This window comes from Rhinolophus sinicus, chromosome 7 (genome assembly GCF_057876585.1).
Source record: "Rhinolophus sinicus isolate RSI-liver-muscle chromosome 7, RSI-T2T, whole genome shotgun sequence".
NCBI classification, from domain to species: domain Eukaryota; kingdom Metazoa; phylum Chordata; class Mammalia; order Chiroptera; family Rhinolophidae; genus Rhinolophus; species Rhinolophus sinicus.
In genome coordinates, this window is record NC_142507.1 from 4,989,106 (window position 1) to 5,133,284 (window position 144,179).

General features: G+C 41.8%; 1 protein-coding gene and 1 long non-coding RNA gene across 4 annotated transcripts; one reads left to right on the top strand and one right to left on the bottom strand.

Annotated features, from left to right (window-relative positions):
- Nucleotides 1–253: 253 nt before the first annotated feature.
- On the top strand, nucleotides 254–24,936 carry LOC141568477 (uncharacterized). Of its 2 annotated transcripts, XR_016021671.1 has the most exons (5): nucleotides 254–1,777; nucleotides 1,882–1,989; nucleotides 6,489–6,694; nucleotides 7,267–7,314; nucleotides 24,856–24,936. It is a non-coding gene; the product is annotated as an uncharacterized LOC141568477 (long non-coding RNA). The 2 variants fall into 2 exon arrangements; XR_012491622.2 differs by having other exon boundaries at nucleotides 254–1,989.
- On the bottom strand, nucleotides 21,280–65,969 carry STMN2 (stathmin 2). 2 transcript variants are annotated; one of them, XM_019725595.3, is made up of 5 exons: nucleotides 65,652–65,969; nucleotides 44,838–44,933; nucleotides 42,228–42,400; nucleotides 30,957–31,148; nucleotides 21,280–22,336 (listed from the first exon to the last, which is right to left on the bottom strand). In XM_019725595.3, the coding sequence occupies exons 1-5, from the start codon at nucleotides 65,668–65,670 to the stop codon at nucleotides 22,277–22,279; spliced, it is 540 nt and encodes a 179-aa protein (XP_019581154.1). In that variant the 5' UTR covers nucleotides 65,671–65,969; the 3' UTR covers nucleotides 21,280–22,276. The 2 variants fall into 2 exon arrangements, with proteins under 2 accessions (XP_019581154.1, XP_074174687.1); XM_074318586.2 differs by lacking the exon at nucleotides 65,652–65,969 and adding an exon at nucleotides 65,436–65,559.
- Nucleotides 65,970–144,179: the final 78,210 nt, after the last annotated feature.

Below are 144,179 nucleotides of genomic sequence, written 5' to 3' on the forward strand. Positions count from 1 at the left end.
CCAACCCACTAGACTCGAGATACAACCAGCACTTTGCAAAAGAATTGTGACTGTTAGAAATGAGGAAGAATTCCAGTGTATAAAGTCTGTCCTCCCGGGCCCAGTGGAGTTTCTTCTCTAGGCGCTCCCTGGTGCAGATGAAAACAACCCTTTAAATGAGCCTTCCATCTGAGCTCTCAGGACTTGTTTCTACTCTCAGAAATTGTGTTATCGAGGCAATTTTAGGGGGGGGGGGGGGAAGAAGCCATTTTTGTTTCTTCTCCAGGAAATCGAGTTGGGCATTTCCATCCTCATGGGAAGGTCCTGATGGAAGCCTGTCCTGTTGAATGACGAGGTGATGTGGGGTGGACTCAGACGTCCTCAAGAAGAAAAAATGAAGTGGCCAAAGTCCTTTGAAGAAGGATCTGTTTCATGACAGACTTCCAAATTGTGAAAAGGACACTGATCTCACAGGTTTCAGGGGGCCCAATGGGTCACGGCGAGTGACCAACTGTATTTGGCATCTTGTCACATCGTGTGCAGAGTTGGGAGCCCATCTGATCATCACGTCGTGTCCTTGCTCAAGGATCACCCCCTGCAGGATGTGTGATGGAGAGTGGAGGCCCGGGCTCAGGTCCCACGTCTGCATCCCTCCCCCACCCCGAGATGGCCCTTGCTCTGTACTGCCAGACGGTCCGTCCACCTCAGTTAGGGTGCATAGTGCATTTTATTATAATTAGACGTTTGCATTTCTCTCCACTAGGTTGCGTGCACATTGAGGGGGTCCCCATTTCTTATACAACCATCCATCCCCTCCCATAATAGGCACTTGTACACGAGTTCTCCATACAATACGAAGCTGTCCTTTGAATTCACTGCAGCCCTCTGGAAGAGAGAGAATTAGCCCCATATACCAAGGGAGAAACTGAGGTGTCATTAAGTTATTCACCCCAAGTCATGCAGTTAGTATGTCGGGGAGCCAGGTTAACAACCCGTTCTAAGAACATGATCCCCAAATCGACTTGATTCTCAAACTCAGGCTCTCTAGCCTTGATGCTGTTTTGCTGTGTAGTCACGGGCAGGGCTTGGCCGTCCTGCTGTATTTCACTGTTGTCACCCATTGTTTCTAAAATCTCTGATAATAAAAATGTATTCCTTTCATGCTGCTGTCTCCTGAGGCCCAGAGATATTTTCCCCACCAAATGTATCTTTCCCAAGAAGTACTAAGTTACCAAGGAAAGGACACGGCGTGTTTTTATTTCTACTTTTCTGATCATACTTTAAAATTTTTCTGTTTTGGAGCATTTCAAATCAGTGCTGGATAAAGATATCCAGCTTTCTGAGAAATATGGCAATTTTGGCCCCTGTGGGAAAGTGTGACTTTGGCTTTGAGTCATGTCTTTTATGGCCTCAGAGGGATGCTAACGTGGGAGGCAGCCTGGGTTATTCCTCCACTGAAGATAAAACCAGGCACAAGTGGGAATTACATGTGAGATTATTGTTTCCAGACAACCAGGGACAGCTAGGCATGTCTTCATTAATGGGATCTACTGGGGTTGTGAGTTTTGGGGGACAGTGGGGTGCGGGGAGCCAGGATAGTAGATACTGGAGAGCAGAGTTAGCAGACCCCAGATGCATAGCTATTTTCGTGAGCTCAAAAGATCTGAAATACTTTGTGTGCTGACACACATGGGTGAGGTGTGGAAAAATCATCACAGCTCAGCAGTGGAGGATTTTAGAGGTGGAATGAGACACAAGCACTGCTGACTGAATCCCAGAAGGTCTGGCGCTGAAAGAGGTGCGGAGTCGTCCCGGGAGACTGGGTGGGGCAGTCTGCCACCTAGTTAGTGAGGCACTCGTCACTGGTTGGTCCATTAAAACGATGTTAATCTGTTCCACCAGACTCACCTGCCTTCTCAGCCACAGAAAGCTCACAGTCTCCAGTGATGCCGGAAGAGGAAAGCAGAGCCAGGAAGTCCAGTTCATTCCCGAAGAAATAGAAAAAGGAAGGTTAGTGTGGAAGCCACCTGTGCACATCTGTGAAGGGATGGATTACTTTTAGCCAAGGGACTATAAATTAAAGCAAGAGCTTAACACACACACATGCACACACGTGCGTGCACACACACACACACATGCACCCAAACCCAACGGACTTATCTTGAAGCCTGAAACCACCGCCAAAGTTCTGGTCATATGTAAATTATTTTACTTTTTACAATGATTGATTCAAAACTCAAATGTCGCTAAAGAAATGGGGTTGGACCTTTAGCCTCTCTTTATTTGAGTTCCATGGACGTTCTTTTGGTATTGGAGGTTTAGCTACTTGCCGGCTGGTCCTGAGTAACTGGTTTTATTTTTTATTCTGTGGATCATAAGAACTGTTTAACTGATGCCTTGTATTAGACATTTGCTGAATACCAAGTGTCCTACTAGATACTTGGCTCGTGTAGGTCATATCTCTAAAAGGCAGGTATCTTCATTCCCATTTTATAGAGGAGGAAACTGAGGCTTAAAGATTCAGTGGTTTGCTCTCAAGGCCACAGAACTGGTGACAGCTGGCCTTCAAATGCAGGTGTCTCTAATTGCAGCATACTTTGTGGCATTGATAAGGCTTTTGGGATCAGGTTTCTTTTGTATTGGCTGCTGGGTGGCCAAAACCAGATTCATAGCCCATTTCTATGGGTGTACAGAGTCTGAGGCGATGTGTGAAGTGGATTGAATTACATTTTCTTTCTTTTGTTTTCACTGCCCTTATGTCCCCTTTCCCAAGATATATTTACTTATTTGTATTTGTATATATGATATATACCAATATATATTATATGTATATTAAACTGTCTAAAATATTTTTTGAAAGATATTTAGGGGATGTAATGGCAAATGGGAAGGAAATACCTATGTAAATAACTATCTAGACCCAATACTTGCTATTGGTTCTCCAGAGAGTCATACAATCTAGCGTATGCCCCTTTTCCCATTTCTTCTTTACTTCTTTCCCATTTCTTTACTTGCGTATCCCCCACTGCCCCGCTCCCCTTTTTGAGTTGTAAAAGGCTAAGCCTACTGCCAGATGTTTGACTACAGGCAAATTATTATTTTTTGAATTGATTGACTCAAATATTGCTAAAGAAATGTTTGGGAGCTTTTTCCGTTCTTTATGCTGGTGCCATTGACGTTCAGCTGACTTGGGTTAGAAGAGGTCCGGCTGCTCATAACAGAACATTTGCCCAGGACAAGTAGCAAATGAAGCCTGCTATGAGAAGCTGGTGATCCGTATGGTTTTCTGTCTTTGTTGAGAGAGAAAAAAGTGACCATCTTGGTCTCTGTTGGGCATTTCCTTTAAGCAAACACATTCTCTGAGCCTGAGACAAACTTTACTCCTTCAGGTTGATGAAACAGCCCCAATGCCTTCCTGAGTAATAATAAGATAGTTATGACCACCAGTTTTGGGAAGATCAAAGCCTTAGCCCGCTGGCAGTTTCAGTCAAAATGGTGCTTCTTTGGTAGTGTTACCAATGGGCACACAAACTGTGTTTAATTGGCACATATGGGGGACTTTTTATTTTTAAAGTTTTATTATTTTATTACATATCAGGAAAAAATATAGTGAGCACATCAAATCTGTTATTTTGGGGATATAATTCCTTAGTGTAAATCTAAACTTTAAAAACTGAGTTGATTTTTTGAGACAGTAGTAAGTAAATCATCATCCTGGTGGCAGCACACAGGGAAAAACTTATTGAGGGGATAGGCTAATCATGAAAGGGAATCCTTTCGTGTGGACAATCATTAATGGAGAAATATGGGTGAAGGATGCAAGCTGATGGGAACCTGGAAATCCTGCAGTGACCAAAACTGTCATGTATTGGAAGGTTCCGTGTTGCCTTTCTGCCCTTCCTCACCTCTCGGAACTTTGCTAAATGTGACCTTCTTGCACTGAATAAAGGTCACTTTGATTTCTGTTGGTGGTGTACTGTTGATGGATGTTCTGCTGACCAGTTTCTCTATAGTACAGCAACTTCTGTTCGTGGCTTTTGGATCATAATTTTCCAGTTGGAGCACCGGTCTTTAAGAGTTTACTTGCGTATCCCCTAACTGAATTTTGAAGATTTAAAATTAAATGTCTAATATTTTTAATCATAATTTTAAATAGTTGTCAAGGATTTTGTTACTAGTATTTTATAAATATTGACACAAAAATAAAACTTGTGTATCACTCATTTTAATGAATCTAATGGAATCTAATCCAAAAAACCACTTAAGAAAAAGGTGTATGAACAATTCCTTCTAGGCCAGTCAACAAATTTTACATCCTTGCTTTTCCTCCTAGAATTCCACCCCTTTTTGGTCTGCATATGCCCTTGGTATGTGGGTCATGTTAAGATTCCCAATGTAGAATAACTCACTGGGCTGGCCAGACCTCATTCTGTAGATGTGCCTCTTCCGGGCCGAGCTCTACCACCAGGTGACCGATTCTCAGAGCTGTGGTTAGGTGGGGTCACCTGGTAAAAAGCATGGCAACCTATGTGTTAGAAACCTGTTGGAAGAAGATTGAGGCAGAACTATAAGTGGTGACCACAACAGCCAAGATGTTGGAAACATCTGTGAGAATTACCCAACCCACTTTACCCTGCTTGGATAGTAATGGGTTCTGGATTCATTCTTTTCTGTATTCCCCAATGTGTGTTGGACATAGAAGAAGCCTAGTAAGTATTTTCTGATTGGCTACCTCTATATATTATTTGTTAAATAGCCACAGCATCTAAGGGATCATAGTAGCATCTCGTGTTGTGATTTGGCATTGATAAACCAAAGGGGATTCCCCCCAACCTTCTCCAGATGTTTTGAACTTAAGAGCCTCTGAACCCAAACCCTAAATATTTGAATTTCCATTGTTGCCTCCTATGATTCCTATGTACCGCCTGGTAAAATGTGTTTGCATGTATTGTATTGTATTTCATGGGTATTGGGAAGATTGATATTTATTCATAAAACCCATACTGATGATGGACTAAGGGCATTTGAAAGGGAAAACACAAAATGCCTTTTTGTTTAAAAGTCTATTTGGTACTGTTCTGTTCTAAGTAATGTGCAGAGGAGAAAGGAGAAGAAATGACAATGCTAGTAATTCTAAGAGCAATGAATGACATGCTGAGTCACCTCAGAGAACTGAATTTGCAAAGTAACCAGCTTGTGGGATATAACCACGCTGCCTTGGTTATCCAGAGAAACTGCCCAGGTAGCAGGAGTTGACCCATTTTATAAGAATCCAGAGTTACCTTAAGTATTCCATTCTGTAATTCCTCCCTCGGTGGAAAACCTACAGCTATGGAATCAAGACGTATACTAGTCTTAATTGTGGAAGGGTAAAGCCTTAAGTATTTCTGCAGTTTCTGGTCTGGTAAATGTGTCATGCAGTTTACTTTTCATAAAGTGACACATAAAACACTTAATTCAATTTAACAAGAAGGTTTGGCTTCTAGGCAGTTTCTTGTGTGTGACTTCAACAAGTTTTCTTGGGTTGGTTACGGGCATTTGTAAAAAGAATTGCATGAGTTAATGGTGGTTGTGCACAGAAAATTAAGTGTTACCTTGCTATTTTTGCTGCTATATCCCTTGGTGCGAATCCCAATGGAAGACCTCCTTCGTCATGAACAATTCCTAGCAGAATACACTTCCAGTTCCATGATACTAGAGTGAGAACTTAAAACATATGAGGAAAGAAAAGCACACTTGGGTTTTCTGTTCTTTATTACTTTGGTGGAGTGGTCACACACGCCTTTTCTCAAAGCCATAAAGCTTTTGCTGCAATGAAAATCCTTCCTGCCGGGTTGCCCAGCAACGGCTGAATCTGAGTAGTTATTACAAAGACAACCCTGTGTGGACTGAAAGGTACTTCTGAAAGATCCTCCATGTCACATGTTTAATCAGATTAGTAGCTTCAGTCGCCCTGGTTTATTGGGAGGCAGAAGGCCTTGGCTTAGTCCTGTCTGGTCTCCATCTCTGATTTGGTTGAGTGGAGACAGATCGGGGTGTTTGGTCAATGTCACCTTGAGAGCAAGATTGGAAAGTGGGACTAGTTTGTTTACAAAGACAGCTCTGTGATCTCATCTCAAAATTAATTTTTAATTACATGGTAATACATGAATATATTCTCCTTGTACAAATGGAATGATACGATGAGTCTGAGTTTCCCTTGACCACTCTGCCTAAGCTTAACTCATTCTTAGAGGTCACTGTTATTATCAGTGCATTGAGGATCCATGTAGAACATTTCCTACGTGTTTACATACATATTCACGTGTAGGGGTTACGGGACATTGCTCTGTGTGTATGTATGTGTGTTTGCTTCACAAAAAGGAAGATCATACGATGTGTTTTGTTTGGCCACTTGCTTTTTTAAATCAACAATATTTCCTGGAGATCTTGTACTGTATACTGTTCTTTTTAGCCGGTATGTTCTTCTGAGAAAATTTCAGGAAGTGATTTTTCCCCTCTCCCTTTAGGTTTTTGTCATGTGCAGAAGTAAGGTGCAGAAGCACTACACCTCTATCATTACCAGTCCGAAATGAGTCTCTGTCACGGAGGAGAGCCGAAGCCAAGAGTGTCACAGAGGGGTGTAGCCAGAGCCACTAGGTCACACGACCCCTGAAGCCCAACCTACTGCAGGACTTTCTGTCGTGTGGCTACATCACTACGGTCACCTTTTGCTGTGAGTCATGGCAGACCCTAAAGTAACAGTGATTTACGTGGAATTAAAAGTATTAAATGCTCAATTATTTTTCATGTAAAAGCCTGTAAGAATGCAGGTCAGGGCTGGTGTGGTGACCACATTCTGTGAAGTTCTCAGAGCCCCAAGTTTCTTCAAGATTATCATTCCACTCTCTCTAGGATGTGGCCCTTACCCTGAAGGCCCAAGGTAATGGCATCTGTTTGCCAGGCAGCTAGAAGGAGGAATGGTGTATGTACCAGAAGAAGGCCAAGTGTATGTACCGTCTGTCTCTTGAGGAAGAGTCTTAGACGGTGTCGGATACACTAAAACCTGCATCCGTCAAGTTGTTGGCTAAAACTTTGTGTGAGGGAGGCTGGGACAGTAGATGCCATCAGGTGATAATGGGGTTATATGACTATGGGATATAGAGGGACAATTCAGTCTCTGACACAGTGAGGAAGTAAACTTCTTTACCATTTAAAATATTGGATTTTGTTAACTTACAGCCAAAGAGATCTTGATTAATAGGCCTCTTTTCTAGTGCATAATCTAGAATATTCTTCTTTTACCAGTCTATTTACCCAGAAGTTCAAGTCCTGGAGACCCTGAATTAATAGACGGTAAGAATAATTGTTTCTGTTTCCCTTTTCTTATCTTATGTTTTCTAAAGGAGAAGATGCAATAGCACGTGGACAGCCTAAGTCAGGGATGGAAATACCTTCTGTATTAAATGCCAGCCTCTCATTGCATTAACCCTGCGGGAGGGCAGGGACTATATTCTGCACTGTGTGCTGTTGTCGCCCAACACGGATTACAATGCCTGGCACATAGTAGGTGTTCCAATAAATACTGTTGAATAAATGAATGACTAGATGAATTCTAGATTGATGTGCATTGCTTGAGGAACTGTGTTGGGGATCCCAGGATGCATCTTGGCTGACCCACATCAATCACGGATCTCTGCCGTGAGCTCAGGATGGGGATGCCAGATCATTGCCCTTTGTAAGTGATTAATGGTGAGCTACCTCAGGTGATTCCTTATAGCAGGTATCTGTTACCATCTTAGACATTTTATGCATATTTGTGTTTTAGTTAAAAACCACCTTTTCCCATAAATGACTTTTTTTTTTCCACATGAGAAACCTGCCATAGTAATTGCACATGGTAGGAATCAATCAATATTTAAGTATCAGTCATGTTTTCCAAAAACAGTGCTGTGCACTCAGTGTATAATCAACTGTCTTAACTAAATATGTCTGCATATGTCTTCCTGTGTATTTACCCCAATCAGCACCTGTTTAACTTAAAAAATAAGCATAATCAGTGCATCACATCTTGTAGGTAATTTTAAATTGAAGGAATAGTAAATAGTAGTGAAGGACTTGAACCAATATAAAAAAAACTGTGAAGATTTTTTTTTTTAATTTGAAGAAAAATAATTCAAAGTATATGTTAAACTCTAGGAGCAATGACAAGGACAGGAATGTCAAAGTAGTCATGGTGATCATGGGAAGCCAGTGAGGCCCATGTGTGCCACTTGGTCTCCTGGTGGGACAGAGCAGGGCTATTTTGGATGGAATGCCTCATGGAGGAGGGAGGGCTCATCCTTCTCTAAGAATCTTGTAGGGAGAGAGAGCACCAAATCCTAACCACTAGACCACTAACAAAAAAAAGTAAAAAAAAAAAAAAAAAAGAATTTACACAGAAAAGAATAAAATAAAGTCAAATTTACTGCAAGCAAGCACACAGAATCTAAAAAAAAAAAAAATAAATAAAATAATCTTGTAGGTAGGTGCCAGTGCAGTTAGAATGCTACGTCCAGTCTTCAGACTCAGCGCCCCATCCTCAAAAGAGGCTCACATGAGTGGAATGAAAAGAGAAATGCGCATGAATAATAATGGTTAATAATAGCCAATGTAGATAGAAGTCTTTCAATGCACTGGGCACCACTCTAGTCACTTTATATTTATGCTTAAGTTAGTTCTCATAAGGAGCTCATGAGGTGTCTACACAGATGGAACTGGGGATTGATTTATGGTTAGAAATATTGTGGTATTCGCTTCTGGAGATAAAGAGAAATGAATCTAAGGTGGTATTTGTCCTACACTTTCATAGATAGTTGAACTGAAATTTCTGTAAAATGAGTGAATGAACAAACTTATGAGATTCCTAGATGGCTAAAGACATAGAGTTGATAGTAACAGGAATTAATTAACACAGAGGGGACAGAAGTGGAAGCAGAGAGCTGCCAAGTGATCCAAAATAAGGAATCCTTTGAGAAGACCACTGGTGACAATTGTTTTGGAGACAATTTACCAGCTGCTAAACACACACTGGGATCTCTTTCCTTTTGCCATTAAGACCCCTAATCATTTTTCTTATAAAGCTGGTTTAATGGTGATGAAGTCCTTTAGTTTTTGCTTATCTCTCCTTCAACTCGGAATGATCACCTTGCTGGGTAAACTATTCTAGATTGTAGGGTCCTTTCTTGCAGCACTTTAGAGATATCCTCCACTCCCTCTGACCTGAAAGTTGCTGATGAAAAATCAATTGTTAGCCTTACAGGGTTTCCTTTGTATGTAACTCCTTTCTCTTGCTTCCTTCAAGATGGTCTGTTTAACTTTTTAACTTTTGCCATTTTAACTACAATATGTCTCGGTGTGGGTCTCTTTGGGTGCATCTTGTTTGGAACTTTCTGGGCTTCCTGGACCTGGATGTCTGTTTCCTGTCCCAGGTTAGAAAAGATTTAAGCCATTTCTTTAAATACAGTTTCTGTTTCTTTCTCTCTTCCTTCTCCTTCTGAGATTCCTATAATGTGAATGCTTGAGTGCTTGATGTTATCCCAGAGATCCCTTAAATTATCCTTATTTTCTTAAATTCTTTTTTCTTTCTGCTGTTCTGATTGGTTGATTTCCATTAGTTTCTCTCCCAGGTCTCTGATCCGCTCTTCTGTGTTAGCTGATCTGCTTGATTCCTTGTTAAGGTGTTTTTCATTTCAGTTATTGTATTCTTTAGGTCTGCTTGGTTCTTTCTTATACTTCATAACTCTTTGTTGAAGTTTCCTAAGTTCCTCTATGCCACTCTTAAGTTTGGTGTAAGCATCCTTATGACCGTTTCTTTCAATTCTTTATCAGGCAAATTATTTCCTTTTCCTTTAGGGTTCTCTTTCTGGGGATTTTTCTTGTTCCTTCATTTGAGTTATTTTTCTCTCTTCATTTCGTTTGACTTTCTAAGTTCGTTTATATGCATTAGACAAAACAGCTATTTCTCCCAGTCTTGGAGAAGCGGCCTTATGTAGATGTGGCCTCAGTGTAGGCTGTGTGTACAGGCGGTTTTGGCAGGCCAATGGGAGCCAAGTGGCATCCAGGTAGGGAGGCCAGCTGTGTGTAGTGACGCCCTGTTGATTCTGCCTGCTCCCTCTGTCTGTGCGGAAACGGGCCTGGGTGATGTGTCAGGGAGCGCACGGCAGCAACCTTGCAGGCAGGCCAGAGCACCTGGGTAGAGCCCTCCCTGGACTCTGGACGTGTGGGGGACGGAAGCCATGATGCTCACCAGCCCCTCTGACTCTGGAGAACTCCCGCAGCCCCCGGAGAGCTCCCAGCTCCCAGCCTTCGCTGTACTCTCTCTGGTTTGTTGTACGGCACGTGGTCCTGCGTAGATGAGACCCCTGTGCAGGCTCTAAGTGCCCACAGCTGAGGGGAGCCGCCTGGAGCTGAGCATGCGCGCAAGGCGCCCGGCGCACTGCCTGCCGGGAGGAGCCGCTCTCAGCGGGGAGGCCGTAGCGGCGCTGGCGGCTTCCGGTTCCAGCTTCCTCGCGTTCCGGGCGGAGGGCTTCAGGCGATGTGGCTGGGACAGGCGCCGCGGGGAGCTTGCAGGTAGGCCGAAGCCGCCGTGAGCGTTCCCGCCGCCCCATCAGGTGGACAGGCGCCTAAATAATGGTGCCCGCAGCCCCTCCGGCCAGGACAGTTCCCCGGCTCCCGCAGCCTTCTCTGTTCCGGCTCTTTCTCTTGTTGTCAGACGCCGTCCGTTCAGTGCTGAGTTGCCTCGCAGGAGTCATCGCTGCCTGCTCACGTGTAGCTTTGATTTTGCTCACGGGCGGGCATGAGGTCGTCGTCCTCCTACGTGACCGCCATCTTGGACCTCCCTGGACTTGAAATTTTAAGTTCACCTTCAATTGTTATATCAAGGCACTTATTCACCTTTAGTCAAGGCCAGTCCTTTCCTTTCGACGCCAATGCTCCCTCCCTGGTCTGACGCCTGTGATTTTATGAGGAAATGCTTCCATTTTACAGGTGTGTGATTCCTCCTGTGTGGACACTACATTTGGGTCAGTGTATTAGGGGACGCCCTCGCGCTTAGCAGAGTGAAGGCACACTTCTCGGTGAAGGTTGTGGGCATGGGCGTCCTGAACAGGAAATCTCCCTGGTCGATCGAAGTCACCCGTGATGTTCACACATTTTTTGCGGGAAACGAGTAAACTCGTCATATCGCTTTTTATACCAAAGCGCGGGAGACGAGAATAACACATATTTTGCACCTCTTTTTAAACTAAAACACTGAAAGTTTCATAGAAAAATATCAAAGAGATCGAAAGATATGAATATTTTACGGAAAGTCTAATTTTGGTGAGAAAATGTCAAAAAAGCCCCACGTTAGGACGCGATTTGGCGGGGAAATGCCCACTTACAAAGTGTTTTAAGCAGCCGGTGGAGAGCAGGTGGGCCCGCACAGAACGCTGTGCAATGAGGAAGGAGTTCCGCCCACGGGAATGTTCTTTCAGGGAGATGTGCAGGCAGTTGCCCCGTCTCACCTGTGTTAAAGGTGGTCTTACCACATGGAACAGGCTGGAAGGTGAGGGTGTCAGGAGTGGAGGGATATCAGCTGTTGGGGTGAGTGTTGGGTTCAGAGGAAGTCATAAAGAACAGTGCAAGCTAACTGTAAAAGTATCAGAGACTTGTGTTTTATTAGTCAGATTAGGTTTCTGAGCACTCTTCCTGTGTTTCCACTTTCTTCTCCTTTATGACTTAGTAAAGACTTTTACAAGTGTTGGCTTGTGTCAGTGCTGCAAGAGGACAGAGCAGACCTGCCCTGGAATCAGCATGGTGGTGGGTGGTTGTGGTGGTGGTGGAATGGCTCACAGGGAAGGTACCCAGTCAGAGCAGCTACGGAGCTTGGGAGGCAAGGTAGTGAAGCGACTGAAGGTGTGTCTGCACAGGCAGACTCCTTCCTATTGCACCACTTACTAGCCATATAATCTTTATCAAGTTACTGGACACTTCTGTGTCTCGGTGTCTCCATGAGATACCAATAATAATGATATCCATTCAACATGCTAGGAAGATTAAATATATTAATATATGTAAACTGCCTAAAACAGTGCGTACCTTATAATAAATATTGTATCAACCTTTCCTTTTTGCCAGAAAACTCTACTTTTCAGTACTAAATTTTGGAGGTTCTGCCTTTTACTTTGTTAAGGGAAATAAATGGCATCGTCTTATTTTTTTATGCCTTGAAAAATTTACTAACCTCCCATTTGCCACTCCGATCTAGATTTTCTAGTCTCTAAACCATATATTGCATCTTATCACCAGAATATTCTTCGTCAGAGCCCACTTTCACCACAACCTTGGATTTATTCTGTCTGTAGAATGTCATCCTTTTTCTTTCCTCTGCTTTGTTCAGGTTGGTCTCATCTATCCCTTTCCTTTCTCTTTGCCTTCATTAAGGATGTTCCCTTACTTGGAATGTCCCTCATTCCCAACTCTTTCCCTCCCCTTCACCTCCACTACATTCTTCTAGACCTAGATTACTGCAAATGTTTTCAGAAAGTACGCTATGACTACCTTGGCTTTCAACTCTTTATAGGTCATCTCCATTAGATGTTTCACATGTACCTTGAACTCAATATATTTAGACTTGAGCTCTTTATCCCTCACTCCCATTCATTTTCTTATAGTTCTTCTCCTCTTGCTGCGGCCAGGGGTGAGTTGAAGACATGACCCAATAGCAATTAAGAATACTCAATATAGAAATACGTAATCATTGACACTTCTCGTCCCTATCTCCAAAATCAATTGGCTACCATGTTGTCTTGATTCTATATCCTAAATAAATCCTTATTTCATCTCTCTCATTAGCTTTTGTCTTCATTACTTGCCTCTAATCTCGTTCTACTCCAAACCATCCTCCGTACAGCAGGTACAATAATCTTACCACTACACAAATGAAATTGTCGTAGTTTTCTCTTGATATTTTAAAGGCTTTTTATTGTGTAAAGCTTCCCCTTCCCTTTGCCATCTAGACTCTGCCCTGTTCTATTCTCAGCTCCTATCATCGCTCAACTTTTATTTTGAGCTTTAGCCATTAATGAACCACCATGCCATTTCCTGACTCTGTGCTTTTGCACACTCAGTTCCTTCTACCTAGAAGACCCTTCTACCTTGGAAAACACCTTTAAGACTCTCCTCAGATGTCACCGTTTGGTGATATTTCTTCCAGTTCTCATGCTCATCTTGAGCATTGTCTCCCTCTCTCTGTATATCTATCGTTTAATCTTCGAAGTAAATACACACACACACACACACACACACACACACACACAGTGCCAAAAATGTGTGTACACATTTTAAGAAGGCAAAAACTATTAAAATTTTAATACTCAATATATACCAATAACAAAAGATGAATCAAAGTCATGTTTGACTTCAGCAATTATAAGAGGTGCTTAAAGTGGTTACCATCAGCATAATTTTAATATAGTTTACTCCGTTCTTAGAATGTGTGTACATTTTTTTGAGATTATATATATAATAATCTCAAAATACATTGAACGTAAGTGATTTTTTTTACAGGTCTGCATCCCCTACCAGACTGAGTTCCTCCTGAGTGGGATTGTGGGTTATTCAGTATCATTTTTGTTTACCATGATATTCCACCGGTATGTTATAGATAGTCCATTAATCTTCACGGAATAAATTAACAGAATATAAATTATACTCTCTACAACTACAGTGTAAAGTCTGCAAGGGCAAGCACAGTGACTTTTATAGCCACTCTTGCATCTCATTCATATTTAGAACTTAGCAAGTGTTTGACAAATATTTATTGACACTCTGTTGAACTCTACCACACAGAAGTAGAGTGTGTTTTATATTATTATTAACAAATGTTTTATGAATGTGTGCCATGCTCTCATAATTAGATTTAAGTTCCTTTAGGGTAAGGACAGTATTTTATACACTGCTCTCCCCACAATGACTCCCGCAGTGCCGTTTAATGAAAGCCCAGTGACTGAACAACCAGGTAGCAAAGCCTAGGTTATTTCCTTCCAACTTTTATGACTTTTTATTTGTAGAACAGTATCTGTGCTCTCCCATTAATGGTTCCTAGTGAAGATGTTGCTGAGGCTCCTGGGAACCACCTCCTTTGGGCCAAGCACAGGCTCTAAGCTCTTTATACAGGTCCTGATGTGCTCTGCCAGGAATAACAACTCTAGGTGTCTCAGATAACATACTCGTGAAAGCACCTGGTCATTGACTTTTGCCAGGAAATGGCAGCGCTCCAAGCCCTGTTCATTTGGCTGGCAGAGTGGAGTGAATTCTGGGCAGCCTGTCAAACTTGGGTGGCCATTTTCAGTTCTTCCCCAACCAGCAGAAAGCTCCTCTGTGTTTCCTTATCTGCCAAGCAAAAAATGATAATTGCCTCTCATCTGTCTCAATGAGTTATGATGAGGTGAAACAGGACTGTTCTGTATGAAGGAAGCAGCGGTTGGAAGTGCTTGAACAGCATTAATGCTGAGTAGAAGCCGGAAGATTCCTTCTCACCTGATATTAGTACCTGCTGTGACCTATAGCTGAGTGATGAAAATTATAAATGATTAGGAAGTGGAGATTTGTTCCGTTAGAAAAAGACAATTATAGAGTTATGAATATGAAACACCTTCTACCGTTTTAACACATTTTAATCCAATTACAGTATTTGTCATCATCAAGGATTGTATATTTTATTAGTTACGTAAAAGGAGTGAATAGCATTTGATGTCCAGTTTCTCTGTTTTTTAACAGATGTATCAGACGGGTGCCTCCTGGGCAGAATGATTGCCTTGGTCAAGAGTAGTCTTCACATGACCACACACTGCCCTCTGGTGGTTCAGAATAATCTCACAGTCTCTCTTTCCTCTCCTCTCTCCCTCCCCTTGCTCTCCTCCCTCTCCCCTTCTCCCCCCTCCCTCCCCTCCCTCACCTCTTCTCTCTCTTCTCCCCTCCCTCCCCTTTCCTTTCTCCTCCTTTCCCCTCTCCACTCCCTCCTCTCCCCTCCCCTCCTTCCCTCCCTTTCTCCCCCCTCGTCCATTCTTTCTCTTTCCTCTCTCTCCTTCCTCCCCTCCTCTCTTTTCCTCACCTCACTCTTCTCCCCTCTCCCCTCCCCTCCCTCTATTTTTCCATACACGCACACAACTTCTTTCCCTCCTGTCTTTCGTATTCCACAATGTTATTTATACCATCACATCTGCCATATACACTGTTAGAATTCCATAATAGGCTTACTCATCCAGTTTGATGGTCAAGGAAACATTTATTGAGCACCTACTATGTGCTAGGCATTTGCTACCACTTGAGACAGGAATTTTTGGACACCTTTGTCTTATCTATCCCTTTGCTCTAACAGGGCATGTAGGCCAGTTGACGCCTTTCCCCTTTCTAGGTTTTGGTGAGTATTAGGCAGCAAGCAGCTATTGTATTGAAACTAAAGCAGTGAGTGTCATCCTGAAGGACATAGAAACAAAAAAAAGAAAAAACAATCTTGAAACAAATGCAAGTGGAAACAACATAACAAAACGTATGGAATATAGCAGGAATATATCTTAGAGGCAAGTTTACAGGAAGAAGGGTCTACATGAAGAAAAAAGAAAGATCTCAAATAAACATTGCCAAGACCGATGTCAGGGAGCTTACCCCCTGTGTTTTCTTCTAGGAGTTTTTTGGTTTCAGGTCTTAAGTTGAAGTCTTTATTGGGGTTGCTTTTGTGTATTATGATGTAATTCTTTTGCATGTGCCGTTCAGTTTTCCCAGCACAATTTTGAAGACACTGCTTTCCCCATTTTATAGTCTTGGTTCCTTTGTTGTAAATTAATTGGCCATATGTACGTGGGTTTCTTCAGGGCATTAAAGGGTCTACATGCAGGTAGATAGATTGGTTTTGAGAACAGAGTCAATAACATTTTCTAATGTTTGGCTATAGAGAAAGAGGGGAAATAAAGTTGATTACGGTTTTTGGCTGAGCAGTTTGAAGGATGAAAATGCAAGGACTGGGGAGCAGGATTGGGAGAGAATACTGGGAATTTTGTTGTGGGCATGTTAAGTTGAGGTGCCTGTTATACAAATGTACAAATGGAGATGGTGAGTAGTCAGTTGGCTCTATGAGACTGAAGTTTAGGTGACAAATCTAGAGAGAAAAGTTTGGGAACTGTCAGCATATGGATGATGTTTAAGTTTGGGGCAGTGGAAGCCAAGTGAAGAAAGATATCACGGAGGAGAAAGTCATCAGTTATGTCAAATAATGGGTCAAATAAGATGAGGCCTGAGACTTAACCAGTGGATCTGGCACCGTGGAGATCTCTGGCAACCTGGCAAGACTCGTGTAGGCCCAGGAGAATGGGGGTAAAAGCCTTACTGCAGAGGGTTCATGAGCGAAGAGGAGGAGAGTTATGATAGTGAGTGGAGACAATGCTCTAGGAGCTTTGCTGCGAAGTGGCGTGGAGAAATATGTCAGTAGCTAGAATGGTTTTTAAGATAGAAGAAATAATAGCATGTTTTTATGATGACATTGTAGGAAAAATGTTGAAGGAGGAGGGAGAGGAGAGAATTCCTGGAGCAATATATGAGTTGCTGAGAGAAGATGGCATCTAGAGCAGAAATGGAAGGACCGGCTTTGGATAACTCCTCTGTAGCAATAGACAGGAAGGGAGAACGTACGCGTCAGGGTGGTAGGTGGATGTGTGTGCTGGTGGGAGTCTGTGGATATTAGATTCGAATGACTTCATTGCTTAGTGAAGGAGGAAGGAGAGTCATCAGCTGAGTGTGAGGATAGGGGAGGGGATGTTAGACATTTGAGGAGGTTTAAGAGAGTATGAGACTGAAACTAGAGAAATAAGGTGTGATTGCCGGGAAATAGTAAGGGCTCACTTGACGTTCATATTCATGAATTTAATGGAAGACCCTTCAGAATAGCTGTGTGATTTCTACAGCTGTGTTCATCTGCATGGGTACAGGCATGGACTAGACGTGGTGTTTGTTTAGCTGGGGTTATCGGTTTGGCCAACTGAGAGCAACCCATTAAAGAGGGAGTTGCAGGGATACGGAGAGAGAACTTGTAGTATCGCCCATGGACAATAAGCTGGTAAGGGGGGAAGTGAGGATTCAGGAAGGACAGGGCATGAAAAGGCACTGTCCAGAATTCCCTGGAGTCCCAGTGTGGTTGAAGGATAGGAGACCAGGTAGGAAAGGGGTTCGGCTGGAAGGACAGGAGCTGGTGGTCCTCGAGTGGGATGCATGGCATGGAGATAGTGGAGGGATGTGACTATGGGTAATGGTGAGATCCAGGGAGTAACCATGAGAATGAGTGATGGAGAGAAAGTGGAGGAGCAAGGGCACTAGAGGAGGCAAGGTCAGGGGACTTGATAAGATGACGAATGTGGAAGCATCATCTATGTGGATGTTAAAATGGCCAATCATTAGGGCAGAAATAGAGCTGACGAGAGTAACAGTGACCGGTGACCTCAGGGCTGGCAGTAAACACCAACAATGGAGAGAAGAGGTTGAATGAGACCCAAGAGTGAATGTTTCAGGGAAGAGGTAGACTGATCTGGAAGTGGCCAACAAGAGCAAGGTAGCTACTTAGCACTTCTCCTTGAGAAGCTTGCAGGGCAAGCAGTGTCCACTGGGGAGAGAGGGGTTCCCACTGGGAAAGACCCAGAGGGAATTTAAGGGGACAGTGCACACACCATATTCAGGAGGGAAATGCCAATTTATTTGTTACCAACCCAAAGAACTGCTGGTGCCATACTTGCTCCTTTCTGAAGTTGGTTTAGTTCAGCTAGACTCCATGTGGCACAGTGGGAGGCAGGCTTGCAAGCGGAATTAGCAGCCCAGGTGGTGTGATCGGCTGGGACGTGTTTGTGTATGTGTGTGTGGAACACTTCCTAAATCCTGGGGATTCAACAATAAGTGAGAGGCTACCTTAGAGGGCCTTATGGTTAAGTGATAATACAGTGTGATATATGTTAATAATTATTGAATCTTTGCTACGCACCAGGTGCTGTGTGAGGCTCTTTTATATAAGCTCATTTAATCTTCTCAGACGTTATATTAATCACCTCATAACAACGTTGTGTTGCAAACCATTTCAAGCCGCGGTTGGCTCATGACAACACATGTTCCCATTTCTTGCATGTCTTCTGTTCTGTTCCAGGCTGTCAGGCAGCGGGGCTCGGCTCCAGGCTTTTCACTGGGGTCAGGTCAGCTCATGTGTCTCCACTTTTCCCTTGTTACAGCAGCTTCTGTGTGACACGTTCTCATGGCAGAGTATAGGAGTGAAGGCTGGCAAGTCTCTGCACATTTAAAGCCTTCACTCATGTCATATCCATTGTCATTCCATTGGTTCAAGTATGACGCATGGCCAGGTCCAGCCTCAGTGGGGCAGGGAAATACACTCTGCCTCCTCTCCTGGGAGGTACTGCAGAGTCACATGGCAAAGGGTAAGGATGCAGGGGGACAGTGAACAGGGGAGAACACTGATTCAATAAACCATAGACGTTTACTATTATGTCACCCCCAACTTGCAGGTGAGGACATTTAAGGAAGAGAAGCGACACGCCCAGGCTCAGAGAGCTGAGAACTCTACCCAGCAGAGCCCAGGCCCTTGGCCACTACACTGTTTTATGCAGGCTGCTCTGGGACCACATGCGAGAGGTGGCTTACCAGCCACGGGGGGTGGGAAGAGTTCAGGGAGGCTCTTGGCGAAGGGAGCACCTCAGCAGTATTGACCGGACTGAGAGCTTCTGTTTGGTTTAGCAGCAAAGCGGCCGTTGGTGCTGGTGGGAGTAGTTCCACCAGAGAGGTGAGAGCAGGAAGCAGATAGTGGTAGGTTAATGGTGCATAGGAGGTGAAGGATGAGAAACAACTTCTAGAAGCTTGACTGAAATAGATGGGAAAAAATAGGACAATGGGATTGGAATATGACAAACGATAGCTTTTTTTTCCCCTTCCAAGACCTGAGTGTTTCATACTAACCTGAAGGGTAGTAGAATGGCCTTGTTGTTGGATTTAGATGTAAACTTCTAGAAGTTGTTGACAAAAGCATGCCCGAGAAGCTTTTGTTTAGTTTTTTGGTATCTTACCCTTCAAAAAATATGCCTGTGACTACAGTTACCATCGAAGTAAGTCAATGAAGAAATTCCTTTTGCCTTGTAGTATCTGAGATAAATAGATCAGTTGGTTAGATCTGGCGTCCCTCCCAATATCATGGCTTTCAGTGGTTTCTTTGGCATTTAGAGCTCAAATTTATTGAAAATATGTAACCACCTGAAAGCTCGAAACATTCCAGGTGCTTTCTTTTGACTCTTATTTTCCTGCAAGGTGTACTTCTTCATTTTTGTCTTGGTGGATTCCTTTGTGTTCCACTCCCACTGTTTTGAGTAAGACGGAATGAGTTTCTTTTCATGACTGCCACCAATGCAGTGCACCTGATTGCGATAGAGACCCTCAGTGTCGCCGTCACCAGGAATCCATACACCTGGATGATTTCAGTTTGAAGTGGGGCTTCTTGCGTGAGGCTGCAGACAAGAAATGCACACGTTCAGGCTTCCACAGAGACCGCAGGGATCAGAAAGTCTGGTGGGGGGCGGTGTTCCTCAGTCTGTTTTTAACGAGTCCTCTAGGTGACTGAAGCACGCTAACATTTGGGGACCACTGGACGTAACCCATCCCTATCAGGGTGCTGAGATTTGGGGATGGTCTGCTGATGAGCTGCTAACAAGGAGAGAAATCATGAGAAGGGGGTGCTGTGACCTGGAGCAAAGTCACTCACGCCCCTCTGGGCCTTTGACACTTGGCAGTCGGACTGGCTGCAGTGCCAAGGTAGGAACCCACGATGTCGTGAGAAGCAGTTGTCAGCTGTTTCTAACATTTCAGAAAGCTTCATGGAGATGGCAGGTTTCCCCCAATAGGCTGCAAGGACTGGCCAGAACACCCAGTTTTTTAGTTCTGGGCCAGAATAAGCAACTCGACTGTGAGCTGCTCGAGCATTCATTGTCATGTTTCCAGGGCTTCATCAGCAGGGTCTGGCTCCGTGGGAGCTCTTCAAGTAATGTTTTCCAAACTAAGTCACGTAAAAAGCAGCGTGAAAATGCAGTTTACTTTGTGCCAGAAGCTCTGATGGACTTTGCAGAGGAAGATCAGGAGCTTGTGTTTCTAAGCGCGTTATCTACTGTTACAGCAAGTGTTGGATTCCCACAAACAAAGGGTATTCACGATAGAGACCAGGTGGCCTCAGCCTTGGGCTTGGCGTGGCAGCTCCTCTGGCCAGTAGCCCAGCGTATTTATTCGCAAGTCAGTGCGGTTTCAGTTATCTGTGATTCTCTGCTAAGACTGGCCGTGCTTCCTTTGGCCCTGGAGGCCCCATCTGGCTCATGGTGAGACCCTGCTGTGTCCACTTGAGCAGGGTTTGCTGACAGTGCCAAATTCAGGAGGATGGGGGGGGCGTGGGGGGGAAGGGGGGGCAGGGGGGTGCACATTTTAACAGGCTGGGGAGGGGAGAGCGTGAGGTGGGGCCAGAACCTCCCCAGTGCTGTGAAAGGGCCTCTCTGCTTCCTCAGGATGCTCAGTCTGAGCCTGTGGTATCTCCTTCAGTCCTGAATGCTTTTGAGGGCAACAGATTGAGGACTCCTGCTGTGTTGGCCTGACAGAGGGGGAGAGAGGAAAGAGGCTGCCTGCTGTTCCAGAAGGGAAGTGAATCAGCAGCGACCTGGTTTCCTTCAAACGCTGATTATTGTCTCTGTGCTTAGTTTTTTAAAAAGTTGAACTGTATTTATGAGAATTTGTGTTTCTTTTTTTGTTTTTTAATAAGGGTTTATTTGAGCCAAACTGACAGCATATGCTGGGGAGCAAGATCTCAAATGTTCTAGTGCCTCTTTGCTTCTGAGATTGGGAATCCACTGGCCATTTCAAAACCTGAACTCCGGGGCCAGACACGTGAAGGGGCGAGAGAACAGACCAAACCTTTGTTAGTTCACAGAACTCCAATTCTTTATTAATCACAGCTTGCTCACAATGACATACAGGAAATTAGCACTAATGAAGAGTAAATATGCAGGCAGCAACCTTCAGGAGTTGGGAGTTGGGGGAGAAACAACTTCAAAACTGTGATTGGTACTTACGGTGGGTATCTGGTGATTCTTAGTTGGTACAAATGCCCTGCCTACCGCCCTTAACTGTGTCAGCCCTCACAGATGGAGTGATTATTTTCTTTTCAAAAGGCAGGATTGCCTCACACTGGGGAAGAAAGACCAGCTTGAGGGAAAGTCCGCAGTGTTTTTGATTGTGTGTGTGTATGTGTGTGTGTGTGTTTTAATGCAACAACCAGCTCACAGTTTCCAAGTGAAAAAGTATTCAGTAGCATCATGTACTTGTACTATAGGTAAGAGCTTAAAATGAACATCATCAATCATGGCACCCACAAATAAGCCACCTGACACATTAATTCATTCCATCAAAAGAACTTAAACTAGAGAATTAAGCCCACTTCATGAAGAGTGATTTCATGGCTGCTTGAATTGTTTAAAAGGTAGCACTTTTAAAAGGTTTGGTTTTTTGCTTCTACCCAGATTGATCTCAGGTCTGTCCTGTCACTCGTCCCTTTCTAAAGCCAAAGCACATTTGTGGCACATAATCCCTTGGGAGCAGAAGGCAGTGCTATGATTGGTGGATTTTCTTAGCCCGGTTTTGTTGTTTCTAGGTAGTAAGTAGGGTATGAGCGAACAAATGTGGAGGTTGGTATGGAGTCCTAACGCCTGTGATCTAGGGATGGTCTTGGTCAAGTTCAGCGATGACAGCTGTCTAGGTCATTAGGCAATGGTGGATTTCTAGCACCATAGACTGTCTACGGACCTCGTTTTTCTGTTGGAATGAAAACGGCAGGGAAGGTCATCAGACGTGGGGAGCTTCGAAAAGAGCAGACCTAGCCAATTCATTTGAGTGGAAAGACACAACATCAAAAGCCTGTTACAGGACATGTAAGATTATGAAATAACTTGCATAATGCAATACTTGTATTTTTTAACAAAAATGTAAGTATTTACAAAATAAGATCCAAGGTATTTTTTAAACATCAAGCAAAACATTCTGCAAAGAGACCGCATTGATTTTTTTTTATTTTTATTTTTATTTCTGTTTTGTGTGTGTGTGTGTTTTATAGTGAGTTCTTTTTAAACCATGTCATACATTTCCCATACTGATACCGCGTGATCCATGATAATATAGGCAGGGGGATTTACTAGAGGTGGGGCGCGCCGTACCCGCCATCGCTTTAGCCAGACAGTTCCACCTGGAGTTCCTTGTTCCTGCGGACCTCCGCGGCGTGCCTCTCCTGAAAAACACCAAGGGGCCAAGAGATGTCAGATCCTTGCCGATGGGTCCCCAGGGAACCAGCAGGGCCTGCTCACACCTCTGCGTTCTGTGTGCTTGATTGGAAGTAACCCAGTTTGATACCTACCTTTAGGAAATTCTCTCATTTCCCAAGAAAGGAAAACATGGGCCCAGTACATGTCACATTACAGAGCATCTTACAAGATCTTTAAGAAACAAACACTGTATTTGACTGAAACTGTGACCAAAAGGTCATATGAATAAGAGAATTTTGAATGATTACGACCACTGTCTAAATCCAGAGGATAACAACAAAAGGTCATCTTGTTTTCCCTCTCATTGGTGGTTGTCCTTTCCCTTAAGATCTTAAGGGTTTTATAACTGTCAGTGAACACTCTGGGAGCATTAGAGGCAGGATGAAGATTTTTTGTATGCTTCCTAAACTTTTTAATTAAAAAATTTTTTTTAAATTTATTTTTCTTTATATATTTTACTTAAAAATTATGTGATTTTTAATTTTGTTTTTCCATTACAGTTGACATTCAATATTATGTTAGATTCGGGTGTACAGCAGAGGGGTTAGACACTTATATACCTTACCAAGTGGTCCCCCTGAAAAGCCTAGTACCCACTGTATGCTTCCCAAACTCTTCACCTGTGAATTCAAGCCTTTCAAAGCTTGAGTCCAAATGACCTTCCCAGTCTTCACCACCACCTTCTGCTACACATACTTGATGCTTCAGTTTAGCGGAATGGTCTTTTCCTGTAGTTGTCAATGCTTAAGATTCCTAGTCTTCTGCCTCCATTTGGTCAGGATTGCAAACTCACTCTTTAGGCCCTGGTGGCAGCGGTCCCTTTCTCCACGATGATTTTCATAAGACTGCAAGCTAAGAGGAATCTCACTGTCCATTTGCTCACCTGAGGAGCTCTTTCCTTTTGTGTGGGAGTGATTTTGTTCTAACTTGTAGTGTGGGCATTTCTGTTCTGTCTCTTCTGCTCGGTTAGCAGATGCTTATATTTGAGCTTACCCCGGGCCAGGACTATTTTCTCGTTGATCTACGTAGAGGGCACCCCAGAGTGTTTTGCAAATGGCATGTGACAGGGGGTACTTATGTACGTGGGAACCAAGCTCTAAAGCAGGTTTGGGAACCGAACTTCCTGAGGAGCCAGTATTTTTTCATGCCCTGTTTGCACTGGATGATTATAAGCACATTATTTGCCTTGCATATCACAGGTGCTAAATAAATGCTTGTTAAATTAAACCTTTAAAATGGTAATTATTATTAGTCTTATTTTTCTGCGTAGGATATTGTTCATATTGTTATTTTTACCCCCAGTAGCTCTAGAAATTTCTTGTGGCTCTACAGATTCCTTTTGTTCAGGGGCAATGACCTTGACCAGCTATAAAGTAAATCTTGATAAATTCTATTACTCTCTAGGCGTCTCTGCTTACAGCATTCTTTATTAAGCACTTACTGTGTACCAGGTCTGCATGAATATGGATTTTATCTGTATTAATTCCCTTGATTCTCACAAATAATTTTAAGTAGGGGCTCTAGTATAGTTCCCATTTTACAGATGAAGAAACTGAGGCACAGAAAGGTTAAGGAGTCAACCCAGGAGCACCTAACTAAGAAGTGGCAGAGCTGGGATTCAGACCCAGGGAGCCTGGCTCAACAGCTCATGCTCTGAGCTATGACACAACCTCAACCTTAGTGTGAAGAGGCAGTTTTACCGTCGTGTGAAAAGGTGTGTCTCTTCAAATATAGGTTCTGGAAGAAAAAGGCATATGCCACACTGAACTTCCTTCAAAGATACAGATTAGAGTAAGCAGGAAGTTGACGAGAGAAGGAGTTTAAAAGCAGTTTTATATAATTGGTTTCAGTGAGCTTTTTGTGTATATTCAAAAGCCATGACGAGAAGGGGAAATAGGCATGTATAGGGATCACGTCCTGTTTGGAACTGTCACAGGGAGGTTGGCATGGATGCAGGTCACGCTCCCTTCCTTTTGTTCTGCTATTATGAGGAAAAAGATGTAGCAAAATCTTCTTCTCATGCAGAAAGAAAATTAGTGAGAGCTGAGCTCTGACGAAAATTGAGAAAAAGCCCAGACCATCACTATGCTAGAAAAAGCCAGAGCCTCAAGTCTAAAGATTCATGTAAACTGAATTTTATAATATAATAGGAAACATCATTAGTGCTATTAGGCTCCTTGGAGTACTCTTCTTATTAAACTAAAAATTAGCCGTAAAGAAATGGATTTTGCCATAGGAAAGAGCAAATATAATCTGTGAGCTTGAGATAACATGAAAAAAAGGAAATTTAAATAAATTCTTAGTTTCTAGGAAAAGTGTTGTTTGTTTTCAGGTATTTTAGTCAATCTATTTGAAAACTTTACATTCAATTAATCAAATATATACTCATGAAATTATAACGTCACTTTATATAAAAATGTGGGAGAATCGAAGGCAGACATGCAGGAGGCATGTGATTTTCAACATAGTCTGTTTTTCTTATCAGCAAACCGTCTACAATTATCAGAAGACCTTGAGTCCAGAGATTTACTGAAGCAGCTGCAATACTCTAAGTTCATCAAGAAGGTAAGGCTCTTTTCTGATAATATTCATTTCATTACTGAGCTTCTAATATTTGCCAGGCACTGTCAGGCCTTCTGGACTAGACAGACCCCCACGGATCTAAATTTGCAATGCTCTCTGCAGTTGACCCTTTTCCTCCCATCAGCAGAATGGAAGTGTAATAAATACTGTTTTAGCATTCATGCCACTATTCCTTTGGCATGCACAAATGCATAAAACATGGTTTTAGGAAAAATTCTGATTCTCTAAAAAAAATGTGATTAGGATTTCTGTACAGAGTGCCAAGAAATGGGCGGTCTTTTTGTTTTCTTGACCCTTAGCCTAAGTATCCAACGTAAGCAAGGGTATGAACTATTAATAGATGACTTAGGGGGTCATTCCCATCTTGCATTTGAACAGGTTCATTAGATGTGAAATGGGGATAATGACAGCATCTCCTTTCAGGGTTGTTCTTTGGGTAAATGCGATGATGGTACGTGCCAAGTGGCTGGCCTGTAATGAGCTATCAGTCCAGGCTGGGTGGAATGCCATTTTCCTTTCATTATTCACTGATCAGACACGTTCAATAGTAAATAGTTACATAAATGGCATTTGTGAATCGGAATGACAAGAAAACAAAAGTCAGATGAGAAAAAAAAGAAAGGCTACAATAGATGGAAACTGATAATGGTTGAAATCTATGTCTGAAGAGTTATGTATCATCAAAGTCATCTTCTAAGTTAAGAATCACAGAATCTTATTCCCTTAAGAAAAAAAGATTTTTTTTCTTTTTTAATCATTTGAAGGTACATATTATGTGATACTATTATCTTAAAATAATGGCTTTAAGGTTTTCACCTGACCTTTCCTACATTGTTAGAGGTGACATGATCAATTTCACGGAAATAGTTTCTCATTTCCTAAGTACAGTACTTCGTGGGCGGAAGGGCTAAGGAGTTGTGAAGGCTGTCTGTTTTCTGCTTTTCTTCCTCTGAAAGTGCCTCTGCTATTTGTTACAATATTATGGGCTGGGCAGTCTTGGCATTGGTGAGTAGGTGATGCAGGAGAGTTATAAAAGCAAGATGTGACTCAATCAGGAGGAAATGGACAATTCAGCAAGGTTCAGTAGAAGTCCTCTTAAATGACCTGCTAGGTTAATTAACATTCCCATTCCCTCCATCCACCTTTCTGTCTGAGCTCCTAAATGTTGACTTGCTTGAGGCTAGCAGTCTTTTATCTAGTATTTCCACATACAGAGGATGCCAAAAAATGTATACACATTTTAAGAAAGGATATGACTATTAAAATTGTAATAATATATACCGATAACGAAAGATGACTACAAGTCACGTTTGACTTCTGCAATTACAAGAGGTGCTCAAAGTGGTTACCATCAGCATCCAGACACTTCTGATTATGGCGAACTACTGCTTGAGCAACGTTGACCAAAGTGTCCACTTGTATACATATTTTTGGTACCCCCGGTATTTGTCCCTTCTCTGGTTGAACCATATGCTTGATCACAGCCAATGAGATTTCCAAAGCTGTTCAGCTAGCTTCATTTGAAAATTTATTTCATTGAATAATATTACAGTATGAAAAACTGTGAGGAGAGAGAGAATGCTTTGGAAACACTTGAGAAAGTGAAGTATTACTAGCTATTGGGTGGATCAACTATAAAAGTTAGGGGAAAGTTGTAAAAATTGTACATCAAATTATTTTGCAGATGTCTTTAGTCCTCACTCCACTTTAAAGAAATTGAAACTGTAAATCATAGCTGATGTGATATAGGTGTGGATCATGCAAGAAAAAAAAAAAGACACAGAACCCCAATTTATTGATTCACTTCTCAAAAACGTCCTGGCCTACAACAAAAGATTGAAATTGAATGTATGCTTAAATGTTTACTGTTAAAAGTTTATGTGTAATGAATGTGTGTGTTATGGTTAAGATGATTATACCTGCTTTAACTGATTTTTCAAAATTAACTACTCATTACAGTTCCCGGTTGGTCGGGTCTGGTAAGATAGCTGCTACTACTCAGGGTTCCTGATGGGTCAGGTGGTGACTTTCCTGCAGGATACTTACTATCTGGTGCTTCAGGGGAGGAAGAACGTGTCTTTAATCGTTCCCACTGCATCTCTCTTATTTCTGTTTCTTGTACTATTCCAAGAATAAGAGCATTTTTAACTTCACCAGTGTATCAGTCATAATTGACAGACTACGATTTTGAGTCCTGGGTATGACGATTCATGTCACACAATGTGAGTGACACTCAATGTGAATGACATAACTAGATCAGCCTAATGCAGGGCTTTGTGGCACAGGCATGCCTTCTCCCACGCACTCTCCATACTTGATTATTTTCTATATAATAAGCTGGAATATTGAGATACGGTACTATGGAAAACAGGAATTAAAATAGAAAAAAAAGAGTGTAACATTCTTTGAAAGAAGAAAGAGCACTTTCATGGAACAAAGATAAAAAATATTTAAATGTAATTTATGACAACATAACATAGCATATTTAAAAAGCCTTTAGCTCAGTGTTCTCAACTCCGGCTTATTATTAGCACCTACTGGTAAACTTTAAAAGTAATGCTGATCACTGGGTCCCACAACGGACAATTAACTCAGAATCTCGTAAAGAGCTCTCCTGTAGATTAAGTGCAAATGGGATTGCTTTTGGTTTAGGCTTGCAGTTTTAGCTCTAGGCTTCGTGCTAACATGGCTAGGAGTCCAGGAGTTTTCTGGAATTGATCAGTGAATGACATCGAAAACCCCATCATGAGTTCTGCATGAGGATATGCTCCGCTCAAATGCTCAATTGTGAATTGAGGCCCTGGACTGAGGGCTGGACGGCAGGCAGATTGTTGCAGAAGCTCACGAGGAATTTTGTGACCTCTCTTGGCTGACTGACAGGACTGCGAGGGCTGTCCCCGTGGTGGGCACAGAGTGTGTTAGCCCTGATGTGGATTTATTGTTACAGTATTCGCTGTCTGTATTGGCCACATCACGTGCTGTCTTATTCTCTGGTGTTTGGTGCTAGGTTATTTATTGCTGGATTTTATATTGTCTGCATGGAGAAAGAGACGGTTGTTAAATAATTTTTTTTTATTTTTAATATTGGTAATTAAAAAAAAATTTTATTCATTTGAGTGTGTTTTTCCAGGACTCATCAATTCCAAGTCAAGTAGTTGCTTCAATCTAGTTGTAGAGGGTGCAGCTCACAGTGGCCCATGTGGGGATCGAACCGACAGCCTTGTTGTTAAGAGCACCGCTCTCTAACCAACTGAGCTAACCGGCCGCCCCAAATACTTTTTGATATTATATCCCTTTTCTGTGTTTCTAAGTACATTATGGGACTGAATAAATATTCATTAAATGATTAATTCATTAATAGGTGTGATTTCAGTAGTAATCGTCTTTTCCTATGGCAGATTTCAGAATAGCTTCTGTTACCTTGGGAGTTTCATGCATTTTCAGCCTTGCTATTACTATTGATCCTCTTTTTCATTTCTAATTTCATTGCAGTAACTTCATTCAATGAAAAGGCTAGATATTGGTCATAATAAAAAACTTTGTCTTATTTTAGAGAAAAGCAAAGTAAGTAGTTTTAGTACACACTCATACACCAATATGTAAACAAAAAATTGTACCAAATCTACAACGTATTTAAAATACATCAACTGGAAGAAAATTTGGTGTTCCCTGAGGAGTACCTCCCCTTTACTGAGAAGATAGTAGATCTTGGCTGACACTGGTCAAAGATCCTACTAGATTTGAAAGGCATCTCTTTAGCTATGGAATGCCAGGGAAACTAGGGTCCTAAAATGATCTGGGCTGCGTGTTTAGCATGGGATAGAATACTATCTTCTGAGGACTTAGGTCAGCATAAGCTATAAACCACTAGTTCTTAAACCTGGCTGAATACTGGAAGATCTGGAGAGTTTAAGAAAAATACGGATGACTGGGTTCCACCCCTGGAGACTCTGCAGCTTGATTTCAGGAATATCGAACATGCTATAGGTGGATTATTTCCAGGACAAATTGTATGTATGTATGTATGTATGTATGTATGTATGCATGCATATATGTACGTGTTGGGGGAGGAGACTAAGTCTTCGTGAGATTGCGGGAGAGCGCAAAACGGAGCTGGGCAGCAGGTAGGTAAAGATAAATACACAGAGAAAAATAAGTTGCCTATTAAAATCTAACACTGGAAATGCTAGTTAAAATGTGCAAATTTTATAAACTATTTTATAATTGAAAGCAATTGTGTATGTGTGTAATTTCAAAAATATTAACGCTTTTGAAATTGCCAGTGATAAAGATCATACACTGGACACTAAAGGTCTGAGAATCCTGCATTGATATCAACGTGTCCCATTCCTAGCAATGCCACGTGATTTTTTTTTTTTTTTTTTTTTTTATGGCTGAGATAAAGGTCAAGCCACAATTATCCTGTATAGAACGCTCAGTGGCTCTCTGCTGTCCATGGTACCAGCACCCCTCAGCAGGCATCTCCTCAGCTGTGTGGAAAAATGCCATGTGGGGCAAATGGAGGAAGACTGGTCAAGGTCATGGGCATACATTTCAGCCAATGGAACTGTGCTCTCCTGCATCTCAGCCCAGCACTTGCTGTGGTACCGCCATATGTAACCTGCAGAGCTGAATTCTGGTGCCTCCTCAAGTGCTGGCCTGACCCACAGTGACACAGTTCTGAGTATGGAAGCACTAGCGTATATAAGTAAACTGAGTCTCAACTTTGAAGTTTTGACCGAGCCATTCAGTGGCTGTTCTGCCCAGGGCACCAGTACTTCTCCCCTCGCCTCCGAGAACCTCTCTGTCTGCTGCCGCGTCAGAGCCCACATGCCCACGCCCAGCAAAGCTTTCAGAAGTTCCTTAAGAGGGCAGGTGCCCATGAAAATCTCCAGGAAATGAAATGTATAGATACATTTAGGTCTTCTGTCTGATTTCCTGTGGTTCTGGCCTGATATTTGTAGTTAGAGAATGGGAGTCAAAACAAAGAACCACCAGGATATCAGGATCAGGCTGCCTGGTCCTTAGATGAGCTGGGCCAATTCTAACAGGTGACATAAAGCTTCCTAAGAAACATACAGAAACAGGAGGCTGTTCGTTTTAGACTCTCAGTGCTCTGATAACAGGAACAGTCCCATAACTCCCTGTATCTCCAGGGCCTAACACGTAATACCGGCCAGTACTGGAGGGGAGGGTAACTGCTCAGAAAAGGATGGAGATATTCTTTCTCAAAAATCTTTCTCCGTGCCTAATCTGATGTCTGAAAATGGACAGAGCTAGACTACTCACAGCAATATGTCCATTTTTAAAGGAAAGATTTTTGAGGGGTGGTGGTGATGGCGGTGGCTAGATAGCATCGGACCCACAAAAAGGCAAGAAAGAATGTTTTCTGGAGGATCTCCAGCGCTGCTCATCCCGACTGATGTCAGTGCTTTACGTTCAGGGAGGTGAGGAGAAGGGCACCAGGAAACCAGAACGTGAGACAATGAATGCCTCCTATTCGCTCCCCTTCCCTTTGGTACCATGTGCTGTTATTATAGCCGAGTGCCTCCAGGGAGAGAATGGGCTTCCCACCATTCATAAACATTCTGTCCTTTCCTGACAAATACATTTTCCCAACTTAATATCGATATATTTCGTATGTATTAATTAAAGGTTAAAGTAAAATGAAACGTTACTATATCTTATATATGTGTGAAGTATTTAATGTTTCTAGTTGAGTGTTCCCCATCGGTTGGTTCTGAAGGTTTGCCCAGCAGTCTTATACATTTGGGAAGCACAGAGCAGCCTCCCTGAATCCATTCAGCCCTGGAAAGTTGGACAAAATGTTGGGTCCGCATCTGTTGCTCTCCCACGGTCAGTGCGGCCCTGAGAGACCCGGCCCACCGGTGAGCTCTCCTCGGTGTGTGCAGGTTTTGGCCTAAGTTGCTGGTGCCCGGATTTGGGAGTCCACCCAGCTGTGTTGTGTGTGAAAGCAACCTCTGCTCGGGGCTCTGTCCTTACCTTTTCCTGCAGACGTTCGATAATAGCAGCTAGATTGGCCTCACGGTTTTCCTTAATTTGTTCCATTTTCAGGATCAGCTTTTCCTCCGCCATTTTGCTGAAGTTGTTGTTTTCCTCCAAAGCCTTCTGCAGGACTTCTCGCTCGTGCTCCCGCTTCTCCGCCAACTGTTTCAGCACCTGGGCCTCCTGAGACTGGGTAAGAAAAACACGTCTGTTTTATAATCTGGTGGAATAAGGGCCCCGACTCCAGAAAGCGTTCTTTGCGAATGAACAGTACGTCTAGCCTTGAGCCCTGCTCTCTCTTCGGTACTTTAGAGTGTTCTGTAGGATGTGGTGAGTTGGGAATTGCGGTGAGCTGGGTTTTCAGCTGTGGATTTTTCTGGACAGGCCGTTTTAGAAGAAACACTTAACCCTCATTGAGGAGTTTTTGGTTTGTTTTTAATATGTTGCCGTCAAGCATTTATGCAGTGCTGTAGTGAATCACAGGACAGCAGCATCTGGTGAAGCCTGAGGAAAACAGGTGAGGACTGGGGTAGATTCCAGTCTTGTCCCTGCCTCAGTGTTTCCTGACCAGCTGTAGTATGGATCCTGCAATGGACTTTTCAGCTTGCACTAATCATATTGCCAAACTCACTTTCTTGTTTTGTTCCATGCTCCCCCCCCCCCCCGCCCACCTTTTACCGTGTGCCAGATTCCCTTTGGAGACTTGTCTGCAGGCAGACTTAATGTCCACGTGGCCACAGACCACTGGAAAGTCCTTGTTCTGGCCTTTCTTGACTATTCTGAGGTTACCTGGGTCAGCTTTGAAGCCCTGTGCTGCCCAGTGGTTAGAACGGAAAGATCAGTGCCTCGCGTACCCCCACATTCTGTGCACTGTCAGTCTCTGCCCAGCAGGAGGTGGTGTGGTTTCGTAGTGAGTGTTCACCATCACCGCACCCTTGAGAGCCATGTGGAGGCCTGGTATCTACTTCCAGAGATTCTGGCTCTGGAGCCAGGAATCTATGCTTTTGATAAGCTTCCCTAGTGCTTATAATGCAGGCAATTCCCAGTCTACGACTTGAAAAATGCATTGGCATGGGCTTTGGTGGCAGGCCTGTGTGGAAGTCTTAGCTGTGTTGGTGACTCAGGAAGTGTTAACTTCTTTCCATGTTCATTTTCTCCCCCACAATAACACAGCTAAGACAAGTCTTAGCCAATCCTGAGCTATCCAGGTTTAAAACTAAATTACTGCCCACTCTTTTCATTGTTTCTGGGTAATTCCTTGGGACCGGCTGGTCTGCTGAGATGAGCCTTCACAGGAGCAAATGTGAGTACCTAAGCACGGCCTATGAAGTATTGATTACCATTAAAATCACTAATAGGAAAACATTTCAGCTGGTGGTCGTGCTTGTGGGGTCTTACTGGAGAAATCTTGCTGTATAAACAATATGCAGTCTGACAGGGGAAGAAACGTCTCTTCCGAGAAAATTCCACTGGAATGGTAAAATCAGACAGCCTTAAGAATCTGTGTTGATGTGTTCAACACAGTTCCAAAGTTTATCAGGAAGGTGTTTAGTAACTCACTGCAGATTAGACAGAAAATTCTGGGACCCAGCCCCACTTCTAATTTTAACCCCGACATGGTTTCGCGGACATCTTTAATGGACCCAGCACGTTCTGGCTTTGTTGTAGCTAGCCATGGAACCAATATGAAAAATAATGAGGAAATGTTAACACAAAGTAAGTTCAGAATCAAATGGAGCCCTTCTGGAAGAAACATGGACAAATATGTTTTAGCTGGTTGATCCTCCTCCCTCTAGGTGGGATTATGGGTAAAGCGTCCGACGTTAGTTTTGTTTTTGTTCTGCGACGACCAGGACTATTGAATGGTTTCAAAGAGGCAGACTGACGGAAAAGTTGTGCGTGTGTCTTTCAAGTCTCTCTCTGAAAAAAGTCTTTGTGGAATTATGATAATGGTTATATTTTTGGCATATGGGTAAAAACATTACGTATCTCGTCGGTTTGTTTGTAATCACAAAATGAAATAATGTTTGCAAGCTATTCAGCACAGTGTCTAATCAAGGGTAAGTTAGTACAGAGAAAATGGTAGCCATTATTATTGCAAGTAAAACTCAAAACCCTGTGACTGGACCTGATGGCCATTGAACCTGCTGGTACAGCTAAACTCAAGTGTAAAATTCTGCCTACCTCCTGTGTGCAGGATATTTGTTCAGACTCCTTTGATTATCAACTGTAAGTGGATTCAGGGGTCCTCATGTTTCCTTCCTTTCCTCGCTCCCTCCCCTGTACCTACACTTGTCCACGTAGTGGGTTGTACTGATAGGAAATTTCATAGGGAAGTGAGCACCTCAAAGAACGAGCAGGAAACAACTGAGCCTTCATCTTAGAAAGTTCAATTCAATCTACATAACCACCACTCCAGAGAACTTTTTAGAGGGAGAGAAGTCTGGGTTATCACAAAATGCGGGTGCCATGTGTCAAAGAACTAAAGATTGGAACCTAGGTTTCTCTCTTCATGGACAGGAAACCGTGGGGCAACTTCAGGAAACACAACCAAACAGATCAAAATAAAGCAAAACAAAACTTAACTTTTCAAAATTCTCTATAGCAGTGCTTTCCGGTGGTTTTCCTCTGTACAGTATGTGTCCATCAGCCAGAGCTGCTAAAGGCAGGTAGACACGTGAAACTTTGCTCAGTGTGGTAGCAGGGCCTTCCCTTCCTTTCTCCTCAGTGCGTCCAGCGTGGCCCTAGATAGAAGCTACCTGGATTTTTTATGGCCATTTCTTGCGGAGAGTTACCACGGATAGTTATCAAGAGGCAACTGCATAATTTTTAATTTCCAGATGCATAATTTTTAATTTTCAGATGCTTGAATTAACTTTGGCACTTCGTTACATTGTGTTGCAACTTAATGTTTATATTTGCATTCTTAACTTTCTTATGTGAGAGCCAAAGATAGCAGGGGAACAGGCCTGAGGAGGGAAGTAAGGCTAATATAGCACGGCATACCTGTTCCAACTTCTTGCCTTGATGGGACACGCCTTGTCTGTGTGAACAAACTCCCACGGGCCCCACTGTCAGTCATGGAGAGAGGCCTGTTGCATTTACTTGAGCTGCGTTTGCTGTTGCAGCCCCTGGTATTTTGTTAGCACAGTGACGGGGTGAAACGGAAACAGAAGGCAGTATATGCGTGAAGCCACTGCTACATGCCCAAGATGTGCCACACTCAGGGCTCCTCACTTCTGTGGTGCCTTTGCTTGCACACTTGGAAGGGACTGTTGGCAGCCACCATTGTCGTAATTCCTGCATTGGTAGGGCCTAATAACTATTTGCATTTCACGTGTTTAAAGCTCAAGTCCATGAAAAAACTAGACGACGAGAAGTCAATTAGGAAATGTATTCCTCACCGAGAGAATATATATGGCTCCCTCTTTGGGTCCTTCCTCATCTGTGCTCAGCTCTTACACAGATTCTTCTGCAGAGCTCTGGGTCATGAGGGCCTTCCCTCGGTTCCTAAGGCCGCTGTCACTCCATTGCTGCAGTCAGACTTCTTTCCTCTTTGACAGCCTAGCGTCCAGCTACCGCTGACTCTAACTTCTCTAATTTTATTCCTGGGAGAAATTGATTCTCTCGCGAATGTAGCTTACGCTCGCAGTCATAGGAAGAAAACTGGTTCTGGTTCCAATATTTCTATCAATGCGCAAAGAAGCATTTAGTCCAGAAAACTACAAAAAGATGACATGAAATGAGTATGAGGATGCAGAATAAAAATGTGAAATGTGGCAAAGTGGAAGCATTTGCCTTCCTTTTAGTAGTAGTACTATTACATGATCGAATAAATACTCTGACTTTATTCCTTACTTGGGTAGGTTAGCAGAAAGCAATCTTGGTTGCATGGCCTCACAGGGAGGTTGGAGAGGTGGGATTTGCTGAAAGTTGTTAAAAATAAATTGTTCAAGGGAAGAGGCTCTGGCCATGGAGGAACATTTTGGAATAGCATGTACCTAACTAGAAGGTCACTGAGAAACTGAAATAGAAAATGAGGGCATGCTAATGATCAGCTGGTATAATAATGCACATGTCAAGGCAAAGTATTTATAGAGCCAAAACGTCCAACACGGTGTTCTGGGAGGTGAAAGAACCTTCTCCATCTTGCTGTTGTAATAACAGAAGCACATTACTGCTGAACACCTTTTCTAGGCGTAAACCTCCTTGCACTGAAATAAGTACGTGAGGCACGTGAAGGGAAAAATAATGAGATGGGGAGAAGAGTTACTATACGTTTAGGAGCACTTGAACGTTTTCCGTAGAGGTTCATTACCATTTCTTATATTACTAAGAGTTTAATTACCGTACAAATGAAATGGAAGATAAATTTGAGCTAAGTGGTTTATAAAACTCATTTTACGTTAGGTACGCATACGAGATTTAAGACTACATTTTAGACAGTGCTAGTTTTCCATTTGTTTCTGAAGCAAACACATTTTTCTATCCCTTTGTTTTCTTGTCCATTCTGATCACTTGGATGTATTACTTGCCATCCAGAACCATTTATCAGATACTAGATCTCCTAGCACCTACATGCTTTTATGCAAGTAGGTTAGATGATGTCTCTAATTATTGGCTAATGAAAAAACATTAGCCCAATTAGTCACAAATAATGTCTTATTAAAATATGACAACTGAATATACTTGTGTAAAACCAAAGGGTACAATATTTATTTGTGTCGAAGGATCCATTGCAGAATGAGATGTTTAAAATGATTACAATTCAAAGACCTTTAGAATGAGCCCTTCTGCTAAAGCCTATAATGCGTTTACTGCGATTCAGTCAACACAGAAGCAGGGGGTGACACACGTGGGGAATCTGTGGCCCATGTGTCACCTTCTCTAAGGAGTAGAATGCTTCCTGAATGTTGAATAATCCAGCACTTAATAATCCAGTTCAGAATCCACTGCTATACAAACCACCCCCTCTTTTCTGGGATTCGACTTGAATTGCTATCTGCAGGATGAGATGCCGACAAATGGAAAAGGTAAGTCTGTCACGTTTGGTGACTAATGATCAGCTTTATGCTATTTTATCAAAAATAAGCAACACATCTTTCAGAAGTTCAGTGACTTTGGAGTTGATTGTGCTAATATTGTCACTATACCAATTATATCTCATGGGACTACTTCGTGTAGAATTCTTTTTAATTTAATGTATTTTAGTGTGAGATTTTTATCACTGTCATTTAAATGCGTAAGTTTTCATTGTTTTTTTCATAATACTAATTTTTTTCAAGCCACTTTTAGTTGGGTTGACCTATTTATTTATCTGTTACCTATCAAATGACATTTCTTTGTACTTTGATAAATAGTATTCCTAATATTTAAAAATATTTATGAAACATTGTATTGGAACATTTTAACATTGGCATTAATGAGAAACTTCTCTATAAAATTATGAGTTTGCTAGATCACCATATCTGTGAGGTCAGGAACTGGATGAGTTTTTATGCAGAGACAGCTAACAGTGCTTTCATGGTGCTTATGTATCTTTATGTGGCGTTAGTAACTGTTCTAATTCTCACAATAACGCCATGATGTCAATGCTGCTATCAGTCTCATTTTACAGGTGGGTAAAATAAGGCATAGAGAGGTTAGTGACTTACTCAAGGTCACACAGCATTAAGCGTTAGAATTAGACTTTAATAATAGTCATTCTCTTAACCACATGTTCTTAACCACTGTGCTTTAAAAAACACTTAAACACTACTCAGTTTAGGATGCCTGCATAATTTGTCGTCCAAACTGGGACACTAATAATATTAAAATAATAGTAATAATAATAATAATAGGAAGAATGTTATTAAAACAGCAGGAGTAAGCTGGAGTTGTCCTGGGCTAACTGGGGTGTGTGCGTAGCTTAACACTTCTGCCTCTCGCTAATGAATAAATGTTTGTTGAGTGAATAAATGGATGCATGGACGACTAAAGTGCTCATATCATTTCACCCATGTGGGTCAGTTGCAATATGGAAACTTTGATTTCAAGATAGGAACTTCAAGCAAACGTCATGAGAGAATCTGGTCTCATGGAGATGAACCCTGATTCCCAGAGATTATCAAAGAGGGGAGAATAAGCAGGGAAAGGTCTTATTTTTTAAAATAAAAAAGTTCCACTAGCTAATCAGTGGAGCATTAATTCTGGTTCAGAGGAGCCTGAGGGAGGGTCATCCCACTTAGGAACCAGATGGTCACATGGAGTGAGGAATATAGAAAACTGCCAGAACACTTAGCACAGTGAATTCAGGGCCACATGGAGGCGCCCCCATGGCAGCCTTCCTTCCAGCTGTAAATCCAGAAGGCCCTGTCACACAGTGAGGTCATTGGTTCCCAGATGTGGCCCCGGTATTCCCAGAAGCAGGCCATTCAAGGGGGATGGGGTTTCATATGCGTTTTTATGTTTTAAAAGCCCTATCAGAAATCATATTTTACCTCTATGTCTACGTCTATCTTTATATTTACTGTGAGTTAGAATTATGCCAATCTAGTGAGAAAATGCTGTTATTTTATGATAATCAGAAATAATGATTGAGTTACAGATTCCTTTGATTATAACAACGAGGAATTAATACTTACTTACATGTAATATGTTTGGTACACAGAATCTTTAAAAACTTGTAACTATGGGAAAAGAAATGGATCCAGGGCAGTGAAAATGTGGCTGACCACTGGGCTAGGTTATACTTTTGCATATTTTTGAGAGCCTTTAGTGACGCCTCGTTATTCACATAATGGAATTTGAGCCTCCAACCTGGCATTCGAGGCGCTCTACAGTGTCACCTCACTACCTGTCCGCTCCCCACCCAGATCCACTAGTTCAAGCTACTGGTCTGCCCACTACTGTGAAACACACTTGCGGCATTCTCACTCGGGGCATACTTAGTTCTGGGACCGCTCTCTCAGTCCGGAACACTTTCATGTCTTCTCGGTTTATCTGACACTATTTGTTTTTCTAGTCACCCAGCTTTTTGAAACAGTTGTTTCTCTGAAAATATGCCACACTTCACATCAAGTGGTGAAATGGTTTTCTTTTCCTTAATGACCTCCTATTTCACTTGAAGTCCTTAAATCCCTCTGACCACAATTTCTACCAGTCTCCCCTTCTACTTCAGCCACTCTGTCCTCTTTGTTACTGCTCAAGCTGTCCTAGCATACTCCTACCTCAGGGCCTTTGCACTTGCTGTTCTCTTCAAATGTTCTTCTAACCCCAGAGCAAAGTCACGTGACTCCTTGCCTTCATGCTTCTTTTTCAAATGTTCTCATATTCAAGAGGCCTTTTGTGACCATCCCATCTGAATAGCACCATTCACTCCAGCACTGCTAATTCCCTTTGCCCTGCTTATATTCAGTATCACCTGACATATACTTATTTATTAGCTGTTTTCCCCCCATTGAAATGTAAAGTTTATGAGGAATCCGTAGTGCTTAGCACAGTGCCTGTCAAATAGTAGGTGCTCAATAAATAGCTGTAGCTGCATATGGCTATTTTCATATTTCTTTTTAAAAACGTGACTGCTAGAAAAATTTTAAATACATTTGTGGCTCACATTATATTTCTATTGGACAGTCCTAGTCTGGATAGCTGCATAGATGGCTGTTTTCATTCTACTTATATGAAAATAACCACAAAGGATGTCAGCAGGGATAAAGGAGAGAATTACAAATTCATAGTGTATGAGCTAAATAATTATTCTAATGGTTATAGTAACACTAAACATTTACAGATAAAAACTGGATGCTGGGCTGGCCCAGTGGCTCAGGCGGTTAGAGCTCCGTGCTCCTAACTCCGAAGGCTGCCGGTTCGATTCCCACATGGGCCAGTGGGCTCTCAACCACAAGGTTGCCAGTTCAATTCCTTGACTCCCGCAAGGGATGGTGGGCAGCGCCCCCTGCAACTAAGATTGAACACAGCACCTTGAGCTGAGCTGCCACTGAGCTCCTGGATGGCTCAGTTGGTTGGAGCGCATCCTCTCAACCACAAGGTTGCCGGTTCAACTCCCGTAAGGGATGGTGGTCTGCGCCCCCTGCAACTAGCAACAGCAACTGGACCTGGAGCTGAGCTGCGCCCTCCACAACTAAGACTGAAAGAACAACAACTTGAAGATGAACGGCACCCTCCACAACTAAGATTGAAAGGACAACAACTTGACTTGGAAAAAAGTCCTGGAGGTACACACTGTTCCCCAATAAAGTCCTGTTCCCCTTCTCCAATAAAAATCTTTAAAACAAACAAAACAAAACAAAACAAAACAAAACAAAACAAAAAAACAACCCCAAACTGTGGATGCCTGTAATTTTGCTTGTCTGATTCATTTCCGTTCTTCAGGTAAGAATACCGCAATTTTCTTTGGGGGCATTACTCCTCTAGTCTCCTTACCCCAGATATCTTACCTCCTCTGCAGGTTAGTGGTGCACATGTGATCCAGGCTAGCCAATCACAGTGCTGCCTTCCCTCGGCTGCAGTGATTGGCTCTGGGTTGGGCATGTGACCCAGGCCAGGCCGTTGAGACTCAATTCCAGGGCTTTTTAGAGTTATTAGGAAAGAGAAGCTGTCTTTCTGCTGGAGTTGCAGATTTGTGAGGAAACAATTTGGGATGACTAAAACTGAACTTTCTTAGTATCAAAATCCATGAGCTACAGGAAGAGATAATAGATATAAAAAGAAAGTTTTCTGATGCTGCTGCTTGATCTCCTGAATCCAGCTGTTTTTGAATCTGCAGCCAGTCCCAGGATTTGAGTCTCTACCCTCTTTTGTTTTAGCTAATTGAGTTTTGGTTCCATGCATGTCCTCACTAAGATAATTATTGAGATATATGCACTTGCTGAAGGCTCTTTAAGAGAATTAGCAGTTCTTCAAATGAGAGCTAATTAAGTCAGTACAGCCCAATACAATAAAATCAATTAATGATTTTTTAAGTTGGCACTTTCTGTTCATTAGTTACATTTTCTTCTAATGAAAACCCCACTACCAGGACACCATCTATATAATGATTTTTGCCTTGAAAATTTTAACAAATAATACCAGAAATGTGAAAGAATACTGATTTTAAAGGGGTCCAAAAAAACCTTTTTCCTGGGAGTCATAGTGCTGGATGATTACATTTGTAGATGTCTTTTAGTCATGTGGCCAATTTCTAGTTCAATTGTGTAAATGTATAATAGTTGAGAATTTCCTGCTGTCGGGGCAGGGATTTTACCAAAACCAGTAAGTAGGTCACTCAGGGAGTTTTATAAGAACACCCAGTTCATTTTGATCATCTCTGTGTTGTTCTTCGTTGTCTTTTAACAGTTTCCTGTGAATTAAATCCATTACCTAGAAACACCAGCAATATCCTGAACCATGTTGAATTTTTATCTCTGAGTTTCAATTTTAGCTCAGTCACTCAGTTTGTATTATAATCAAGTCACAGCATCTTTATCTGTCAACCCATGACAAACGCCACTGCTTGGGTGAGGACTTAAACAGCCTCGAGTGCAACATGCTGTCTCCTATTGTGAGTCATGTATATCTGCTGGCAGCAAAGTCTCGATGGACCGTGACTCTGAAAAGTTCATTTAGCTTTACTACGAGAAGAAAGCTGTACATAACAAAAAAAGCGAATAAATATTTTTAAAGCAACTTCCTGTACATATACTTGGATTAATAGTTCACTTTCCTTCTTTTAAAATCCTTATCTATAACAACACTGATTGATCAAATACAATAAATACATATGTAGAGAAATACACAGACACTTGGAGAACCTCACTCTAGAAAAAACTGAGATTGTGAGCCAGTATGTTACATGACAGTACGATTTTTCAACCACAAAGATTACAACAAAAAGTATATTCTGGTTCAGAAGACTTTATCTGAGGACATGTAATCTTTGAACCTTGTTATCTGATACTATGTATGTATCACACACACACACACACATTTGGGTTTCTCCTGTACACCCTGTCAGATAATTGAGTCTTTAGGCGAAGGACTATCTTCATTGTCTTTCTAACTATCCAGCGTAGAAGTGTTTAATACGCTGGCTAACTTTTTATAAGCAACATCTTAATAAAATAAACTATTATAAATGCAGAGTTTCCATTCAAATCGTAAGATCGTACATGCAGCATATTAGTGACTACATGATTCTGAAACTACATCATGATAAAGTCAGCGGAAAATACAATGCATTAGTGAATTACCTAAAATTTCATTTGGGTGGATCAAGAGTATCTTGATGGGCTGGGCTCCCATAATCACATAGTTGGTACAGATGTGTGCAGACATAACTTCTGTCGCTAGATATATCTTTGGGATTTCTGAGTGCCCTCATTTTTAATACCCTTGGCTTTTCTTAGTCATCTGACTGTGGAAATTAAAGATCTGGCCAAAGAAAAGCTCTCTCATACAAACAGAGACCAATGGAACAAAGAGAGAAACATACCATCAAGGCTTGGAAGTGGGCACTGGAAGATACTCAGATCCCAGAAAGGGTCCTGCTCTTGGGAAGCGCAACTTCAAGGCAGGTAGCCAGGCCTTGAGGAGGACAGGTGCAAGCTCCTGGCCTTTACCCTGGTGTGCAGAGCATCTGGGCAGGAAGTACCTCAGAGGGAGGACCTGGAAGTTTCTAGTTCCAAGGAAAACCATGCAGCACACTGGGGGCGGGATGCAGACCCCGAGAGGGAAGCGTCACCATCCTGCAGCCGTCCCACCCCCGCCCTGGAGTGAAATTACCTAAGGCTGTGCTTTCTCCTTTATGATGAAGGACTAGGGCAGGGAGACTTTATTATACACTGAGGGATCCCAGCTAGGGGAGGGCGTCAGGGCACTGATGCTCTTTGTGTCTGAGATGTTGGGCTTCAGCAGTGTTCACAGGCTGCACCTGTGTCTGTGGAAGAGCCACATGTATTTAGGTGTCGCTGTCCTCGGGAACCTCTGCTGAAAGTGTGAGTGTGCATATGTGTGTGAGAGTGTGTGTGTGAGAGAATGTGTGAGTGAGTGTGAGAGTGAGAGTGTGAGTGAGTGTGTGTGTGTGAGTGTGTGAGAGAGAGAAAGAGAGAAGGGGAGGGAAAGGACGGAGGGAGAAGTTAAAAACCATGTACGGGGACAGATGGGTACTAGACTTATTGTGGTGATCACATCGTAAGGTATATAAATGTCTAATCACTATCCTATACACCTGAAACTCTTGTAATGTATTTAACTATAATTAAAAATTGGATCAACCATTGGAAAATGTACCTTTCTTCTTTCCTCTGCGGCCTCCAGCTTTTTCTGGATCTCCTCCAAAGACAGGTCTTTCTTCTTTGGAGAAGCTAAAGTTCGTGGGGCTTCTGAGATGGGAGATGGTGGCTTTAAGATCAGCTCAAAAGCCTGGCCAGAGGCACGTTTGTTGATTTGCTTCACTTCCATATCTGAGGAATGAATATTTGCAAATGTTAAGCATACAGAGCATGAAGCATGGTTGTATTTTAATAATCTGAATTCCGGCACTTGAAAATAACATTGCTGTTCAAAGAGGAATAAAATGCCACCTGTGATCATTTGCTCTACTATGATTTCTCATTCTTTAGTATAATTATGGATATATTTTAACATATTATGGATATATTTATAACATTGTGGAATTCAAAAATGTCCACAGGGAGTGGAATAATGTAGGTATACTTAGGAAAAAAACAGCCTGAATTGATTTAAACTAAACTTTATTTTCCTTTTGAATAAATATGAACTTCACATGAAAATCAAGTAGCACAGATTTAGATACTTATTTATTTATTTATTTATTTATTTATTTATTTATTTATTTATTGGTGGAAATCACCATAGCTGGAGGCATTTTCAGGCTAAACGATGAGGAAAATAACAAAGTCATCCGGTTCTCATATATAATCCTGTGGTGGGAAATCGCAGGAGCTGTTGTTAGAACCAACAAAGCTCCCTGAGTGGCTGGAAAGACTCGGCTCCCGCGGTGCGCATGTGCACAGCATCCTGCCGCATTACGGTCTGCTCTGCTGTGTGGGTGTGTTGACCTGAGTCGTCAAGCGTGTGTAGTGTCCACTCTGGGGAGGACATGTGATGGGGTCCTGCCTTCAGGGTGCTTACTGTCTAATGGGGACAGCAAGACAAGGTCCCACTGTGATATCTTTAATCCGACTTTGTGTCTGCTTAGAACGTCCCCCTTAGGATGCAGAGAGGAGCCCGGAAAGAGGCCGTAGCGGAGGGGGAGGGTGACATTCACTTCTCTAAGCTGTACACTGTGTCTGTCTAAGAAATGGTTAAGAACTGGAAAATGGCTAGCCACGTTTTTCTCACCAGCAGCTTATGTGAGAAAGGTAAGCAGGTTATCAGACCCTCAGCAGTGCGCAAGCGATGCTGAATTGTCTGTTCAACTTCTAAGACTGAGCTTATGCAGAACTTCTGACTTTCTTCTTTCCCCCTCAGTCTCTCAGCGGGCAGAAACCGGCACTCTGTCCCCTGTCCCACCAAGGCACCTGTGTACCCCCTGTCTCGGCAGGTAACCACGTTGTGACCTCCTTACTGACTTGTTTGGTGGGGTGCTCTTCTAGGCCCTGAGTTCCTTGAAGGGGGGGCCATGCTGTGTCCGTCTTTGGAGCCTTAGTGACAACACAGAGTGACGTTTTGGAACCTCAGAAGAAACAGCTGGATTTAGGCAGAGCTGCATCTAGCACATTAAGGATCTAGTTTATTTGTTGGCTGAATGAATTTGTACAAAGTAGGCACTGGGCCTGCATTCTAATGAGAATTGTTGTTGGAAACCGAAACCCTTTGCACGAAGGCTGTTTCCTTTTGAAAGTTAATTGGCATGTATGATGCTTGTGCCATGACAGAGTCATTTTGGCAGGAAAACGCCTTTCAGTCCTGGAATGCGCTTTAAAGGCACAGAAGGGGTTAACGGCCACAGACCCCTTTACCTTCTCTTAATGTATTTCTTTACACATGTAGAGAAGAAAAATAATGATGAGCCAAACAGAGAAACGTGCTTCAGCTATATCTGCTACACACATTACTGTGTCAACCAGTTTTGATTGTATTGACTGAATTAAGTGAGGACGGTATTGTTGACAATGATAACTGCCATTTTGGGGTGCTTACAAGGAAGAGTTCGATTTGCATTAAACCACTTATGCCCCACAGCACCCCTGGGAGGAGAACACTAGAGTTAAATAAGGCTCAGAGAATCTAAGTGACTTGCCAGGGGTTATGTGGATTGTGGCAGAGCCTGGAAGGAAACAAACTAAGTAGAATGAGTCAGGAGAAGTCAAACCGAAAGGGTTACAATGCAAAGAAGCTCACAGCCAGGCTAGTCCTCTAGGCTTTTCTTTTTAAATCGTCTTGATCTAGAGCCTCAGTCGTAAGTCAGTTTTATTATTGGAACTTGTTAGGTTGTTGACGTGCGTACACCAAATACGGGAACTTTATAAAGACTATGCTAATGCAAAAACTGTGATGCTATCAATTTTCTCTCCTGGGTTTTCTCAGTATAAAGCATTTTCTTGCAAATTATGATCTGCTCTGATTAGATCTTATCGTGTCATGTTGTAAAGAAACGACTTGGCCACATTCTGGATGTTGACATGTTTTTTAGACGTGGCTGCACTAATAATTCAACCGCATTTCTTACGAGATCTTAATGTGCTGTTACTAGCACCAGACTCACACTGCTTCGAGCAGTAGGCTAGCAATAAGACCGAATGGGTAGACACAGCAAGTCAATAGTGAGATCTACCAAATACTGATTTGATTATCTTAGCAGCCGGGAGAGAGAAACTGAAGGACCCACACTTTCCCAAAGGATCTCGCCGGCAGGGGCGCTGTTGTCAGACTCACCGTCGTAAGTGTAGGTGTTGATGTTGCGAGGTTCCGGGTAGAAGCAGGAGCAGATGAGCGACAGCATGGACAGCTCCTTCATCTTTTCCTTGTAGGCTGGAACAGAGGCTCGAGGTTAGAATCTTGCATTTTCTGAGATTCCTCTCAGTGCTTCTTTTAATTGGGATGGGACTCCTAGCCTCCTGCAGAGTGAGTGTGGCCAGGGATATCACTCTACTCTTCCTCAAAATATAAATGGATGCAAGATGGAAACAGCTCCCACACGCCTGTTCCTTATTACAGAGGACATAAATCCCATTAGAGCGGGTAAGGTAAGAAGTGGGAGAAAGGGCGTTAGAGGAAGAAAGGAAGGTAGAAGGACTTGAGATCCAGCAGGACAGGAGGGAGCTGGAGGAAGCAGACGCGAAAGTGCGGAGACATAGGTCCATTCTAGTGCCTGTCCAGCAGGTGTGCTGTATATAAGTGACATTCAGGAGAGGTCCTTTGCTGGTTCAGCCTGAATGGCCACACATTCATTTGGGGATAGGCAGAGCACTCATCAGGATAGTTACTAAGCGGACATCCTCCAGGGACCCATATTGCTGCTTTCCCAAGTTCACGTTCTTCTATCTCCTTCTTTCCACACACACCAAAAGCTGGATCTGAGATCTGATAACTGTCCTGTCTGCATAACCCAGTTTGGGTGCCCACCTTGCCGAGGACCTGCAGGAGCTCGGATAGGGACCTCCTTCCCTCTTCATCCCCTCCCCATTTCATTTCCTTTTCCTTCAAGAGGTGTCCTGCCTAGGTGACCTTGGAGGGCATTTTACTACTGTTGGTTGTCACCAGGACAAGTGATGACCAAATGGAGATAAGGAGATGCGATCCTCTCACTTTATGGATTCTTTAATTAGTGAGATTTATAAATTAAGAAAAATGGAAGAAAAATGATGAGAAAGTATAAACATGGTGATGGAATAACACTGAACCGCACAGGTAACATTTGTTTATTGGTAGGGTCTTCTGATCATTACCGTAGTCCAAGAGAAAGTGAATACCTTGGGAAGATGGAAACTCTCAGGTTAGTTTGGGCGTTATTGATAGGTACATCTTTTGTTTGGCCGGCAAGAAACAGATTCAATATTCAGATGCTTTACAGCTACAGAATGTTAGATTGGGAAGGTCCTAAGAGATCATTTAGCCAAACGCCCACCAATTTTGCAAATGAAACTGGCCCACAAAGGGCAAAGTCATACTCGTATGTAGCTGGTGACAAAGCTGGGGTCTCTGGCTAAACTGCAGCAAATCAAGGCCGCCAACAGGCCTTCTTCTAGCTCTACTTTCAGGATGAGGGTCACTGTGTCCAGAGGACCGGACATGCCTGGTTAGATAAGAGTGGGGAGGGTGGTCAGGCACGGCTTTACCGTCCTGATTGCCAAGTTTAGCACATAAAAATACAGGACACCTAGTGAAGTTTTATATTTCATGGGACATAGGAAAAACATTCTTTGCTCTCCTCAAATTCAATTTAACTGGATGTCTTGTACTTTATATGGCAACCGGAGCAAGTGGACCTGGGTCGTAAAGACTGAGCAGTGTTGAGGAAAGCAAAGACCTGGAAATGGGTTCTAAAGAGACCACACGGAAGACTTCTCTGGGTCTGAGTTCACTTAAAATCAGTCACTCCAGGGCTTGTTATTTACTTCCTGGTCTTTATGAATGGCATTGTCTGTGCTCCAGGGGACGGCCCTGATGCACACCATCCTCCCGTGGGGTTTTCCGGAGTTGTGTCCTGGAGTGTGTCTTCCTGTGGGTCCATTCTGCTCCACGATTTTCGGTAAGATGTTTGGAAATTTTGCTCATGTACAAGGGTTGTGACTTACAATATTATATTTATATGAAAACAAACATGGATATATTTCATTCAAGAATGTCAGAGTATCATGAATTTTAAACATGTAAACTTAAAAAGAAGAGAGTTTAGTTTTGAGTCAACCCTTAGGACTATTTCTGTGAGTTTGAGGTCAAAGATGGCAGTGGGCTGGTTAGCTGTAAGTCTTCGTTTGTCCACACGGTTCTGGGTTAAGCACATTAATAACATTCCCTTGCGCTGTCAGAAGTTGGGGGGGTGGGGATAAGGGGAAGGTGAGAGGTTTTGGGAACGTACAGAGGGATAGTGGATGGGGGGAGGGGGGTTCACACAGTGTGAGGGATATAAATGATAAATGTCTAAGTTTTGCTTTGTCTTGTGCACCTGAAACTAATTAATAAAAAAAAAAAAAAAAAAAAAAAAAAAAAAAAGAAGTTTGGCCATTACAGTCATCCCAGCAATACGGAGCCACTGAACATTCTGAAAGGGGGGCGGGGTTACTTGATAAAAGCCTGTTCTTAGATTTATTTGGCCAATTTATGCAGGAAGGCCTGTAACTAGGAGACACACTTAAGAGACAGCTGAGTCAAGTTTAGCTGGTAATGTGGTATGGCTTTTGAAAATGGTTGTGCAAAGGAAAAAGAAAGCGAAATGCAAGAGACTTTATGAAAGAAGCATTACTAGGAATTAATAACTGAATGTGGGGCCCAGGGCAGAGCGAAGGGAGAGAGATCCTTGTGGATGGGTGGTCAAGGGAAGCTTTCCAGAGAAAGTATGGCTAAAACTGAGTCCAATAGGATGACTTGGCCTTGCAGAAAACAGGGTATGGGTTGAGGTACTGAAATATATGTAATTTGGATAAACTTTTTTATTAACAGTAAAAAAAACAAAACCCAAGCAAATGCAAAAGGCTATTAAAAACATGCTAATAATATTTCACTACTGACATTTCATGCATTGAGTTGACAATCATTTTCTTTATTTTTTTTTTTTGAAATCAGCATATATTAATCTTTTCACAATACCCCAACATCACGCAGAGTCGCATGCATGTTTGTAAGGATGTGGGAGGTGACAGGTAATTCCACATAATCTTTTTCATAGTTGGTTGCATTTGCTATTAAACTATGAATATCTGCAAGTAAGCGTGTTTCTCCAGTGTATTCATTTGAAATTCAACCCACATGATGTATAATGATTCTATAGCAATATCCACTTAGCCTAATGGTGTATGAACACTAATAGCTTTTCCCCTCTTCCAATGGCTACCTACAGTGAACTATGAATAATGGTAACAGCTGCTGTTTGTTGAGCACGATGTCTCAGGCATGGTACTCAGCTTCTTGCACGCATTATCTCATTTAATAACCTCAACAAGGTACTATAATTAATCCAGATTTACAGATAAAATCAAGACTCACATAAGTGTAACTTGCCCAACATGCGATGGGTCATAAAGTGTGCAGTTAAGTTTGAACATAGGTCCGCCTGACTCTTCGTGCCTCTTAATGCAGTTGACCACCTCCAACAATTTGCTCAGATGTGTTAGTCACACCTTCACTGTCTACACATTATTTCAAACGAGAAAATAATGTATATTATTACTGATTTTTAAAATAGAGTCCAAGACTTTTCCCATTTTTCTTTGGCATTTGTTGCTAATGAATGTGCACTTTAGTTATTGACTACGTGGCTTTGGGTAAATATAGAGGTTTATAGAAAGAAACTTTTTATTTTTTTTTACTTATGGCTTTTACTTGGTGCAAATGGCTAGAACACTCAGGAGTTTCTCAGAAGGAATTCTGAGTATATATGTTCTTATTATATGAGTAAATAGATACTTACACATTTATATTGCAGCTAATGAGATAAATAGATAATTATCTAGGTATTTTAGGAAAAGGAAACTTTTGTATCCATTATTTGGATATTTTAAGAACGATGTATTTTGGCAGGCAATTACCTGAATTTTTCCTTTTTTTTTTTTGAGGAACAAAGAGTGCTTACGGAGAACAATATAATCTGTACTAGACATTTAATAATCAGATTAGATCTTGGGCTAGATGAAAACAGCAGAGAGATTTTGTTTACTTGGTAAAATATGAAACAGACACGCATATATATGTATCATAAACTCTAGGCCCTTTGCTCAAACTTTCAAGTATGCCTTAAATTTATACATACTGTGCTTTGACAAAATAATGTATGTTGTGCATGAGAGTATAACCCATCATTTTCTAAAGGCCAAATAAAAATAAGCGGTTTAAAAGTTTTCAATTTTCTACTTCATTTGGCTTGTGTGAGAATGACCAAATAAGTTCTCACACTTACCATTTTGTTGTTACCTGATTTGGAATCAGTAGTATCCTAAAATACCTTCCGTTTATGCATTCTGGGGAATACTTTGACTCAGTTTTGGCTAATGCTGTGTGTAAAGTGGTAATATGTATTAGACTTCCTGTTAACATGTGAAAGACAGTAAGGAATGCTCTAAAAATGTCATGAGTATGCTATTCTGGGAGGAAACATTTCATCATCTCTGTATGGACTACTCATCCATGTATGACCATAAGGACACGGCCACTCAGAGGACTGGGCAGCTGACCGTGGACTTGGGTTCTGGGTGGCTCCGCCAAAGAGCGCCCTGAGTCTGTTAGCACGTTCCCTTTTCTCCTTTCCTTTGTTATGTTTTCCCTGTGGTCATATTAGTCTAGCAGGGAGGTTTTCTTGGCTTCAATACTCAATTTGCATTCAACCTAATTTTCTTCTTTTGAACGTCTAGGCAGAAAGTACAGGATAAAATCAGATGCTATGTAGAATGCAGGATTTTGATGCCTTACGCTTGGCTTTACAGCAATTAGATCTGCATTGGTTTCTGAGCGATTTCATTGAAAACTTTTCTTGATTTGAAGCATACTAATTTATATAAACATGACTAAAGGCACCTCTTAAGTAAAAAAGGTCTGTCATTTCCAGGTAGAGGTGTCTTTAGGACCTGGCAGACTGCGGGTGATAGCCATGGACCTGGTTGGCAGTCTTCATTGCCGGTGCCAGGACTTAAAAAACAGCACAGTGGGAGAAACAGGCTACTCTGCTGATTGGTTCTAAAGACCTGAGACTTACACCCCGATTATTAAACAGCGAACCCACGTTTTACCACCACATTTTATCTCCTAATTGTATCCTCCACTCTCTTTTCCTCCCATTATCTGAGTCTTTACATAGATGGGAATCAGCGACCTCTTAGCCTTCTTTTTACATGTCATAAATTAAGCTCCTGATGCTCATTTTAACTTGATTTTGAGCATACTGTGTTATGGGTGTGTGTGTGTGTGTGGCATGTTTGGTAGTTTGATGCTTAGGGGTCCTAGAGTCTAAGGTTGCATTATTTTCTAAAAGTCAAATGTGTCATCCTGTTTTGAAGTATTTTTGGGAGCTCCATCACTGTGATTTTTCTTCTTGAAAGATGAAATCAACTCAAATGATTTTATTTAAAGCCCTTGCATACTATATTGGCTTAAATTTGGGCGTTACAAAAACGTTGGTTGGTGAATATGTAATTGAGGATTCAACATTGGATGCAAAATCTCAGATTTTTAAAGATGTTTTAACATCCCAGCAGACCACTGGTATGAGGTAATGTTCTAGATATTTCTGCTATGATGATGTCATGCTGATTAGTTTAGTATAAATATAGATTCAGTTTGCATTCATTCTCCTTACCTCTCCCTACCAAGAATTATGGTCTCCTAAGCTATAATGACCAGACAGGTTTTGAAAGATTAGTATTCGATCAGATGAAGCAGCATACTTTTTCTGCAGGAATAGATATCACGTCAAATAGAGGGACCTTTAAGAAGGTCAGAGCTGGACAACACATCACTGGATTTTACAGAAGCTCAGGAGTCTCCTAAATTTCAATGAGACTGATTCTTGGCAAAGCAGTTGTGACAAGGAAAAGAAATTGAATGAAATCAGTCAGTTCTTGTGATGAAAATTGTAATAAGAACAGTAAATTGTACCAACCTGTCCCTCAGCTTACTCTTGATGCCAGTTAAAGCTCCTGCTGCGCCTAATGAGAATTCCACTACGTCATGCAGGGTTTTGTCCTTTTTTCTTTCCCCCGATGAAAGAAATTCTTAATAGTCTTCCACAGACACCAAACTGCACTGCATTTTGCAGGGGTCATGGAAGCACTTTATTCTGTGTAGGTTTCAGGGTTTCATCACCAAGCCTAATTCTGGTTACTGAGTGAGCATTTCTTCTTAAGTCCCCAGTACTGGCAGGTAGTAGTGAGCCTAAGATGAAAGCTAACTTGGGATTTAAATGAGACAAAGCTAGGGTGAAAAAGCAGAGTCTGTGCCCCTGCTGAGTGCAGTTTTCAAGCAAGAATGACTCTTCCCTCCTGTCCCTGCTGTCTCCTGAGCTGGGTGTAACGGCCGTTTGAGGCTGCCATGGCATTCTCTGAGTTGTGTCTCCAAAATGGCTGAATGTGGGACCCAAGTGATTTAAATCTCTCCGTATTACTTTTTAATTTTTTGGCTGAAGAATAGGAAAACACTTTGCATCCATTCTTAATTTAGCAAAACGCATACTTCCTCTGCAGCCTAATTATTGCATTTGTGAGGTCAATTTCTTGAATCAGAAGTGTGTTGGTCATCAGTGATAGGATGTTGGTTTCCTTGTTCACTTCATTGTAAGGTGTGGCCTTTCTGCAGAAAATAACCTCCAGCTTCTACTTCACATGAATTTTACAGTTAAGTCTGACTGACTAATGTCTTTGTACGGGATAGGCGGTGTAAGACCATATATATGGTGAATTACCTATTATGTTCTCAGTGAAAGCAGGAGCCTTCAGGAAGGAAAATGCAAGACATTTGTTACAAGTGCAAAGTAAAGAACTGTAATACAAGATTCAGATGACTTTAGCTCAGTTAATGGGCCTGTTGACTTTTCCCTTGAATCGACCGGTGGTTTAGACATTGAGGATACAGGCAGTGAATTCAAAGGGAATGCTGTGTTTCATCGTGAGATGGGGTTGCCTGTCTTCAGATAATGGAATATGCTAAGCTATACAGAGTATTGAGAAAAAAACATTGGGGTTAAGAGGGAACTCTAAAACAATTTGTGTGATAAGTTCTGACTTATCAGTTATATCCTAATTCCTCTGCCAATCTGAAAATTTACTAAAAGTTCAAAGCATATTTCTTGAAGAGTTTATATATATATAAACTTCTATTTCCTTGGAATGGCATAAAGTTTCTATACATTTGAAGAGCTCCATATTAGTTCTGAGAGTGTCTTTCAAAATCCATATGACTTATAATAGTTTCTAGCATCAAATGAATAAAAGGAATAAAAAGTATTTTCATTTGGTGTTTATGCCCAATAATACTTATTAAGGCTCCATTCCATTCTGTTGAATAGAATCCTGATCTGAGTAGGTCTCTCAAATGAGACTTACAGCAGTTGCCCAAATGCTTTCTTAGGAAATAAATGATATGTAAATAATGAATAGATGATAACTATGTCATACAAAGGCCACAAAAGCCTTGTGTAGGAGCCAGCATTTTGCTTGTTTCCAAAAATCTAAGGCAAATTCTAGAGTCTCATTCGATGAAACTTTGTAAAATGCAGTGTGTAACATTTATTCAACAGTGCTCTGAAAGTTGGGTTTTCAGATCACATTCATGAGAGTTCTATTTTAGCCATCCATTCAAAAACTGTGCGGTAAATGCTTATGTAACTGGTGTGGTGAACAAAAACTGAACAGTCAGGTAATTTTTTTCCTTGAGTGAAAACAAATCTGGGGACTTGGCCAGTCAAGGGGAAGTACAGCCACTTTAGGTCAGGGAGAATAGAATGGACAGGTACCTATTTTAAAGAATAAAATATATGCATATTGTCAAGGTTTAGAACCACTCGATATTAAAGAAAACCAAGTGATTGCAATGCTATTATTTCTGAGTACCCCTGGGAGCCTGTGAGAGTAACGGAGACTTTGACATGAGTGTCATCTCATGGTAAAGCTTCCACTGCGATTTTCCTCAGCATCCACTGTCGAGGCAGCTGAATGGAGCGAAAGAGATCCTTCAGGTTAACTCGATATGCCGTGACAATTGCTTTTTTGGTTTTGGAACACGAGTGCTACTTCCTCAAGCTTTGCTATGTAAAGACTCATTTTCTGAAATCGGATTCATCCGATCAGATCCTAGAATCTTTTAATTAGTGTAATTTTCTGCAAGGAACGCAAAGCAGTAGATAGAGCGCGTGAGTCATGTGTCTGAAGCCTCTGAATCCCAGTCAATTTTCTGTCATCACTGTTACAAACAGGATTAAAATATCAAAGACAATTTAGTCCAGGATAAGTTTTCTGAATTTCCTTTCTTTCACATACTTTCTGTTTCTTCTGGATATTTGGAAATCAAAGCTCTAAGAAATAGTAATGTTTGGTAGCATGAAAGTTTTGCATGCTCATGCTATGACACAGGTAGTTTTATTTTTTCCATGCCAAAGTATCATTTTGCCTCTTGTCTTGTAATAAAGCAAACAGAGAAGATAAAGAGATTGAAAACAGTGTTTTGATTTACTTGAAGTAAGTAATTACATACCACAGAAACCTCAGAAAGATTTAAAAAAGTAACTTAACTGTTCTCTATTGGTTTCACAAAACACTGAACCTATAAGATACAAATAATATCTGAGAGATCAGGAGAATGTTAATTTCATACTTCAAGGAAATAGAAAGGATTTTTAGTTTGTTTTGGTTATTGCATTATTCTACTTTTATGAAACCTGGTTGACTTAGACTGGTGAGCACTGTTTCTCAAAAAGAGTTACTTTAAGTTCATCAATATAGGTATGTTTACATCACTGGCAAGTTTTGCTATTTGTTACTGTAGAGAGCAACATCCTCCCTCCCGGTTAGTTGGGGCTTTTTTTCTTTTCAGCCAAGCAAGTAGGGCAGAAAGCCCAGTGTTCTCTCCCATTACGTTTTCCTGCTTTTCATCTCTTTCGTAGATTGTAATATAGCTCGCCGCAATGCACAACCAATACAGACTGCAACTGCACTGTTTTTTAAATTTCCTTTTAAGAAAAATTTCAACAAACAGAACCCAGTTCGTTCAAAGCTGCTTAATTCAATATTTCTTCCGTGTTAGTCCTGAACTGAGAAAAAAATATTTATCCTAAAGACTGAATTTCATTTTCTTTTATTTGCTCTACTACTAAACTTTTTTTTTTTTTTTTAACCAGGTTTTTGGTTGTAGAAGAGATGCATTTCTTTTCTCTCTGCCTTTGTGTGTTGGCTAGGCTTTTCTGAACCTTGTTATTTTTTTTAAACTGAGGACATGTATACATTTTCTTTAAAGCTGAATTCTACGCAGTGCAATACATTGTGACCTCATGAAGATTTAAACCGTATTAATGCTTTCAGATAAAGCTCCTCTTGTCATTATTCCACGTTTGAGAAAGTAGGAGTATATTTTATCATCTGTATTTTATAGCCGATAAATGTGAAAAGTTCCAGAGTATTTTTATATGTAGGTTGTTACCAGCAGCGTCTAATTTGAAAAAGGACTCGACTTATAAATGTAAGCACATACTTCTATTAACGTGTCTGCAGTTAGGTCATAAGTATAATTTCTAGTTTATGTAGCAGACATGTATATGAATTGATATTTTGGAGACAAAGCAGAGTTAAAATACTCTTTTATACTGGTAGTCAGGTCTCCTCCCTTAAGTCTTTGTAAAGTCAGGTGCCAGATGAATGAAGAATGCTTATTTGATTTCTCAGGATATCTTTCTTATTCCAATAATTAGATTCTGCTAGCATCTTATAGATGTTTTGGATTGGTACCTGGGACACTATTGATTGAAAAGGTGTCACTTTCATGAACGACGGGGGCAATAATACTAGATTCTAAGTGCCCACACCCTTTCCCACTATATACTAATCACCCAAGGAACATTCTGTTTGGACTGTCGGACTCCAGTACTTTCCTGGTGCTTATCCTCTAATGGGTGGAGGGGAGGAAGGCTAAACTGAGCACCTGGAGTTATACCATGAAAGACAAAATCTAGCCGAAGGAAGGGTGTTGAAAATGGAAGGAGGTGAGCAGGGGAGTGTCAGGCAGGGAGGAAGGAGATGGGAGACAGGCTGTGTAAAAGCCACGTGGTGTGGGCTTTGGATGAAGCTGATGGTTTAATGAGATTGTATTAATAGACCGAGAGGCTCTGTGTGTGTGTGTGTGTGTGTGTGTGTGGGGGTACATATGTGATACAATTCCCCCTTTTCCTGCTCTTCGAGAGACATCATCTTAGACTTCTACTTTCAAATGCTTCTGGAATCTCTTTTATTTCTACTGAATGTGACATGCCTTGTTGATGAGCCTTACTGGGTAGGCAAGAAAGGTTAGTTTTATTGAAGTTATATATGTATTTTAAGTAGAGTGAGATATGGAATATGACAGAGAAACAAAAGATGGGAAATAAATGCAAGAGAAATGTACCTTTAATTCTTGCATTACCCAGAATTTGTCTTGCAGATACACTGTATCGGCAGTTGTGTGTAAATTATTATCAGTTCTTCTACCACAAAGAATCACTGAGAAGCGATCATTTCCTAATATCAAGTCATTTCTAGAAGATTTATTGTTAATATGTAGCAATTCACAAAATATAAGAATTTATTACATCAGATACAAATATCAAATCAGGATGTTGCATGGCTGACACTAACATATGTCAGTTATATCTTAATAAAAATGATTTAGATGTTTGCTTTAAATTGATATTTTATTTAGTATTTTCATCATTCATCTAAGGTGTCTGGAAAGGGGATTCATATTTTTGATTACGAAGTGCTTAACATTCAGTTGATTACTTCATCCTCTTAGCAACTGCGATTTAGGTGGTATTTTCTCCCTTTTCATAACTGAGAAAATTGTGGTATAGAAATGATCATTTGCTCAGGGATTATCAGGCGGTAAACAGGGAAGCAGGGTAGCTCTCTCTTACCCGTAACTAACGTTTCCCGACCTGAGCATTTTTTGAGGAATTTGTAGTACTGCTTTTAAGTTTCATAGGATTTTGCCTTCTTTGACCTCCACAACAAGTTGTTCTTTCGTATTACACAGAGGCTTTCCTTTTTGTTTGTGAATTTGGAGGCAGCTTTATCCCAAGGTTGCAGCACACTTGACCATGTGGTCCTGGCTTGCTTTGCCTACGGTAGGCCTAGTACAGCTGCTCGGCGGCCGGCTCAGAGGGCAGAGAATGTCAAGGAGGTACTGGCCAGGGCACCCATGGAACCAGAAGAAAATTCTGTACTGAGTTTTACCTCTGGCTTGTCTACCTGCTCACATTTCCTGTGTCTCTCTGCTGAGGACCCTCCTTTGCCCAGCAATTCTCTCAGCCTGGTGGCTGTCATCCTGGGCCGCCACACACCACCTTCCCTTAAAGGTTAGGTTGGGGAAACGTTGGTGGGGACTACCTATAACAAAACGTTGGGTGAGTTAGTTGCTGCTTCTCAGCCAATGTTCATTTCATGCAAAGAATTTGAAAGAAGAACCTTAAGTTGGACCTAAGCACAAGCCCTTTAAAGTATCAAATGCTGTTTGTTGTCTGAGCAATTTTATTCAAATTTTATTTCAGTTTTTATTGTTTAGAAAATATTTTTCAAAAAGCAAATAACTCAGTTTCTGACTGTGCTCCTTGCTCCGTATGTTACTCATTCTAAGTAAATGCATGTGCCGTGGTGTTTTCATGAGTAAAATACTCAGTCACTCCAACGACAATTAAAAATGCAACCCTTTGTATTTATAGCGCTTAACAGATGCAAATCACTTTCACACTGTTTCATTTTTAAACGGAGTAACACGTATATGCCCATCTCCCAGGGATTCTATGAAGACTCAAAAGGATGGCACAGGTGAATGTTTTCTAAGGACTGCAAGGTCCGGTATAGATCATGCTAATTTTTCTTTTGGGTGTTTTCCTGCTGAATGTTTGTCTGTTCTTTTTTTAATTATAAAAGAAAAATTAGGTGGGAAGTAAAATGAAAAGATGATTTTTAAAGTGATAGGAGTCTTGGATCATGTAATCTGTGCATCAAAAGACTAGACTTGCCCCTGGCAATGTTTTGTGTGTTTGAATAATGATAATGAGACAAATGGCACTTCTCAGACACAGCTATAAGACTTAAATAACAAGAACAGATATTAGTGTTGGGAATAAAAAAAGCACTACGCAATAGTAAAGACAATTATATTCTGAAGCATGGTTCCAAGAGGCTGCAGTAACTCCAGCCTCTGTTCCACTGCCCGAGATGGTTGGTGCGCCGCCCCCACCCCCCCCCCCCCCCCCCCCGAGTCCTGAGATTCTCTGGTCTCAGTTTGGCAACAGCCAGTATAAGTTGAGTTTTATCATGGGAGTTATTATAGGTTTCTGTCCACTAGGAAGCCCAAGTCGAACGATTAGTCGTTAGGTTTACTATGAGCAGTTTTGCTGAATGGAAATTACACTTTATAGCTGCAGTTCATAGGGAAAAAAATCTTCCAAAAGAGGGCGTAGAAGGCTGATTAAAATTTAAACTTTTAAGTGCTCTCTTGTACAAGTATTTGTGGGACTAGGTTTAGATGAATTTCATCTATTTCTTTTAATGCTGCTATAAAGGCATACCACTAAGATTGACAGATGCAATTACTAATAATCTGTTGTTATATTAAGTACTTGTACTAATGAATAGTGCACAAACTCTGACATCTAAAAGTGCAGTTGTTCCAGAAGATTAAATAAGCACTCTTACAAGTATTGCTCTTACAATGATTTTGGTTAAAAAAAGTCAGTTCCAGAAAATATATATATGTTTTTCAGACTATGATAGAACTGTAATTATTCTGACCACAAAAACAAATTTTGGGGATCTTGTGATTTTTCACAGAATTAAATATTTTAATCTGGCAATCAGCAAAATTATAAATGAGAACAATCTTAAAATTTTTGTTATGGTTTCAGGGTCCAATGTGTGGCTTCTTAAGTACAATTCCTAGAGAGCTGATTTCCAGATGACTAGGAGAGTGATGGCTGAAGTGCATTAATTAACCTTTACATTCACATAAAACTGTTTTGTGAGAATGACTGTACACAAAACGTTATCTTTAATCATGGCTAATAAAAATGGGTTCTATAAACACAGGTTTTACTACTGCGAATGTCTCTTTGACAAATGACAGGCCATGATTCCTTTATTAAAAGATAATTAAAAATGTTTCACAAGGGAGTCAGAGCCTTCCCACAGATCTCTCCTGCCTGCCTGCTTTTGAGGCCGTAAGATGAAGTCTTGAAGGAGTAGTTAACGATTATATGAAATGCGGATGCCTGAGCCGTGTATTTCTTTTAGTTCTAGATTTATTTCATGAAACAAAATATTAAAATTAAATATCTGGGGTCTTTGGAAGGAGTTAAGGATCCATTCTGAAATATGTTAACCGTGATGAAACTAATTAGAGTAAGTCTACACACACACACCCACACACACACACACACACGCGCACGCGCCCGCGCACCCACACGGTGCCAAAAAATGTATACACATTTTAAGAAAGGAAAAAACTGTATTAATATATACTGATAACAAAAGATGAATACAAGTCACATTTGACTTCTGTAATTACAAGAGGTGCTCAAAGTGGTTACCATCAGCGTCCAGACACTTCTGATTATGGCACACTACTGTGTGAGCAACTTGGACCAAGTGTTAACATCTCTTAAAATGTGTATACATTTTTTTTGGCACCCCAGGTTGTGTGTGTGTGTGTGTGTGTGTATATGGTTTTTTTTGTTTTGTTTGTTTTTCCTGGAACTGGTCGTCATAGTTTGTCCACATTGGAAGCCCCTGCTACTCTTTCAGCTGAGCCTTTGGAGAGCCATGTGCTCCATACATTATAGCCCCCAAGGTCTTGTAGCCCTCTTTCCCCAAAGCCTAAGTCATGAGAATTCTTTTAATAAGTCCCAGGTTAGCTATTAAAACTAGTCAGCAATTTGAAGGTATTTCCTCTGCAAGGTGACTCTGTGCTCAGAAAGGATAAGACCATCTCAGGTCTGTTAAACAAAATGGCTGCATCACACGTTTGACCTCCACTGTGGGAACACCTACACCTGTAACGGACAGATATAAGAGTATCTGGAACTGATTAAAGATGCAGATTCTGGAGCCCGATGGCCTGGGCTCAAAGTCTGGATCTGACTGTGTGACCTTGGGCAAGTCATTTGACCTCTGTGCCAGTTTCCTCATTTGTAACAGTACCTACGTTTTAAGCTTATTGGATGATTAACATAGCTAATACGTGTGTGTTAAGTGCTTAGTGCCTAGCATGTTATGTAAGGGTTAAGTCAGTCAATGAACATTCCTTTGTACAGACATCTGAAATTTTCACCTACGCCAGAAAAAGTATTCTTGAAATAAAGCAGTGTCACAGGAAGATTGTTGATTAAACGACCAGTCAAGAAATTTTTTTGGCTCAGTCTCCAAGGTCCTCACGATTGGATTTTTGTTATCTCCAAACCAGGTACACATAGAACCACAACAGACTGCTAGCATTAAACGTCTAAAACACACGTTACTTTTGTAATGCTGTCTTAGCATGTCGTCGTCTTTTTAAAAAAGGTACCAGGAGTTACACAGTTAAAAGTTTCCTAGCTTTTGAGAGGCCCTGAAATGAAGTTGACAGCAACAGCCGAGGAATGGAGACTGAGGCGTAATCCAGCTTCATGTTGAATAACAGCACATCCTCCCAACTCCGTGGCCAGTATTACCTGGGACCACCGTGGTTCCCGAAAAGACGACCTAGCCAGACCATCAGCTCTAATGCGTCTTCTGGAGCAGAAATTCATATAAGACCCGGTTTTATTTTAATATAAGACCAGGTATAATATATAATACCGGGTCTTATATGAATTTTTGCTCCAAAAGACGCATTAGAGCTGATGGTCTGGCTAGGTCTTATTTTCGGGGAAATGGTATGATTTCAGTGCTCGATTTGGGCAATGGTGTATTTCTACTTGGAGGTATTTCATATGTAGCATCATTTTTGCAGGACAGCATTTACAGAAATGTGGTAATGTGTGCACGGTCACCCGCCCACAGCATGGGAGGACTAACATGAGATATCCTGGCAGACATCCCTCCAAGACCCACTTTTTCCTTTTGAGTTGACTTCTTAGAAAGTATCAAAAAATGGAATTCCTTTACTGGCTTAAGTAAGCAGAAAACTCACACACGTAATCTATTTTCAGGTATATAATTGTACTGAATAAATTATTATTAATCTCTTCATGTGGTATCTAGGAGGAAATTCCCTCACAAAAATTTGGTAAGTAATGAGTCTGGGATATATTAAAAGGCAACTTTAGTGCTGTTCAGTCCTCTGTTTTAATTTCTTCAGTATGTGGAGTATTTGCAGTGAATTAGCTGTGTGGTAACTGAGATTACAGACTTGCATAGTATCCCACAACTAAAAAGTTCTAAGTCTGACACTTTGTTCTGCGCATTGTTTTGTAAATCACAGTAAGCTGGCAATACGATTTATCAATCCTCAATTGTGCCACAAGCCACATTCCTGTTCTCTTGGACACACATGTATGCCTGCACACAAACTCAGCCAAATTCTCATTTTCAGCATTTCTCTTAAAGGTCTTTTGCTGTGTCCTATGTCCTGCAATAGGAATCTGTTTTTAAAAATCCAACTGAGAAAGAGTGATGGCACAAAACACATAACTCCAAAGGAATAAAATCCATAAGTGTATGCTAGTGGAAGGGAACTATTTTGTAAGGTTTGCCATGGACTTGAAAATGTTAGCACATAATACCAGAGCTCGTCATGGGAGGAATATGTATATCACAGTTTTATATTTCTAAAACTGACAGGTTTGGTGTTTGGAATCAGCACCATCTGGGAGGCTGTTAGGAGCGCAGAATGTCTGGCCACAACTCGCCCTATCTATGAGAATTTACATTTTAATGAAAATCACAGGTAATTCATACGCACGTTAAAGTCTGTGGAACACAGTTATATGAAACGATTACATACTTTACAGATGCATCATGGTTACATGAAATATAAGAGGAAAAGAATTCCCTACCAATCCAAACATGAAAAGAGTCCACTTTCGATGATCCTAAAAATTAGTTAATCCTGTTTCTGGTACCCCTCACTCAGTATCACGTGTATCTACCTGTCTTACCTACTAGCCCACAAGCTCCCTGAGCGTGGACACTGACATTTAGGTGTGTCCAACATCAAACATGTTGTAAACGAATAAGTAAGCAATGTTCCTGTTTCATTTAGTCCTTTATTTAATCATTCAAATATTCTGTTCCTAAGTAATTGTGCTATTACTACAGACTATTTTCTACTATTCATCCACTAAAAAACTAAAAAAGAAAAAACAACCCCATAAATGATATTACAATAACAACGTAATGAAACTAGAAAGTAAAATTGAAAGAATATATAGTTAACTAGATGCACAACCCTTTTTGTCCACTAGCGTAAAGCATGGCATTGACTTAACAAATAAGCAACTGAATAAGCAGATTTTTAAAAAAATTCACTAAAAACTAGAGTAGTATTTGAAGCTGGGTTTAAATTAATCATCTACCTCTTTAGAAAATTTGATTGCCCTCTAGTGGGGGAAAAAGTTAACACAGACTCCAAGGTTTCCGACGGAGATAACCAGGAAAGGGAGGGAACCAGCCTCCCTTCTGGAAACATCTGGGTCATCAGCTCATTTGTTATTTTCCCCTTGTCTGGCAGATTTCTTGCATTTTTCTTATAAGGTCACAGATCCGTGACCATAGAATAACGTGTCTTCCCAAGACCAAAGAGGAAATTGGTGCGAGCTGCAGTTAGGTATCAGCAGCTTGGGGTTGGGGGTGGGGCTGGGTGGCCACGCCCAAAGCAGGTAGCCACCTGCGCGGAGGCAGCTGCGTCCTGCCTCGTGTAGGCACGGAGCTGCTGGGATGGAGTAATCCTGTGCCGTTGGAGTGAGAAGCAATGGTGATTGATGAATCAGGAATTTTTAAAAATATGGTTTGGATTCATCAATGAGAAATAATTAATTCCGTCCATTAAATATGGAATCGATTCATCTTCCATTTAATTTTTAATAATACAGATTTAACTTAAAACTCTTATTGATGGCAACTTCTAGATGTGCACAGACTTCAGGAACTATTTTCCTCCTAGGGAGGAAAACTATTTTATTGTGTGACCCGAATTTATGGGCATTTCTTGAATCCGAGTGAAATGTAGCCTCTTGCAGCGTTTTCATCACCGAGGACAAGCTATTTGATGGGAGACATATTGCGCCAAATGAGCAAATGCTTATTCCCAGCCTATCCATTAGTAATTAAAAAAACCCTCCAGATTAACTGAAATTGTTTTTAATGCAACAGATAAAACCCTGCTGAAAATGTTACTAAGGGATGAAGCAGTTGTTCTAACAATAAAAATGTCCCCTTTAGACGAGAATAACGCACTGCATATCTGTAAATCACATCACACAACCGTGGTGAATTTTGACTAAACAAAATTATAGATTTCAGTATTACAACCCATCCAGTCTTACTTATTTTAACACGCATAATCAAGAACCACCAGTGTATTAATTTATACCATCACACTAGCCATCTGCTCGGGGCTACACTGGGTCACATAATGCTTATCGCAGGTTCAGCTTACTCACTTGGCATGAAAAAAATACATACATATGTGATTAATTGGTAAGCTACAGCTGTGTCAGTTTTCTCCTGAAATCCTGACCAAATCCTGATCTTCTCACTTTTGTTTATCCATTTAGAAGGTGCCCACTTCCTTAGTGAAGGTAATGGGAGATACTCTATGCACCTAGTGCAACCATGCTGAATGCAGTAATTGTTCAGTGAATCAGGAAAAAGTACCCGCCCTGGTCATTAATTGATTATGCTCTGCAACTGGAATGATTTCAAAATCCATTACTTTCCTATTGCTGAGGTTGTGCTTCTTTTCATGATTTGCAAATGCAGCTTATTTATGGCAGAAAGGACCCTTGCATTTGTCGTAGTTGGGGTGGGATTTTGGGTGGCTACCATTTAACGAGCTGTGTTTCTGTGTAGAATTGAGACCATATCACGAATCAGCAGTTGGAAGCAGAGGTTTCGGGGGAAAAAAGTTAAAATACTGTAAATAACCTATTTTTATGTATTTATGGATATAACCGTACGAAATACACGCAGAAGATCGTATCTCAAGTATATGTGTACATTTTCACCCATTGGACCCACATATTCCCTGCGGAGAATTTTCCAGCAATCTTGAGCACACAAGCCCTGCCCCATCAGGCACCTGCACATATATCCAACCCCTGTGAACATGCATAATCTGGACAAAACCGAAAATGTATTTGCTTTATCACGTAAAATGAGCAACGGAGACAGAATACTTGTGGGTGGGGGAGGGAGGGGGGGAGAAAGAGGAGTGAAACGAGGGTTAATCCTTAACCAGACGCAATCATTCAAGCCTTTTGAACAAATAAGGTCACTGAGTCCATGGACTAGTAATGATGATAGTGATTTGAAATACCAGTAACAGTGATCATGACAATGGTGGTGAGTTTGTAGCTGCGCGGCTGCAGCAGAAACCTCTCGGTGCGGGAGCAGAGCGCAGAGCCAGATCTCCCCCATCCCCCATTCTCAGAACATTTCTGGAATTGCGGGTGAACCGTGAATTGTGGGAAGCGGCGGGCAGCTTAGGACACTGCGCAGAAACCTGTCTCCTGGGCTGCACCCGCGGGGGCGGGCGCCCAGCTCCCCGGCGGGGAGCGCAGGGCGCAGGACCCGGAGCAGGGCGCAGGGCGCGGCGTGGGCTCTGCAGGGTTGGCGGCGCTCCATAGCCCGCTCGCCACGTGCGCCCCCAGCCAACCAGCGTTTCGTGGTCGGGACCCGGTTGGGAAGGGTGGGGCTGGGCTACATCCCGCTAGAAGAGCGAGGGTGCCTCCTGGGGAGATTGCCCAAAGGGTCTCCATCCTGAGAACTGAGGGTGGGCCGTGGGTTGGGCTGCGGGAATGTAGGTTCGAGCTCCACGGGCTGTTGGGAGCGTGAGGAGAAAAAAAAAAAACCCTCCCCGAACTCCCGGGCACAGGTCACCTCTGTGGTCTCGCAGCCGGCTGGGGTGGGGCTGCGCCTTTGTGTGGCCAGGCGGGGCTCCTGCCAGCCTTTATGCAGAGCCACCCACTTAGCTGGCTGGGATGTAGAGTCACACAGGGTGGCTTCGCACATCGAGGGGGGCCGGGAGGTTCCGGACTGCAGGGCTGGAAAAGGGGCTCTAGGACTGCAGTCAACCCCCTTTCCTCACCAAGTCTCGGAACCCAAGATCTTCCCAGCTCCGAGTGCACGGAGGGTGGGGCAAGGGTGGAGCTGTCCAGAGCAAACCGAGGCTCTCTCCCTTCTCCTCACCCTCACTGGGTCTGGGAGAGGGCTGCTTCCAGCCACTACCGGACCTCGGGCCCCTCCCTGCCTGTCCAGCCTTGGGCCACCAAGCGCCGGAACAGGGGGCACTTGTGGCACAAGGCAGGTTGGAGACGGAGGCCCTGGATGCGGAATCTAGTTCAGGCTCTGTTTCCACTGTCTGCCGAGATCTGTGCTCTAGGCTTAGCCTATAAAAATTGCCGATATTTGGCCCTGTCTGACCTACAAAATGGCTATTTCACGTGGCTCAATTAAAGACCTTGACCTCTTTTGGGTCTGTATTGTTATATACACACATATCTAGGTTCCAGAAGCTTTTCCTCAAACCGATCAAATGAGTTCAAACAAGCCTTTATCTGTGCTTATGTCTAATCACCCTATGCAATATAGTTTTGAAAAGAAAAAAGCTAGCTCACTTTTCCGTCCCCCTCACTCCAGTAAAACAGAACAATGAGGGGGACTGGGGTGCGGCAATCGTCAGGTCGCACTCTGAAACCAAGGCTGTGAGTGGATCCTAAGTGCTAAGTGCGGGCGTAGCGCTGGGTTCCCCCCTCCCTTCTGGCTGGGCTCCTGGGGGTCTTGCAGGTGCTCCCCACCCGGCCCCCTTTCAGCCTGAAGAGGCTGCAGTCCGCTGGGGGTGGGGCGCCGGCGCGGCGCTGCACAGGGTGGGGCTGCCTGCATTGTACACCCAGCGTGGCAGGTGCCTCCCCCAGGACCATGCGTCCTCACACAAAGAAACCCCACCCCGGCGCCAGCGCAACTGCTGTCCCTCCATCCCTTCCTCCCAGGCGCTGGTCCCCGCCCTTGCAGCTGCCCACCCGAGCCCTCCGTGCCCTCCCCGACTTCCTCTCGCCTTCCCCTCCCTTCCCTTAAAACAAAGGAGCGTAGCCCCCACCCCCGCCCTTAACCTCTCCGCACCGCGCCCCAGGACTAGCGGTTTCTCCGGCGAGACAATACCGTAAAATCTGCCCTGTTCTCCACCCGCCCCTGGTCTCCACCCATCTTTCAAGCCTAGATGGGACCGCTTTGACTTTGCATTTCTCCCCATTTCTCTTACCCCACTTCTCCATTTTCTTTTCTTTTCTTTTTTAAACTGGAGAAGAAAAAAAATTACAAAGCACTTTCCAAAATTTCCCTTAACCCCATTTAAGGCAAACGGCAAAGGTAGCCCCCTCCCTCTACGATTGAACCTTAATTTTAAATACGGAAACATCATAAATTCCCTACCCTCGGGAAGGCAACTTACCTGCTTCTACTTTTAAAAAGAAATTCTTAGCTTTACATTTCCAAGCATTCCCCTTCTCTGCGCCCCCCAGATCCCTAAAGCTGCACCGTTTTTCCTGATCCCTGTTACCATCAGCGTCTTTTTCTCTATGAAATATCTCCGAACGCCTTGCCAGCCCTACGAGGAGGTGGGGATGGGCTCCAGGCGAAGCCGAGGGAGAGCGGGGCGCCGCCTTACCCATTGCTGTTTTAGCCATTGCGGGGAGGTGCAGGCGCTGAGAGGTGGTGAGGCGCGAAGGGTCCAGCTACAGCAGCGCAGACAGCGCGAGAAGACTGAATAAGGCACTGAGTCTGCAGAGTGGGACTGTGCGAGAGAAAGAGCAAGAGGCAGGAGCCCATGAATAATTATCGCTCCGAAGCTCAAGCAGATTGGCTCCCAGGGTCCCCTGACATGACTCCCGCAGAGTCAGAATCTCCGAGCATTAAATATTGATTGGCCAGTGGTGCTGGAGTACAGAGGACCAGAATGCGGTTTGAAATGGAAATCAGCCCTTCCCTGGCAGCTCCCCCCGTTCTGGGGGCCTGGTAGTACAGTCCAAGTCGAGTGGAGGCTTAGCCCAGAAGCCGCCTCTGTGGAGCTAAGAGCCCGGCCCTGCCCACCTGGGAGCCGGGAGCCTGGACTTCTCTCACACGTTTCCCTGCACAGATAGTCACAGAAAAGGGAAAGGGATTTCAGGGGCCTGAAGACTCTTCACAACACGCTGACTGGTGGAAACAGCTGTCTAAACACTGTTTTTACTTGTTCTTTCCTCTTTCGCCTTTGGCCCTGTCATTGGTAGATTCTGGCCTCCCAGGGTGACCCCATGTCATCTGCGGTGGCAGCTCCAAGCAGCCCTGCCTCCTTGTCTCCCAGCGCGGCCGGGCTCAGATGTCGCAGCCCTGTGGAGGATCCCTCAGCAGAGCAAGGCCTGATGTTTTCTAAGAAAACTCGTGGCGCAGAAGGAAGGGCTTGCCTGGGCTGCTTGGCAATAGGGACCAGTAGTTCTGGTCCACGTGGGGACCTCATGGAAGAGGATGAGAGTTAGCGGCCTGGTCCCGTGTCCTGTCCACCTGCTAACAGGGCAGCACCAGGCGGACTGGTCGCCCTGAGCAGTGGAGGAGCCACAGGTGGGCGAATCCATGCTGCCCTGGGAATGGAGGATTCCATGGGCTGAAACCTGAGGGCCGTTTCCGGGTCTGTAAGGAGAACCCTTTACACTGACCGCTTCGTGAAGATAAAAGACATGATCTGGGACATGAGTTTTGTGCGATCCAGAGCCTCCATTGATACAGGCCAAGGAACGACGTGTTCAAGTTTCCAGTGAGCAAGCAATGTGGCATGTGAGGGTCTCAGACCAGTCGCAAAAATGACTTTTCATTACGAAGGACGCACGTGTTCGTTCATTCTTACTCAATGTCATTCGTTAGTTCGTTGGTTCTCACTTGACTCATAAATATTCGCTGAGCTCTTACCATGTGCCGAGCTCTGAGGATACAGCAGTGAGAAAGGCTTGTGGACTTGTTCTCATGGAGCTTTTAATCACTGTCAGTGCCACCCTTCTGTGACTTGACTGAGCTTTCCTCCAGGCTAGATCTACTTAGCAACTGTGGTTTTGACGTTAAAGACAGGCAAAGATTCGCTAATTCCATTGCATTTGAGCTGAAAGAATAGCCTGTTGTTGACATCATGAACGTGTACGAAACCCTGGCAAGTTCTTATTTAATAGAAATGATTAGAATTTTCCTCACGAATGAAATAAGTTCTTAGCAGTTTTCTATCAAGTCACATTTCAAAATTTCTTTCTAGCCTCATGAATAATAGGCAGTTTTGAACACATAAAACCGTTTGAAAATAGCAGGGCTCTCTCCTTGGTGCTGAAATAAATGTCTTCACCTCCTGTTAACTTGTAAAATGTTTTAATCCCATGGACATCTTGCTGAATGATAGAAAGCTGCTGGAACTGAATCAGTTCTGACCAGCTGAGTCATAGGAAAAATAAAGAATAAAGAGGAGACCAATAGAATTATTTTGTGAACAGGAAGATTAGAAATTGTTCTTCCTGTCATTGTATAGGAGCATGACTATGACACAGCAAGAGAACAGTATGGAAGTTGGCAGCGTCTGGAAGTAAATCACCGTTTTCTCCCTCTATAGTAATTCCCCACTCTAAATGTGAGAGCTGACTCCCTCTCAGGGGAGTAGGTGCCAGTCATGAGATGAGGAACCTTCAGCTTGTCTCCATAACAGCTTTAAAGTACCTCCTCTTTCCCCCACCACAGCCTTCTCCACAGGCGGGGTGTCATCTCTCCGCAATCCTTGGTTTCCTTGGAGAAAAAGGTCCCTAACTCATAGCATTAATGTCTTCAACATCTATCATTGGCAGTTGAACAAGATCTATTGCCCTTTTGATCAGTACAAGGAAAACAAAACGAAACACACACTCTACTCTCTAATCGCTCATTCTCTGGTGGACACGACTTCCTGATGGATGGAAACGTGAGAGGGAAGTGTACACACAGGGGCAAGTGTCAGATGTGTGACTCTTCTGTTCCTCACTGTCTGGATGCCAGGCGGCGGAACTCAGTTATGCATGATTTTCAGATACCGTCAAGCAGGGCGGTAGGTTAGTGTGACTTACTGTAGAATATAGAGATAGCAGGCTGAGATCAGCCAGCTATGAAAAAGCTAAGCTCAGAGACCTGAGTGGTGATCAGTTATTGTTTTTTCTCTTCTTCTCATTGTCAGTCATACATCTGAGCCAGAGAGAGTACCTCACATTCAGTCATTTATTCATTAGTCACCCATTTGTTCAGCTAATTCATTCATCCAACAAAGGTTCATTTAATGAAATTTCAGACTGTTATGTTAAGAAATCAACTAAGCGTCTCCTTGATGTCTAACAAAATGAAGAAAAATGTAAGCCCCACCTCTGTAAGAAAATGTTGTTATTATTTTTGGAGGATGAATATTATCCTGTGTATGAGAGCCCTTTGGGTTGCAAAGAATAGAACAAACAAACAAATAAACCCAAACTGCCTCCTTTAACTGAAAAGGTGGAGTGGGCTGCAGAGGTCTGGAGCTGAGAGCTTTCCGTGAAGCACTGATTTGCGTGGGGACAAGTGGATAAGGTACTAGATCTGTACCATGTAAAATAAGGGCAATGATACCTCTCTTGCAGGGTTTGGGTAGAGTGAAGGGTTACCATATATAACCTGCCTAATTTACCATGGATATTTAATACACTGTAGCTATTACTTTCATGGCTTCTAATCCATTTAAACTTTGTAGGGTAGGGACTGAGTACTGTACACATTTACGTCCTTTTTAGTGCTTGGCTTGATGATTTATATGGTAGATGGTCAGTAAATGCTTGTGAAATAACAACCCTAAGAAAACACAGTTGAAAATAACGAAGGTGATTGAACCCAGTGCTGCACCAGCAATGCCCCATCCACCCTTCTATGCTTTGCTCATGTTGGGTGTGGGTACTAGGCTGTTTCTTTATATCCTGCCCCATTCACAAAAGCACATGGGTGGGTGGAGCTCATGTCAGTAGAAGACCCTTGTTAATTTTTTTCCCTATCTTTCACAGCAGTAAGAAGAGGTTGTGGGAATCAGAGACTTGCTCACAGATTTTAATTACTGTGGGTTGCAGTGTATTGTGTATTATCTCTGCGAGGAGGCCTGAGGTGTTGGTTTCTTTCCAAATTGGAGAGGAGCAATCGCTTCAGAGGATTAGTCAGTGTCATCTAATGGAGTCATATGATTTTCTGCTAATAAGAATCAAGTGTCTGGAAACAGATCCTAAAATAATTACTAAAAGTTAGTGAGATATGAAAACTGCTGTTTGAGTTGAATTAATTATTTTGATCTGACCTCAGTGGATGACAAAGGAACTTTGTGGAAAAAAGAAAAAGTAGAATTTGTTTTGGTGGTTAGGAATGCAGTTATAGCTGAGGATATTGAGAGATACAGCTAAAATAGCAACACATGAAAAAATAGTTAAATGACACATTTTGATAATTTTGCCTGTCTAAGCCCTTATAGATTAATGAAAAATGAAAAGGATTGGATGTATCTTGATAGAACCATCCCATATGATTTATTTAAAAGAAAAGTCATTCCATTCCAAAGAGGGAGAGTTAGTGTTCCCTCTTAACGATGAAATCTGTATTGTTCAGGAATTTCCCAATGTGTTAGAGTTGTTTCTGTAATGGTGAATGAAAATATTAATATCGTATTATTTTCCTCTTAGATCTGTTATTTAAAATGAAAGATGATGAGTTAATTATTATGTCCTTTTTTTTTTTTTGGTAGCTAGGGTTTTCTTTATTTCCGAATGGGGCTTTAGCATATTAGTAATTAGTATAATTTACCCGGAAGCAAAATGACTTATTGAAATGAGCAAGTCCTACTAATGGTTTCATAATTGAACTTTTCTGGAAATGAACTTGCTCTAATCATAAGAAGGATTTGGTATCAATGTAATATTTTGCATCTTTACATTAAATTGGTAATGTTGAAACACTGTTTGCTGTCTTGGCAGCAACCACCGTAACTTTTCCCTTCTCTCCGTGAGTTGATTTACAGCTTGAGTCCAAGAAGAACATTAATTGGACCCCAGTGACTCTGGGAAGTTGATTCCCCTTGGGATTTCGCTCAGCATTTTATCTCACAACACTGGAGTGACACAATAGTGCAGTGTCTGGAAGAGAAATCTAGGAGAAGTGTGACTCACTCTATTTATCCCACAGTCCCTGTTTTATTCTATTTTTTAAACAGAAGCCCCTCTGTGAGCATCACACTATACATGCGGTTACCATTAGTTGTCTAAGAACTTAGTTTATTTTAAACCACAGCTAGAAGGAGGAGGAGGGGGAGTTAGGGAGGAGAAAAACAAAAGCATTTTGATTATACTGCCTTCCCAGGTTATTTTCCCATTAATCATTTATTAACTCATTCTCTGACCCTCTGAACTTCCCCCAACCTATCCTGCTTTATTATAAAATGGAAATGAATTAATAGATGTAGGTACTATTTTAAAAGAGCGATTTCATCAAAAATTCAATTTGACAGTAACATTAGCCTTGAGTTCAACTATAGACAATAGATGCTCCTTCTACTTTTTCTTATCTTGATGGATCCTTTTTTTTTTTTTTAAATAATTGCTTCCTGAATCATAGGCTGAGTAATTGTACCTAACTTTTCAAGAATTCAGTTAAGCAGCAAAGGAGCAATGTGCGAATTAACTGGCAAGTGCTGCCTATTGTGGCAGAAAAGAAATTGTCCATAGATTTGCTGTTTGTGTTTATTTAGAATGTGCAGGAAATGCCCTCTTTTGCAAAGAAGATTCCAAAAACTAGTGCATACATATTATACTAAATATTCACATCAAAATATAAGAGTATTACACTTAATTTTTTTGTGATAAACTATTTCAGACGGATGCAGGAAAAGCAAATAGTGAACTTGTACCAATCAAGTTAAAAAATTATCAAGATTTCTTTGCATTGATTTTTTATTGGTTTTTCTTTTTTCTATCTTTGCTGAAATCTTTAAAAGAAAATCTCAGACATCATTTAAATCCTCATATACTTAAGTAGGTATCTCTAAAAAATATAAACCTTTTCCTACATAAATACAATTCCTTTATTATACTTAATTTTAATAATTCATTGGTATCATCTAATACCTGGTCCATAATCACATATTTATAATTGTCTCAAAAATGCCTTTTTACAGTTTCTTTGTTTGCATGGGACCCACATATGGTCCATATATTGTATTCAGTTCTATGGTCCTCAAATTTTTTTTAACCTGGAACAAACCTCCTTTCTTATTTTAAAATTCCTGTCATTGAGTGATTGCAAAAACTAGGCCAATTGTCCTATGACTTTCTTGTATTCTGAGGTGACTGTTTGCTTCCATGTGGTCACTTGTTTCTGTGTTTCCTATAAATGGAAGTCAACTTTCTTGATTAGATTCAGGATCATCTCAAAGAATAACACTCATATGTATTCAGTTTAATTAAAAGCACAGCTGATGCAAATCAATTTAGAAACCAAGGCAAGGAAGGATTCATAAAAGCAAAAGCCACAGCAGTCGGAGGAACAGTGAAATACACTCTTTTTCTTTCTTTTTTTTTTTTTTTTTTTTTGGTCTGTGGGCAAGCTATTAGTTAAAACTTACCAGGATGAACATTTTTCTTGAAGGAAACTGGCATTTATCAGGGACTGGCCATCATCGGGGAAGGCAACTTTAGTTATTTATGAGTTTTCTGAGAAATCCTGTGCCTGAAAGTGATGTGTTTTATTTCTGTGTATGGCTGTTGCTGAACTCTTGGCTGGACAGCTGCTGAACTCACCTCCTTAGATAAGCTGAGACTACACCATTTCTCTATTGTAATGACTTTGCTCTCCTTTAGGTCAAAGTCAGCTGAATGAGCCCTAAGGGCTCCAGTCTTTTTGATGCAATAGCCTCAGCTGTCTGTCAGCCTGGCATCGTGGCAGTGTAGTCATTTATAAGCACCTGCATGTCATTCAGTGGAAAAGGCAAGGTGTCTGAGGACAGTCATAAATATCACAAGAAATATTTGGAACCCCACTCTGCATCTGTTTTTTTAATTGGCCTTAGCACCACAGGAATATAAGTTTGACTGACCCATTCATCAGTTGGGCCAACCTTAAAAACTATGTGCCTTTTTTTTTCCCTTCAAAATAACTAGTCTGCTTTTCTTGAAGTTTTACCCAAGCATTAGTCATAGTACTGGCTCAGTACTTGGTTGCCTGTAAATAGTCAGGGACAATTTTATTAGCTGGGGCTATCGCAGGCAACACATTTTTGTGGCTTGGGTGGACTTCTAAAGCTTAAGTTCTTTTATTTGTCATTTGGTTACAGTCAATTCTAAATTGTGGATCACACATTTCAGTCTGAGGAAGATGTCTGGAGTCTTGGATCTTTTCTGATAAGGTACCGCGTCAGGCTCTCCACCAAAAATAGAAGATGCAGAGGTATTTGTTTTAAATCCTTAGAAAGGCAGTATGATCTTGCCAAAGTGTAGGTCATATTTTGATGTCATTAGCATGCCATTAGCCCATCTAATTATAAAGGAAAAATTGTCCCTTGGGTGTCTGTTGACAGGACATACAGATAATCAGTTGGTACCAGTTGCCGCCTGCCTGTAATTGGCCTAATTGAGAAGAACAAACATTCTCAGTAGATTTAACAAATCATGTGATGGTTCTGAATTGATTTATGACACAATGGTTGAATCATAACGTGCGTTATTAGTTACCTGTTCTTTTCTATCCTTGATATTCCATGGATGATTTGAGACTCTGGAAATGTAACTGTACTTGTGGGAGGCCTGGAGTTCAGTTGAGGCATGTGCCTTAGATGTGTTTGGGTTAATACTTTTTAGAAGGTCTGGGCCAGGTAAGAAATTCCACAGTTGGCAATGTTGGCAGTTGTCTGTTGCAATTGTTTGCTTATTTCTGTAAATTTCTTGCTTCTAGACACCTTTTAGGGAGCCCAGGATTGGATGTCCAATGAGAATGGATATGCAGATTGTAAGATCCTTAGTACATTTGCATTGGGGAGTAAAAATCCATGGATTGTATGTTCTGAAGTTTAAGATCAGCATTAGTGATTAGAAACACTGAAAGTGGTCTTTTTCAGTGTCATTCTAAGACTGACCTTCGTTGGTGTCTTTCCCTATATAATCAGACGACTGGTTATGTATTACGTAGGGGTGTGTTCACTGGTATCTCTTTAGGAAATGAACTTTTTACCTGTTGAGTATGACCCTATAGGATATGAGGCTTTGAAAACACCTGACAAGATCAGAATGTAATAAGGGTAAGGCTGGTGAGCAAAAAGTGAGGGTTTATTCAGATTTTATGATATAGATGGCATCATAATTAAGGCTACAGTAGAAATTTAATATCAAGAGAATTGAATTCTTCTGTAAATATTAACTATTCTGGTTTTAAATACCATTAGTATGTCACTTTCAAACACAGTGCTTTGATTGTATACCCTTAGTTTAAAGACAACAAAACTAAAAACAAAATAACACAACCTCCCCCACTGCCCCCCACCCCCAAACAAAACCTTGAACACTTTGTAATTGTTTCTTATTGGTGTAGCACGGGTGTGGAAATTATGGAACCATTTTATAGATACAATAGGATCGAGAAACTGGGTAAATTAATCTTTTGTTGGGAGGCCGGCTTGTCTCTGTGGGAGAAGGGAGGTTTAGAAATGGAACGGGAAAGGGCAGGAAAGAACATAGTGCTATTAGATTGGAGTTAGAGGTATAAGAATTCATAGTATAATATACAATAAACATACCCATTCCCGATTCATGATGTAAAATATACCACATTTATAATAAAAGTCTGCATTTCTTGGTTGTGTCCACTGAATAGAAGCAATTAGACCCTGGTACAGTGAGCACAGCTCGCAGCCAGAGTTTGATTTGGAAATACCATTTTCCATTGAAAGGAACTAGGGCAGCATGTTCTTGTCAAAGTATAGGTCACGTTTTTGTGTAGTCAGGATGGGAGGACCTCTGATTCCATGGGAAAAAGGTTCTAAAGTGCGTATTGATGGGACATACATTTATTGACATAAGTGTAGAGAACAAGCACTCGAGGTAGATTTAAACCTTGCCGTAGTTTCCGAGTAGCTTAGAGATGTGGTTGACTCTGGACAGAGAAAATTCAAGATCAGTCTGAAACTCCTTATTGTGCCAAAAAGTAGGGAAGTTCTAAAAAATAATGGACATTGTGAAAAGGACACAGGAGCCAGCTAGAAGGGATCTCGATGGCCAAATCTGGGACAGTCTAACCGTCAGCACAAATATAACAGGAATGGGTGAGAACCCATGGCTTCTTATTTATAGTTTTTCCTGGGTTATGATAATGACAGAAAAGGCAATATTCGGTCCCCTGTTAAGTCTCTCAGGGGACACGTCCTGAGTTTGGCCCCATCGGCCTTTGCCATCCTGGGTGCTCTATGTAGCATGTGGCTGAAGCGCTGGACCCTGGCTTGGCGGCGTAGAGTAAATGTCTTGGGAACGGCCAAACCCATTGCTGTGTACGAGACAGGACCAAGCTAGCGTCTCCTTCCTGTGGGCACAGATTGTTAGATTCAGCAAATACTTCTATTCAACTATGGATTCGTGATCAGAGGGGAAATTTTCTTTAAACACCAAGAATGACAAAAATCAATAAAGGGTGGTTTTGTGCTTGATAGTATATGGATGGAGTAACCCCTTTAGTTCAGAAGTGTGGGCTTTAATTCAGAACTAAGGTTTCCTTTGTGTGTTAGACAGCCTCAAAAAGCTCATTTGTTTCTTTTTCATGTTGGGGTCTCAGGAAGTTAGAAAACCTCTTTGTTTTCATTCCTTGCCTGTCGCGGAAACTGTGACATCATGCCTGGGTCCCCCTTCAGGACTAAAGGACCCGTCCCTCGGCTGTCAGCTCTTCCTGGAAATTGTCCTCTGCAGCTGTTTCATCCAAGGTCATGCTCTCTTCTGAGGGGCCACCTACACCCAGGGACTCATTGGTTCAGAGTACAAATGCCCAGGATTCTTGCTGTAATGGAGAATAATTCCAAAAGGGCACCCCAGCCTCAGAGCGTCCACAGTGTCGCCTTAGGTCTTGGTTGGGACTGCGTCAGAGCCCGGCCGTGTCCTCTACCCAATCCTGCTTCCTTCCCCTGCCTTTTCAGAGCACCGAACCCCAGTGTACACCCTAAGAAATGCGCCACACAAACTAAGCTCGGCCTTAGATGCTGCTTCTGGGAAAACAGTGAAGCTGCAGTCATAAACAACTTCTAAGGCATATCTGTCATCAGCAGTGATGTTAACTGAAAACTTGAAATAAGGTAGCTTCTGTAAAGAGAATGCCCAGCACGAAATATACATTGATTATTTTTGAGATCCGCGTCATCACCAAATCATCTGTTGGGGTTTCTAGGAGAATGTTTGTCAACTCAGGGTAGGGCATTATGGACAACTGTTAATTGTAATGTGTTTTTTCTAGCTTTATTGAGATATAATTGACGTATAACATTGTGCAAGTTGAAGGTGTACAGCGCTGAGACATTTGTATATTGCAAAAATTACCACCACCACAGTGTTAGCTGATACTTTTATCATACCACATAAATACCATTTGTTTTTTGTCGTGAGAATATATAAGATCTACTCTCTCAGCAACTTGCAAGTAAGAAATATGGTATTGGACAACTGTTAAATAGTCATGAAATTCATCTTTACCAGGAAGGGGAAGTAAAGTAGCCAGATTTAGAGTGGGGCAGCATTTGACCATTATATGGGAATCAGACAATGGAGAATTTCATAGGTGGTAGTAAGAATAGCTGAGAAATGGGGGTCTTGTTTTGCAGTAAACAGACCGGTATTCTGTTAGGGAGTCATAGTACCAGAGGTGAACCCAGAACCTATCGGTGGAGCCTCCAATTAATGAAGCCGCTCCCACATGTAAACAGCAGCAGGGAAAGTGCCAAGCAAAGCAACGTGCTTATGACAAGGTCCCAGTTTGGGACATAAGGCCCATAAAGCACAGCCTTTTCCTTTTTCTATAACGAGAAGGGTTTTATAAAGTTGGGGTGCCTGAATTCAGGAGTTGTAATGTCTGCTTAAGAAAGGAAAAGGACTTTTAGGATTCTAGATCCCAAGAGAGGGTCTCTGGGTCATTAATTTTCACTAGCTTTCATGGTGGTTGAGGTAATTAATATATTAAGACTATCATATTTTACTTCTATCCAGCATCCATTCTTTATAGGTAAGTAAACCCAGTGGCCCATTGAGAAGCACCAAAGATTATTTGCATGAAAAGGGTATCTTAAGAGTTTTATTATCCTGAATCTGGGGCCTGTACATACTTGGAAGACAGTATCAAAAAGATTTGTCAGAGGAAACTGGTCATTACATCAGTATGTTAGCATATGTCCAAATGCCTAAAGTTATGACATTATTACTTGGTGTAGAAGAGGCAAAATATTTAAAATAAACACAATAGCAAGAAAGAAGGTCCTTTCATTAAAAATGATTTAAATTATATGTATTTTACCACAATTGAAATGAAAATTTAAAAAATGGTTTAAAAGCATAACAAAAGCACAAAAATCATGTGTAAAGGTCAACCTTATTATGAACTATGATTTATAAACTTTCTTTGTTTACTCATTAAAATAACTTTATGTGTATGCACTTAAGCACACACATAAAATGACTTCGGTGTTAAACATTGTAAAAACATTAGCCTTATCAGCATGTCAAGGTAGGTTGATATCCTTGCTGAATTTGCCATGCCGATAAAATCGCATCGATTCCCTCAGTACACAGATGAGACACATCCGCCATTTGACATGACAGTAGCTCTTTGCAACGACCATACCATTTCTAGCAGCTTCAACTTAAGGAAAAAAGAAAAGCAACGTTTAGTCATTCACAGTTACATGAAAACTAGGAAGACGGCAACGAAAAACGATCCTACACCAGCCCTTTATCAAGATTCACTTCGTTTAGGAATATAATCCAAACTTAAGAAATTTTTTTCTGTTTATGTGTCTAATATTAAAAGCCCTTCAAATTTTAATTAGAAGAACTAAAGTTCTACTTAAAAAAAAAAAAAAAGACTATTTGCTGGCCTGGTCTAAAGTGGCATTTGCTTTTTATCTTGTAGCTTAGCAACCAAATCCGTTGATATGATTCAAAATTAAACTTGTTCTTTTTCTCTCTTTCTTTCTTATGAATTTCAGCTCTTTCAGGTTCTTAAAGGGCTGTATATTAACAGCATTTTCACTTCCCTTTCATGGAGTTTCTGTTTTCCTAGTCTAGTTTAAATAAGGACTTATTAGTCTTTATAAGCCAATCAACATAGGAGCTCCCCTTAAACTCAGGAAATTTATAATCAATTTATTAATAGTCTCTGGAAAAGACAAAGGTACACCAATATGTTTGTTTAGAACATATTTTATACTCAGTGAAAAAACCTTACGATGTATTTGGAAAAAATTGGGATTTTCCCATTTCATTCTGTGCTGTTTTCTGTCGTATTTTTCCAGTAGCACTCACGAGACAGTAGACTTCTGTGTCCTCTTCTGGTGAGACTATATTGGAAAGTGAAAGTACACAGTCCTGTTTTTCCTTTCCATCTCTAATTCTTACGGTTTTATCCTGCCCCATAACTACTCCTCTCTCCCAGGCTTTAAGGAAGCAAACGCAGAAATTCCACGAACACAAATACACACTCAACCTGCGAGGTCATGTGAACACTCCAGAGTTCAAAGGAGCAGCTGAATGTGCTCTTTTTAAAAAAAAATGAAATTTCTAAACCCACCTTACCAAACCTCAGCAGCAGATGAGGGTCAGAACGACGTGTGAATTGTCACATGACCACACTTTGTACATCATTTCCTTGCAGGAGCTGGAAAGGACACTGATTGAGAAACTCCACGTGTGCTGTTTGTTACCTCCGGCCATTAGCCAAGGCATCGCTTCAACATTTCTTTCTTTGGCCCTTGTCCCCAGGGCGGCATCTCAATGTACAGTGCTGGTGTGGACCTGACTTTTGTTCTGAAGGACAAATACATTACCTGCAGCTCTTCCTAAACAGCTGCTCGGGCCAGGAAACAGCTCAGATGCCTATTTCCTGGGAATCTATCCTCCAAGTTAGTTTCCTCAGCATCTGACAGATGAAGAATTCTTCCAATTGCTCAGAAACCAAGCAGGAAAGACTAAAATTGATCTTGAATTGACCTTCTTAGTGGAAAATTAGAACTACCCTTCTCCCAGTAATAAAAGTCCTTCTGGATTTTTAACTTCTTCGAGTTGTGGCTTCCTCAAGTTAAAATGCAGAAATATGTATGTTACATGTAGCGTTAGAGCTCATGTTTCTTATAAGAGGGCCCACCCAGCACATACCTTGTTTCCCCGAAAATAAGACCTAGCCAGACAATCAGCTCTAATGTGTCATTTGGAGCAAATATTAATATAAGACCCAGTATTATATGATATGACATGACATGGCATGATATGACACCCGCTCTTATAGTAAAATAAGACCAGATCTTATATTACTTTTTGCTATAAAAGATGCATCAGAGCTGATTGTCCAGCTAGGTCTTATTTTCGGGGAAACACGGTAGAAGTAGCTCTCACACAGTAGTACTTCTCATTGTCTGCTTTTTGTTTGTATGGTGAGTGTGGCATATTGGCATCTCTTAAAAGAAAAATTTTTACATATTTCAGTTGAAACATATTAAAGTTGAGAACTCATTTGATTTTCATGGTTGTAAGGCCCCGTGCTGACATGATGTGAATAAAGAAGGGAATAGAATGAAAGCAGAAGAGGTGGTGGGAGAGGCATTTGATTAGTGATCAACGTATGAAGATTGGCAATTAGACTAAAAATGCAAACTGAATTTTGTGTGTGAGTGTGTGTGTGTGTGTGTGTGTGTGTGTGAGAGAGAGAGAGAAAGACTAATGATACATATTTTTTTTACAATCACTGTTCAGAATTGCAAGGCTGAGGCTTCCATTTATAATCACTCATCCTCTGAGCTCTTTTGTATCAGATTTTTAATAGAAATTAAGCAATCTGCCTTTGAATATTTATACTTTAGATCATGAAAAATGAAACTGTTTATAGATTTATTTTCTCTGAATTTTGTGGCAAAGCCTTTTGCAGTGTTGTCCACCTATTCCTGAAGCTCCTGTTAGAAACTGCCTGCCTAGCCCCATCTTTCCAGCAGCTGGAATTACTTTCATCAGCTGCTGACTTTAGATGTACAAAAGTTCTTCATTGTGAGGTCTGTATTCTCATTTTTCATTTCTTTGGGCAATTTCACTTTTAAAATGCCTAATTATTTACCCACTTATGTAACCCATATCGTCTGTTAGCAAAGTGGGAGTTTTAATGCATCTGAAGCTTGTATTTCTGAAATTTAGGAAGTTTAGACACAGAAATACAACAAGAAAATCATGAAATTATGCTTCGCTAATAATGGTGACACACACAGCAAAATAATATGTAAACATTCCTGTTGTGGCGATTGGCACATTGTGTGTATGTGTGTGTGTACTGAGCAGGATGGCTGAGAGGTTCTGGAGCTCTCCTGCCCTGGTTCAAATCCAGGCACCGTCACTTACTAACTACGTGATTCTGAGCATCTTTCTTAACTACTGTGTGTCCAGTTTACTCATCCATAGAACGGGGATAGTAGCACCTACCTCAAGGGATGCTGTGAGCGTGCAATGGGATCATTCAGAGTAGAATTACAGGGGCAGTCGTACCTGGCATGTCGTAATTACTCAGTATTTACTCAGCTATTGTTATCGTTCAACAGATCACTTGCCTTCCGTATCCTCACAGTATAAAATAGGGAGGAGTGAAATGGGTGGTTGTCTCTCCCATGATATACCCCTCGCCCCTCTGATTCTTCACCACGGCCTCCGGGTGCGGAGGTCTGGACAGCTTCGCGTTCTTCTGGTCGCCTTCTGTAGCAAGGAGCTCTTGTTCATGGGTCTCCCCAGTTGGAATGACCTCAGGAAGACTACGTGGGTGAGGGAGAACAACCAAGACTTTCGCCTACCTTTAGGTGACCCCAAGGGTATCTATTTTGATATAAAAATGTCCAGCTTAAGGAAAGAGGTGACCAACTGAGCATTCTTGAAAAAGAACCCAGTATTTTCAGGACCAGTTTTGTCCAGAGATAACTTCCAGTTTCTCAGCCACTCTAAGGGTACCAGTAATTTATCTCACTACCGTAATCTTTTCCATTTCCAGAAGGAGGCCCACATTTGAAAATGTGAAGAAGCTTAGCAAGGAGATGCAGAGGACTGTGCTAGACACTGAATGTGTCCCCCCAAATTCAGATGTGGAATCCTAATCCCGAGAGGTGGTGGGATGAGGAGGTGGGGCCTTTGGGAAGGGACTGTGTCATGACTCGGCCTTTGTGCACGAATCATTGCTCTTATAGACGAGACTCCAGAGGGATTCCTCTCCCCCTGCACCACGTGAGGACACGGTGTGAAGCCTCCGTGTGTGAACCGGAGGAGAGCTCTCACGAGAACACGACCACGCTGGCCTTCATCTTGGGCTTCCGAGCCCCTGGCACAGTGAGAAATACATTCCTGTTGTTTATTAACCACCCAGTCGTGGTCTGTTAGAGCAGCCCAAACACACTCTAAGCTGTGTCTTTGCAGTAAACATGTCATTAAAAGTGATAACTGAGCTGCCACTTAGAAGTCAGCTTTTTTTTTTTTTAAATCCACATTCTATAGAAAAAGATTTTTAAAGATTCAGAAAATAACATAGTTTCCTTATAGGATAGAAACAAGTTAAAAACTTGATAAACAAGTTGAAAACAGGTTAACAGACTGTGCGCATGGTAAACTTCAGAAAGGAGTCAGGCTTGGAGTTCTGGCCCTTAGAGTCCACGTGTGTAAACGTGAGCCTGTCACTGTCACGTGGCCCTCATAACTCTGCTCTGTTTCAAGGATAAAATAACTAAATATATAAAAAAACTTTGTAAGTTACTGGTTAAGTTGTCAGGAGTTGTATAGACTGTTTGACTCTTGATTAGTTGCCATATGCTCACAGAACAGTCACTTAACTTTTTGAAGCATGTCTTAAGTGGAAATATTTACAAATACTTATTGTACAATATTTGACAGTTCTAACAATGCGTAGATCCAAGCTTAGTTGCAAATTAATTTAGTTTGCAATTACTCTCTTGAGAAGAAATGTCTTTAAAGAAAATGGGGTAAATGACATCCAAAACAACCTGTTTTAAAATCTTACCCTTTGGAAAAATATTGCGTCTTGCTGCAAAAGAGAGTTGTTTTCATATTTTTGATCAAATACAGGTAAATGCAATTTGTGCCTTTCACCATCAGGGATTGTAGCTTGCAGGCAAAGGTGTAGGTAGCATCTGAAGAAAGATAACGCCCCTCAGATGACACCTGAGAAACTAACCAGTGTAAGACAAGAGAGGCCATGGCCTTCTGCAGCGTAAAAGGGGACAGTCATAAAATTAGAAGGGAGAGAAACGGGACTCTTGAAGGAACTGAGTCTCTGGCCCAGAAGAATGCGAGTCAGAGAACTGAGTAGGTCATGGAGGTCCCCCCACCCGAGACAGCACCCAACCAGGTGCACCCCGCGGTCACATTGCTTCCCCTTTTTAAGTGAGTTCATCACTTAGCCCAAAGCCTGGGAGTCCAGTTTCCAGGAAAGAAGGCAGCAGTGGCTCCTAAGTGGAATGACTGGACGAGATAGCTCCTGAGTTACCTGTCTACTGCATGCTCAGAAAACACCTCCCTTTGGGAGGGCAGGGGAGAGTCCCATGAGACACTGTCCTTCGGGTAACGTCTGGTTTGGGACCTGCCTTGGTGGCTTGACCTCTCATAGCTACACAAACATTGCGCGCCTCTTAGAACACGCGGCCTGGGAAGTGGGCTGGTCTGGCCCCGTCCTTGGCGGCTCTCCCGCTCCCACAGCTGCCGCATCGAACAGGGTGCTCAGGTGCCTCCGCCTCTGGGCTCACTTCTGCTTCTAGTGGGCTGCTGGGGGCTTTAAGAAATCCTAGGCCTCAAGTCCGACCGTATTTTAACCATCCCGATGGTCAGGCCCTGATCCGTTTCCAGTAACCAAGCTCTTGCTCACTTCCTGTGGGCGCGTAAGCACCTCACTTCTGGAGCTGAATGCCTGGCATAGCCCCGTCGTCTAATACTGCAGTGCGGCCTGGCCCCGTCGCAACCTTCTCAGGGGCCGCGTGCAGGCCCCAAATCACTGCCACCATAGCCTTGCCCCTGCTTTCTACCTGTCTGCTTGTCGACTGCAGGGCTTCCTCGGAGCGCAGCTCTGCTGTCCGCTCTGTCTCGGACTGGAAGACCCACGAGGGCAGGCGCCGTTTCTGTCTTGTTCAGCACGTGTCTCCAGGGTCCTGAGTGGTCCCTGGCACATAGTAGGTGTTCAATACGTTGTTGTTGTTGTTGTTTTCCTGCGAATATCTGCTCTAGTTACCTTTGTTGCCCTGATGAATCCATCTTATCTGGTTCTGGTCGTCTGAGCTCTGACCTTCTGTCCGCTGATTGATCTCCAGTACGGATGTATAATTTAGTTGGAGTAGCACACTAATTATTATTCATAGGAATGCTTAGCAGTTTTCATCGTCAACATGTCTTCCAATTTTAGTTGATTAATCAACCACAGATTTGTGTGGTGGTGACTATAGAATCTGGCGTGTGATGATAAATCATTGCAAAGTAGCATGACAGTTTGAATTGGAAAGAGATAAACGTGAGGGTACTTTCAGATGAACTCTTGTGAGGAAGCCAGGCCCAGGAGCGTGCGGTATCCCCCATAACTCCTCAGATTAGCTTTGCTCGATCAGTCGGGGATGCCTGGGTTCCATCTTGAATCCACCGATTCCTGCGTGAGTATCACGGGCACGTTTGCTTACCCACCATCTCAGTTTCCTTGTATGTGAAAGGGGAGGTTGGATCATATCAACATGGGAAAGCTGTGAAGATGAAATAACGTGTGGAACACCAAATACTGCGCTTGGCCCATAGTGAGGGCTCAATGATTACCTAGTAACTGTGTAACTTCATGCAAATGCAGCTCAAAGCAGAAATGGAACATTTCCTGAAATTCTGAAGCCATGGAAATTTACTTTTTGGTGCAATACAAAGAGAGGGAAGGCGTCCCGGCCAGAGACCCAGGGCTGCTTCTTGTTAGCTGGGTAGTTAGATGGTAGACTTGGGCAAGTTACCATACGTGACCAGGCGGCACAGTTCTGGGAGGCGCCCATGCACTGTAGCGTCTCCGGTTCCTTACCTCTGAAATATGGGTATTAGCAATTACTTTTCAGGACTGTAAGGATAGTTGAGGCAAGGTTTAGGAAGCTCAGGACCTAGCATAGGGGAGGTACTTGATAAGTAGTTATTTAGGAAAAATAAAAATGTAAGTAGTGCTTAAAGTCATGTATAGAGTTAGATCAAAAGGCCATTTATTTAATGAATATTGAAATATACCTAACTTGGTTTTTAAATAAAACCATCATGTTTAGAGCTCTGAAGGCCTGGAGAAAATTTCCACTTTATAAAAAAAATTAAAAGTCTTCAGATAAAGGACATTTTTTCCCCCAGTTGTCATTTTTTCCCTCATCTCTGAATCTTTAGAAGTCTGCTTCACACAGATCTCTCACTCTATTGATGTACAAATTAGCTTTCTTTTTTTCTACTTCAGATCTTTCCAATGCAAAACTTTCTTTGGTAAAATCCCATTATTCTTGAACTAGATTTCTTCTCGTTACAGCTGTATTTCTTCCTGACACTGCTATTTCCATCTCCCATACTTTAATCTTCAGTTCACTTTCCTTCCTTTTGTGTTCATATTCTGCATGTCCATTGCCATCTCTCTCCCCGCTCAGGTCACCAGTGTCGAATGAAGTCCAGGCAAATGTAATATTTTAAAATAACAAGACCTTTAGTTTTTCCTTGAATCCTGTGAAAAGGACCCAGAGACCCCTGGTACTTTCTCAGTTCCTCCTGTTCTTCTGCCGTTGATTTTTCTATTCAGCTGGGCAGTGTGGTACCTTACCTCCTTAGAGCCCACTCTTATTTCCCATACCCCACCCCTCCTTCACTCTGAAGCCTAGAAGAATTGTGACTCCTGGGCACCTGAAATGGGGCTGTCCATTTTGGGGTACACTGCAAGTGTGGTGCACACTGAGTTTCAAAGGCTTAGGATGAAAAGAATGTAAAATATCTGATTACTGCTTTTTATATTGATTACATATTGAAATAATAGTTTGGATAGATCCTGTTAGCTAAAATAAAAAAAAATAAAGTCTACAGGATTCACCTTCACATAACAGTTTTGAAAGCTTGAAGTGACAAAAACTTTTACTGTTTAATATTTTAAATATTCAAACTCTTTTTCCTCTAGTGCATGCGCCCATCATTTTCAAGTTTTCATTTCGATCATAACCTCAATAAATGAACCTGTTTCGTTGCCATGAAAAGAAAAATAAAACCCTATTATACTACAGAACCAAAAAAGATTGTGAATGATTATTCATATAAGCTAAGTCTGCAAGGCAATTAGGAGAGCAATTCATTTGTACTGTATCTGCAAAAATTCTTCCTCTGCCTCTGCTATTATAGCTCTATACTTCCAAATATGAAAAATGGAAATCACCTGATTTCCAAATGGAAAATGAGAGAAAGAAGAGCTGCCTACAAAAATCAGATGTATCTATAATCAAGTCTATTATTCCGAGGCATATCTCATTTTATTCTTTTTCTCCTTTGATTTGGGGCCATTTGTTGAGCTGATCAAGGCTAACCTGGGCAGTTGACTATCTGGCATCTGGCGTTCTTCATGAGCCCCTTTTTCTGTACTGTCCACGTGCCATTTGGGGAGGAGCCCCCACTGAGGTGGAACACTTGGTCCCTCATCCCTAGATAAGCTCCCACTTCAGAGGTTTCTTCCCTCCCAGTTCAGGGTTACCTGTGCCTGCTCTCATTTCCTCATCATTTTAGTAGGGAATAGACTAGCAATTCAAGTACATAAGTTTGTTTTGAGAAGTTAATGGCTTTTCCCCACAGCAGGCTACTCATTCCTCATTTTAGATGGGAGTTTGGAGTTTGCAAAGCCCTTTTTTATGCATCATTTGTCATTCACTGTAAACTAGCAAGCAGATATTTCTTTCCATATATTGGAGAGGAAGAAACTGAGAGGTTAAATGACTTCACCAAGGTTAGGTAAGTGATTAGGAGATAACCCAGGTCTATTCTAGATCTTTTCCCAATGCTGTAACTGCCCTGGCCATGGATACTATACCATCAGCCAAAGAAGAGACAATGTCATTTCAGGCACTATAGTAGGCCAGCGGGAGATTGTGTTATTGAAAGATCCTCTTGTTAACTCTGAAATCATATCACGGTGTTGAAGTCCTTTGCTGTTAATGGTTGTTCTTATTTAGTTGTGCACTAAATAAGAGGCAGTTACCTTTGATGTTGGAACAAAGCAGATGCTACCACCCCATCCATTAGACGGGGAAAGATTGGTAGTTTTAAAAAGTCCACTGGTGATTTGTATATCTGTCCCTGGTTAAAAAGCATTAACACTGACCCTGGTCAGTAATTAATTTTTGCCTCTACTTCTGGCACAGGGCTTAGTGGCGACTTTGGCTTAACCTTAGTTTAACTCCTGGTGGAAGCAGGTACCATAGCAGCCTTTCCTGTACATGATGTAAATTGAGTGACAGTGGAACAGATCTCGTGATCAACTCAGGCCTGCAGCATCGAACACATCCAATACTGAGGCTGCTTACCAGCCTCCCACTATTAGCAAGTTAGGAAATGGGATTTACTCTATGGCTTTCTAGGACAGTAGGCTAGCTGGAATTGAAAGCATTTGCAAGTTACATGTTTCTACAGTTTTTAGAACACTGAGCTAATTTAGGAGACTTAAGGATTTGCTAGACAGGGTCAGGGTGCTATAAATTGCAGTTGGATGAGATTGATAATTAATATAACACTGTTTTTATTTCCTTTGTTTACCCCAATTAAAGCATTGCTTTGTTTACCACTCTTGTACCACCCCCCTTTAAATGAATGAATGCTATTTATTTCAGAGAGTAATAGTGTATTGGTGTATTGATTATCTAATGCTATGTAACAAATTATAAAAAAAAATATTGGTGGGGGCCGGCCCGGTGGCTCAGGCGGTTGGAGCTCCATGCTCCTAACTCCGAAGGCTGCCGGTTCATTCCCACATGGGCCAGTGTCCTCTCAACCACAAGGCTGCCAGTTCAATTCCTCGAGTCCTGCAAGGGATGGTGGGCTCTGCCCCCCTGCAACTAGCAATGGCAACTGGACCTGGAGCTGAGCTGCACCCTCCACAACTAAAACTGAAAGGACAACAACCTGACTTGGGGAAAAAAATATTGTCTTAAAACAACAATTTTATTTGCTTTGATTCTGTGAGTCATCAATTTGGGCATTTCTTGAGCTCAGCTGGGCAGTTCTTCTGATGGGCTTTCCTAGGCCACTCACTTGGCTGTCACCTTCTGGTGGCGTACCTGGGACTGGATTGCCTAAGATGGCCTCACGCACAAGTGGGGTGGTTAGCAGGCTGTCAAGCTGGAGCGCTCTGCTCCAACCCTAATGGTCTGTCCAGTAGGCTAGTTCAGGCTTATTCGCAGTTGCTGTCTTAAGGTTGCAATTGGAGTCCAAAAAGAGCAAGTCCCCGTGTGCAAGTACTTTTTAAGTCTTTGCTCATCTCATGCCTGCTAATACCCTATTGGCCAGAGCAAGTCAAATAGCCACGCCCAGATTGAAAGCGTGGAGAAAAGAACCTCACTAACCTCTTGATGGGAGGAGAAGCAAAAGTCAATTGCAAGGGTTCATGTATATAGGAATAAGTGAGATTATTTAGTTCCTGTTTGCAAACAACCTACCACAGGTAGTAAAAATTGATATGTGTTTATTTAAAACAAGGAAACTTCAAATGACAATTATCTTATGAATAAAAAATAGCACAGAGGAACAGAGGAGATTATCAAATGAACTGAAGTATTTATTTTAAGCATCAAGCAAATACAAATTTAAGTAAACAGTTTTCAAATATCACATGTTGCTATATCCAAATCTTGCTTTTTTCCAAGATGGTTTTATCCACTGGGAAAGATTATATTAAACATCATTTAAATATTTAAGCCCGAAGGCACACCAGGTCACGAATTGTATTAATTTGCACAAAATGAAAGTTTGCATAAATGCCCAAACATAATTTCCATCTTAGAATATTTTATCATAATTATGAAACATAATATTAAAATATGGATTGCCTGGGTAAGCTAGAAACATGTCACCAGCTCAGTGCTCTGACTGTGAAATGAGCAGTGTTTACTCTTGAAACCTTCACTCAAGTAATGAGGCACATTAATTCTGAGCAGGGTTTCAGTTATTACTCTGAATTTAATCTGGTCCTTTAATTCTTCTCTGCCTATAAAAGATTCATGGACTAGAGCTCGATGTATCCCATGTTTCTGGTAAGCGCATACCTTGCTTCTAATTCGAGATATTATTTAAAACAAAACAGGCGGGGAAAATCCTTGATGTTGCTGAACAATACAAAGTACATGACCACAGAGACTCATTAAGGTCAGAAAACACACCTTCTGTGACATTTCACGGGAGTCTCGGCCCAACTCTACTCTTGTGTTGGTCGACTTACTTTGGAATTAAAATACTACACAAATACGCCTTTCTTCCTCTGTCCTTCCCAAGCTCTGACAGCATCCAGTTCTGTCCTTCTCTTTCCTGCTGCCTCCCCACCTCAAAACCGAGTCCAGTTCAGCTTATCCATTAATGCTATTCATGGGCTCCCCTTAACTAACCTGCCCTGTGGTTTCTTACGTAACCTTTAGTTCACTGCGGGAAACTTGCCTACATTTTCAGACTTTCTTTCCTCCTTCAATGGAAACATGGTTTCTTCAAATAGCACTGTAGGTATAGATATATAGATACGGATGCATGCATGGATGGATGGATAGATAGACAGACAGACAAGCAGACTGTTGCCATCTTTTGTGATGTTTGTGTGCTCAGAAAGGTGCAGGCTGCTGTCTGCATTTCAGCACCTTTTGCGTTCCCGTTCCTGTCATTGCTTCACGTGCCGTGTGCCCATGGTCCTGCTCACTACTCTCTTCATGTTCTTTTTATCTCCCGCTAAACAATCAGCAGCTCCAGTATCCATACTGAGTATGAGCTGCTGAATCCAGTTCCTCAGTGTCTTCCAGGCTGCCCGCGACCTCCACTCCTAATCCACTCTCATATCCTGGGCTTGGCCATGAGCGACCCAGCTCCATTTCACAGATCCCTCACTCATTTTTATCTGGCACCTGACATTTCTGCTAAATCTTGCTCTTACCTTCTTCAGGAACAGGCATCGTACTCTTTCTACGGCGCCACGCTATGCAAAGTAGGCAAAGGAGGAGAGAGCAGAGGTCTGTAGCAGTAAGTAGTACATTCTCCTGTTGTGGGCAGTATTCCATGTGTGCGTTTTCCACAGTCTGTGCATCCACTCACCTATGGATGGACATGAGTTGCTTCCAGTTTTGGGAAAGGATGACTGAAGCTACTACGAATGTTTTTGTATAATCTTTACAAGGGCATAGGTTGTACTTTCTTTTGAGTAAATACCTAATGGTGGAATAGATGGGTCATATAGCAGGAATATATATAACATTTTAAGAAACTTCCAAATGGTTTTTGAAAGTGGTTGTACCATTTACATTCCTACCCATGATTTATGGGAGTATGAGAGTTTCAGTTGTTTTGCCACGTGTTCTCCAGCACTTGGTATGGTCAGTCTTTTTTTATTTTTTGGCCATTCTTTTTCTTTTTTGTTTTCTTATGTTGTTGTTAGTGAGAATGAGCTTGAATTTATAAGTCTGATCCACTGATTAAATAGCATTATTTGAGTCAGAAACTATAAAATCAGGAAACCACTAAGAGGCCATGGGATTAAAATAGTCACCAAATAAATATATCAAAGAAGGATTGAACGTTTGGTAACAGGCTTTATCCTGTTAGATATACTTTTTCTAAAATCATTATGTCAACAATAATCTCTAATGGATTTTTTAATGATCCACTGCAATCTGAACTGACTAAAATATATAGAAGTTCCTTATCAGCTCATTCCAAACATTTAATTAAATGTACCAAACGTAAATGGCATACCTTTAAATTCAGTCCCCCACGGAAAAATGTGAGAAAAGGCCTTTTACTCCTTGTTAATTGAAAAATAAACAGATCTCCAGGAGAACAAAGAGTTGTGGCCATTCTAATGGGTGCTGTTGTGGATTGAGTTGTTTCCCCTGAAGTCCTAACCCCCAGTACCTCAGAATGCGAATTTATTTGGAAGTAGGATTGTTACAGATGGAATCAGTGAAGATGGGCCCCTAATCCAATGTCACTGCTGTTCTTAGAAACAGGGACCGTTTCAACATAGACACACACACACAAAGAGAACACCATGTAAACGCTGAAGTGATGTGGCCACAAGCTAAGAATCCAGCAGAAGCCAGGAGAGAAAGCTGGAACAGGTCCGCCCTGTATGTTTGAGAAACGCCAAACTGTTTTCTAAAGCAGCAGTGCCATTCTGCATTCCCTCCAGAACGCTGTGAGAGTTCCAGTTGCTCTGTGTTCTCACCAGTAAAATCCATCATGTAAATTAAATGGGAAGACCCAAGGTACGACCTACTAAATTATCTTTTCATAAAGAAGTTATGCTTGAGTAGAAATGATAGCACTTGATATGGTCGTTTTAAAATTTATTTTAGCTCTTCTAATTGCTCAGTTAGCGGCATCTCATTATGGTTAAATCTGTATTTCCCTAATGATAAATAACGTTATGCATACTTTCATATGCTGATTTGTCATCTTATATCTTCTTTGGTAGAGTGTGTATTCAAACCTTTTATTGGCGTAATTCTTAGTGTACTTATGTATCTGTTGATGGACATTTTTATAGAACAACTAGGCCATTTGGTCAACTCTGGTCTAACTCACCAGTTCTTAAGGATCCTTGAATAACAACAGTGAAGAAATGAAGAGACGTAAACTAAGATGAAAGAACGCTTAAGACACAATTGAAAAATACAGTGCATTAAAATACATGCCACAGTGACCTGCCTTTACTCCCTTTCCCAGTTGATATGCAAAACTAAGGCTCTATCTTTATATTTGAAAACTTGTTAACATCTCCCTTCTTACATAAGACGGCATGAGACATAATACGAAGCCTGGGAAAACCTTATATTTAAAGTCAGTCGGACCCTTTAGAAATTATAGCCGAATGGTTGACAGACAGCTGCACAAGCCTCATTGGTTACTCTCCCGGCTCTTTGACTAGTTTCTGGGGTTGGCACTTGGGGCTGAAAACACACTACCTGTGTCAGTGGAAGCTGTCAGAAATCATTGTCTAGGAAATGCTTCTAACATATCACACACCATCTGTGAATAGCAAAACCTGAGCCCTTAAATTATTCCCACATTGAAAACTGAATTTGCAGATTTATTTGATGCTGTTTTTAATACTGTGTGGGATATACATCTAAGTTATTAAAATCACACTAATTAGCCTGTGTATTGCCTAGCAGTCTCTTCAATTTTGTTTATTGATGGGGATTTATGTTCTCTAAGATCGACAAATTGCATGTTCAAGTTCCTGAGGGAAATACCATTTCCCTGAAAATAAGACCTAGCCGGACAATCAGCTCTAATGCGTCTTTTGGAGCAAAAATTAATATAAGACCCGGTCTTATTTTGCTATAATATAAGACTGGGTCTTATTTAATATAATATAAAGACCGGGTCTTATATTAATTTTTGCTCCAAAGGACATGTTAGCGCTATTATCCGGCTAGGTCTTATTTTTGGGGAAACACGGTAGTTGAAACCTAACTTTATGTGTCATCACTTTTGAATGGATGTCAAAGCCTGCATTGCTCGGGACACCAGCAGTCCCACACAGAAAACATTTCTTGGATCCATATGGGTATCTGTCATTTTAGATAAAGACGATGTCGTTATAGTAATTATCAGCACAAATTATTTATGTAACTGACAGGAACACGGGAAGGGCATTAACCAACAACTGCCTCAGTGGCACATAGCACGGAACTCATGGGCACATTGAGTCTTACTGGGGTGCCTTTTCTTTCAACTCCACTGCAGGTTTCCTTCTTGCCTTTGAAATTCTATGTGTTCATCGTAGTGCCCAAGTGGCAACATAACACAAATTTCTCTCTGGGAAACTCCAGAATGACTGGCCTCATGCTCGCCCACCGTCACCAACAACAGCATGATTGTAGCAAATGTTTAGGTGGGTGTGTACTGTGGATAAAGTTCTTTACCAAGTAATCGACATTCGTATGTGATGCATTTCATCATCTTGACCATGTTAGGAAGTGGATGACTCCGTTTGTGGACCAGATGCTAAATAATTAGCTTCTGATTTCACCAGGAAACAATTTCTGTCCTCCCAACGATGAGGGATCACCGGGCCTCAGCTTCTTGATCTTGAAAATGGGGACAGTAGTATGTCAACCTGACAGGGTTATTGTGAGCTTTAAATGAGTTATTATATGGAAAGTGCTTGGAAGAACTGTGAGTACTCTATACGTATTAGCTGTTAGGGGACTGCTGAACACAAAAGTAACCTAAGTAATAGGCCATTATTTTGGCTAAAATTGAACTTGACATAACAAAGAGTATTCTGTGTGTTATTAAACTTGACGGTGTGTGGAAGCTGTGACACACTGTCTTCTGTCCTCCTCCTGGCATTGCTGCATTGTCACCTGTGGTTGAGCCTGTGTAGCCCTCGGAACTGCAGCAGCTCCAAAGGGAGCTGAGGCCAGTGCTCCGAAGGGAGCTGACAAAAAGATTTACAGTCTCTGCCTCCTGGAATTCAAAGAGCATCTTTATTTGGATCAGTTTAATAACTTCCTACAGTACTGAGAGCCACTCTGTATTAGTCAGTAGAAGCCACATTATTCTTCAGTCACAAATTACGCCTGAAATTGCTATGGTTTAGCCCAGCACAGATTTATTCCTAGTGGATTATTGCCAGTCACCCAGGAGAGGAACGCACATGAACTCTTTACTACTCAGCCCAGAAGAGATGCATATCACTTCTCTTCACATTTGATTCTCTGGAACAAGAACATGTATTAACCCAACTATAAAAGGGCCAGAGGATGTAGAGGAGGAAATGGAATATTTAGAATTGCCTTTTCTGCCACACACTCTGAATAGCTTCTAAATATTTATGACTCTAGCTCTCAAGCGTTTGTTCTGAACGATCCTGCCATGGTTGGTGAGCAAACAGAGCGGGGTGGAGTCAGCCCTGGATGGACTTCATGTTGCACAGAGGGCTGGGACTGGCTGTGACACTCACTGAGTGGACCTCAGTGGGCCTAGGATATTTGAGGTGTGATCAAACAATATGGTGAATGCTAAAAAAAATTATTACAGTGAAAGGCACATTGCCATCAATTCCCCTCAAAATACTCCCTCTTGCTTTGAACACACTTATCCCATCATTCTTGCTGCTTTCTGAAGCAATCCTGGAAGTGATCTTTCATGAGTGTCCTTAGCTGTGCTGTTGTGGCTGCCTCGATGTCCTGAATCATTTTGACTTTGGGAAAGAGCCAGAAGTCGCTTGGAGTCAGAGCCGGTGGATAAGGTGGAAGAGGACACACTGTAATGTTTTTTTTTAATTATTATTTTTTATTACTTTTTAAAAATTTTATTGGGGAATATTGGGGGACAGTGTATTTCTCCAGGGCCCATCAGCTCCAAGTTGTTGTCCTTCAATCCAGTTGTGGACGGTGCAGCTCAGCTCCAGGTCCAGTTGCCGTTTTCAATCTTTAGTTGCAGGGGGCGCAGCCCACCATCCCATGCAGGAATTGAACTGGCAACCTTGCTTTTGAGAGCTTGTGCTCTAACTGACTGAGCCATCCGGCCGCCCCTCTGGAAGCTCAGCAGCAGCTCGTTGTCTTCAATCTAGTTGTGGAGGGTGCAGCTCACCCGCCCATGTGGGAATAGAGCCAACAACCCTGTTGTTCAGAGCTCGTGCCTAACCAACTGAATCACCTGTCCACCCCTGTACTATTTTTATTGGACGGAAATTGGCATATCAGAAGCGATGTATGACATGGAGCCTTTCTGTTGTGATCACAAAATAGGGTGAATGCTGCTACTGAGTGCCATCCAATGGAAAGGCAGGGATCTTCAATACGGGAAGCAGTACATCGAACCTTAGTGACAGTGTGTGACAAGTTTCAACTTGTTGGTGCAGTCAGTCAGGTGTGAGCTACTGTTGAGAGAAGGTGTGTTTTAAAGTGTGCCGTAAATCATCCTCCATCATGACAATGCTCCATGTCACACATCAGTACGGCAATTTCTGTAAAATAAAAACATTACAGTGTGACCCCATCCACCTTATTCACCGTGTCTTGCATTGTGTGACTTCTGGCTCTTTCCCAAAGTCAAAATGATTCAGGACATTGAGGCAGCCTTGACAGCGCAACTAAAGACACGAAAGAGGACTTCCAGAACTGCTTCAGAAAGTGGCAAGAAGGATGGGATGAGTGTGTTCGAAGCAAGGGGAGGTATTTTGAGGGGGATTAATGGTAATGTGTCTTTTACTGTAATAAGTTATTTTTATATATAAACATTCACCATATTGTTTGATCACACTTTGTAGACAGCAAAGAAGTGAACATTGTCCAAAGAAAAGAAGGGTTTTGGTGTTTTGCTGAGACATTTCCCTATTATCTCTTTGGACTTAGTCAAGAACTATGGGATTTTTTCCTTATTACGAAGTATAATTGAAGAATTTTGGATGAATGTGATGTCCCAGGGTAATGGCAAGTGCCAAGTCTGTGTGTTCATCTAAGCAGGTGCGTTTTTAAAAAAAACAGGTGCTGGGGATTCCTGCAGTAGATCTAATATTATATTTGTTTTTAGAAAAGATACTGCAATTAAGAGACATTAAGCAACCTGTCCAAAATCTACAGCTGGGAAAAGTCACAGCTGGAATTTCCACCCCAGTCTGCCTGACTAACGTGATCTCTTCTCGGTCACCCTGCACTGTCCCTTCCATACTTGGCACTCTGGTGCACAGAACGACTGTTGGAGCTGAAGTTGTTTTATTCACATTTGTAGTAGGACTCTATTGTAATACGGGCCTACTGGCCAAGAGAACGGAGGTTCTAAGAGGCACATATCCAACCACCCCTGGCAGGCCATGTGTGTAGCTCTGAAAAAGTGACCTTCAGCGGGATGTCCCTGGGTTTTCATTTTTCTCATAAATACTTGCACACTAGGCTCAGATTTTTTTAGTAAGTGTAGATTTTTAGTAAGTCTGACAGTACTATGAGCAATATTTCCCATACTTATCTACTTACGCCAAAAGAATACTCAAAAATGTCTTAGAACATTACCTTTAAGCCTCTCTCCCAGGCCACAAAGGACTTGGTGGGCCCTTTGATGTGAGATGTGTCATGTTCCGTAGAATCAGTGTAGATGTTTCAGTGGAAATGGAAATCTAAGACCATGACCCATGGGCACATATTTGCTTGTCACTTTGAATTTTCATTTTGTACTTACTAAAAATATTCTTCAGACTTTGATTTTTTGACACACTGTGAGTATAGAAAAAGTAAAATATGTTACTAGAAGAAACTGGTTAAGATCTATGACAGTGACAACTGTATTGTTTAAGAGCCTCATGATTTCAGAAATGTCAAAATGTGAAAATATTCAAAAATACTTGAGTACCACCCCTTTGTTAATGAGGCAGAACAATCACAATGCTATTGAAACTCTGTGTATTCAATTCTGATGATGTCTCCCGCCTTTCTATCCTAGAGATAATTATGTTCCTCTCATTTTGCCAAGTATGTACCCTAAATAATTTGGCTTTGTCTTTGAACTGCTCTCTAAATAGAACTATAGCACATATATTCTTATGTGATTTGCTTTAAATACTCAACAGGGAGACTCGTTAGTGTTCATGTGTAGAGCTGCCATTGTTGAATGCTATTCCATTGTATACTTTAATCCATTTTCCAGCTGATGGACAACTGGGGCTATTTCTAGTGGTTTCCTCTTAGAAATTATTTTGCTACAAACATTCTCATAGTTGCCTCCCACATACGTGTCAGAGTTCCTCCAGGGTATGTACCTAAAGGTGGAATTGCTGAGTCTAGATGGCATCCTTTTCTATTTTAACTGCTGGGCCCTTCCACCCTTCCTGGAATATCCAGAGGGGTCATGAGTCCTGTTCCTGCTTAATCAGTGGCCTGGATTTAACATGTATGACCAGGGACCTTCAGAGAGAAGAAGAGGAACAGGAGGGGGAGGTGGCGGTGCTCCCCAGCCCTCAGATGACTCACCTGGTTCCTCCAGGTGGAGCACTCCACCGGCTCTGTGGAGCACGGTGTGAGGCGGGGCTCTGCTCTGCTGGACACTGGGTGCAGGCCGCAGCTCTGCTGATGTCACAGAATCCACTGTGAGGTCACTGCTGTGCTATGGAATATGCACTTAAAAGAAGGTAGCATTTCAAAGAAAAAGATAACATTTCATCCTGAGACTGTGTGGTTTTACTTATTGGAAACAAAGGAAGCTAAGCTGGAAATAGCGTGGTCCCCATGCCCTGGCTACCTGTGGTGAGCTTCGAAGGTTACCATCTCCTTGGTCTCAGAGATCATGGTACCCGCGATCTGCGCCCCTTGCCACACTCTGCTGGCCTCCTGTGGCCTCGGTGCTGCTGTTCCCTATGGTCTTAGATGCCATTTTCAATCTTTAGTTGCAGGGGGCACAGCCCACCATTCCATGTGGGAATTGAACCGGCAACCTTGTTAGGAGTCCAAGCTCTAACCGACTGAGCCATCCGGCCGCCCCTCCTGAAGCTCAGCAGCAGCTTGTTGTCTTCAATCTAGTTGTGGAGGGTGCAGCTCACTGGCCCATGTGGGAATCGAACTGGCAACCCTGTTGTTCAGAGCTCGTGCTCTAAACACCGGAGCCATCCGGCCGCCCTGAGGTTCTTTAGTAAAGAACCACTCCTGCAGGGTCTCTTCTTTTCAGAAACTGGGGCCACAGCGGTCACATGAGCTTTAGGTTTTTCAGCACAGGGCAGTTCTTGGACTCTGGAGGGCCCTGAACTAATGGATTGGCTCCTTGCCGGTTTTTGAGGTAATGGCTGGGGGCCTCTCTGCCTCAAACACAGGTTTGTCCATTGTACCCCCAGATGGTATGGCCTGGGTACTAGTGTACATACACCTCCACTGCTTGTCTTAGGAGGTAAATACATTGTTTTTTCTCCAGTAAAAGAACTGTTGCATCTGAAGGGACCCACAGGTGAGGGCAAAAGAGCAGCCATGGGCAGCATCCAGCGGAGCTGTTTTTCATGGTCATGAATAGGTACCTTTACCAACTTCTGAGAAGTAGCCTGGTTTGCTCTGAGGTCTTCCTAGGCTTGGAGCCTTTTCCCTGGGTGGCCCTGCCACTTGGGCATATACCCTTTCCCCAGTTTGCAGCTGCGGGGCTAGCAGCATAACCTCGGAGTTGGGGTCGGGGACAAGTGCCTGCCACGGCCAGTCACTGTTCACAGTCGGCTGTGCACACTGGTCACCTCTCGTTGATGTGGGTGATATATGTATACATATATATCCTTATTCTTCATTAGGAAAAAATATATACAGAGGGTGCCAAAAAAATTGTATACACATTTTAAGAAAGGAAAAAACCTGTATTAAAATTCTAATACTCGGTGTATACCGATAACAAAAGATGAATACAAGTCACATTTGAGTTCTGCAATTTTAAGAGGTGCTCAAAGTGGTTCCCATCAGTGTAATTTTAATACAGGTTTTTCCTTTCTTAAAATGTGTATACATTTTTTTTTGGCACCCTCTGTCTGCGCGCGCGCGCGCGCGCGCGCACACACACACACACACACACACACACACACTTACGATCATCACGATAAGTCTAAGTCTGGTAACCATCTGTCATCATGCAAAGTTATTACGATTTTAGTGACTGTATTCACTGTGCTGATCTCCATGGCTGATTTATTTTGTAAGTGGACGTTTGTCGTGCTTGTTCCCTTCACCTTTTCATCCACAGCCCCCCCCCCCCCCCCCCGCTCTGGCCACCATCAGTTGTATACGTTTGAGCATTAAGAGAACTAGCGGGGGTGTAAATCCTCTGGGCTCACATCGAATGTCATGAACTTTTTCCTAATGAAGAACGAGGGATAGCACGTTGACGGGAAGCGCTGTGTAGGTGAGGAGCTGTTTTAGACGTAAGCCGTCGGTGTTCAGCTTAGAGACAATTGGGGTGCACAGCTGACCCATCATGTTCAGTTAGCACTTCATGTATTTGGGCCGTGGTAAGTGACAGGAGGATCCTTTAGTATAATTAGCAAGTGAAGCGGGAAAAACATTATCTGAGACTCTCACTAGAAGGACCCTGTTAATTTGCTGAACTAAAACCTAAATGACTCCCACGAACTTCTAGACAGCTGGTTGATTTGCTGAGGGTCAGGTGTGACCCTCACCAGCGCTGTGCAATAGACCTCTTTGCAGTGAACGAACTCTTCTCAAGTCCAAGATGGCAGCCCCTAGCCATGTGCTGAAGAACTAAAATTTTTATTTAATTTAATTAATTTAAGGAGCCATCTGTGGGCACTATAGACCAAGTTGTTCAAATTTTTGGAGCTGCCAAGTGAAGTCACTTTTTAGGTGGGAGGAAAAAAGATGATTCTGCTTGGATAATATTTTACACTTGTATAATGTGTTAAAATTCTTAAAAATGTCAAACTGACCCTGTAATTTCTGTATTATTTTCATTTTACGTTTGACATAATGAAGGCTCTGAAAGATAGATCTCTTGTACAAAGCCACCCAATTAATAACCGATAACTCAGCCTACTGTTGGCTTTTAGAATGTTCTGGAATTTTGCTTATCACAGACACCGGCATGGCACTCAGCCTCTGGCAATTAAACACAAATGAGGCAACTTGATAAAACCATGATGTTAAAAGTTCATTTACCTTTTCAAATCTTTTTCTTGACTAGAATCTGTGATATGCTCCAGTGGCATGTTAGAAAGTCACACGAATTCTATACATATTTAAGAGGAATTATGGATGGGAAGTGATTTGCCAGTGACTCCATTTTCATGCTGTTTCTTACCTTTCCAAGTATTTTGAAAACAAAATCCAAGACACAGAGATTAGTCCCTGAAAATAAGTTTCTGAGAGTCAGCGAAAGTAATTATTCTATAAAGGGGCTTCTCTTGAATTCTATATACTTCCTGATCCTAGATCCATTTCTTTGATTCTCAAAGTGACACTTTAGGAAAGTACAATAGACGGTAATAATTGTCAGAATTGTTTGGTTTTACTCCAGATGTGCGCTACAGTCCACCATCATTATAAATATCAGCAGGAGCATGTATTTAGCACTTTGGTGAGTTTCTACTAAGATCAAACAAAGAATGTTCTGAACTAGTTTAACTTCTTGATAGGGCCAGACCAATGAACTATTTGACTCAGAATCGGCAAAACATGTCACCATGTCTCTTTCATGATGCTCAGTGTCATGCAAAATGTTTGAATCAGTTTGCTACTGATCTAAGTTTTCCTATCTTAAGTTTTTTCAAGGTGCATGTAGATCTCCATCGTTTGATGGGGTGACGCCAACCTTTTTGTGTTTCTTCTGTGCTTTCTCTACAGAAAGCTTAGAACAGCCTTTTAACACAGCGTTCTCCGGGGCTGGGACGAGTGCTAGGTTTCTTACGTAGTGTTCCTTACTGCGCGTTGAATAGACCAGCCCTCACGGGCTGTTGAGGTGAGTTCATACCACATGCTCTTCCCTGCATGTTCCCAGACTGTCATGTTTAGGTGGTAGTTTTCTCTCTTTTAAAACACGCCTATTTTATTTTGCCGTATTGCTTTTTGTATTGGCCGCAGACCTCATTGTTCCCAATCTTTCCCTTTTCATCGCTGCTGTTCTTGACTCTCTTCCCTTTCCTTTCCACTGTTATTTCTCCTCTTAACTCTTCTTGATTTTTCCCCCTGTGGTTTTGGTGCCCACGCAACCTCACATCTGTAGGCGTCTCTCTTAATCTGGGACACATCACATCCTCAGCAGTTCTTTTGCCTCCAGTCATTCAAATTTCTTGAGTGTTTTTCTTGTTTTTCTATTTTAGAAACTTTGCCTGTGCTAAGCTTCCAATGGCTCCAGGTACAGAAAGGCCAAAATGTGGAAATGCTAAATCCATCATGTATTTTTGAGTTTTTTAAAAATTTTCTTTAGGAGTGAGATGGTTCAGAATTCCCAACATGAAAGACCCATGGAGGATGAGGAAGCAGGAAAGACATTAGTTTGGTTGGTTTTGCTTGGTAATTATGGAATTTTAAAAATAGATTTCTTTAACTCAGATTTTTTCCCTTAATCAAAACTGTTAGCCCCAGTTTTTCTTCAGCTGGAAACCCTATTTTTGATACACATAAAGTCTGAGTTATCAGCACGCCAGTCACTCTTGAAAGGAAATGCATGATCAGAGGAGTTGAGAGGGAGCTAAGAGCTGCGGAGATGCTGCTGAGCCCAGCTGGGAATCCTGAGAACCAAGGGCGGTGAGAAGTTCTGGACAGCAGCAAAATCCCTCCGGAAGCTTGCCAGGGACATTCCCGCTGTATTCTCTAGATAATTTTGGAGTGTGCTGAAGGCGTCCGTTACATAGAACATTTTGCAATTCGTGATGTTCCATTGCACATCCTGCTCTCCTAAAATGGTGTTTGTTTTTCTGTGTTCTCCTCCATTTGACACAAAGGAATGAAATTAAACAAAAAGGCATATCATTCTTTTTTGGTCCGATGAGGACCATCAGGGAGAACCAGACACATCCAGTTAAATTCTGTACCAAAACTTCCCAGCTGTGGTCTTGGGACCACCAGCATCAGAATCACTTTGGAACCTTGTTACAGTACAGATTCCTGTGCCCACTGGCTAGACAAGTTCAAGTATTGTCCTTGGGCGTGTGGCCTGGGTGTACACATTTATTGAAAAACCCCAGACCTGAAGCTATTCTTAAATGTACTGCGGTTTAACAACTGTGTACTACAGGGACCATCAGGAGGCCCATGGCAAACAAAATTATCAAGCAGGTGAGACTTAGTCATCGTCTTATTAAATATTTGCTCAACTTGGTGGGTCCCATACTCTTAACTCCAAGCCTCATCTGTCTTTACCTCTTCTTATAAATCTGCTCTCAAAAAAGGGCACTATTAGTCAGTGCTATGTTCAACCAAAATACAGAATCTGAAACATGTAGAAAACTTGGAAAATGTGCCACAGAGTGAAGTCTGTGGTACAATATTTTTCATTCACTAGGATAGTCTACCCAAATCCTCGGGCTTAAATGAGGGCAGAGAATGCTGTGTATACATATGCATTATCTATTGAGTGGGAAGAGAAGGTTTCAGGAAACTTTCCTGAAAACATTTAGCTTCAGGTCGTTTCTTGATCACTAAACAGTTAACTCCCTACGCAGCTGTGTATGAGTTCCAGCATAATTTTTAATTTTTTTTCAAGTTTATTGAGTTAAAATTGATACATAACATTGTGTAAGTTTAAGATACGCAGTGTGTTGATTTGATCCACTTATATATTGCAATATGCTTGCCATTGCAGCTAATACCTCCATCACGTCATATAATTACCGTTTCTTTCTTGTGGTGAGAACATTTAAGATCTTCTGTCTTGGCAATTTTCAGGTATATAGTACAATACTCTTAATTATAATCACTACATTGTACCTCGGATCCCCAGAACTTACTCATCTTCTGACTGGAAGATGGTACCCTTTGGCCAACATCTCCCCAGTTCCCTCACCCCCAGGCCCTGGTCACCACCATTCTGCTCTCTGTTTTTATGAGGTTGGCTCTTTAGTTTCCACATATATGTGACCTGATGCCGTGCTTGTCTTTCTCTGTCTGACTTGCTTCGTTTAGCCTGATATCCTATTGGTGTCGTAAACGGCAGGTTGTCCTCCTTTCTCATGGCTGAATAACATCCCACTGTATGTCTGTACCACACCTTCTTTATCCATTCATCCACTGACAGACACTGAGGTTTCCATACCTCGGTTATTGTGAATAATGTGGAAAAACACGGGAGTGCAGGTATCTTTTCAATATCCTGTTTTCATTTCCTTTGGATATATATTCAGCAGGGGTGGCTGGGTCATTAGGTAGTTCTATTTTTAATTTTTGGAGAAACCTCATACTGTTTTCCATAATGGTTGTACCAATTTACATTCCCACCAACAGTGCACAAGGGTTCCCTTTTCTCCACATCCTCGCCAACACTTAACTCTTGTCTTTTTGATAATAGCCATTCAAACATATACTGTATCACACTAGAAGTCTTCTACAGAGCAAAAGAAACAATCAACAAAATGAACAGGCAGTTTATGAAAAGGGATAACATATTTGCAAATCACTTAACTAATAAAGGGTTAATAGCCAAAATATATAAGGAACCGCATACAAATCATTAACAAAACAAACAACCTGATTAAAAAAGTGGGCAGAAGAAATGAAGAGACATTTTTTCCAAAGAAGACATACAAATAGGCATACAACAGGTACATGAAAAGGGGCTCAGCATCACTAACCATCAGGGAAATGCCAATCATAACCTCAGTGAGACACCACCCCTCACCTGTCAGAATGGCTAGCATAATTTTTATTGGTGCTCTCAGAGATAACGGAGCTCTAAATAAATAACAGCAATATTTTAAGGAGTATGGGTCTATTATCACTTATTGTACACTCAGTATTATTTCCAAATTAAAGGGCATCAAAATTTGAAAAGTTAAAATTAACTGGAGATGTTCACAACTCCTAAAAATCAACACATTTTTATGTTTTCCCCTCCAGTACTTGTGTATGTGTGTGTGTGTGTGTCTGTATTTTTACTATGTACAGTAGCATTTTCTATTTGCATTATTCTTTTTTCACAATGTTACATCACAAAATGAGCATATTTTCCATGGTGCTACATGGCCTTTAAAGTTATTATTTTTAATAACTGTATCAAAGTCCATTGGATTTTAAAATCCACTCCCTAATTGTTCATCATTTAGATTGTTGCCATTTTTGTGTGAGTCTAAAGTATTTATGAAATAAAAGCCTTCACACTTATAGCTTTTTTAATGCTTTTAATGCAGTTTTGTAGGAAATATTCCCAGCAGTGGAATCAGTGAGTCATCAGATCTGAGCACTTTTATTCCTCTTGATAGGCATTGCCAAATGGCTCTCCAAAAGGATTGTCCCAATTTGTGGTGTCATTAGTGAGGAATGCGTTTGACCATAACCGTAGTGCTGCTGACATCCCATTATCTTGACTACATCTCTCGTTTTCTTTTGTAATTATATATGATAGGTTGTTAAACCATGTTTGCCTTTGAAAAGCTCATGTATATCAATGATTTTTGAACAAAATACAGACAACTCACGAACAATGTAGCATGAAAGTTTTATCTTTCAAAACATCAAGCTACATTATATAATAGATTCTACATAATTCCCCTTGATGCTGAATCCATTCTTAAATTGTTTCCTCCATAAAACACATTTATCACTGTAACTTAGATGTTTTATCCCGCTGGGTATGGAGCTCTGCAATTATCCTTTATTATTATTATTTGCAGTGATTTACCTAATACACACTTTATTAGTTGACAAAGGTGGGTAGGATTTCTTTATTGGATTTGTATTAAGAACATTAGTTTCCTATTTAAAATTAAAGTATTGCTGGCTTGTGTAGAGAAAGGTTGACCTTGCATGTAGGAGGTTCCAGGAAGCTATATAATTAACTCCAAAAGACACCAAAAGTTAAATTAATGATTCTTGGAGACAAAGAATTCAGACCCAAATCATTGAGTGGTCTTTTAAATTTTCTAAGGGGTAGGAGATCCGTCCTAATGAAAGCACACATCTCACTCAAGAGCAGTCCTCTTCTATTTGGGAAACTTGATTTTCTTAACTTGCAACTTTAGGACAGAATTTTAAGAGAGAAAGGGGGCATCTCTTTAAGCTTCCATACCAATCCAGATAAAACTGGGAACCATTGGTGTCATAGCTGGGTAATCCTAACATCTCAGTTGTTGTGGTCATTTATTTCTGTGTAAAAAGTCACCCCAAAACCTAGTGGCCAAATCAACCCTGAATTCTATGGGTCAGTGATTTGGAGAGGGCGCAATGAGAGCAGCTCGTCTCTGTTGTGTGATGTCAGGGCTCAGCTGAAGACGTCAGGCTGGGATCTGGATCCTCCCAAGGCTCATCATTCACTTGTTTGGTGCTGGGTGCTGGTTCTTGGCTGGCTCACTCCCACAGCACTCGCATCCCAAGAGGAGGAAGGCACGTGGATGTGTGTCCTTGTAAAGACCTAGCCTTGAAGTTACGTAGCATCGCTTGCACTGGACTCTGTTGGTCAGAGTGGGCACAAGCCCCTACTCAGATTCAAGGGGATGGGGGCACAGATGACAGTTCTTGGTGGAAGGAGTACTAAAGTCACTTTGGAAAAAACAAGACGGATGGGGGAGATATTGTTGCAGTCATTTAGGAAAACACAATCTGCCACATAAGTGATAATGAAAAATAGATTTGACATATGCTGTTTTTTTTCTGAGCCTTGTGAAAACTCAGCTTGGAGAAGAAAGTTTCATATCCAGGAATAGCAGAGTGGTTCCTACTGGGCCCATCGTCCTACAGATAATAGTTATAAACACTTACAAGTATACAAGTTCTGACAATTATGGCTCTTGCTTCACGACAATGCACCAGCTCACAGGGCACTGTCTGTGAGGGAGTTTTTAGCCAGTAAACAAATAACTGTATTGGAACACCCTCCCTACTCACCTGATCTGGCCCCCAGTGACTTCTTTCTTTACCCAAAGATAAAGGAAATATTGAAAGGAAGACATTTTGGTGACGTTCAGGACATCAAGGATATTACGTCGACAGCTCTGATGGCCATTCCAGAAAAAGGGTTCCAAAATTGCTTTGAAGGTGGACTAGGCGCTGGCGTCAGTGCATAGCTTCCCAAGGGGAGTACTTCGAAGGTGATCGTAGTGATATTTAGCCATGACGTATGTAGCACTTTCTCAAGGATGAGTTCGTGAACTTAATTGTCTGATTATGTAAAACAACTGAAGAAGGAAATGTCGCTAGTGCAGCGCTTCAGTGCAGACGCCTGTGACCGTCGTGCAGGATGGCTGAAACTCGGGTAGAAATGTGGTCTTACTGGTTTGCACAGCCAGAAGGTAGGGTTTGGATTGACCACAGCAGACACAGAAAGAAAGTAAAGCAGAAAGTAAAGGGGATTTCAGTCTCAGAAAAAGGAGAGCCAGGGAGCTGAGGACTAACATTTAGCATATAAACTCGTCTCGAGTCTCTGGCTTACCTCTGAACTACGGATGTCTGGGTGGACGCCAAGCAACCCAGCTAAGAATTTGAGCTTCCACCCATAAAAGGGAAGACCGACTTGGGGAGCTTTAGTCCAGCTAAGCTGTCTTCTAAAACAGACCAACCAACCAACCAACCAGGGAGCCAACCGCCCATTATTCTTTTGAAGAAAAATAACAGAACCCAGAGACTCCATAGATCTGCGTTTCATCCCTTTTGAAACGTAGACCCATAGCTCTGGAGTAGGGCCAATATTTCTAGCTATACAGGTACAAATTACTGTAGAGTGACTAACTCTTAGTCTTACTAAAGGAGTTAACTTTTTTTAATTAAAAATTTATTTTTTTCAATTATAGTTGGCATTTAACATTATATTAGTTTCAGGTGTGTAGCATAGTGGTTAGATATTTGTATAGCTCACCAAGTGATTCCCCTGCTAAGTGTACTACCCAGCTATACCATGCATAGTTATTACAATATTACTGACTACTAAATGACTTACTCTTATCCCAGGTACCAAGTTGCAGCAAAATTTGTTCAGAAAGCTTCAAATGTACAGAAACACAAATATATTTTCTCGTCATATCATAGTTATGTTGTATGATTCTAATTATATGAATTTCTGAAAGTGGCCAAGTGACTCTCTTAACAACAAGAGAAATTTCATGGCTGACAAATCAAGGGGCTCGATCCTGGTGTTCCCAGGAATGAAGTAGCTGGGAAGTCTATAGGAACACTGAGGAACAACGGAAAACCCTCCAGGACTGGCAAGGAAATGCTTACGGAGGGTCGTGTGCTTTCATAGGTTTCTGGACCTAAACCTGTTCAGAGACCCAGAGCTTCTTGACTGTAGGGAATGTTCTCTTGAGGAAGAACCCTGCAGCATTGCCGTAGGTATAAACTGTGACTCTATCTTCAAGACTGAATACATTTGCTCGAATGACTGTGCGAGAGGGAAAAATATGCAGACCTTTGGGCAGCACCGAACACTGCTTCTGAATTGCCGGTGACTCCAAACACCAGTGTGGCTGTGGTCAGGGGTCAGTGCAGCGGTCAGTGTCTCGCACGCAGCACGCCCGGTTAGCTCGTAGGCCCGCTTGCTGTGATCGCACTCGCTTCTGGATTCTGGTTGGATTATAAATGCTTGGCCCCTGGAAGCATCCCCGCGTTGGCCTGTGGTGTATGGAGGGACCAGTATGGTGTCTCTTACAGTTTCATGTTCCTTCGCTTTTGACGAAGTCTCTCCCCTCCTCCATATGTTCGTTTTTTTTAATGTCACAGAAATTTTCTGTGGTGAGAATGGTAGGAATTGTGATTTCAGTTTCATGGGTAAAGAACTTTATCTTGACTTTTAACAGATTTTTTTTTTTTTTTAAGGAGAAATCAACTACTTGTAATCCATGCAGCCTCTTTTAAACGTTTGCCTCCATATGTTCAGATTCTCTCTTACATCACAGTTTTTCTAATTATGGCCACATTGTCACCTCAACGGACTTATCCCTTGTCCTCTGACAGGTTTATTCTCCACTTCCCTCCCCATCTCAAGCCATGGAAATAATAGAAATGAAGTTTCAGTGACGCAAAGCCTCAGCCTATTTTAACTTCAGAACCTAATAGTGTAAATTGAAGAAGACTCTATGGACTATATTAAAATTGCTCCATATCCCCTTTTAAGCATAAAATTTTCTAGGAAGTGCAATAAAACCCCCATAGCACAATACATAAAATATTTGATGTAAACCTAGAATGTCAGTAGAACTGTGAGTTTTGGCGTCAAATGTTTTGACCTACCCAACTGGGTAGAGAGTTGAAGGATTTTGGTGCAGTGCTTTTCTTGTAAACTATGAACGCTCACTTGATGGTGAACTAATGATACTGCGATGACCTCCTTTCAGATTTCTTACTTTGCGAGGTATAAACTGAGCTTGATTTCATCTTCTTTTTTGGGGGTGGGGTGGGATACAGATCCTATAAGTGCCTGCATAGCTCATGTATTTTTAGAAGACTGTTTGATGGACTTGGAAATTAGAGACCATGAGCTTCTTTTTAATGAGAGGGAAACCCTCCCTTTACTCTGCACTGCACTCTAGTGTTTGCTTATTGACATAGGGGAGACCACTGGGGAGTGAGTTTCACCACAGAGACCTGTGCAACCCCCAGCTTCCCGGAAGGTTCAGCGAATATTCTGGGAAGAGTGCACAGCTCAACTTCACAGTTCCCAGCCGGCTGTCCCACTGAGCTGTGATACCAGGTGAGCACATTCAGACGCTTTCATTGAACTTCTTTTGACTTTCTTCAGGTTTTATGAGAAAAAGGCTTTACAATTCTCAGAAGTAAAAACTATGCTGTCACCACGTTGTTAGAATGCTGGAATTGAATTTTACTCTCAATGGGAAACATCTCACTACATGTAAGGTGGGTTTGTCCCCTCAAATCGGGTCTTCTGGAGTCATTGTCTTTTGGGGACTGCATTCATTTTTCCTGATTTAAGGTGAATGGCACCTGTATAACACCCCATCACTCCACTGTCACTGCTCGTCATTGGGGCTTGGACACGTGCTGGATGGTTCTTCACAGCTCCACAATTTTGAGAATGAAGCTGAAACTTTATGCTAGAAACAATTCTCTCCTGAAGAATCTGGGACATACTTGTATTGCATGTAGGAACTGATGAGCCTGGAGCTAACAGTTATCCTGTAGCTTGTCGCATGTCAATAAGTCACCCAGGTCACTGCACTGCAAATCTTACTCTGCTTTTTATCTAACACATTTAGGATTTGTCCAGGAAACAGTGTGAAATTTTCCCAGAAATCCTATGTGCATTTTAAAAATAATGAAAGTAATATATGGCAACCACATTCAGTGTCAGTGGTTTCAGGAGATTAAACAGTTTGTGGAGGTAACATCTAATCTGTTTAAGGGATTTTTCAGTTCATCAGAATGTGTTGATCTTCCTCTGTGAGCAGTATGCCTTCCATGAGGTGGAGGATAGGAGTGGTCTCTGTTTTCAAGGGGCCCAGAGACTTGTCATAAATACATGTTAAATAATAATTCAAGGAAGATTATTGGTGCAAAAATAATCAAAGTAAATAGGTCAGGACAGTGAGTAATTATTTCCAGCTGGGAATCAAAATGTCTTCACAGAGGAGAGAAAGCAGTGTTTATACAGTGCGGCTTGGCCGTTGTCATGACAATGGCGTGGTGCTGGGGTGATCCCCATTTTACATGGAAGGAAATGAGGCTCAGAAAAGTTAAGGACTTGCCTAGTGTCATCAAATAATGACAGAGTTTTAAAGGGGGTCTCCTCTGATTTCAAAACACCTTTCTCTTTTTAGTTAACCATTATCAAGGTCCAAAAGTAGAGATGGCAAGCTAATCTATGAAACTTATTGTTAGATGCCTTTTACATAGGAGAAAATGGGGGCTCAAAATGTGGAAGTGACTTATTTGCTTAGCATTAAACAAACAATAAGTGGTGGATCCAGGATTTGTATGTACTTTAAAAATTGTTTTATTATGAATAATTTGTCTCTTGTAAAAAAAAAAATTGTGGTTTGAACACTTAAAATTTTAAGAGGGTGAATCTCATGTTAAGTGCACAAAGCAGTATCATTCACGACAGGCCCAACAGATCTCTATAACGCATTAATTCATTTGCGTAACAGAGCAGCTGCTCCCCAGTCAGGCCCCTGCCCCGCCCCTGGTAATCACCGGTCTGCTCTGTGTTTCTCTGACTTTGTCTGTGTTAGATTCTTTGTGTAGTGGAATCAGCAGTATTTGTCCTTCTGTGACTGGCTTATTTCACTTACCATAATGCCTTCCGGGTTCATCCATGTTGTCACACAGGGCAGGATTTCCTTCTTTTTTTAAGGTTGAATAATACATGTCTATTGTATGTATGTACCACATTTTCTTTATCCATTCATCCATTGGTGGATACTCTGGTTGTTTCCACGTCTTGGCTGTTGTGAAGAAGGCTACATGAACGTGTGGCTGCAGGTATCTCTTCAAGGCCCTGATTTCAGTTCTTTGGGATAAACATCTAGAAGTGGGATTGCTGGACCATATGGTGATTCTATTATTAATTTTTCGAGGAGCCTCCAATCCGTTTCTCGGAGTGATAGCAGTACAGGATGGGTAATTTTAAACACATGATGTGGAGAGAAAGGTGCAGTGCCCCTGTACACGTCCATTATTCAGCAGCATCCAGCAGCTCACAGCCACACTGGCACTCGTTTACATCTCCTTCATTATCATTTCATCCACGAATATTGGAGTGTGTGTCTCTAAAAGCAAAGAACTGCTGAAGAACATAGTACAATGTTGTGTTTGTACATGAAATGACTTCGCGTCATGTATATCCACCCAGGATATTCCCACACGTGTTTATCGATTGTATGTGGACTTGGGATGCCAACAGGCTGCACACATTGCGTTCTGCTGGTCGGTCTCTTCATAGATTTTTTTATTTTCATAGGTTGCATTTCCTTTGATTTTATTTCTTAATTTCTACTTGAAATTGATTTGTTGAAGAAACGGGAGTGATTGTCTTGTGATTTTTCCTACTGTCTTCATATTGCTGATTGCATTCTCTCTCTGTCTCTCTGAAAAGCAAACATATTCCTCCATTCCCTGTGTATTTCTCTAACTGGTGGTTAGGTCAGAAGGCTTGACCATATTTAGGTTATATTGTTGACAAGGCTACTTCATAACTGGTGTCCTCAGCTCCCGTCAGGAGAAACAAGGTCCATTTGTCGCCTGCTGCGTTGTCAGTGGCCATTGAGTATCATTTCCCAGACCCAGAGTTCCCTTAGGGATTCGCAAATTGGCAATATTCTAATTGTTTCATGACATTTTTGTATGCTGTCTGGAACACTTCCAGAGAGAGAAATTTTTCTCATCATCTTTTTGAATACCCAAAGGTAAGTTTTTACTGGAAAAACAAGTTATCTTTATGATTCTTTCCCTTTATTTACCAGGTTTGAGAATAATGAATTGGTTTCCTAGCATCCTCCACTGGCGATCATTTTTTAAAATTTTTTATTAATGATCATTGTGAATTCCTGGATTTTTAACATCTTTGATTGATTCATTTCAATCCACTGATGTGATTCTTACCGGTGCTTCAAATGACTCATCTTTGAACAGTGAACGCTACTTCAAGATGGTTCATGAGTCCTTTTGACACTATTCCAATAATTTTTGATAACTTCCTTGACACTGGCAGAATATTCAGATTCTTCTTGTAAATTTCCTAATCCTGACTTTTATGTCTGTCTCCTCTGTGTGTTGCCTTTTATCACATGTAAGTGGTCATTTTATTTAATTAAGCTTAATCTTTCACTGTGTGTATGCGCACACACCCTTTCTTAGAATAAATAGTAATACAGTGTATATATGCATATTGCTTCTATAATTGGCTGTTTTCATTTAACAATATACCCTGGCGATCACGTCTGAGAAAGTACTCATTCTTTTTTTTTTAAGAGCTCTGTAATATTCCATTGTAACTATCTCAGAGGTAAGTCAATTCATGTTATGTTAATAGACGTTTAGGTTGTTTCTGATTTTTTGCCATTTTAAATCATGCAATAAATAGCGATAGGCATGTATCTTTTCATATTTTGCCACTTTTTCTTTGAGATATATTCCCTTCCTCTGATTCCTGTTGGTACCTCCCAGTGCCTGGGTCCAAGCAGAAGCCAGAGGATAGGGGGCTCAGGTGATGGAGTCCAGATAGGTCAGTCCCTCGGGCCCCAAGACAGAACCAGGAAGGGTAGAGCACAGAATGGGCAGTGCCCTCAGAGGAGAAACAACAGGACATTTGCTCAAACCCAAATCTTAAATGGGTGCCAGTATATATAGGTCTTCCGTCAGCACGCTGCCGGGGACCGCCTACCTTAACTGAAATCTCTGAATATTTCCCTTTTCCACATCTTGGTAACAACAAAAGTGACAACAGCCACAATAAAAATTACCACTTACTGTGCTAAACACTTTACACATTGTGTCACATTCATTTCTAGTAACAATCCCCATTTTACAAGGGCAAAACTGTCGCAGGAGTCAAGTAATTCGCCAGAGGTGGAGGTAGCTGGTTGTGGAGCTGAAGTTTGAAACCAGGTTAATCTGACTCCAAAGCCTCTTAATTCTTAAACCCCACGGGTGTGGGGAGACTCAGCGTTCTGTTCCACACAAAGCCAGAGCATCCTGTAATAGAACTGTGTGCAGGGTGAGATTCCCCCACACGCACACACACCCTGCCCCCAGGCCACCCACAGGAAACTGGGAGTAGTGTGTGCAAAGGAGACCTCGGAAGAGGGTGTGAGTTTTTGACATAAATACAAAGACGTGTTGTTTTACTTTCATTGAGGAAAAGGACGATAAAAATGCTAATCAAATCTGCTAAACGTCAATTACCTGAGGGTTTTAATTAGAAAATCTCAATGCATGTGCCCATTGAAATGATAGTACTATAATTGAAGATAGAGACCTGCAGGTAATTAAATGATAATGCAGAATAGATCCTCTGAACAGGTTTAATTCTTTTTTACATTCTGTATTAATGGAGCAACCCCCTACTATATTAGTGCGTAGCATAGATTGGATCCTTTACCCACTTTATCCATTAAAAACCTGGTTGGGTTCCACAGATTGGTGGCCTGCCTTTCCTCTTTCCCTTTTTCTTACTCATGAGCTGGAACTTTGTAGCTGTGTTTGGTCTTATCAATGAGGATAATCTGAGCAAAAGCAGATGAATTTGCTCCTTTGGTGACTTCTTAGTTCCAGCGGTTTGCACACGTTTTGTTTTCATAGAGGAACTTGGGCTGCATAAAGTCAGGACTGGTCCATGCAGGTCTCCCCTCCATCTGAGTCCCTTTGCAGGAGAGGAGGGATTGAGAGACAGGATGTGGCTCGTCTGCTCGGTTTCCCACTGGGGTGGCTTTGTGACAACCACAATACCTGAAGGGGGCCCTGGCTCACTGAGCGACCCCTGGGCCACACCCACATCTCTGCACGCTTCTGGTCCGAACAGCCCGGCTACTGAGGGCCCCAGGCTGAACCTTTTTTGATAATGAACTTCCTCGTTCTTGGCACTTTCGATTCTTAGAGGAACTGGAAGGGTTGGACTTACTGCTTAATTATTTTTCCAAGTGGAAGGCATGGGTCCTTGCTTAGGAAGATGGCCAACCTGCCAAAGAGGTGTTTGGCCGGTTTCTAAATTTTACAGGTGGACATTCTGAGATTTATATGTTTATTCATAGTCTAGTCTCTGCTTTTTCAGTTAGATTCTTAGCATTTTGTTATTAGAAATCATGTTTACTTCCATGTTTGTATTAAAAAGCTACTGAGTGATAATTCTTAGATACATTGGTTCCGAAATTGTTAAAGATGTTAGAATTATTATTTTAAAAACATAATTTTATTTAAAAAAACTTGTTTAAAGGGTATTGAGTTTTTAGTCTCAATATAATGCTCCATTAATTATCTTAGTGTGAAGAGCTCAGGTGGACTTTGTTACCACTGACACATTTTCAAGCAGAAGAAGAATTCAAATATTCTGGAATTGCAAAAGCACCATTTCTTGACCTCTGACTCTGTCAGATCATTTTCATTTAATATTCTTCTATATTCTCTTTTCCATTTTTTTAGTATAATACATTTTTTTAGTATAATACAGATATCATGTTTAATGTCTTCTTAGATGGATATAACTCACATTTCTAATCGAAAACCTTTCCTTTTACAATTATTTGTTTGCAAAGCTGGAGTAAGAATTCAAATTCATCACCCGTCCCTCGTCATCCTTCCTTGAGCCTATGGGTGTATATAATTTAATCTCTTTGTCTTTCTACCTAACAGAAAATGTGTGCTTCCTTTCGTGTTTTGTTCATTGATCATTTTGTAATCTACTATAATTGGATCCTCAAATAGTAGGAAGAAAACCATTTCAATGTTTAAATCATTTTTATCTAAACCAAAATTAGGACAAATTGCTAAATTTTCAAAATGAGCTCCTGTATCCAACAGACTGTTTCAAACGCGGTATTTCAGCCATGCAGGTGAGCACATTGGAAAGCAGTGGAGGAGAGACAAACGGGGTGATTAGGAAAGCGAGCCCCCGTGTGTGGTACATCCTGCAGGCAGCTGCTCTAAAACCCAGAGCATTTTCCTAAGTAGTTATACTGCTATGTGACCATATCTACAATACCCTGCAGTTGCTTAAGAAGTGACATTTTATCACTTAAAATATTTTTGCTGACCCAGAATAACAGAATTCTGGATATTTGGGAACAATCTAGAAGTTTTGTGCCAGTACGTAAATAGTTGAATAACTAGTTTATTCCCTATCATGGCGTTTTGGTTTCATAAAGACCAATAAGGTGGAAAAGCCAAATCTCATTACATTTCTGCTCCAAAGGGAGACAGTCCACTTTTAAGAGCAGTTTTCAAAAAGTTACTCTGAATTTTAGGAAGGGGAGAACTTTTAGGACCTCTTGAGTTTTCTTTTGTGGGCTTTCGTCTAGAATAGTTAATTTATTAATTTGAGCGTTAACTGTGGCAAATTTGTGAAGCTCCCCAAAATGTCTAGGAGTTGACTTGAGTTGGTCTTAGAAGACGTTTTAGACGTTTGCAAGTTCTATTTAAACCATTCCGAAGTGAAGTGATGGCCGGATACCGCGATTCTAGGTTGGCCTGTTTGAGAGAGGATCCTGTATCAAAACGGAGTTGGTGGAATTGTTCTGGCTTCGCTGGCCTTCTGCAGGTGGTGGTTGTAGCCACGCCAAGCTCAAGGACGCAGAAGCCATTTCCGGGGTTCCTGGGGTCATCGAGAGCTGCTGCTCTTCCAGGTCAGCGGACATGCTGGGACACGCTGTGGCTGCTGCTGTCCTTCTGCCTCTGCAGAAGGGACTGTTGTTTCATTAAGTTGTGCTGCTGCTCTTGTTCAGGGAATCCTGTATGTAAGTAACAGTTGGACTGACGATGATGCTTTCGGGTGTTGAGCCTGCAACCTCTTCCCTACGGAGGAAAGATACCTGTGATTGGGCTGAAAGCTCAGAATGTCCTTGGCTTTGTTGAGTTCGGACAGGTGTGTCTCTGGATTGTGCTGAATTGGTGAGACTCTTTCCCCTCGACCCCAGCCTCCTGGGGAGGAGTACAGCAGCTGCTTAGCCGTGCACAACTGCGCTGCTTAATTCACCTTTGGAAAGCAGGAAGAGCAGAAAAGAGCGAATGCACTTAAAACCACAGGGGGCTGAAGGGAGTAAGAATGTAATTTCCCCAGTGGTAGTCTGGCCATTCCTAATCGTATGAAAATTGCCAGAGGATCCTTAGTAGGCACTGGTTTAGAACACGGAATTTCACACGCCTCACAAGGCAGAGAGTCAGGACTAAGCGTGTCTAAGCGGGCTTCCTGGTGATTTTAATAACACACTCTCTCTGGTGTTTTGAAAAGAAAATGGCTCCTGAGATGGGAAGGATCAGATGTGGGGGGTGGGGGCGCAGGAGGATAAAGCACTTAAACCATATCTGGTTGCCTCCTGCGTACTTAGCATCAATCCCCCATACCAAGGTTTACCACAGGTAGAAAAGACCCCAGCCCAACAGTGGTGGCTACACCTGGCAGGTTTTTGTTGTTTTGTTTTTCGGCTTGTAGGATCTGATAGGGTCCCGGACTAAAGACAGACGGCCATGAGCATGTCAGGGCTTTGCATGGTGTGACTGAGCTAGTCAATCCAAATGAATATTTAATGTGAGCTGGGCAGGTCTTGTGCGTGTTGTATATTCCAAGATAATTCTTCTGAATAATCAAGTGATTTAAATTCCTGTGAGGACATTTTGATGACAGTGACTTCAGGCTCACTTTAAAAAAGATTTTTGTTTTCCAAAAGGATTATGACTCGGTGTCAGAAATTTGTCAGAAAAACTTTCAGCGTTCTAGCCCTTGAATTTTATTATCATCTCCTTTATCTGTTACTCACTTAGGTCGTAGCTTTACCCACACTTCGCACTTGGGAGAAGCAAAATGACAAGCAATGCGAAATTCTTCGGCTCTTACCTGTTGTGAATAATCTTTAACACCGAATAGATTTCTTTAAATAACATGTCTTTTACATAATAATGTAACACAGGTTCGTGTTTCCTCTATATTGAAACAGAAACTTTAAATGTGAAATGAATTTAAAATAATAAAACTTAGGAGCGACAGCGTTAGAAGAGGTTTCTTAGCAACAATAAAATATTTTATATCAAAATGTCAATTTATTAATATCCAATGAGAAATCACCTGTCCAAACAGTCAGAAGTTTGCTTCAGTGACCCCGAGACTGCCTGGGGAGGGTAGGTTGGCCTCCCTTCTTCTGTGTCATAGAGAAGCTGACTCCCACAATTTTTGCTGCTCAGATAGATGACAGGAGAGCATGTTTGTCATATCTCCTTGCCTTAGGTGGCTTCTTTGGTGGCAGCTGAGTCTCCTGCCTGCTTCCAAATTTCCATCACATGCCCTGGGCCCCTAAGCTCCAATACTATTCCCTCTTCCAACCCCATCACCCATGCAACCAATTCCCTGAATTAAATTGCTTGTGTTTGAAATACCTTGTACTGCCTTCTGTTTTCCTGGTTGGACCTTGAGTTATATAATAGGCAGGGAATGCGATAAAGGGAAGTTGGGTGCATGATTCAAGTAGTTAATGCTGTTTGGTTTTCTCCAGTAAAAGCATGGAGTTTGAGCAATACCGAAGTATGTTCAAATTCATTCCACTTAACTTGAGTAACCAGAAAACGCTAAAATATTAAAAAATCTTTCCGAAATGTCTCTTTCTCTTCTCCTGCATTAATAAGCAAGACTGAATTTTGTTTACTCTCTTTGGTGCTTTGGATTCTTGTAGTGTTTCTCAGGGTATCTAGGAACTAGGTATTGAAATAGAATCTGTAGATGATTGGACTAAATATGATTCATCTTTAGGACACAATGGTGAGCCAGTTTTTAGAAACTATCATTTTATTAACCGTGTGTGTGTGCGTGCGTGAGCCTGTGCGCGTGTGCGCATGTGTGTTTCTGTTGTCTTATGAAAATATATCATAACAAGGTAACACATGTATTCTTGATATTTGCAAATATTGAATCAAGTACACTGAGTGTTTTGTCTTAAATAGAGCAGTGATACCAGGAGCAAGATTTACTTTTGGATGGCCAAAAACTAGGTCATTGAAAAACCTAGGTTTTAGACATTTCATTCAGTCATTCATTGTTTTTTAAATATTTAATGCGTACTTGCTGGGGGCGAGGCATTGGAGCCAGAGTGGTGAACAAGACAGATGGTATTCATCTCAGTAAACTTAAAGTCTGGTCGGAAGGCGGATGTCCATGGGCGATCACAGGAAGTTACGGGTACATGTAGTGAGGGACTTGACCTGGTCCAGAGGTTTGGGAAGGTAAGGAAGTGAGCAGCAATGGAGGATAATGAAGGTCAAAATTGGCCTAGTTATCGGGCAGGATCCATGTCTACTCATCCATCCAATCACTTCCACACACATCTGTAAACATCTCAGGAAGATGATAAAAGTGAATGCGACTCAGTTGCCAGTAGGACTAAGAATGTTAATAAAAACACAAAAAGCTGAGCGAACAAAGCAGACCCACCAAAAGTTGGGTAATGAATTGGATTTTATGCCACATCAGTAAACTCCTGATTATAGGGATTAATGACCTCTTTTGTTCTCCTGAAATAGTTGGTACCTCTAATTGTAGCTTTTAGTATTGTTTAATCTAAGAAATTTCATTGAACGTATGCTATATACACACACAATGGAATATTATTCAGCCTTAAAGAAGGCAATCTTTCCAGATGGACAACATGGAGGAAGCTGGAGGACATTACACTAAGTGACATAAGCAGTCCCAGAAGGACACAATTGCATGATTCCACTTCTGTGAGGTCTTTAAAGTAGCCAAAATCATAGGAACAGGAAGTAGAATGGTGGTTGCCAGGGCCTGGATGGGGGGCATGGGGAGTCGCCGTTCGGTGGGTATAAGTTTCAGTCAGGAAAGATGAAGAACTTCATTTAGAGATCTGCTACACACATAGCCTGGAGTTAATAATGCTGCATTGTGCACTTAAAACTTTGTTAAGAGGGTAGATCTTAGTGATATGCTACCACAATTAAAAACCAGGCGATTTCATTGAGGCCTTTTTTATTTTACTGATGAAAAAATGGAGGATAAAAGGGGTTTGGACGTGTCCAAAGTCACTGAGCTTGTGAGTGGCAGAGAATTGACCATGTGACCGTGGTTAGGAGCCAGTCTGTGACCCCAGGCATGTGTGTTCCCTAATCCTCTTATGAGGATTAAAAACGAAAACATTTAAACTACTTACAACAGTGCTGGGCACACACTACTTAATTAACGTTCGTTCTTATTAGCCCTTAGACCGGCCCAATCTCCACAGGCTCTGTCAGTACGTTTCATTTGATGTCAAACACTGGGAAGTGGAAAGTGGTCATGATCATTCCCATTGTAGAGAAAAACAAACAGTTCGGAGATATTAGTGATTTCCCCCAAATCACACATCAGGGAGTGAGCGGTGATGGAGTCAGGACGCTGGTGTCCGTTCAGTCTGTCGTCTTCTCCAAGCGACCAACCTGCTCCTGTTGTGCTATAACTAGTTAGAAAATCTCTCTCTCTCCCTCGCTAGACCGGATTAGAACGGTTCTTTACAGATTGTCTGTCTTACTAGACAAACGACTTTTTGAAGCCAGAAACTAGATTTTATTGACCTGGAATGTTCTCATAATGCCCAGCACAGAGACATGGGCACAGTAGGTGCTCCACAAATGCTGGTTGAATTCAACTGCGAGGCAGACAGAGAAAGGATAATGGAGAATGTAAAGGAATTTGCTCCCATGAGGTCTGGCACACTACTGGATGTGAAGAAGCTGCAATTCCTGTCCTTGAGTAATAGCCCAAATTCTGGACAAATTGGGTTCCCCCGAGAAGATGCTGGGCCTCTGTCAGCTTAAGGGGGCTGGTCCTTTAAGATTCTTCATGTTTTTTCTTTTTTCCTTTTTTTTGTAATAAGGTTTCCTCTTGTGTAGACTGTGTGCTCTTCAAGTTGGGTCTGGAAGTCTGGGAGGGTGGCCTTAATAATGAAATTTTTTTTTGGTTCATTTAGAAGCAGTCGCTAGAAAGCGTCTGTCCTCCTGTTCTTGGACTTGTGAAGTCACCGCCATGTTTGATAGCTTTCTGGCTCCAGGTTTTCTGGCTTAGTTCAAATGGACCATCTGGCTGTGACTCTCAGACACCCCCAGCCCTCCCCATGGACTCACCAAACCCCACCCCCATCTGCCTCATTATTTTTATCCGTTCCTGCTGGATTCATTTTTGCCACCGGGTTCCTCTCTCTGGCATCATTTGTCACTTATCTTTATACACATTGCTTGTGCCTGCACACATTTGGTTAGTGTGCTGTAGTGGAAAGACCATAAGCTTTGGGATTTAAAATCCCTACAGCCGGTGACTGGCTGAGTGACCGGGGGTATGTAATCTCTCTGAGTCTCAGTTTCATTTACATCAAATATGAAAAGAGAATACTTGTAGGGTAGAAGTGAAGAATGAATGAGTTGACAGTACACAAAGTGCTTATTGCAGTGGCTGGCACCTAGCGCACGCAGAATGCCTACGTGCTTCCTGTCTCCTGAGTGCCAGGCCCGAGACGTGTCTGCGTCATCCTGCACTGGCCAATCCTGCTGACCTTCCAGGAGCTGGAGACCCACGTCAGGCCAGTTGTCCCCTTTCCCTGCCCTCTTCCTGATGAATATGGGCTTGTGGTCATGACATTAGGGCAAGGATGACCAGCCTCCTATGCACACCCTTCAAACTGTCCTCTCCTTCCACACTTCTTTCTAGCACCTGTCTTCCTGTTAGGAGTTATCTACCTGTTAACGGTTATCTGTTACCCAGCTATCCTGTCTGCTGTTAGCGCTCTTGGCAGAATGCTAAAGAAGGAAAGGAAAGAATCAAAGATACAATCAAAGATAGAATTCTGAGGTTGCTTGGGACTCTCTAAAATAATTTAAACCTTCAAAAATGGCATACTTTTATATCGTATGTCAAAAGTAATTGAAAAAAAAAAATACCCAAGAAAACAAAAGGCATTATTTAAGTTTAACAGCAACACCAATTTAGGTTTATGCCTTATGTCTCTTCTTTCCATTTGTAGAATCTCTGTTAATGATGCATTTCTCTGTTGTGTCACCCAACCAGGAAATCAGTGGTCTTTGTTTGCTCCCAATTCTTTGAAGTATCCTTTGCCAAAATTTCTGGCTTTCCTTCCAGGACCTTACTTTCACCATTTTGTCATAAGCCATAATTTAAGCTCTGCTTCTCTCATACAGAGGTAATTGGGACTTTTTCCCATTTAGTGTCTCAGTGATTATCAGCAAGGAATGGCCATGGTCCACTTTCCTCCCAGTACCATTCATACTCCTATGGCCCTTTAGCTTTTATTAGGTACTTTAGCTTCTGGGGTCCTAGGTTTGAAGACTCAGACGCTCTGTGCTAAGTGGTCATCTGGCCAGTTTGAATAATCTCAGTTATGGTGTAATAATGGAATCTCAAGACATTAACCCACTGCATACTTAGCTAGCTTTGATTATTATTATAGAAAGCTGAACCAACTAGCTATATTTCCCTCATGGTTTTTCCTTAATGTCAGTTTTGCCCCCTGGAGTCGTATGGCACAAGCTTGGTTTTCACTTCTAAACCACGTACCCATTTGAAGGTAGCTGTGTTGTTCTCCCATACACACTGTTCTCACCCCACCATTTCCTTTATCAGGATAAATATTTCCATTTATTCCAATCAACTGTGGAACAAATGTTTGTTAACACACATTTTTATCACATTTGCCATAAAGTTAGGAACGTGGCTTTATGGCAGTGCCACAGAAATAATGGCCATCATCTACTGCTCTCCAGTAGATGTCATAAGTTAGAAATAAACAATCACAAACAGAAACATGTTTTAATAAATGCTACGTAACACAATGTTTGTGTGAAATGATAGCTTTGCACACCCATCCCCATTGACTTAAACCCTGGAATGTTTATGTGTGGGAACAGCCGGCTGTATGTATGTGAGCGTGGGGGAGAGTGGTAGGATTTTGGAAATTGCCGTGTCTTTACCATTTAGACTCTGAGACCTGTGCCCCAACCTGAGACAACCATCTGCCTGATGGGGAAGAGAATTTATTATAAAAAGTGATGAAGAGAAAACCAGAATAATATATAACTTCTGACATGAAGAATAGGGACTAAAGCACAATAAAAGCGTTGTAAACCAGACGATGATTCTGAAAGACGAGTTTCCAGACCCCTTTCGTTTCCCCCTGGCACATCAAGTGCCCAACCTGGGGCGATCCCACAGCAGGGAAGGTAGCCTGTCTGTGAAGACGGAGGACGGAGGGTGCACACCTTCTTCTCTTCATCTCTGGCCCCTTCCCATCCTCCTCCTCCAGGGCTGGGAGGAAGGTGGGCTTCCCTCTCCCTCCTCCTCCGTTCGATGTCTCTCAGACATGTGCCTCCACTTCCCCTCTGGGACCGTGGAGGTGGAGCCAGGATGTGGTTGTGAGGCAAGCGAAGGGAGGACGTGGTCGGCCTCGGCTCCCTTTGGGGACTCTGCTAGAGAGACCTCTGACTTTTCCTGCACCAAACACTTCATTCCTTTGGTTGTACCGTGTGCTCAGGGAGTCAGACGCCCTGAGGGTTGGCTTTCCCAGCCATCCTCCGTTCCCGGAGGAAATGGATGCTGAGCCTCAGAGTTGGCCTTGGGAACCTGCGCATTTCAGAGCCAGCAGGTGCCAGAGTGAGACCAAATTGGCCAGGAGTCAGCTGAGCTGTGGCCCGATTGACAGGGTGAGACCAGTTCCGGACTCCAATCCTGAGCAGGAGGACCAGAAGCAGGCAGATGGAGAAGACAGCCTCATGGGGACCAGACCACCACACGCAAGGTCACTGTCTCCCCGTTTCACACTCTTCTCCCCACCCGGACATCCAGCTGCCTTCTTTCAGAGACGAGTAGGCGGAGGCCGCGGAAATCTGAGACACTGACCTTCCCTTCCCATGCCTAGGGAGAAGATTGCCTGGAGAGACTCTTCAAGTATCAGCTCAAACGAGGTTTGAGTAGGTTGGAGATTCATTGAAAAATTTTCCTTCTAACCAGAGGATGGGGACTCAAATGGAAAAACTATAAACAGCAACCAGAAACCAAAACCAAAACCATTTTCTCTGTATATCCAAATTTTGTGAGTTAAATTTTTTGACCCCCATTATGCATCAGGTGTCCCCCAAAGACCTCTAATCGTATTTGAAAGAGGTAGGGAAATGGTCACTGGTGTCACCCGAAGTTTCCTGCTGCCTGAAGTTAATCTCAGCTTTCTCTGCACGGGGGGTTTATTTGTACACACTGTGCTCCAATTACTGTTCAGCACAGTTTTTGTGTGTTGTTACTAAAGTATACTTTTCTTTGGACGTTTTAAAAGCCCTGTGGGTACTGGGTAGCCGTTGCATGCGTTCAGTGGTTTGACTCACGTTCCCTTCTCAGCTGATTGTTTGTGTCTGGTTCTGTGCGAGCACAGCAGAAAGCCCTGTGTATCCTCTGCTGTTGATTCCTTATGAATCTAGGTTTTAGGTATCCTCAGGGCATGTTATTCTTTATGCTTACACGCCACAGAGCTAGGGGACCTGAGCCATTTGGTAATTTTAGTGAAAATTGACTGTTTGACTACTGATGACAGCTATTGTTTGCCCTCAGGATACTGAGTTCAGGTGCTCATTATTTGCAGAAAGACTCAGATTTGTTGAGATTTAAAAATTTTTTTCTGTGATTTTATTGTACTAATGAAGTTATAAGAAATTATGTACGGCATCCTGGCTGTGCTATTGATTTATTTTTTTGCCAAAGCAAAGGGACTATGTGATGGGGTCAAAAAGTCCCTGAATATGTATTGGGCCTCGACTCCATACTAAACACTTTGCCTGTTCTTTCATTTAACTTTCTTAAGCAGTCGTCCCATCCCACAAACATCTCAGTTAAGGAAGCCTGGCTGGAATGAACGGGTTAATGTACGGTCTCATTGGACCAACGGGCTCCTGGAGACTTTGCCTAAACTTAGAGGAATGTCTCCAAGACAGGGTCCCCGGGACCAGGAGAAGGTCCGGGGAGACAAGTACCTAATAGTGCTTCCCCCCGCTGTCCCCGCAGACCACGGAGCGGCTGCTTGAAGGCGCTTTCTGCGCAGCCCTTTCCTTTAGCGAGCCCTCCATCCTCCAATCCAATTCATTGCCGTCACTTCTCTTACCTTTGATTCCTTCAGTTCCCTTCCCAGCCTGGACAGACATTGTGGGCACTGAGAAGTCAGTCTCGTTCTCTCTAACCTTTACCTTTTTTCAAAAGTTTGCCCTGAGTCCCATTGCTCCCCCTTTCCTTTTGGACGTCAAAGCCAAGAAGTCTGAAGACTCATTCTGTGCCTTGATATACTTTCCTTCTTGAGACAGTCATTGCAATGGGCTGAATGTCTGTGTTCTCCCAGAATTCATGTGTTGAAACCCAGCCTCCAGAGCTGTAGATTGTCATTTATGAGCCACCCAGTCTATGGATTTCTAGTGGCCTGGACGGACTAAGGCAGTCATGCAGACACAGGCTGACGCTTGGCAGTGTGTGGAGTGTGGGAGAGTCTGAAGGTCAAGTGGGGGAATGCACTTGCGAAGATGTTAATGTTTGAAAAAATGGATCCTGCCATGCACATATGTGGAAGTACTTACTGAGGCGGACTCTGGAGGACCCCGGAATATATCCATGTTAACCGTCCTCTTCTAAGCGAGCTTTTTAGTGTGTGCCTCTGGTAGAACCTAGCCTTTGTTTCATCATTTCCTAGGGTCTGGACTTAAACAGAAACTGAAAAAATTGTGCCCAAGAGAAACCATGAACTTGGTGTAAAGATGATGCTTATTTTTGGGTTAGGTAGTCTAGATTTTGTTTCGAATTTGTATAAAAGAGCACATCTCTTTCCAGGCCATTCTAGGCACAGCCTGCCATGGTTTACCACAAAGGGGCAGCAAGATGTCTTATTTAGTCATTTAATTTTATTTTTATTAAACAATATTACCTCAATAAATTTAATAAAAAAGAAGACATTTATTGACTTCCATACAATTGTAACAGTCGTCGGTTCACCTTCGACTGTTATCTTGGTATGATTCCATGTTTTGCTTCCAACCTGAACAGAAATTCATTTTTAAAAAATCCTGAAATAAACCCAATTTCTCTAAAAATTTATATTGTTTTATTTGCAAAAATAGTTCAACATCTTGATTTTGATTTCAGTCTCTGCTCCTACATGTTTTATCAGTTTTCTTCTCATTATCACTTTCGCACCGCAGAGTAGCATGAGGCTGAGAATAACAGAAAGGAGAATAGAGATAATGAAGATAAATTTCTCAACTATACATAGAAATTAGGACAAAAAATGTGTGCATAAAAATAGGATACTAAATATTTGATGCTAGAAACACAGTCTTTTGTAGTTCAGGGATTCTTATCCATGTTAGTGCTGATAAACATTGAAGGATAAACATTTTCTTGAATAGTGTTAAAAATAGTTCAGTACATTTTAATACAAACTTTCTTTTCTGTAAAATAAGGCGAAATATCCTGATTTTTGAGAGACTTGAGGATCAAAATATTTTTGAAACTAGAACATCCTCGTACGTGTTAATAATTATTACCTTCTCTACCCCCATCTCTTCTCCCCCCTGCCCCCGAATTCCTGCTTATGCTCTGAAGTTTATTCATGGACTCTGCCCTCAGTCACTCAGATTAGCCTTAGTTCTAATGCTCTTCAAACATCTCCCAATTTTTCTTTTTGAAGGAAGCCTTTTCTAGAATTCTTGAAGTTGCCTCCGTTTGCATAATCTGGTTTTCTAGTGGGCTTTCTGTTTCTGTTCTTTTTAAGGACAAAGTTTGGCCTGTTGTCAGAATTGCTTGGAAAATTCATGAAATACACCCTATCCCAAATTTGAGAAATAATTTAGAGTCATTTAAAATCATTAGATTCTCGGTCCTGACATTTTGTGAGCAAAACTTGTTAGAAAATGACCCCATTTTATGTAGGTCTAACGTGATAAGAGTAATCCTCTTAGGATGAAGCTGATTTTTGCAGAGACAGGAAAATTAGTGATTTGGACGTAAGACGATGTTATATACTTAGTTATTTGCAGCTTCCAGAATGTCACTTAATGCTTTTCGGTACAGTGTTTCCATTAGTTCTATGTGCATGGGTTTTTTTAATGTCTAATGTGATACATATACTCGTATGTCACATATATGACATATATATATATAACATAAAAATGTATAGATAATGTGCAACCACAGTTTAAACAGCAATAATAATAATAAAAAGAAAGAATATTTGGACATCAGTGATATATTTTAATATGAGAACCTTACCAGTTCCTTTGAAGCCCCTCAAAGTTTCCTTCTGAATGTCTTTCCCACCCAGAATGCGTCACGCTTCTGAAGATTGCGTTAAATGTGCTATTCGTTTTCTCTTTTATTTTACCACATATGCTTATATCTCTAAGTTGCTTTATTTGTCTGTTTTTGAACTTTATATATATTGCATCACTTTACGTCTGTCCTCCTGGAATTTGCTTTCTTTAAACTCAGTATTATGCTTTTTTCTTTTTTAGATTTATCCCTTTTATACGTGAAGTTAGAATTAATATTTCCATCTTGAAATCTGGTTAAGACTCATAGGTTGGGCCTTCTCTATCTTCTGTCTTTAATCTTTCTGTCATATTTTATATCTCTGTGGCTCTGTACTATATTCTGAATAATTTCTTTGGAAGTATTTTCTAGTTTAGAAATTCTGCCTCGAGTTTCTAAACTACTATTTAACTGAGCCATTGAACTTCTAACTTCAGTTACTGTATTTTTTATTTTTCAATGTTCTAGTTGGTTCTTTTTCAAGTTGCTTGATTGATATTAATAGTTGCTTCTTACCAAATTTTCAAGTCCCCCTATTATTTCTACGAACACATTCCATGTGCATAATTTAGATTCTGTTTCGGGTATGGCCAATAACGACAGTCTTTGCAGGTCTGATTCTACCATTTGGTTTTCGTCCAGACTCTTGTTCACAGTGGTTCTTTGTGTGTTTGCTGAGTTTTGATTGTGAGCTTATATCCGTTTGAACTTTATAATGTGGGAATTCTTTGAGATTTGCAATTGAAGGTTGATTCCTTCTTGAGAGGGAAAGTTTTTTGCTTCTTACAGGCATTGAAAGCATCTAACAATCTAGGATCACTTCTGAGCAATTTTTAGATTGGAAATTTTTGGGCCACCCATGAAGTGTGATTGTAGTATTGCTGTTAAATATTTTCAGAGCAGAATCTTTGTATATATGCTTTGTTCTTCTTCTTGTCACTAGACCTGCAATCAAGGCCAAGACAAATGAGTCTCTGCGGGGAGGGGTCTTCTGACTCACTCACTGACATGTCACCCTTCAGCAATCTTAACTTTATGTGGGGTCTCATATCTGCCCCCAAGCTGTTACTCTGGTCTGCTCCCCTCACATTGCTGTTAAAACTCAGGCTCTAGTCTAGCAAGAATTATCAGGTACTCCCAGGGCAAATGCTGTCTCCAGAGCTAGCTTATACCTGTACAATTGCTTTCTCATTCTGGACTCAAATTGTTTTCTTGACTGCTAGCTCAACTGTGATTTAAAGATTTTTGAAAAACACATTATTCAGCATGTTTTGGTGTTCTGTACTTGGGTTACGCTGTGCATCCAGGAGATACGGCTGGAAGTGGAATTCCCATAGGGATGTCTATACAAGATTTGAATGAAGACTCACAAAGCCTCAGAAGATGTATCTTAGTTAATACTGCTTTGAATTGCACACTGCCCGAGCAATGAGGATGGAAGCACATGTCTTATGTCATCGTGTGTCCTCACTTTATCTGTGAATTTTACGATTTTATATGTAGAGAGCTCTTTGTCTACTGGATGAAAAGCAAATGCATTTCTACAATTTCCAGATGTGTGTGAGTACCTGTATGGGTGTGTGGTGGTATGAATACTATTTAGCCTCCCCAGATATTTTACATATAGAATTGTGTGTGTGTGTGTGTGTATGTGTGTGTGTGTGTGTAATTGAGGAAATTTGCTATTTTGGGGAAATACTAGCTTGTAGTCATGAGACATTTCTAGAGCTTGTCTGAAGGGGTCTTTCCCCACCTCTGAATATTTGCACTTGCTGTTCCTTTGCTTGAAGTGTTTTTCTGTCTAATATTCACATGATTTACTCTCACCTATACTTTTCTATTAGGTTGGTGCAAAAATAATTGCGGTTTAAAAGGTTAAAACTGATGGCAAAAACCACAATTACTTTTGCACCAACTTAATAAAATGTCACCATCCTAGTGAGGCCTTCCTCCGTCATTGTTTCTAAAATTACAACGTTTTTTCCCAACTCTTCTGCTTTAACTTTTCACTTAGCGTGTTTCAACATCTAACATACTACCGGGGATGCCAGAACAATGTACACACATGACTTGTATTCATCCTTTGTTATCTGTGTACATTGAGTATGACAATTTTAATACAGTTTTTTCCTTTCTTCAAATGTGTATACATTGTTTTCGTACCCTCTGTATATAATCTACCCCTTTCTGTTGTTTATGTTCTGACTTCCCCACTAGAACATAAGCTTTGTGAAGGCTGCAACTTGCCTGGAAGAGTACCTAGCATAGAATAAGTGCTCAATAAACATTCACTGTATACATTACATGAATGACTCTAATTGCGCCTCATTTCTCTGAAGACACCGACTCTTAGAGCTGCCCACAGTTTGTGTTGGAATCTTCAGCTCAGAGTAGGCGTCCTTTACTGTCAAGCTCCACTTCAGTAATTTTACACACAAATGCATTTTCACAGCCACAGGCTTTAGTTTGAGCTTTCTCTAATTACACTTCCCATTTTTATTCTGATGTTCAGTCTCCTCTTTTGAGGTTTCTTCTGCCCTTATTGCATATACATTTTCCCCCCAAAAGATGCCAAACTACTTGGGGACTTAGTAGTCCTTCATTTCACTCTCCAAAGGAATTGAAGGGGACGCGTGTTGGTTGTATCAAGTGTTGTCCGCAGACTGACTCACTGTGGCAATTCGCTGCATGGTGTCACCTCAGACATAAGTCTGACTGACAGCACATCACAAAGGCCTGTGACGTATGAGATAGCAGAGATCAGCAGCTATTTCATGAACTTCAGGCATGAGCAGCTGTTCCAGTGTCACAGGAAAGGCTTTTCCCTTCCCGGACCTTTTCCTAGTAATTCAAATCAGCTGAATCAAGACGAAATGCATTGCTCTTGTCACTTGGGCCTGAGAGGCAGGTCCATCCCGGCTAGGGTTGGAGTCGGTCAGGTTCACATGAGGCTGCTGGGCTTCCGTCTCACTCCACGTTGCTCAGCTCTGCTCGACGCCATTCTGTGTGGAGGTTCTTGGCACACAGGGGGCGAGATGACCACCAATAGCTTCAGATTCCAATCTTCTTCTCTTAGCGACTCAGATAGGGAGCTTCTCTATAGAAATCCACAAAGAGAGGACGTATTGGTCCAGTTTTGCATCTTTCTGCTGCTATGGCCAGGGGAGTCAGGAAGCTGTGAGGGAACGCTTCACTGGGGCGCATGGAATGGAGACAAGTGGTTCCCTCAAGGCCTTGGTGCTGCTGGGTGAAAACGGCATACTCTGTCGTTGTTGTTGTTGTTGTTGCTGCTGGTTTAACTGTCAGTGGCAAGAGAAATCCAAAGGAGCTGAGTAATTCAAAGAATAAAGATGATTTAATATTGATTAATGTTAATAATAGTAAATACACCTAACATGCTCACAATGCCTAGTTCTAATAACCTGTGAAATGGAGCTAAGCTCTACCTCATGGTATTGTTGGTAGGATTACCTGATACGATGGAGATTTCTTGGCATTTGACGGGCTTTCTAGTCATTATTTGAGCTGTGTGAACTGTACAGCCTCCCTTCCTCACTGAATTAGGGTCCTTATTTCTAGAATCCCATATTACTATCATGTTATGTATGCTCACTATCCATCGCTAGTGAAGAAATAGTGAGAACAAGTGATAATTTTCAGTTTCAGGATATCGAACATTATAGTTGTCTATTAGTTTATGATTTTAAAATGCTCTTACATGCATTGTCATTTGAAATCTACCTAGTGGTGCTGGGAGCGAAGCGTAATCGGCATCACCACTTTACAAAGAAAGAAACTTGGATTTAGAGAAATTAAATGTCTTGTTCAATAGCACATAGTTGGTACATAGCAAAACCAAGACTCAGGATGAATTCTAAATCTGTGTTCTTTCCAGGATTCTATGTAATTACGGATTTACTTATATCAGGTATTACATTTTCCATAGAATCAGGGTTGAAATTAACAGTATTTTATCTAAAAATCAGATAACTTATGGGAAACGTTTTACAGAGTATGAAGAGCTATGCCATTATAAGGAATTTTTATTTTGACAATGGAGGTGTTTTAACCTAATATTATGAAAATGGCCCTGCTGGTAAGTAGGTAGGAAGGTAAAAAAGACATACAATTCACCTTTTCTTCACTTTTGCTGATCTGCAGTAGAGAGATGAAGTGAAGACCAAACCTCCCAATATTTAATCCCTTACTGTTATTCTTTGAGGCTGAGAGCTTCACTGGGTGTGTTTATAAACAGGTCAGAAAACCACTTTTTCATGATTTGACTAGGACGTATTTAGGAAGTGACAATGTCAGTAGTTTCCAAACTGGGGCTCTTAATGGTACACGTGATTGAGCTCTTCCTGGAATCGGGTCACTGGACCCTAACTGGTGAGTGGCTTTTATGGATTCTTTTAATTATACGCCTGAGGTTCTGTCTCTATCTTCATTATTAATCCATTTTTGAGGACAGCTAATATTGTCAATAAAGCATATACTTGATGATTTTCAAACTATTAAAGTTTTTTGACCGAGTAAATGCAGAGAGAATGCAGACCTGATGTTTCCATCAGTCAAACTTACATCATACTGCATATTCTGAAAACCAGACACTTAGGGAAAATGCCTCATTCTTTCAGCTACTGTTCACTGTGTAATGACCACCTCTTGCCTCAAGACTTAGTGCTTTATTTCATTTTGCTGTGCCCTGGGGTGGGGTGGTGGTCCAGAACACCATCGAGCACTCAGCCTTTGCTCCAGGGTTTCTTGAAGTCCCTACCTGTAAATCTCAATGTGCCACTGCTTTCTGTTCCCATGGCAACCTGCTTGCTGTCAATACGTGTTTGAGCATGTTCAGGTCACTTGACAACCAAAAGCTATGCCTAAATGTGCAATAAGTAAAGCAAATGCGAAGCGGATGTTTGAGTGTTAGTATTTATTTATTAGTAGGTTTATAGACTATAAGAAAAACATTGATTGACAGCAGGCTTCAAGATGTCTGCGAGATCTGGACTCAGGTTTGTAACCGTAGGACGAGAAAGTCGATTTTTGATCTCTGAGATGACTAATAGTTGAGTCGGTTGCTGCTGGAATAAGAAGAGCTCTAGCTGCTTATGACATGTTGAGTTTGTCAGGCTCTTTGTGACAACTGGTGTTCAATAAAGCGAGGCAGAGGCGTGAACAGGCTGGGCTCTGACCTGAGGCTTTGAAGACCACGGGAGGCCGGTCTCTGTTTCTGCCATGAACTTGATAATGAACATTTTAGGAGGACTCTTGTTAATACATTCTCCTAAATTTTCTTGATTATCCTGATGAGATAGTATTCTGTTAATACTTTATTAACAAAGTGTATTAGGTTCCAGTGACTGATGTAACAAATTACCGCAAACTTGGTGGCTCAACAAAAGAGAAATTTATTCTCATAGGTGTAGGAGCCAGATGTCCAAATGAGTGTCATTAGACTGATACCGACACGTTGGCAGGACCGCACTCCCTCCGCAGGCTCTAGGGGAGAATCTGCACCTTCCAGTGTTGGTGGCTGCTGGCATTCCTTGCCTGGTGGCTTCATAACTCCAGTCTTGTCTCCATGGTCACGCTGCCTATTCTGTCTGTTACAAGGACACTTCGATTACTCTTAAGGCCCACCCGGATAATTCAGACTAATCAAGATCCTTAACTTCATCACATCTGCGGACACTTTTTCCTTGTAAAGTAGAGTGGTACCTTGGTTTTCGGATGTAATCCACGAGTTCTGAAACGTTCAGAAACAGCCGACAGCTAGGCCTCCGGATCTTGCCCTCAGTGGAAGCCGTGTGACGTGTTGGACTTCTGAGGTGTGTTTGAAAACTGAAGCATTTACTTGTGGGTTTATGGCATTCATAAACCAAAATGTTTGTCAATGGAGACATTTGAAAACCGAGGTACCACTGTAACACTTACAGGTTCTAGGGATATCTTTGGCCATTTTTCAGCCAATTACACAAAGGAGCTATTTACAATATAGGCAAGCTCTAGTAGGAGAACCACATGGGGGCAGCGCAGAAACCACTGGTCAGGAGCAGAGACTCTGCTGCCACCTTTAGGACCGAAGGGACAAGTGGAGGGGCGGTTCCTGGGACCCAACAGGAAAGAGTCCTGGAGAGAAGTCTCCTTGAGAGGAAGAGAGTGCATCCGTTTTTAAAGAACGCCACTAGCTTGAGGCAACATTGGAAGGAAGGAGCCAGGGTAATAAATACCCTGACCCCACTGTCTTCCTTCTCTCCAACCTGATGTCCCAATGGCTGAAGCCAACTGGAAGCCAGCGGGTACAGGTACCCATTGATGGAATCCGCACAGGTTAAACTCTCACAGAGAGCGGGGTAGAGAAGGAGGGGAGTGGCCCTGGCAGGGAAACGGAGGGTGCACAACACTCGGCCATTGGCTCACAGAGAACACCATCCATGAAAAATTTTCAGGTGATTTCTTTTGTTGCAAACGTGTCAGCTTTGAACATCTTAGTAGGTGAAGAGCTATTTCTCTCTCTAGGTAGCCCCTCAAAGTACCTGCCACTGCTGCTAAGATAACCTGTGAGAATAGGGGTTTTGTTTACTGACATTTCTCCAGATCTAGCGCAACTCCTGGCACTTAGTATATTGTCTATAAATACTTGTTGAATGAATGGAGCTGACAGTCTACAAATACCTGAGGGTCACCCTTCATGTCGCTTCACACCCCCTACCAGGTATTTGTTCCCCCTGCCTCCTTGGCCCAACATGGCTGCAGTTGCTCCACAAGACGTTGCCTCTCTACCCTCCAAGGAGGTAGTGCTTTGGTAATGACACAGCTCCCCTCTGCCCTCACATTCCTATTGCAGGCCTGGTTCTTTCAGCTCCGTTCCATGTAACTGCCCAATTCAGGCAGATTCCAGTTCTCTTAGAATGTTTGCCCAACTAGAGTTGATTCCGTTAAATGAGTGGAGTGATATACTTACAATCATGGAATGACTAGGGCTTTGAATGGACCTGTTGTTTTGTTCTATAGAAAAAGATAAAACTTGAACCCATATAACAAAATTGTCACTTGTAAAATTTTTCATAAAGTTAGTTGTAGTTTAAAAAAATTTTAAAATAAAAGAAATATAATTAGCTTTGGGTAAGTCGGTTGCAGAACAAATGTAGAGAGAATGAGCTTGATTTTATAAAACCTGCATGTAAAGTACATGGACTATGCAGTGAGATGTTCGTACTGGCTTATTTTGGGGAGGGGGGTGGGATTACAGATAGGTATTTTTTTCCCGTGATGCTTTGGATAATAATTACAAAATTTAAAAAAATCACCAAAAAGAGTGATTAAGTTATGTTCCCACAAACACATTGCTGGTAAATCCAGGGAGTCTGACTGTACAATCCTAACTGCTGTCTTCTACCATCTAAATAACGAAGGGCTTCTGAATCTCGCCTGGCTTCTTCATTCCCACCACCTTTCCCCTAGTGCAGACTGTGGTAACGTCCCTCCTGGAGAGTAACAACAGCCATGTAATGAGTTCCCCCATTTTTATCGCCTCCTCGCTGATCCACTCTGCGCACTGTCGCTAAAGAACCAAGGACTTCACGACATGCCACTTCCAATAATCTTGAAGCTAAAGTTCAAATTTATCAGAAAATGCACTTTCTTGGCCTTATTTTCGCTTTAATCCTTGGCCTGCAGTGTCTTCACCTTGATTCCTTTCTCCATCCAGAGCAATTCTGGGCCACCAATGAGCCCAGCTAGCTGCAGCGTCCCCCATAATGTCTGTGTCTCCTTGCCTGACCCCACCCCACGCCCTGCCCCTTCAGCCTGGCTAACTCCTCATCTTTTATAGATTAGTTCTTTTATTGAGAGCATTTACTGAGCTGTCCTCAGCCCTCCTTAGCTAAGACAGCGGCAATGCTTCTGTTTTGCCACAGCCGGTAGCCACACTCCTGTCCTTGTCTGATATTCGTCACCGATGTCCTGTGTGTCTCTCGGATGGACTACAGGTATCGGCAGGGCTGGAATCCTGCCTTTGTGCCCTTGTGCCTGGGGCTAAGGCAGTGCTTAGTTTCTTTGGCAAGAATGAATATGTTTTCCCGTCGCTACCTCCTTAGACTGGACTTAGAAGAGAGTGGCCCCCGGAATTGGCGCAGGCTCACTGGGTAGACTTGTTGGGGGGATCGTCCTGCATCCAGGAGGGAGCTTTGCATGACTCAGCCTTTGATGGCTTTGCTTCAGCATCTTCTGGCTTCTGCAGTACGTAGCTACATGAGAGAGTGGCCTACATTCAGAGCCACTGTATAATTCAAGAATTGTGCCCAACTGTGCAATACGAGAGGGGCTGGCCTCAGTATAGGGAAACATCAGTATTCAGAAATCAAAGGTAATAAAAATGAAGAATTGAAGAAGCGAGAACTGCTGACGACAACAGTTCAGAAAGTAGGACAATTTAGACAAAGTTGGTTGGAGTAGGAATATTTAATGGAGCAGGGATTCAGTGACTCTAGAACTTTCTACCTTTCCCACACAGCTCCTTATCTGAAAAAAGGACAGTTTGAAAATCTTTTTGACCATCACAAGGCTATTCCCTGATTCCCACTGGTCCTGCAATCACCACCGTGTGCAGGGAGCTCGAGGAGGGAGGTGAGGCTCCTCAGCAAATGTCAAATAGCTGAATACACTTAAAATTTTACTCTCAGGTTTATTCTTGCAATCATTTAGGCTTTCGTCCTTCAAGAAACATTTTTTTAAATCTTTGCTCTTTGCCAAATCTCAGGCTGGGCTCTGGGGATTTAGATATAATCAGGTGTCAATCTGTCACAGTTGGTTTCTCCCCCATTTTTTTTTTTTTCAGTGTAGCAAAACCAAACCAAACCCACATAACATAAAATTCACCCTCCAGACAATTTCCAAGAGTACAGGACAATATTGTTAACCATTTGCACATTGTTTTGCAACAGATCCCTAGAAAACCTCTTCCCCACACCGGGCCATCTTGCATGACTGAAACTCTGCCCCCACCAAACAAACAACTGCCGGCCTGTCCCTTCCCCCAGCCCCTGGTCACCATTCTATTTTCCATTTCTATGAGCTTGACTATCTTAGATGCCTCAGGTTAGTAGAATCATGCAGTATTTGTTTTTTTGTGACTAGCTTATCTCACTTAGCATAATGTCCTCCAGGTTCATTTATGCTGCAGCATATGACAGGATTTCCTTCTTTTTAAAGGCTGAATAATATCCCATTGTATGTCTTTGCAATATTTTCTTTACTCATCCATTGATGACTGTTTAGCTTCTTCTACCACTTGCCTATTGTGAACAATGCTGCTAAAAATGCTGCTCTTGTGGATAATGATTATAGGTGTACAAATACCTCTTTGAGATGCTGTTTGCAATTCTTTTGTTTATATCCCAAAGTGAGATTGATGGATCATATAATAATTGTGTTTTTAAATTTTTGAAGGGTCTCCATACTATTTTCCCTAGCTACACCATTTTACATTCCCATCAACAGTGCACAGCGTTCCCTTTTCTCCACTTTCTCACTAACATTGTGTATTTCTTTTTGATAACAGCCATCCTGTCTGGTAGGAGGTGCTATCTCATTGCATAATGGCTTTGATTTGCAATTCGCTGATGATTAGTGATGTTGAGCACATTTGCATATGCTTGATGGCCATTTGTACATTTCCTTTGGAGAAATATTTTTGCATATGAAAAGTATTCCAGTATTTTATATACTCAGTAATTTTTACTACAATTGTATGAGGTAGGTGCTTTTATTATTCCTGTATTTTAGGTAAGGGAACTGAGGCACAGAGAAGTTAAGTAATATACTCTCTTAACTTTACAACAGCCTAAGGCCCAAGGGTGGGTATTGTTACTGCAATTAATAGTAGTTAAAGAAACCAAGCCAAAGAGTCCTTAAGTGGCTTGCCTAAGGCCACAAAACATGAATCCTCCTTCTGTGATACTGGGATCAATAATGGGTAGAATCTAAAACTTTCCTGCACTTTCACCTTCCCGTAGAGAACAGATTCTTCTTCTGCAGACATTTCTAGGCACTGATGTCTCTGCAGAAAGGGTGAGGACCACGGAGCATTAGCGAAGTGAGGGCGCACTACTGATCTTCAGATTTACGGAAAGAGACACAAATGTGTGTTCTTTTTTAAAGTCTCAATTACAGTTGATATTCAGGATTATTTTGTATTAGTTTCAGGTGTACAGCATAGTGGTTAGACATTTATATAATTTCTGCAGTGATCTCCATGACTAGTCTAGTACCCACCTGGCATAAATACATAGTTATTACAATATTATTGACTATATTCCCCATGCTGTACTTTACATCTCCGTGACTGTTTCGTAACTACCAGCTTGTAATGCTTAATCCCTTTACCTTTTTCACCCTTCGCCCCAAAACCCCTCCCATCCAGCAACCATCAGTTTGTTTTCTGTACCTATGTGTCGGTTTCTGTTTTATTTGTTCATTTATTTAGTTTTTTAGATTCCACATATAAATGAGATCATATGGTATTTGTCTTCGACTTATTTCAGAAAGAGTCCACCAAAAACCTATTAGAATTGATAAATGAATTCAATAAAGTAGCAGGATACAAATTAATATTCAGAAATCGGTTGCATTTGTATGTACCAATAATGGATTATCATCAGAAAGAAAAATGAAGAAAACAATCTCATTTACAATTGCATCAGAAAAAATAAAATACCTAGGAATAAATTGAACCAAAGAGGTAAAAGGTTTGCATTCAGAAAAATGCATATTCTTAATGAAATGAAAGAGGTTTTGAATTCTGGCATATGCTGAGGCTTTGTGTTGGCGTCCAGGTCAGCTAGGCCATAGCACCCACGCCTGTGGGCTCTCTTGGTGTGGCCGTCTTCCCTATAGGACGGGATTCAAGTGCACACTTACGGCTGCTCCAACTCCTGGTCCATCTCTCTTAGCTGTTACCCATCTCTCTTTTTTCCTTGAGCTCAATCACATTATCTTCACACAGGTCTCCATGGGAACCATTGATTCTTTAGTCAAGATGGACCCAAGGGCCACGAACCTCACAGACGGCCCTCGAGATGCAAGTTTTTCTCCATGAATATCAAGAAACCAAAGTCACTTTTTCATTTTTCATTTGGTCACGCGTGCATGTATGTAAAAATAGTTATCAGGCCTAATTGTGGGTCAGATCCCAAGCCAGACACCCCTGTGATAGAGAATTGTAAAAGTTGGTCTCTGCTCTTAAAGAGTTAACAGTCTATGGGAAAAAATAACATTACAGTTTGATCTTGTTTCAGTAAAAATGCATATTTGTGAACATAAATGTGTGGAAGAATTTACAATAAGGTGTTAGTAGTTATCCCTGGATTGTAGGAATATAGTCATTTAATCTTATCTGTATCTTTAGCTTTCTACTGTGCATACATATACCTGTCATATAATAAAAGCTTATTTTTAATACAAATAATCTCCTGGAGAGAGATATATAAAACAATATGAGTCATGAAAGGGCTGTTTGAGCAGAGAAGAGAGGATACCAATCTGTGTTAGGGCATCAGGTGAGGGATTACCAAGGAAATGACCTGGGTTTGGTCTTTGAAGAATGAGGTGTTTCCTTGGCAGAGAAATGGTGGGGAAGGAGACACTAGGTACAAGCAATGGAGTCAACCGAGACAGGAAGTAATAGGATGTGTATTGGATAATGGTGGGATGTCGGGGACCAAGGGAAGTGTTGGTGAGATGAGACTGGCACCATAGTTTGCATGAAGCACAAGCTTTTTTAGAGTCAGAAGTCCTGTGTTCAAACCATGCAATTGCCACCTGTCTGCTATGTGCATTTGGGGGAGTAACGTGGGCCCTCTCAACCCTGGTTTCCTCATGAATGAAATGTGTATTGTGAAAACACCTGCCTTCCTACCTCAAAGGGCTTTGTGAGGCTCAGGGAGTATATTGTATCCTAAAGATAAGATAGGTATACGTACATCATATCAGTGAAGGTTGCTCTTGTTGTTGCCTGCACTGCCTAGTGGAAAATGCCCTGCTCTGTTGATAAATTATTGTTTTTCTTGATATTTTAATTAAATTTATGTGGTCTTTTCTTTAAATCCTTTCTCCACCAATGTGCGTCAGCTCTAAAATACAATATCAAGGACATACAGAAATATAAATGTTCTGATTTGTTAATTATTCTGTAATTCATAATTGGTGTTTAACAGCCACTTCGGTTGCCAAGACTTGTTCTGGGCAGAGGGTGTAGTGATCCGTGAACTCACTCAGTGAGGACCCTGGGTGGTGGTGGTGTGACCGGATGAATCGATCCAGGGTAGGTAGAGTCTCAGAGTCTAGAGAGTGGTGACAGGGCGTGGCAGCTGTGCTGAAGGAGCAGAAGCTGATTGTGGACAAGAGTTGGGATGGAAGGTGGAGGACGTGGGGACTGGTCAAGGCGTTGGGCCCCCCCGTCTGACCAGAGCACTGTAAGTCAGATATCCTAGGATGAGTCTGACCCTGGGGCTGACGCCTAATGCTGTGTGGACAGCAGACAGGAATAAGTAGGGTCCTGGAAGGGCCCTAATATAAAGACTCAGCAGTATTCCAAAAGAAATGGTCCAGATAGCAAAAGTGATTGGCATGTTATGGATGCTCGATAAACCGTGTTACCTAGTGGCTGAAAGCCAGACCAGCCAAATTAGAATCTTGACCTTGACACTTGCCACTGGTTGGTCAAGATACGTAGTATCTCTATTTTTCATTTTCCTTGTCTGTATAAGGACGGTTATAATAGTAATCACTATAGGATTTTTAAGAGGATTGACTAGCCAAATACATGTAAAGCTTCTAGAATAGCACCTGGAACATAGTAAGTACTCAGTGACTATCCTTAAGAACTAAGCAATGATTAGTTCAGAATATAATGAAATTATTTTGACATCAAACCATTTAGAATAGGGATTCTTAACCTAGAGTATTTATAGATGAACTCCAAAGAACCTGTGAACTCTGAATGTAAATGCATGTGTGTTATGTGCATTTTTCTGGATTCCTGACATTCATCCATTCCTTGATCTGAGACCAGGAAAAAAAAGGAATGGGTTTTTAGGGCCCGAGAGGGCCCTTTATGCAGTGGCCACTTGCTCTCAGTGACTCACTCTCCTTAATGATTTTTCTGACAGAGGGTTAGTACTTGGAGTTCGGGTTCTGAGGAATATAAGAAATTTATCTTTCCAGAAATTAGCTATTTCCCTTCAGTTCTCTGAGCCTCAGTTTATCTGTAAATTGGGGGTGTTGGACTGGATGATGGTTAAAGAAACAGCGGAAATCTAACCTACGTGATGACCCTAGCCAGCTAGCTACTAGCATCATTAAAGTGTTGTTACTAAAATGGCCGCTCTGTCGAGGACATTGGGAATATTTAAAATAAAAGCTTGACCATTGTCAGATCTCTTTATCATTAAACAGAAAGCCCAGAGCAAGAAGCTCTTGGAACACAGCCGGGCTCTGTTCAGGGGAGCGCTGCTGGCTGCCTAGCAACCGCCCAGCTGCGGAGTGAGGAAGGGAGCGGTGTCCACAGCAGCCAGAGCAAGGCAGCCAGCGTGTTTCTGCAGAGGGGCGGCTTTAGGATGCAGTGAGGCGATACCTAGACAATGCAGCCTAGCGCTGGGCCGGGGCAGAAATCTCTGTTGGCCATGCTGTGAGCGTCCAATAACCTGAAGTGTGACATCCTTTTCAGAAGAAGGTGACGTGGAAGAATTTGAGTCTAAGATTTATGGTAACCAGAGACGTCTCTGCCAGCAACAGCTTCCGCCTTAAATGTTTACACGTGTATGCTTTTAATTCTTTTATCACTAAATCTTTGTATATAGAACAACCATTCTTTTTGAGCCCAAAGATCTATGAAGTGTTTTTTAAAGATAAGTTTAAATAGAAAATTGCTCGACATCTATGTCCTTAGTCATTTTGTTGAAAAATGAAATATTTCGATCTGTTCTTTTCTTCCTACTTGTATATGCCCACGTTATCTTTTCTCCATATATTCCTTAAGACACCATTTTTTTGGTTCCTGCTAACAGTTCTAAATGTTTGAAAGTCAAATTCATCATATTGTAAAAATGCAGAGAACCAATTATTTTCTAATCCAGATGAAATTTGTAAACCACACATCATCGGCCAGTTTCATAGTGACAGGACATTTATATATAAATTGGAAGAAAAAGGAATAAAAAGTTCTGCTCTTAGAATCTTTCTGTTTATCTCGTTTATTTATGATCACTCTCTTGTTCTTATGACTTTATGCTCAGCTAATATTACTGACCCAAATATTTCTACAGGACAGATTGTTCTGTCTCAGACATGAAATGTAAATTTTTTCCTTGACTGTCTGTCTGAGTCAGGAGTCATGCAAAATCTTTTCTGAAACTCCAGTTAAGGCCATAGTTGTCATTCACCTCTGGCTTGTATGTGTGTGTTTTGTTTTTCATTTGACCTCTGTCCTTGTTAGATTCAGAATCTCATTATTTTCCCTCAGTATAACTAATAGCATCCTTGCTGGTAACTCACCCAGAAGCCAACCACCAGGGCCCAAATCAACAGAGGCTGTGCATAGTTACCAATGCCCCACATATTTCTCCAGAGTTTCTGGGGTGGAAACAAGAAAAGGTAGAGTCACTTTAACAACCTAAGGAATGCACAGAAGTACGAGGGTCTCGAATAAAAATGGGTGCCAGTTATTGTGGTTATTTTTCTCCCCTTGCCTCCACCTAGGCAGTGGGGTCAGGTGAAAGGAGGGAGTTGCCTCCAAAGGCGGAAAGTTTTCTAAGTAGCATCCAACGTAATTTTCCTTTCCCTGCACCTAGGGACTCATAGCCATGTCCCACTCTCCCCTCCAGCCATACACGTGGCGTTTTGTGGCAGACATGACCAGAGGGGGACGTGCAGTGATACACGGGTGCCTCTGCCACTTCAGTTGCACAGGCCATAACGAACATCGCTAGGGCGGTGAAGACCGAGGCGCGACAACTTAATGGTTGCATGTGGAGCAGTTAGAGAGGAAGAAACAGAAATCGTTTGCAATAAGCACAACAGCTCTGATTCAATTAAGTGGACCAGCAAGGGTCAGCTTGGGAGATGGAGCAGGATAGGACTGGAAAGCCGATCAGAGCAGTGACTCAGGCAGAACAGGAGTGAGGAGAGGGACCAGCCCACCAAGGCTTCGATTTAGTGGTGAATGGGTCCTCATTACAGCTGAGAACAGAGAGTAAGTGACGATGGTTCCATCCGTAATGCAGATTCAGTTCTCCAGCAATTATTTTCCTTTCCTTTTAAAATAAAATCTTAAATAACTTCTGTCGGTTCTTGAGTGAAGAACTCTATCAAGTTGCTCATTCTATTCTTTTCCTGGTTCTTTTCAAAAAGTAGACGCACTGATTTCATAGTCATATTGCAGGAAATTGGTTGAATTAGACCTAGGAGGTGGCATCCCGGACCTGAAACCTAACTGGTTTAGGAAGAGTGACTGCTCCCTGGGACCCAGCCCTGTTGGCCAGAGCTCCAGTCTCTCTCGAATTTCAGGTAAAAGCTTCACCTAACAACTGTCCTTTTGAACAACTCAGCATCAGTTTGTTCAAATAAGACTAGAATTGAGATGAGGTTACAGTGCTATTATGGTGATATGATGACTGGGGGAGCCTAAAATATGCGTCCGGTCTCAGGGACCCCCATGAGATCTCTGGGAGAAATATTTGGCACAGAAAGTGAGCATAACAGTGACTTGTTGGGTGGAACTTTTGCCTGAAATCCAAATGGTCCGTGTGGCAAGACTGCATCCTGGCGCCGTGGGAGTCGCCAGGCGCTGGGGACCGCTGGGCTGGACCTGACGTCGGAGTCTGTGGTGCTGGCCTTGCTCTGGAGAGGGCCGGCACCTTGGGCCTCGGGAGTTGCCTGGAGGCATGGCTCATTTTACGTTGCTGTGAGTCCAACTTGGGGTGTCACTGATCTGACCCGCCCTCTTCACATTTCAAATTACATTCTGCTTTCAAACATTGACTGAGTGGAAGGTTTTTGTCCCAAGGGCTGTGTAAATGACTCCTGTCTTCAAAGTGCTTACAGTTTTGGGAAAGGACAGAAAATACACACAGTCAGCTGTACCACAAGGCATCCTGTGGTAAATGCCATCAAAGAGGTGAAAACAAAGAGGTGACAGATTAAATCTGACCTGGAGATCACAGAGGAAATGGTAGAACCGGATATTATAGTCTGAATAGGATGGTACAAGTAAATTTTGTGGGCAGGGCTTTCCAAAGCAGAAAAATAGAGGGTAAAAGCACAGCAGTAGGAGAGAGGTTTCTGGAAGGTGATGAGATGACTCTCCTACTGCTGCAGAAGGACACTGGGTATTTACATTAGAGTTTGTGTCGAGAAGTAGGGCATTTGGACATCATTGTATGTCCAAGCGAGTGTTCTTATACAGCAGGTGTGGTCTTAAGTTTGTGCGGTCACAACTCAGGAAGCAATGGACGGTGGGCGGCATGAAATGTGTGCAGAGAGGAGGAACTCATTTGGGATCTGCTGTCTCATTCATGTTGGACGTAACAGAAGCTTTCTCTAGGAAAACGGTTATGAAAATAGAAAGATGAGAAAGCATTGGAGGCTTTGCAGGATGACTGGCGTCCTCATGTGGTTTTTTTTTGTTTTTCTTTTCTTTTTTTGATGTTTGGTGTCTAAATGGGCCCTTGTAGGATGTTAGATCATCACTGTTCGATAGAAATATAATTAAAGTCATAAATACAAACCGTATATGGAATTAAAAAATTTTAATAGCTGCATTGAAAAAAAGAAAGAAGTGTGTAAATTTAATTGAAATAATTTGTAACTCAAATATCAAAACCATTATCATTTCAACATGTAATCAACATAACAATTCTTGAGATATTTTCATCCTTTTTTTTTTTTTCCCTTATCGAGTTTGGCGTGCAGTGCGTGCGTGCTCAGTGCATCTCAGTTTGGACTGCATGCATTTCAGGCACTCTAATGTCACGTGCCAGCTGGCGGTTACTCTATTGGACAGCACCCACTTGATAAACTCACTTATCTCCTTACGACTAATCTACTTTTGCTAATATACTATCTACTCAACTGAACTTGACTGATCTGCTTATCCCACTGTGTCCTATTAATTGGTTTCAGTGTCATTGAGGTCCTAGATGGATGGCTTAGTTTTACTGATGTTTAAAGCTCTGGGGCACGGTGGCGTTTCTATCAGAAGTTAAGCCCTCAAAGAATGACCATGACATAGGTGAAGCAGAGAGTGCTGATTTGGGGCCTGACCTTATGTTTGGAAGAGATGTACACGTACCATGTTTCCCCGAAAATAAGACCTAGCCGGACCATCAGCTCTCATGTGTCTTTTGGTGCAAAAATTAATATAACACCCAGTATTATTGTATATTATTATATTATGTTATATTATATTACATTATATCCGGTCTTATTGTAAAATAAGACCAGGTCTTATTAAATTTTGCTCCAAAAGACACATTAGAGCGGATGGTCCGGCTAGGTCTTATTTTTGGGGAAACTCGGTAGGTGTGGGGAAAAAAGGGAAGGTTCACTTCTTCTGTCCTGACTTACGAAACTGAATTCCGCCCCCCCACACTTTCACTGAATTAAGTGTGATCAAGAAAAGTGAGGGGTACTCGTTTCATCCCTCTATATAAAGTATTTGCAGAATAGGATTTGGTATGGATAAAGTTGTTTGGAGCCATTAATGAGAAAGATTCAGTAAAAGTACTCAGCATTTTCACAATGCTAAAAAATGAGCCTCACGGCTGAAATGTATTTCTCTATTAAAAGTGGCTTCATCCTTCCCCATTTTTGAAATGTTTCCCTTTTAACGTCATGGAACTGATTTCCTCTTTTTTCCCCCTAGAGTATTAATCATGTTTTTATTTTCATTATCTTATGACATATTAAAAATAGTGCTGGCTGGGGAGAGACTGCCCTCCCAGGCCTGGACAGTGCTTAGAGATAGCAGAGGGTGGGGGGTGTAGGGAGCGGGGAAGAGCTTGCCTTTCCTATGCAAACAGCCAGTCCTGAGTTTATATCCCCTGTCTCCCCTTTATTAAATTACACACCAAGCCAGTACTTCCCCATCACGAGTCATACCAGCGCCAGGTCCCAGGCAGCTAGAGACTGATTGCATAGCTCAGAACCCGCCAGAATGTTCACACTAGCCAACCCTAAATTGTTCCCCTGCGGAAACCCCCCCAATAAAGGCTCTGGCCTAGGCTTTCCCCTGGCTCCTGCCCCTGGTCTTCCCATGGGGTCCTGTATGGCCCCCTGTCTCGTGAGAGATGTAAGTAGTACATTCTTTCCATTGCACTGGCCTCTCTGTGTTGGCACTCAGTCACATCCATAAATTAAGACCCCAAATGTACAAATGAGACACGTCTGCGTCGCTGTCTCGGTGATTTTATTCTACTTCTTTCTTGTCTTTTGGATGCACGTCCTTGCCAGGAGTTGAATTTAGAGCCTGGGCTAAACGGGATGCCTGAGGGTTTAAACCTGGGCTTGCACAGTGAAGGGAGGGCCTTCAGGAAGATGGGTAACTGAGGACAGAAGGGTTGAGGCTAAAGAGGACAAAAAGGAGTAAACATTGTTTAAACATTCTTCTAAAGTAAGTACATCATGAAGGCATCAGAACACTGGAAGGTGGCTGACGTATCTGGGACGCGCTGGGGTTTCTCCCATCCCGTCTCATTTCATCATCCTCAGTACCCAGATGAGAGCAGAAAGGTAGATAGCAAGGTCACACAACCAGGCGCAGGCTGGATTTGAACCTGTACCCCTCTTGGTGCACCATCCGTGCTCTCATTAGTGCACTACATTCTCCCCTTCTAGAATCGGACCTGACGTCACGAATAGAAGGGTGGACCTAAACTTCCTTGGAGGGCTGCCGCATAGTCATGTTTTCTGATTCCGGATGCGTGAGGCATGGCATTTTTTAGACACGGTCTTCAGGGGCCTATTTAGCGATGAACAGTGTTTTGGAGTCACGTGGGGGCCAATGACAGACAGCGAGGGCCAATGGGTGTTTCTCCTGTTGGGAAAGGTGGCAGTTCAGTCCGACCAGAATGCTGGCCATGGTTGGAAGAAGTCTGTACAGAGGAGAGGGAATGAATGAAGTAGCTGCCAAAACCAGTTGAAAAGAAAAGGGAGTGGCAGCTTTCAGCGTTTTTTTTTTTTTTTTAGGGCAACTTATGACTCCCTAATTTATTAATTTCCTCAAGTCTCCTATATTAATGCCATAACTCAGTCTGCATTTATGAATTTTTCATGGGAACAGAGGCTCTGATACTTCAGAATTAAGAAATATAATCTGGGGGTTTCCTAGGCGATGAGTAAAAAGCAGAGGAATGTAATATAACAATAGAACACTTACCTTTCGTAGCTGCCAGAGAGTAATGAATCATGAAAGATTTTTCTTTTTGTAATAAAATATTTTACGTCAACACATTCTTCACACAGATAAATGAGTTGATAGGAAGAAAAGGATGGATATGAATAACAAACTCCTCGAAAAGCAGAGGAAACTAGTACCTCCAGGATGTTTAACTTGTATAAACAAAAGGCTGTGAGATTGGACCGAGAAGGTTCTGTTCCTGGAAGTTAGGGATTAGGTGGGACGTAAACATTTGATTTGATTCTCAGAAGTGATTATTAAAACGGTTTTTGTATTAAAATATTTGTGGTTGAGTAGGTTCTGATGACACTGAGGCCAGGCCCTCTTAGACTCTTCAGACCATTCAAATCTCAAAATTTCAAGGTGACCGTTTCCCAGAGTTTAAACTGAGGCACACTTGGATTCCTGATACTTGAAATGTGGATTAAAACTGTTTAAGCTAAAGGGAAAGGTGGGGACGGTGAAGTAACGTGAGGTGGATTTAGCAGGAAGGTCTCCATGTGTTTCCCTTCCACACCTCTGCTCAGATGACTGGGGAGTAGCAGCTCTCATAGAAGAAAGGTATCTCTGTGCTGAAGGAAGCAGTGGCAGCTGGAAAAGTGACTCATTGCCTCTTCCT

Bases quoted from the DNA above. Each gene is read 5' to 3' on its own strand.
- STMN2 (XM_019725595.3), bottom strand. The intron at 42,401-44,837 runs GTGAGTCTGACA...TTCATTCCTCAG, and splicing joins CAACACCTACACTTACGACG to ATATGGAAGTGAAGCAAATC. The intron at 31,149-42,227 runs GTACATTTTCCA...TTTCTTACCCAG, and splicing joins CCGCAGAGGAAAGAAGAAAG to TCTCAGGAGGCCCAGGTGCT.